Source organism: Rhinolophus sinicus, linkage group LG06, assembly GCF_036562045.2.
Source record: "Rhinolophus sinicus isolate RSC01 linkage group LG06, ASM3656204v1, whole genome shotgun sequence".
Taxonomy (NCBI): Eukaryota; Metazoa; Chordata; class Mammalia; order Chiroptera; family Rhinolophidae; genus Rhinolophus; species Rhinolophus sinicus.
Genome location: NC_133756.1, coordinates 74343854 through 74478836, shown reverse-complemented (window position 1 = coordinate 74478836; position 134983 = coordinate 74343854). Strand labels below are relative to the sequence as shown.

Sequence of the window (134983 nt, the reverse complement as noted above, 5' to 3'; positions counted from 1 at the left end):
ACTACCATCGAGCCGGGGCGCCCACGACGGCCCCCCGTTCCATAGGGTCCACTGGAGTTCCGGGGCCGTGGGGTCGTCGTCGGCCGCCCAGGCCCGGAGTCTCTTGGGAGTCACCAGGCCGCCAGGTCCCTGGGACTGGCGACGCCACTCGGAGAGGGCGCCGGGCCTCGGCTCCTGCCCCTGAGCCCCTCTGGGCCTCCTCAGGGGCAGCCCAGCCCCCTGGGCCATGGCGGTGGGCGGCCGCCTCGGGCCTCCGCAGCGGCTGGGGTCACGGCCTCGGCGCCCCCACCGCCCCACACCGAAGCCGGGCCTTCCTGCGCCTTGACCCTGACCCCGAGGGCCGGGCTGAGGAGCCCCGCGTGGCAGCCAGGGTGCCCCTGGCACCCGCCAGCCTCCATCCCATAGCTTGTTCACATAAAGCCAGGAGCTCTGCTCTGTACTAAGCCAGACAAAACTAAATCTATGTACATGCATGGATATATGTAAAGCTTTAGCCATGCTTATAATATGTAATCTAGTAAATACTTAAAATGAAAGAAGGAAGGTTTCCCTGCTGAGAGCAAGCCCACCTCCGGCCTGTTCCAGGTCACTCAGTAGTATCACAGCAGGAAGAACAAAAGTTGATTTTTTTCTGTCTAGGATACATTTAGATCCTGGGAGGCCAATTTTGCCCCCCAAATTCATATCACTTATTTCAGTTCCATGAAATAAGTGTGTGGAGTGGGGGGCAAAAAAGAATACATGTATATATACACATATAGTAGCATATAGTTATATATGAATTGTTATATATACATATATAATGAAGTAAATATGTAAGTAAATACTAAAAATGTTTGCTAGATGTGTTCTTTATAATAAAGCACTGACATTTGAAGAAGAAATTTTTGCAATCCTTTGCTGATGAATTCTATTGAATTCTTTTGGGTTGAACACTAAGTTCTAGATTCAACCCCCAAAATGTTTTGTTAAGCAACTAAATGCACTGGTTCTTAACATTTGGGGGGAAGGGAATCCCATGCTCCTTGGAGAATCTTCCCAGAAAAAACGCACATACAGTGTACATCAGATGTTGAACACAATTTCAAGGGTTTCTCAAATATTTGCTCTCCTATCTCCACCCCCAGCTCAGAGGTGTCTGTCTTCCTCTGCATTTCCATTTTCCTCTCAGAAAGGTCTTCCCTAACTTCACTTTTTAAAAGCTCTTTCCATCCATATTACTCTATTTCATAACACCCTATTTTTATTTCTTCTCTATACTCTTTACAATCTTGTTTGTTCGCTGTTTTCGTTTTTTATTGTCTGTCTCTTCCCAGTAGAATATAACACTTTATGAGGGCAGGGGCCTTGCCTGTCCAGTTCATTGCTGAGCCCTCATTACTTTAAACTGTGTTGGGCGCAAAGTAGGAGCACAATAAGTAGAGGTTAATGGTGATAAGATTAGCCTAGGCTTCTTTGGACTTCTCCCTTTTAAGTACTCTCCTCCTTCAGACTTTTCCATACTGCTAATCTAAATCACAGATCTGTTCAAATGCCCTCCTACGCCTAAAGAATAAAGTCCAAATTCTGTAACCAGGTTTCAAGTGTCTGCTCATCACCTTTCCACTGCCTACAACATGCAAAACATGTCAAGACATTTGCAATTTTTCTAAATATCCTCTCTCTTCCACGACATGCATTATGTTTACTTTGTCTGTAATAGCTCCTTTTTTTTTTTTAATCTCCTCCCTTCTTTTATCTGCCTAAATTTAGTCCTATTTATATAGCACTAGCTCACAAACCATTTTCCTTGATCCCTTGGTAAAAATAAATTGCTACCTCCTTCAAGATCCGTATTTTGGGTTATATTATAATGATTTGTTCAGAGTTCCTTACTCACTGTTACATTATAGCTATCAGTTTACAATATCTCATTCATTTTCTTTTCAATGCCTCGAAGGCAAGACCTGGCCTTATTCGGTCTAGCAGAGTGCTGGCATATACTAGGCACTCAATAAACATTATAACTAATTTACTCCAAAATAACATTTGCTAGAGAGTATGGTGTGGTTACTATGTGCCAGGCATAATGTTGAACACTTTATTCAGATTAACCAATTTAACACTCTACAACACAATGATGTTGCTACTACTAGTTATTCCTATTTTATAAGTGAGTAAACTAAGCCTTAAATATGTGAAATAACTTTCCCCAACTTACAATTACTTGAAAAATAGTGACTTGGGTAAATAATAGGATCCATGTATTTCCAGCTAGCACTTTCTACAAATTTATCTAGCTGAGATTTTTCTTTTTATGTTCTCTGCATAGGACACAAGAATTGTGTGTATGTGTGAGTATGCATGTGTGCATTTCACATGTCTAGCTTACGCACCTCCCATCTTTCTTGCTTTATGTTTCTGCTTTTTCCTTTTGTTTCAGAATTCAAGCTGATGCCTGATGCCTTAAAGTCCCTCTGAGATTTGTCATCCATTAATGCAGGCTTTAAGATTTTTTTCCTTGACAGGCATATTCCTAAAACCTTCCTTTCCTTTTATCATCTCCACTTGACTCCTCTTCTCTTCCCTGGAGACTTTTTGAACACTTGACATCAGCCTCAAAATCACGTGTGCTCCCCCTCCTACTTGTTGAATTGATGAGGTTTTTAGTATTACAGGTTTAAAACTATACTGACAGGACAGTCCCTGTAGAGTGTTTACAGGGGAGCACCCATTCTAAATTCTAAGTGGTGAGGACACAAGGCTGCGAGAGAGCTAAATGTGAAATGTGGTAGTGTGAATAGAAGGGAAACAACTGAATGATGCACTCTCCAAACCCTTGAGTCTGGCTGGGCTCTAGTCCAGCCTTCAGAGTGAGGGGATTTGTTGGACAGTGGGCTGTTTTGCATAGTAGGTCTGGTCCAGCTTTATCGTCAGTCCTTGCCCCAAAAGAACACACCTTTCTTCTAGACCATGCCAAGGCCACTCTGGATTCAATTTTTAGTGGCAGCCTCAGGATGCCCTTACTTTAAACCCATACCTCTTTAGCTAATCCAGTGGAGTAGGGTAACATATTTGTTCTCCGTCTCATGGCATTTAACAAGCTCCTCTTGCATTAATTACAGCGAAGGTGGTCTGAACTGGTGGGAAAGGAGAGCCTTAAGCCAGTCACTTAGTAGGAAAGTATGCCTTGCTGCCCACCTCCGTTTCTCCTACTATGACAAACAAAGGTGATCATATCGACCTCAAGCTAACTATTTTGGAAAGCTCTTTGATATACTTTCTTTTTCCATAGTACAGAGTTGTGCAAAGAAATGTCTGTAACAGCAGTGTTCAGTTTCTATTTACTCTGGAGGGAAAAGGTTTCTGTTTCAGTCTACCTCTTTCAATACCTCTGACGTTTTTACACTTACCCCTGCTTTTGCCTTCAATTCCCTTCATTTTTCCCTACATTATTGCCGAGGTCATGGCTGGTCCTGTACTGCAATAGAATCTTGATTAGTGTAATTACATAAATATTTTTAGAAAGTCAGAACAATAGTTTCCAATTAATAATATGCATTTTTGTTTTCAAATAGATGCCAAGTTAGTGGAGAACATTTCAATTCAATTATGAGCAATTTGTATTTAGTGTCTGGTTTAGCTAACTACTCTTTTATTGCCTTTTCCAGCTTCTGCTTTGTCTTTTAGTCATAGACAATGATATTTGTCCCTGATTTAGAACTCCGCTTCTATGAACATTTACCTTAAAAAGACTGTCTTGTGTTTGTAAAATTCCTTTTTAAGAAATACATGTGAAAATATTTTGTTAGACATTGTGTTTTTGTTTTAAAAATTAACCTTTAACACTTTATTATCCTATTTGGGAGGCCACCATTTTGTTACAGAAATGTAAGAAATCTTGTTGAAAATCTATTTATTCCTAGAATGAATTTGATAATGATGAATAGGAATATATTTCCAAAAGTAAGATAAACACATACATCAGTAAGTTTTACATCTGCATACGTTGCAGCTAGTACTTTTGAATAAATTCTCAGTCACATTTGCACCTTTATTTAGATTTTTTTGCGAGACTTGAATTCTGCAGCTTGAATTACTTAAAAAGTATTCCTATCCTTCAGATGCCCATACTCTGTAGCTGCATTTTCTTAGCCTTATGTCACGAATTCACTTTGAATTTGGGATTAAGTTCAGGATCAGAACTTACTTTCTGGTGCTAGGAAAGCCATAGCTTGGGTCCTCTTTCTGGTAGTCGGGACCCTCCCACCTCATTCGCTTTGAATGGAACAGTCTCTTCAGAACGCTTTCTTTAAGAAACTTGGAGATGATCTTTTCTCTTTGAACATTACTGAATACTTTGCCTTCTGGAAAACAGCTGATCTTGTCACAGCCACCATGGCAGAGGGCAAGAGGAAGGTGTTCGGGAGACACAGCAGCCCTCTTTGGAACAAAACAGGGAATTGCCATTCACCTAAAAGTCATGAATAAGATCAGCCTAACTAGAAAAACAACCCAGAATCCTGCAGCTGCTATGCTGAGAAACCAGTTTAGTTAACAATATACTGCTAGGACTTAAGCGGTGCTGCTGGCCTTTCATAGCAACTCAAGTCACAATAAGAAAAGAAGTGCTGGCTTAGGAGGAGTCTTTCTCATCTTTTCTTGTGAGAAAATAACATATTACAAATGTGGTTGAGAGAAGGTAAATACGAAGGTCTAAGAATTAAGTTCACAAACTCATCCTAGAAAAAATGCTACATGCCTCATTGTTGAGTATCACTATGGTCACTTTCGAAGTACTCGCCTTGGGAAACTATGCACTGTCGCCAATGCCTAGTCCACCCTTCAAAGCAATTTTGGAACTCTTTTTCTGGAATGGCCATCAGAGCTGTCATTGTATTACTCTTGATGTCCTGAATGTCATCAAAATGTCTTCCTTTCAATATTTCCTTTATCTTCAGGTAAAGAAAGAACTCATTGGGGGCCAGATCAGGTGAGTAGGGAGGGAGTTCCAATACAGTTATTTGTTTACTGGCTAAAAACTCCCTCACAGACAGTGCCCTGTGAGCTGGTGCATTGTCGTGATGCAAGAGCCATGAATTGTTGGCGAAACGTTCAGGCAGTCTAACTTTTTCACGCAGCCTTTTCAGCATCTCCAAATAGTAAACTTGGTTACCTGTTTGTCCAATTGGTACAAATTCATAATGAATAATTCCTCTGATATCAAAAAAAAGATTAGCAGTGCCAGACCCGTGGCTCATGCAGTTGGAGCGCCCCACTCCTAATGCCAACGTCACCCGTTGGATTCCTACTTGGGCCAGTGAGCTGCGCCCTCTACAGCTAAGATTGTGAACAATGGCTCTCTCTGGAGCTGGGCTGTGGTGAGCAGCTGGAGGTTGGTGTGAGCTGCCGTAGGCTACCGTGTGCTGCCATGAGTGGCCAGCGGCCAGCGTGAGTGGCTGGCAGTTGGCGAGAGCTGCCGTGACCTGCTGTGGGGATGGGGCCCCAGAGGGCAGTTTCCAGGCTCTTGCCTCACGTGGAGGGGTGTTAGCTCGGGTAGTAGATGGCCATCGACTGTGATTGGATGGCCATAAGCTGTGGCTAGTTGGCCGTCAGCTGTAACCAGTGAGCCATTGGCCACTAGTATAACTGCTGTGGCTAGGCTAGCAGAAAATGGGGGCTAAGCAAGAAGATGGTGGCTGAGCTAACATGAGCGGATTGCAGAGAGGCGGATGCCGCCAGAGAGGATATAGTGATATGACTCCCCTACTTATGGCTCCGTGGGTGTTCCTTTTTGGCCTCACCATGTCCTGCATTCTTATGTGGGGAGCAGGAGCAGAGACCCCGCCTGACACCCTGCATGACAGCTGCTATAAGCAGCCCACCAATGGATGACTGGTGACCGACTGCCTCAGCCGGGGGGAGTGCAAGGCTCATAACACCAGCATGGGCCAGGGAGCTGTGTCCTATACAACTAGACTGAGAAGCAGCGTCTTGAACTGGAGGGGAAGTGGGGGAGGCGGAAGAAAGGAGGGGAAAAAGAAAAGGTTAGCAATAGCATTACAACAATTTCACGAACTTAATTGTCAGACCTTCGTATATTGGACATTGAGGAATAGAATTGGAAATAAGTGGAATACAGAACAACATACAAGTGGGAGGATTTGTTTTATCAAAGACTATTAGTGCCATGGCCTAAGACGTGGTTGGCTGCAATCAAGATCACACAACTAGTTAGCAACAGGGCATTGGCAGCCTCCGTTCTTGACTGTTAAGTCCCATCCTGATTCACCACACCAGAATTAGAGAAAATGAATTAGGTTGATTCCTTGAAGAAATATTTCCCATTGCAAAAACATTTATCCATAAGACAGTTTATTTTAAAATAAAATCTAATCATTGTGGCCTACTTCTGATTTCAGCCAAGGTCAATAAACTTCAGATAGTTAGAAACATCCCATCAGTTGCTATTTGGAACAATGATTAAGAATAGATGGGTCAATTTACATGGAGTACAAACAATCAATTTTAATAGGTCACTTCCTTGGCCTGTTGAACGGCTTAAAACATGGTTTGTTCTTTTTTATTTACATAAATGAGGATTTAGAATAATAAACTCAAATTTGCTTGGAAGAAAGAAGCTTCTGGCTATCAAAATATTCTGCCCGCATGACCTCCACCAATTCCCTTCTCTCTCATGAAACACCCATGAAATTATGAGAATCACATTATATTTAAGTGATTCTGCTTAGCTATGTATTTTATGTACATTTGTATTTAAAGCACACGTTTTGTTCATTTTTTAAAGTTTTACTTTCTAAGTTTGCAAGTTGAAAATTAAGAAGTGGAATTGTGAACCTCCTACTCTGGGCACTAACGTATCATAGGATACAATCATGATTTTTTATAGTCTTGACCAAAGGTTTTTAAGTGTGGTAAGAAGTCGGCAAACAGTGCCAGATTTTGCCTAGCATGCTGTCATGCGAGGCGGCCTGCGGGGTCTCTGGTCCTGCTCCCCACATAAGAATGCAGGACATGGTGAGGCCAAAAAGGAATACCCACGGAGCCATAGATAGGGGAGTCATACCACTATAGTCTCGCTGGCGGCTGGGTTGGAGACACAGGAGGCAGGAGCCACACTATCTGCAACTCGCCATCCACTTGTCTCTGCCAAACAATCTCACTTGCTAGCAATCTGCTTCTCTGCAATCTGCAACACACTCCGCTGCTTGCTAGCTCAGCCACCATCTTCTTGCCAGCCCCCATTTTCTGCTAGCGTAGCCATGGCAGTTATATTCGTGGCCAATGGCTCACTGGTTACAGCTGATGGCCAACGAGCCACAGCTGATGGCCATCCAATCACAGTTGATAGCCATTAACTACCCAAGTGAGCGTGAGAAACTGCACTCCTGGCTCTGTTCCCACATGTGTAATGCAGGATATCTGCTTCTGCTCTCCACACAAGAACGCAGGATGTGGTCAGGCCAAAAAGGAACACGAACGGAGCCATAGACAGGGGAGTCATACCACTATATTCTCACTGGCGGCTGGGTTGGAGACACAGGAAGCAGGAGCCATAACCTGCCGTCCACTTCTCTACCAACCAACCAACCCCCCTACCGTAGCCAAGGCAGTTATATTAGTGGCTAATGGCTAACCGGTAACAGCGAATGGCCATCTGATTAAAGCTGATGGCCATATAATAACCCAGCCAGCACCTTTCCACATGAGGCCGAGAGCCTGGAAACTGCTTTCTCCACATAGTACTTCTACTGTCCTCTGCTTTTGGTCCACAATGAAGAATGGCTTGTACCAGGAAAGCTAGAGTCGAACATTTTGCTTGTTTACTTTGTTTCCTCAGTGCTAATTTGGTTAAGAGAACAAGAAGCAGTTTGGCCTCTTACCTGAATTAATCCAGACATTTGCTCTGTTTTGGATGATGAAGCTCTTTTCTCAGTTCTGCTCGCAAACTGTGCTGATGTGACTAACCACTCTCCCTCAGGGTCTGGAAGGTCTGTGGGGCATTAATTATGTACAAACGGGGTGCACAACCTCTAGATGCCAGACGGGAAAATAGCACTAGATGTATACACACCGCTTTCCCTCTTCCTTTTAGGGAAGCACTCTGTTTTCCTCAGATATTGTCCATAACCAGACAGGAAACTGGAGTTTCTGCCTAAAATCCCTGTAAGACTTGTCAAGATATTTTCCTCTGGTTTGAAGATACAGGATGAGCACTCAGAGTTCCAGGCTAAGATCTGGGTCATTGTGACTCTCAGAATGCTAAGCAATCAGAGACCAGGAAATAGATTCTATGATATCTTCTTGGAGATGGAGAAAGAACAAGTGCAAGGGACTTCACTCTTCAAATTCTCTATTTGTTCTCTGGAACTCAGTGAGTCATCATGGAAATAGCCCAAAACAATCAAATTGCACCGAAACTTTCACTTGTTGACAAACCTAAGACACCTAAAAACTATGACCATCCTGAAGTTCTGCGTCACACCTTTGAGACACTATCTAACCTTCACAAGCTGCTTCCAAATCATCAGCTGGAGATGCTTTATTCCTATAAGAGTGAACAGGACCAAAACAAATGTATGTATGTAGAGGGAGGAGGGGTGTGAATTCCTTTAGTAAGCATGTACTTTATCTTGGTACAAGCTGTCTCTTCTTTCAGCCATTAGTAAACACTTATTCTCTACATTGCAGGTGTGCTCAGTCCCTGAGACCCATGGCGCCATCCATACTCATCATGCTGTAGGGGCCCATGTTCCCAGAGCTTACTGTGGAATTTACTCATGCACTGACTTCACAGTTACTTCTTTATGTTCCTTTTATGAACCAAGATAGGTCTGTCACTCTTCTTTAGGCAAAGCATACCTGTGGAAAGATGGAAAGGGGCCTAAGTTGGAAATACCACTAAATTTACAATTTTAGCTTTAGATTTGATTTTAAGATTAGTGAGAGAACTTCTAAGTTGAAGGTCAAGTGTTGAAGTTTATTCCTTTGCTCCATTTCCTACTACTCCTTCCTCCTATTGCCAGGATTGTACAACCACAGAGAGGAGCTGGGTATCTCCCCTGAGGATTACACACAACTTTCCTTGTTGCAGTTTGGAGTGGCCCGTCACTCCTGAAATTCCATCAAGGCAGTTGATAACTGGACTGCTTTGCAAAATTGAGTGTAGCCTGCCTCCTGGGTTTTTCACACTTAAGTGAAAGACAAAAGATAGATGGTAGCCACGTGTGCCTATGAACTTAGAAAGCAAAATAGCAGCTGCCACAGTGATTAAGACACAAGTCCTGGGTAAGAAGTCAGGTATTGGGGTAATGATTTTAAAACATTATGGCAAATTTGTCCATTTGAATTCTGATCAATCTCTAATCTTCAAATCCACAATATTGTGAATCAATACTAATATCCTTATTACACTAAAAATTACATAAAATCATTAATAAAAATATAAGCAACTTAATAGACTAGATAAATGTTACTAGATAAATTAATAGACTAGATAAATGTTACAGACAGGCAATTCACCAGGTGCAATACAAATCATCAATAAACATGAAAGATATTCAAACACTCTAGTAATCAAGGAAGTAAAAGATAAATCAAGGGGATGTTCTTAGGCCATTGTACTGGTCAAATATAAAAGACCGATAATGATGAACCTGTGGGGAAATAAATACCCTCATAATCGATGGCATGTTAATTGATTCAGGCTTTTTCAAAGATAATTCCAAAGTCTTGTCAAAATTAAAATGTATGATACTGGCTTATTAAATGAGTTGAACTTGGTAAAGAAGAGGCAGAAAATAATTTTCTTTTTCCTCACAACTTTCCCCTCTGACCCACTCTGTTGATCTTCACTCATCACCTTTGGATGAAATTACAAGCAGATCTCATAGCTTTCCTGGCCATATTCATATAATAAAAAGTTCATTCACATCTGAACTCTATACCCTTATCCAATTTAAAACCTCTCTCCTCCCCACCACTCTGGTAGGCCTGGCAGTGTAGTTCTTTTTCTTGCTCTGCGTGCTCCTTCACTGGCTACTGTTTGGTTGACGAAGGTGAGAGTGGGAGGAACTGAAAAGCTTTTCCTTGACTGGTGAAATAAATTGTCGTCTGTCATTCTAGCTCTCTGGCAGCTTTCAAAGCTGACATTTTCGTTCCTGGGGCATTTTTGTGGGTTCTTTGGTGATTTCCCACTGCTGGAGGTCTCTGACTTGACAGATTCCTGCTGACATTTCCCCTCTTCCAGCTCCATCCCCTCCCCAGCTTTGGCATGGTACACTTCCATTCTGTTGCAACAGAGATTGCCTCACCCTTTGGATGAAACCCTCTTGAGATGCTACTCAAGATGACTCAAAAACAACTACTTTCCAGGGGGTTCACATACAGCTTTGAACCCCTGTCATCCATATCTTTACCCAGTTGTTGAAAGTACAACTAGCTTCCAACACTGGCTTCTTTTCTCTGTGGCCACAGGCAACTGTGGTCCTAACTGCTTACTGATAGACTTTTCTAGGTGTTAGGGACTGAATTGTGTTCCTCAGAAAGATATGTTGAAGTCCTAACCCCTAGTACTCCAGAATGTGACCCCAGACTATGGCCTTATTGGGAAATAGCATCTTTATAGAGGTGCAGATGTAATTGAATTGAAGTCACATTGAAGTAGGGTGAGTTCTTAATTCAATATGACTGGTTCTTATAAGAAGATAGAGACACACAGGGAGAAGATGGCCATATGACAACAGAGGCAGAGATTGGAGTGATGCATTTATCAGTCTGGGAAGTAAGGACTGCAGCAAACGATAGAAACTAGGAAGAGGCAAGGAAGAATTTTCTCCTAGAGGTTTCAGAAGGAACAAGGCCCTGATGATACCTTGGTTTTAGACTTGTAGCTTCCAGAACTGTGAAACATTAAATTTGTTGTTTTAAGTCACCCATTTGGTGGTCTGCAATTAAGTTTGCAAACTTGCCACCGTGCACTTACATTGGCAGCACTGTACAAACAGCTCGGTAAGGTTTCATAACCTTGGTATATCAGTGTCTCACAGCTGTGTTCATGTCGACATGTGGTGGTGTCTTGCTGAGTGGCGTTCATTATTATTGTTGTATGTTTTTGTGTGCTGTCGAGAATGTCTGAACTTGAATTAGAGCAACCAGCAAACATTAAATTTCTTGTTAAACTTGGCAAGAGTGGAAGTGAAATCAGGGACATGTTAGTCCAAGTTTATGGGGATAATGCCATGAAGAAAAAGGGAGTGTACAAATGGATTAAACGTTTTTCTGAGGGGACAGAATGCATCACTGATGAAGAGAGGTCAGGGAGGCCAGTAACAAGCAGAACTGATGAAAACAGTGCAAAAATTAATTGAGGTGTATGTTAAAATTGTCAGCTGACTGTGAAAAGCATAGCAGACCAAGTAACATCTATAGAGAAACCATTAGGAAAATCTTAATTGAAAATCTTGGCATGAGAAAGGTATGTGAAAAAAGGTATGTCCGTAAGGAACTCACCAATGAACAAAAGCAAAGGAGAGTCGAAGTTTGTCAAGACCTTTTGGAGAGGGAAATGATGTTTTGGGCCATGTTATCATTGGTGATGAAACATAGGTGTACCAATAGGACCCTGAAACAAAGCATCAAAGTGCACAATGGAAGTCAGCCAATTGTCCACGACCAAAAAAGTTCCGTCAGTCCAAATCAAGAGTCAAAACGATGTGGCTAACCTTTTTTGATATGAGAGATTACTCTTTATGGATTTGAACCAACTGGACAAACAATTAACCAAGTTTACTATTTGGAAGTGCTGAAAAGGCTGTGTGAAAAAGTTAGACAAAAACGACCTAAACTTTTCGCCAATAATTCATGGCTCTTGCATCACGACAATGCACCAGCTCACAGGGCACTGTCTGTGAGGGAATTTTTAGCCAGTAAATAAATACTGTATTGGAACACCCTCCCTACTCACCTTATCTGGCCCCCAATGATGTCTTTCTTTACCCGAAGATAAAGGAAATATTGAAAGGAAGATATTTTGGTGACATTCAGGACATTAAAGGTAATACGATGATAGCTCTGATGGCCATTCTAGAAAAAGTTTCAAAATGGCTTTGAAGGCACTGGCATTGGTGCATAGCTTCCCAATGGCTGGATTAGGCACTGGCATTGGTGCATAGCTTCCCAAGGGGAGTATGCCAAAGGTAACTATAATGATATTCAGCAATGAGGTATGTAACACTTTTCCTGGATGAGTTCTAAAACAATTGTCAGACCTAGGAAAGTAAGTGACAGCCCTAGGAAATTAATAAATGAGGCATTAGCGGACATAGTCCAATACCTTCATTTGCCAAGGAAGATGCTACAGTACCTAGCACTACAGCAACTTTGCCTCAAGAAAAGTTCACTTGCCTTGAAGAATGTTTAGTTTTTTCTTATATAGATAAGTATGTTGTACATAGGTGGGTACCTGGCACCTACTGGATTTTTCTCAGACTGTGTGGCCTTAGGACAAAATAGAGACAACAGAAAAATTCATATTTTAACACCCCCTTCCATATACATGTTCTTCAAGTTAGCAATTCCACTTTTAGTTAGTGTCCTAGAGAAATACTCACACCTGTGCACACAGGTGCGTGAACTAAGTTGTGTGTTGAAGCATTATTTATAAAGGTGAAAAACTGTAAACAGCCTAATGTTGTTCGATAGTAGAATGATTAAATAAACGGATACACCCGTACTGTGGAATCTATTTTTGAAAAAGTTAACATTAAAATATCTACAGAATACACTGTAGAGTTTTAATAAACTGCAAAATAAGAAACAAGGATTCCATTTATGTCCGAAGAAGACCATATTTTGTACATACAAATATGTATGTAAATGCATAGAAAAGAGTTCTGAAAAAAGACACACCAAATTCAGGACAGTGGCTATATCTGGAGAAAGAATAGAGAATGGAGGAAGACTTTCCTTTTGACTGTGTATATTTCTTTAAGTTGTTTGATTTTATATATTCTAGTGGAAATCTCTCCATGTATTCTTATAATTAAAATGTGATGTTAAAATTGAAAATGCAGTGAGTATTCATGTGAGACTGAAGAAGTGATTTATCTTCTGTTCCCTTAGCTGCCCAGTTAGACACTGATGGATATTGATACACCTTTGGCAACAACGGGCATGTGAAACTGCGGCCCATACTGTCTGGGCCTTTGTTTCCAAGGGGCTTGGCAGCCGTCATTGTCTGCTGTGGTTGGAAGCCAGTTTAAAAAGATGCGCAGTGCAGCTGAGGTGAATGGTGTTGGGGAAAGAAATGTCACCTCTGTGTTCCAAGTCTGTTCCTTGAAGGACCTGCACCTTAAGGCAGAATCCAGTCACTGAGGGGATATTAGCCTTTGACGCCCTGACTTCACTTCAAATGGCTGCTTCATTTCCCAAATTCCATTCCAAATGTATAGTGCTTGCCTTGAAGGTACATCCTGAAGGGATGACCCTGTTTCTCACACTTTCTTTCATCAGATTATGAATTCGAGAATGGATACCAATGTTACATTGCTACCATGTCTAACGTCTTCCTTCTGTAGAAATTTCGTCTGACTTTCAAAATGGGTTTTATCCTTCTCCTGGCACCTGCCTCTTCATCTGCATGGGAACTTTCCCTTTGTTAGCCTGTATCTGTTACTCAGAGCCATTGCAAGAAGAAAGAAAGAGAAAAAGAACTAAAAATTTATTGCTAAAAACCCCAGGTTTTCCTCTCTACTTTAAATAACAATGAAGTTAAATAATAAGAACAACATAAAACTGAGAAATGAGGGCCCATTACATATATGGATTCAGATATACTGCTGTCCAGATAATTGTCCCCAAAACATCATAAGACTCTACAAGACGTTCCCTTCCTCTTCCCACCCCAGCCCCAGTACAGCAATGTAAGGGACTATGCTGAGATCTCGGTACTACTGGCTTTATGATATTTTATACATTCTCCATATCACTTTCCTAAATGACTGAGCAGCACCAAACCAATAAGTAGAAAGTGGGAGCAAGTTTATAGCTTTTTTGTTGTTGTTTTTAATGCTTAAGAAGATACCTCCCTTGGTTAATTCACTGCTTCTACCCCCTCTTCCCCAAATACTTAACTGGATGGTAGGGAAGTGCAGGGAGAGGTGAGGCAAGCAGGAAGAGTGGTTTCCACAGAGTGAGTGGCCTCAGAGAGGAGACCAGTGGGCAGCTCGAGAAGCAGTGTGTGCTGGTCACATCCTTGCAGTCGACTGATGGCCACCAAATCGATGACTTTTGTTCATACATTGAAGACAGTTCTGAGGTGCAAAAGTAACAAATCATCTTACAGCCCAAAGTTTTAAGTTACCTGTTTTTACTGTCTCTGGTACCGTGTTTCCCCGAAAATAAGACCTAACCAGAAAATAAGCCCTAGCATGATTTTTCAGGATGCTCGTAATATGAAATAAGCCCTACCATATTTCCCCCAAAATAAGACCGGGTCTTATATTAATTTTTGCTCCAAAAGACACATTAGGGCTTATGTTATATTACGAGCACATCTTGAAAAATCATGCTAGTGCTTATTTTCCGCTTAGGTCTTATTTTCGGGGAAACACGGTAAATACACACACACACACACACACACACACACACACTCAGTAGCTTGTGTACTGGTTTATATACCTTATTTATGCTGATTTGTGTTGTGATTATTAATTTATCAATCCATTCATCTGTTCATTTATCCATCAACCATGTATTGCATTTCACACATTGAAAGAAGAAATTAAAAAACAAAACAAAAAACATCCAAGCAGCTTACAGTTCAATATCTCCAAAATGTCATCTATAAATTGACAATCAATCGTTTTTTACTTCCAATAATTTATATGGTGTCCCTATGCTTACTGTACTTTCTTTCAAAACCAGGAAACTTGCTTATAATTTCAAATAAGGTGGGCTGTACAACCCAATTAAATAGTCAAAGTAAATTCTGAGTTTTTATCTTATTTTGGTTACAGTATTAAATATAATTATTCATACTCGAGAACATGAGAATTCGTAAATATTATTCTCTTTAATTTATCCCTAGTTGCTTACAAAAATTATATGAGACAGTATGCAATGCTGTATACACAAAATATGTGTATACAACAAGACAATCAAAAAATTATTTTGAGGCAAAAAAATTTTATTTTAACTGGATCTCACCAAATACCTGAATGGGTTGATTAATTTAGTTGAATATTAAATTTAGCCATGAAATTCTGACAACCAAAGCAAAGCACAAGCTATTCCTATTGTTTGAGTGTGCCTGTGAGAGCTTCTGGGTGCCCCAGCTGTGTGCTCACTGAGCTAATAAACTGCTACTAAGAGCAGTATGTGGGAGCTGTCTGGGCCAGGCCTTGATCACTGGGTAGGAGTCCCAGATTCCAGTCCTGTTTTTCACTCACTTGCAGTGGTTGGGGGGCCTGTAAGGATCAAGCTATTCATTAAGTCATCATATCACTTAGATTGCCAAGCTGAGGTGCCTCAAGCCAGTTCTTTGGGGTCTCTGCCTATTACCCTGTCTGGCAGGAATCATCTGTGGTTCAGCATGAGAAACAATGGGGGCTGGACAAGTTCTGATCTAATTTCTATGAAGGGTCACCCTGAATCTCTTTGACGCTCAGCTTCTCTTCCTGCATTAGTTTATGACAGCTCTTTTATTTTCTAATATACCTAAGCGGATTGCTGAGCTACTCACAGTGTAGCCTGCAAACTGGCTTTGGTTCTCAAATAGTTACCAACTGGCAGAGATAAGAAGCTTACATTACAATATAAGTCAACTATGTCACTAAACACACTATGTAGTTCAGCTGACCCCTTCCTCCTTTCCTCTTCCCTCTCTTCCTCCCTCCTTCTTTTCCTTCTCCCTTCTTCCCTTCCTTCCTTCATTCCTTCCTTCCTTCCCTCCCTCCTTCCTTCCTTCCCTCCTTCCCCCCTCCTTTCTTTTCTGTTTTTTTTCTTTCTTTTTTTTTGTAGCAAGACTGTTTTGATGAAGGAAATAGTGTATTGAATTACATTCTGAGGCAGGCTCTTTGTCTCATTGCAGATGGGTAATTTGGTTAGGGGCCAATTGAAGTCAATATGAAACAGTATATGTGATGTAAATGAAGAATGTCATTGATATCTCTGAAAATAAAATAATTGTAATGATAGTAATTTGCCATTAGTTTGAGAATAATGCATAAACTGTACAAATATCCTTCAATATGTGTGGTAGTACGAGCATATCTGCTCGTTCGTTTATTCATTCATTCACTGAGCATCTATTAGATGTCTAGGATCAGGCTAAAGTCTAAATGTTGCTCAGTAATATGTTTGCAGTGAAGGAGCAGAAGAGCTAAATAACAATTATTAAGTGGCATAAATATTCTTTCTCAAATTAATGTCATGTTATTTACTCTTGCTATGCAAAAATGAAGAGGAACACTGAATTGCAGTAATGCTTATTCTATTACTACTAGGTGAGAATTCTGAACTCTCTGGCTTGGAAAGGATCTTAGCAAGACATCAGTTTCCAAAGGAGATTAATCTGACCCCAAAGCCAAGCAATATGCCCCTGTGGAAAAGAAAAACCATCAACAATGAAAATGGGTGGAAGAAATGCCACTTGTTGAATAAAAACATAAAATATTCTTCAATGTCAACTATAGTTGTCAGGTAGGTGTCTAAACTGTCCTATGCAGACATATTTAGAGATATACAGCGTGATCACGAACTCTCTTTATGCCTTAGCTAAAAAAATGACTTAATATTGTCTTTGAGTAGGATGGCAAGCATAAAAACAAGCATTGCTCTGTATCAAAGCACATGAACCCCATTTTCAAACAGCCCAAGTGTCTGGAAGAGCCCTCATTGGGAGAAAACTCATTGAGATAAGAGAAGGCATGTGGGTCCCCCAAGGTTCATCCATGCTGTAGCATGTATACTTTTTAAGGCTGAATAATATTCCATTGCATGTGTATACTACATTTTGTTTTATACATTCATCTGTCTATAAACATTTGGGTTGCTTCCACCTTTTGTGAATAATGCTGATATGTATACAGATGTACAAATATTTGTTTGAGTGCTTACTTTCAATTCTTTTGCGTATATATCTGGAAGTGGAATTGCTGGATCATATGATATTTCAATGCTTAATATTTTGAATTCCCACCAGCAATACACACAGTGTTGCAATTTTTCAATTCCTTGACATGTGCTACTTTCTGAGTTTTCATTTGTTTTGTTTGTTTGTTTTTGATAATAGCCATCCTAATGGATTTGAATTATCTCGTTGTTTTGATTTGCATTTTCCTAATGATTAGTGATGTTGATAATCTTTCCATGTGCTCATTGGCCATTTGTATATCTTCTTTGGATAAATGTATATTCAAGTCCTTTGCCCATTTTTCTTTTCTATTTATGTTTTTCTTTTTTTGCTGCAAAAATCTTTATCGTTTCAATTTGGTCCACGGCATGGGACAGAGCTCCAGGGTGGTTAGAAGGCTGCCTACTGGTTGCAGGGAGAGTCTCAGGCAGAAGCCCAATGCCAGAGGGGCGCAGAGGGGCGCTTCAAAGACCTCTGGGCTCCACAGGCTCCTACTCATACTTAGCCCAGCCTGCAGGCCGGGCCAGCCAGCCTGTGGAGATTAGTCAGATGGTTGTCCATTTTCTTGATGAGTTTCACGGCCTCATCGAAGAAGCAGTTCTCCAGGAAGTCACAGAGATTGGGGGCTTGTGTGGACAGAACCCAAGGAATGCAGGTCCAAAAGGTCTTGGTTTAGTTTTTTCTCCATGACCATGGTGGCTTCCATGGCATCCTGAGTTTTGCCCCACTCATCTTGGGAAGGCTTCTGCTGGTCCTGGAAGAGGGTATAGCCACCATGCTTGTTTTGTATCTCCAAGAGACGTTCAGCACCCTCATGCTTTTCCTCAGCAACCTGTGGAAGAAGAGGCCCATGGCCTCTAGAGCCACATCATTGCAGTTGAAATAGAAGCCCAGAGAGAGGTAGGTGTTAGGAGGCCTGCAGATGCAGGCTGACCAGGCAGTTGACAGGGGCCTTCACTTCGGTGGAATAATTCTGATGAACTTGGGAGCTCATGGTTGCTCGGCAATAAGGAGTTAAGCTCAAAAAACAGTATTGTCTGGGGGCCGGCTAGAGGCTCAGGCAGTTGGAGCTCCGCTCCTAATACCAAAGGCTGCCGGTTTGATTCCCTCATGGGCCAGTGGGCTCTCAACCACAAGGCTGCCAGTTCGACTCCTTGATTCCTACAAGGGATGGAGGGCTCTGCCCCCTGCAACTAAGATTGAACACGGCACCTTGAGCTGAGCTGCCGCTGAGCTCCCAGATGGCTCAGTTGGTTGGAGTGTGTCCTCTCAACCACAAGGTTGCCAGTTCGAGTCCCGCAAGGGATGGTGGGCTCTGCCCCCTGCAACTAACAACGGCAACTGGACCTGGAGCTGAGCTGCACCCTCCACAACTACGATTGAAAGGACAACAACTTGACTTGGAAAAAATCCTGGAAGTACACACTATTCCCCAATAAAGTCCTGTTCTCCTTCCCCAATAAAATCAAACCCCCCCCCCAAAAAAAAAAAAAACACAAAAAACCCCACAGTATTGTCTGGTCTTGGAGGCTACAGATGACTGAGATGGTTCTGAAGGTTGCATCTGGAAGAGGTTGGAGGTTAGTCGGAGGCTGAAGAAAGGGGTGTCCCTGGGTCTGTTCTGTCCAAACACGGTTGAAGAAAGAGACAGATTTGGAGGACCATGGAGGTCACTGTGTCCTTTCTCATTTTTAAATTGAGTTATTTATTTTGTGTTGTTGAGCTGCAGGCATTCTTTACATATTCTGGATATTAATCCCTTATCAGATATACGAATTGCAAACATTTTCTCCCATTTTGTGGGTTTTCACTTTGTTGATAATTTTCTTTAATGAACAAAGTTTTTAATTTTTGATGAATTCCAACTCATCTATTTTTTTCTTTTGTTGCTTCTGATTTTGGTATCATATCCAAGAAATCATTGCCAAATCCAATGTCATGAAGTGTTTATCCTGTTTGTTTTTTTTTTTGAAGAATTTTATACTTTTAGCTCTTACATTTAGGTCTTTGATCCAGTGTGAGTTAATTTTGTGTATGGTGTAAAGGTCCAACTGTGGTGAGTACACAATGTGATATATAGATGATATATTATGACAATGTACAATTGAAACCTACGTAATTTTAGTAACCATTGTCCCCCCCATAAATTTAATAATACAATTTTCCAGAATTAATCCTAACATCAGAATATATCAGTTTTCATACGCAGAATGTAATAGCTTAATGGAAATATACATATTTTTGTAGATAAAATAGAAGTAGCAGAAACATGATGAAAGCATGATTTAATTGAAAGGATGTGAAAAAGTTTGGTTATATTTGTTTTAAAGAGTTCGTGGTAAAGGATGCAAGTCAAGAAATAAACTTATCTTTAAAACAATAACAATAAAAATGTCCAACTTTTTTCCTTTGCATATGGATATGCAATTTTCCTAGCATCATTTATGGAGAAGACCATCATTTCCCTATTAAATGGTGTTGGCATCTTTGTTGAAATCATTTGATCATATATGCAAAGGTTTATTCTGAGTTCTCTATTCTATTCCGTTAGTTTATAGGTGTGCTTTTATGCCACAACCACATTGTTTTGATTACTGTAATTTTGTAGTAAGTTTTGAAATCAGGAAGTTTGTCTACCAGCTTTTTTTTTTCAAGAATGTTCTGGCTGTTTGGGATTCCTTAAAATTCCATATGACTTTTGGGTGACTTCTATTTCTGCAAAAAAGAAAACACCATTAGGATTTTTATAGAAATTGCATTGACTCTGTATATTACTTTGGGTGGTATTAATATCTCTACACTATTAAATCTTCCAATCCATGAACATGGGATATCTGTCTATTTATTTATGTTTTATTTAATTTCTTTCATCAGTCTTTCGTAGTTTTCATTGTAAAAATCTTTTGCCTCATTGGTAAAATTTATTCCTGAGCATATTCTTTTTGATGTTATTGTAAATGGAATGTTTTTTTCTCAATTCCCTTTTAGATTGTTCATAGCTAGTACATTGAACTGCAACTGATTTTTATGTGTAGATTTTATATCCTACAATTTTGATAAATTTGTTAATTCTATCATTTTTTGATGGAATCTTTAGGATTTTCTATATACAAATCACGCTGCCTGTGAACAGAGATAATTTTACTTCTTCCTTTCCAGAGTGCCTTTTTTTTCCTTGTCTAATTGCTCTGGCTAGAATGTTTAGTACTATGTTGAATAGAAGTGGTGAATGCAGGCATCCTTGTCTTGTTTTTGGTCTCAGAAGGAAAGGTTTCAGTTTTGGAAAGATGTCATCTTTTGGGGTGCTTATCTCTAGTGTTTTCTGTGTGATGGTAAGAAATGCACTCATAGAAACCTTTCAATAGATATATTTAACGTTCCAGAGGTAGTATGAAAAGTTACTGCATGACATGGTTAGCCTTGGAATAGTTGGTCACTGACTTCCCCCTCTGAATTCCCCTCTAGAATTAAGGTTATTCACTGAAAATGTTCTGCATTATATTTTTAAAAATTAAGTGTTAAAAAAGTAGGTTTTTTATATATGGTCTGTATTATATTGAGGTAGTTCCCTGCTATTCTTAGTTTGTTCAGTGTGTTTATCATGAAACGGTTTTGAATTTTCTCAAATGCTCTTTCTGTATCAATTGAGATGATCATGTGTTTTTTCTCTTATGTGGTATACTACGTTGATTGATGTTCATATGTTGAACCATCCTTGCATTCCAGGAAAAATATCTTACTTGGTCATAGCATATAATTCTTCTAAGATGTTGTTGTATTTGTGTTTGCTAAGATTTTGTTGAGGATTTTTTCATCAATATCAATAATGGATATTAGTCTGTAGTTTTCTTTTTTTGTAGTGTGTTTGTCTGGCTTTGGTATCAGGGTAATATTAGCCTCCTAGGATGAGTTAGGAAGTGTTTCCTTCTCTTCAATTTTGTGGTAGAGTCTGAGAAGGATTAGTGCTAATTCTTTAAATGTTTCATAGAATTCACTGTAAAGCTAACTGATCCGGGGCTTTTCTTTGGGAGGTTTTTAATTACTGATTTAATCTGCTTACTAATTATAGTTCTATTCAGATTTTCCATTTCTTCATGATTCATTCTTGGTAAGTTGTGTGTCTAGGAATTTGTTCATTTTATGTTATTCAATTTGTTGGCATACAGTTGTTCATAGTAATCCTTTATATTTCTGTAAAATTGGTAGTAATGTTCTCTCTTTCATTTCTGATTTTAGTTTTTTAAGTCTTTTTTGCCTTAGTCTGTTTTCTCTATTGTTTTCCTATCTATATTTTACTTTTGCTCTAATGTTAATTTTTTCCTTCTTTCCTTCTGTTACCTTTCCATTTAGTTTGTTCTTTTTCTAGTTTTTGGAGGGTGTAAAGCTATGTTGCTGACTTAAGACTTTTCTTTTTTAATGTGAGCATGTACAGCTATAAATTCCACCCTTAACACTGATTTTGCTTCATCTGGTATGTTGTTTTCATTTAATTTGTCTCAAGACATATTCTAATTGCCCTGTGATGTCTTCTTTAACCTGTTGGTTGTATAAAAGTGTGTTCTTAATTTCCACTTATTTGCAGATTTTCCAGCTTTTATTCTGTTATTGATTTCTAGTTTCATTCCATTGTGATTAGAAAATAATTTTCATATGATTTCAGTCTTTTAAATTTATTAAGACTTGCTCTGTGCTAACATATAATCTCTCCCGGAGAATGTTCCATGTATACTTGAGAAAAGCTGTATTCTGTTGTAGTCAGGTGGGTTGTTCTGTATATGTCTGTTAGGTTCAGTGGGTTCATAGCATTGTTCAAGTCATATTTCCTTATTGACCTTTTGTCTGGTTTTCTATTCACTATTTAAACTGAGGCATTGAAGTCTTCAACTGTTATTGTAGAACTATTTCCCCCTTCAATTCTGTCAATGTTTGCTTACACATATTAGAGTTCTAATATTCAGTGTGTAAATGTTTATAATTTTTATATCTTCTTGCTGTGTTGATATTTTTATTGTTATATTATGTCCTTAACTCTTCCAACAATTTTGAGTCTATTTTGTGTGATATGAGTATATCCATCCCTGCTCTATTTTGGTTACTATTTGCCTGAATATCTTTTTCATCTTTTCATTTTTAACTTATGCATGTCCCTAGATCTAAAATGAGACTCTTATAGCAAGTGTGTAGTTGAATCTTGATTGTTTTATACATCTGTCAATCTGTGGTTTTTGATTGGAAAGTTTAATCCATTTACATTTAAAGTAATTGCTGATAGGAAAGCACTTTTGCCATTTTGTTTTTTGTATTTCATATGTCTTCTTTTTTGTCCCTCATTTTCGCTGTTATGCTTTCCTTTGAGTTCTGTTGATTTTTTTTTGTAGTGACACATTTTGGTTCCCTTCTTCTTTGTTTTGTGTGTTTTCTATAGACGTTTTCTTTGTGGTTACCATGGGGATTGCACATAACATTCTAAAGTCATGACAATCTATTCTAAATTGTTACCAATTTAACTTCCATTGCATCCAAAAACTACTGTTTTACAACTCTGCCTCTCTGCTTATGAGGTCTGACAATTAAGTTCACAAATTTGTTGCAATGATGTTGATAACTTATTTTGATATCAGAGGTATTATTCATTATGAATTTGTACCAACTGGACAAAAAAGTTAACCAAGTTTTACTATTTGGAAGTGCTGAAAAGGCTGCATGAAAAAGTTAGACAACCTGAATTTCTGGCCAACAATTCATGGCTTTTGCATCACAACAATGCACCAGCTCAAACAGCACTCTCTGTGAGGGGTTTTTAGCCAGTAATCAATAACTGTATTGGAACACCCTCCCTACTCACCTGATCTGGGCCACAATGACTTCTTTCCTTACCTGAAGATAAAGGAAATATTGAAAGGAAGACATTTTGATGACATTCAGGACATCAAGGGTAATATGATGACAGCTCTGATGGCCATTCCAGAAAAAGAGTTCCAAAATTGCTTTGAAGGATGAACTAGACACTGGCGTCAGTGCATAGCTTCCCAAGGGAAGTACTTCGAAGGTGACCATAATGATATTTAGCAATGAGGTATGTAGCACTTTTTCCAGGATGAGTTCATCAACTTAATTGTCTGACCTCATATGTTATTCATGCCACAAATTACATTTTTGTACATTGTATACCCATTAACATAGATTGCATTTTTCTCTTAAATCTTATAGAAAATGAAAGCGGAGTTACAAACCAAAATTGTAGTATTGTAAATTATATTTGTGCATGTATTTACCTTTATTGGAGCACTTTATATTTTCATGTGGCTTTGAGTTATTATCTAGTATCTTTTAATTTCAGCTTGGACTCACTAACACTTCTTATAGTGCAGGTCTAGTGGTAAAGAACTCCCTCAGATTTTGTATAGAAATCTCTTCAATTTTCCCCTCATTTTTGACAGACAGCTTTTCCAGATGTAATCAGTTGACAATTGTTTTATTCTTTCAGTACTTTAAATATATTATCCCACTGCCTTCTGGTCAGCAAGGTTTCTGCCAAAGAATCTGTTGGTAGTCTTATTGATGATCCCTTGTATGTGGTAAGTTGTTTTCCTCTTTGTCTTTATCTTTGACAGGTGTCTCAATGTAGATTTTTTATATTTATCCTGGTTATAGTTCATTAAGCTTCTTGGATTTGTATATCCATGTATTTCCTCAAAGGTGGAAAGTTTTCAGCCATTATTTTTTCAAATAGAAACTCTATCCTTTTCTCGCCCCTTCTTCTTTCACCCGTGCATGTATTAATCTGCCTAATGGTATCCTATCAGTTCCTTGAACTCTGTTCACTTCTCTTCAATCTTTTCTTTTTTTGCTCCTCGAACTTGATAATTTTAAATGACCTCTCTTTAAGTTTGCTGATTCTTTCTTCTACATTTTTGAATCTGCTGTTGACACCTTCTAATGAATTTTTAAATTCAGTTATTGTAATTTTTAGCTCCAGAATTTGTTTAATAATTTCCATTTTTTTTGATGTTCTTATTTGTTCATATATCATTTTCCTGATTTCCTTTAGCTCTTTCTCTGTTTCACTTTAGCTCTTTTGAGCATATCTGACAGTTATTTTAAAGTCTTTGCTAGTAACACTGATGCTTATGCTACTTCAGGGATTTTTTGTGGGGATTTTGTTCCTTTGAGTGAGCCTTAGTTCCCTGTTTCCTTGAATGCCTTATAATGTTTAATTGAGTATTGGACATTTGAGGAAAAAAAAGAGCCCGTTCTCCTGTTGTTTGCACGCTGGTGTGTGTCATCTTTTTAAATTAGTGAGCCCATGAGTTAAGATCAGACCAGGACTTCTCAGCTCTTTTCCGGGCATACTTTCTGTCTGAGTTTGTGTATATGCTTTATTTTATTATTTTCTTAAAAACTTTCCCACAGATGCTTTCAAATTCCTTTATTTCCTAAACAGTCTCATTCCAGCTTTTTCTTAGGGCCTTAGATGTTCTATTTTATTCCTCTGTGTGTAATATCTTCGTCCACATCTGTTACCATGTGAAAGGTTTCGCTGTTCAGTGCACAAAAGCCAGAACTTGAGAGAGTGGTGGAAAGAAAAGCAGGTTTATTTAAAAATGTTGGCGTTCTGTTAGGGAGGCAGACTCCTGTGCAAAGAGCATTCCATCCTCCTCTCAGCTTGGCCAAAATGTTTTATAGGCAGGTGAGGAGAGGCAGGACAAAGGAAAGGGGAAGTTGGAAAAAGGCGCTTCCCAGGGACTGGTTTGTTTCAGGGATAGGAGTGAATTTTACACTCGATGTAAAAACTTCTTTCAAATCAGTGTCCTGGAGGTTTCCTTCCTGGAATTAGGGTTGTTGTTCCTGGTTGGCATATGGTCTAGAGTAAACAGAATCATTAAAACTGGTATGCATAGTAAATGTATAGTAAACCATATCATTAATGTTTGGCGTGAGGAGAGTAAAGCAAAGAAAAGGAAAACTTTCAAAAAGTCCCAAGCTTAACTACTGTTAAATTGAATTACACTAGAGGTTTAAATCTCAAAATAGAAGATATAGTGTCACCATTACACATCCACAGATCTGCAATCAGCTGTACTTTTCATGTGTTTCATTGCCTGCCACTGCCTTCTGTGACTTCTAGCCTGAGATCCAAACTATGCCAATGTTTTCTGTGTAAACATGAGTGAGGCAAGAGAGCAACCAGTCCCACAACCTACAGATAGGCCAGAATGTTGCAAACAACTTCCACTCTGCTCCTTCCATCCTAAGGGAGGGGTCTGGGAATTACGCTAATTCCTTCCAACCACATCATGCAGGGGAGTGGGTGGGCCAATGGCAAATAAAAATGCCACAAATTTCTTATATTTTTAATGTGATTGTTTTTTCTTGGTCGGACATTCACTTGTAGATGTTAGACTTGTTTCTGTCATTGTTCATTTCATGTTTCTGTGGGAGAAATGAGGGCTTGAAACTTCCTAGTGTTCCATCTTGCTGACATCAGTCTATTTATGTTCTCCCAATATTTTCTTCTCTTTATCCTTCACATTGTTTAATTTCTATTGATTTATCTTCTAGGTTCACCAACTCCTTCTTTTGTCATTGAGTCTGCTAACAACTCCTGTCAGAGAATTTTTGTTTTAATTTTAGATTTAATTGTTTAATTGTTCAGAGTTCTAATTTTTATTTTGTTCTCTTTTTGTTATTTGTGTTTCTCTGCTGAATTCATATAGTTTTAATCATTTCAGGTGTGTTTTTCTTTTTTAAATTAAATTTATTGAGGTAACATTAATAACATAAATTTCAGGTGTACAACATTGTAATTCAATATCTGTGCTCATTGCCAAAAGACTAATTTTCTTCTGTTACCATATATTTGAACCCCTTTACCCAATTCATACCTCCTCCACCCCATTCCCCTCTGGTATCTACCATTTTGTTGTCAGTATCTATGAGTTTGTTTTTGTTTGTTTTCTTAATTCGTTATTTTTTGTTTTATATTCCACATATTGTCGCATCCAGCGCAACACAGGCTGTGGGGAGGCGAGAAGAGACGGCTTTGGGTTAAGCTTTAAGAAAGAAGCAGAGACTCAGTGCGGTTAAATCTCAGAGGGCCAAGGGTCTCTCAGCCTCAAAAGACTGGAGCCCGGAATCGGACCGACTGATGGCTTTTATTGATCACATACAAGGAAGTGGCATTGTTTTAGACACGGTCTGTGAAACTCTTTCACTACGTCAGAAAATTACCTCAAACTGAAACTATTTGTCCCAAAACAGCCAAAGCATATAGTCCCATGATGACTAAGGTGCAGTATGCACCTTCCTGCGGGGCAAAGTCACTCGTGTTGAAACAATTCCATGAGCTGAGCAGAAAGAGCTTGATCTTATCGCTCTAAAGACCTCTCTCACAATTAGGTGAGAGGGAGCAGCAAGACTCAGCAGCAACTTTTCTCAAGCATGGGGAAAGGGGAGGCAAAGCCCCTTCCCAGATCTCATAAGGCAGCTCATTGGAGGTCTCTGTAGTACCCGCTTGGCTTGAGTTGTTCCCCCCGTGGGGAATCTTACTCGTCATTGGCTGCAGACCCTCTTTTGGAGACCAGACAGAGAGACATAAGATGTAATAAACTCAGTCCCAGAGAAGCACAGTCCCACAGACTCTTCTTTCCTTAAGGAAAGGTACGGGGGGACAGACGGCTAGGCTGTTTTGTGTCTACAACATATGAGTGAAATCATACCATTTTTGTCATTTTCTGTCAGACTTATTTCGCTTAGCATAGTATGCTCAAGATCTATCCATGCTGTCACAAATGGCAATATTTCATCTTTTTAAGGGATAAATGGTATTTCATTATATATATCACATTTTTATCCATTCATCCTTCTGCAGACACTTAGGTTATTTCCACTTATTGGCTATTATAAATAATGCTGCAATGAACATAGGGGTTCATATCTTTATGAATTAATGTTTTCATATTTTCACATAAATACCCAGAAAAGGAATTGCTGGACCATATGGTAGTTCTAGTCTTAATTTTTAAGGGAAGCTCCATACTGTTTTTCACAGTGGCTGTACCAATTTACATTCCCATCAACAGTACATGATGGTTCCCTTTTCTCCGCCTCCTCTCCAACACTTACAAAAGACAAGTTATTTCTTGTTTTTTTGATAATAGCCATTTTAACAAGTGTGACGTGATATTTTATTGTGGTTTTGATTTGCATTTCCCTAATAATTAGTGATGTTGGACATCTTTTCATGTCCATTGGCCATCTGTATGACTTCCTTGGAAAAATGTCTATTCAGATTTTCTGCCCATTTTTAATCAGATTGTTTTTTGTTATATGAGTTCTTTATGTATTTTGGATAGTAATTCCTTATCAAAGTATCATTTGCAAATATCTTTTCCCATTCAGATGGTTGTTTTTTTGTTTTGTTGATGATTTCTTTAGCTGGTCAGAAGATTTTTAGTTTGATGTAGTTTGATAATTTGTTTATTTTTGTTTTTGTTTCCCTTGCCTTAGGACTCAAATTCACAAAAACACCCCTAAGATCAGTATCCAGGAGGTTTGTACTTATGTTTTCTTCTATGTATTGTTGTTGATTGATTTGTGGATGCAATCATCCTTGCATCCCTGCAATGAATCCCACTTGATTGTGGTGTATAATCCTTTTAATGTTTTCTCATATTTGATTTGCTAGTAATTGCATTACCATGTTAAAGATCCAGCTGCTTGCTGCACAAAAGCCAAAACTTGAGAGGTGAGGTTGGTAGAAAGAAATGCAGGTTTATTCAGAATGCCTTCATTCTGGGAGTATAGCAGACTTCCAGACATGTCCAAAAAACATCTGCCCCCCTCCCAGCATGGCCAAAAGGCATTATAGGCAGTTAAAGAGAGGCAGAACAAAGGAAAGGGGATGTTGGTCCAGCAATTCCTGGAAAAAGGTGTTTCCCAGAGGCTGGTTTGTTTCAGGGATAGGAGTGGATTTTATGTTGAAGTAAAAACTTCTTTCAAGTCAGTGTCCTGGAGGTTTCCTTGAGGAAACAGGGTCATTGAGCCTGAGCCTGGTATGCAAATGGTTTGGAGTAAACAGAACCATTGAAACTGGTTTGCAAAGTAAATGTATAGTAAACAGAATCATTAAGGTTTGGTGGCAGGAAAGTGAAGCAAAGAAAAGAAAAACTTTCAAAAAGTCCCAAGCTAAACTACTGCTAAATTGAATTACACTAGAGATTTAAATCTCAAAATAGAAAATACAGTGTCACCGTTACAATTGTTGATCTTTACATCTATATTTATCAGAGATATTGGCCTGTAATTTTTCTTTTTTTTCTGATGTCCTTGGTTGCCTGGTTTTGTTATCAGGGTATTATTGGTCTTGTAAACTGAATTATAAAGCATTCCCTCCTCTTCAGTTTTTTGTACAAATTTGAAACAATAGGTATTAAATCTTTGAATATTTGGTAGAACTCATTAGTGAAGCCATTTGGTCTTTTTTTGGGAGGTTTTTGATTATTGCTTCAATTCCCTTACTGATCAGTCTATTTAGGTTTTCTAATTCTTCTTGATTCAGCCTGGAAATCTTGTATGCTTCTAAGCATTTGTCCATTTATTCTAGGTTGTTTGATTTGGTAGTATATAGCCTTACATAGTATTCTTGTAAAATCCTTCGTATTTACGTGGTATCCATTGTAACTGCTCTTTCATTTCTGATTTTATTTATTTGAATCTTATTTCATTTTTCCTTAGTGAGTCTAGATAGAGATTTGCCAATTTTGTTTCTTTTGGAAGAACTGGCTCTTCATTTCATTAATTTTTCCTAGTTTTTTAATTCTCTATTTCATTCATTTTCTCTCTGATTTTTATTATTGCCTTTCTTCTACTGATTTTGGGCTTCATTTGTTCTTTTTCTAGTTCCTTAAGGTGTAATGTTAGATTTTTTTATTTGAGACTTCTCTTCAGATAGGCCTGTATTGCTCTAAAATTTCCTCTTAGCACCACTGTTGCTACATCCAAAAAATTTTTGGTAAGTCATATTTTAATTTTTATTTGTCTCTATATATCTTTTGATTTCTTCTTTTATTTCTTCCTTGACCCAATAATTGTTCAGCAACATGTTGTTTAATCTCCACATCTCTGTGATTTTTCCAGCTTTCTTCTTGCAGTTGACTTTAGTTTCATACTTTTGTGGTCAGAGAAAACGCTTGCTATAATTTTAATCTTCCAAATTTACTGAGATTTGTTCTGCTTTTCAACATATGTTCTATCATTGAGAATGTTCAATGTGCACTTGAGGAGAATGTGTATTTTGTCATTTGGGGGTAGAAAGATCTATGAATACCTATTAAATCCATATGTTCTTTTTTTTTTAAATTTAATTTTATTAAATTTATTGGGGTGACAATTGTTAGTAAAATTACATAGATTTCAGGTGTACTAATATGTCATTTAAGGTTAATGTTTCCTTGTTGACTTTCTGTCTGGATGATCTATCCATTGGTGTTAATGGGTAATAAAGTCCCCTACTATTATTGTATTACTGTTCATTTCCTTCCTTAGGTCTTTTAATAATTGCTTTATATATTTTGGTCTTCCTAAGGTGGGTACATATACATTAATAACTTTTATGTTTTGAAGGATTGTCCCCTTTATCATTATAAAATGTCCATCTTTGTCTCTTGTTACCTTTTTTTTTTTTTTTTTGGTCTTGAAATCTGTTTTGTCTCAGTATGGCTACACCCACTTTTCTTTGGATGCCATTTGCTTGGAGTATCATCTTCCACCCCTTTACTTTGAGCCTGTTTTTCTTTGGAGCTGAGATATGTCCCCTGAAGGCAGCATATAATTGTGTCTTGTTTTTTAATCCACCAAGCTACTCTGTACATTTTGATTGGTGAGTTTAGTCCATTTACATTTAGGGTGATTATTGATATATGAGGACTTGCTGTAGTTATTTTATCTATTTTTTTCTGGTTGCTCTGTATTTCCATTTTTTTCTTTCCCTTGTGTTTCTGTCTGATATTTTAGTTTGTTGGTTTTCTGTGCTATTTTTCTCCATCTCCTCTTTTTTTGTGTTTTGTGTCTCAGGTGGAATTTTGTTTTGTGGTTACTATGAGGTTTATATAAAATGTCTCATAGATAAAATAATCCTTTTGCTTCTGATAGCATCTTATCTTCATTCACTTATACATGCTCAGTCCTTTTCCTCCTCCGCTTTTATGTTTTGTTGTCACAAATTACATTTTTATGTTGCGCACTTGTTACCAAATTGCAGTAGCTATAGTTATTTCCAATGCTTTTTCCCTTTAACCTTTATAATTATTTATTACCCTATTCTGAAATAGAGTTGCATTTTTTTCTGCTTCTGTTTGTCACTTAGCTCAAAATTTTGTATACTTTTGTCTTTCTGGTTATGGTAGAAGAGCTCCTTTCAGCATCTCTTGTAACACAGTTCTTGTGGTGGTAAATTCCATCAGCTTTTGTTTGTCTGGAAAAGCCTTTATTTCTCCTTCATATCCAATGGATAACTTCACTGGATATATTATTCTTGGCTGGGGGTTCCACTGTAAATATCTTGAATATATAGTTCCACTTTCTCCTGTCCTATAGTTTCTGCTGAGAAATCTGATGGGATTTCCTTTGTAGATTACTGCTTTTATTTTTTCCACCAGCTGTCTTAATAATTTTTTCTTTATCATTAACTTTTAATTGATATAATATAATATGATATATGTCTTGGAGAAGGTCTTTTTGCATTAAAATAATTAGGTGGTCTGTTAGCTTCTTGCACTTGAATGACCAACTCTTTCCCTAGGTTTGGGAAGTTCTCACCAATTATTTCTTTCAATAAGCTCTCCCTTCTCCCTCTCTTCTTCTGGGATACTGATTGTCCTTATTTTGTTCTTTCTAACAGAGTCAGATAGTTCTCAGAGTTCTTTCATTTAAAAAAATATTAGTTCTCTCTTTCCTTCTGAGTCATTTATAGATTTCTATCTTCAAGTTTGTTAATTCTCTCTTCCATCTCTTGCATTCTTTAGCTCCAGAATTTGTTTGGTTCTTTTTTATAGATTCAGTCTCTTTGGTGAAGTATTGCTAAGTATTAATTCCTGAAATATTCATTAATTTTCTTCCTGAGTTCTTGGAATCACCTTTTGAGTTTTCTCTCATCTCATTGAATTTCCTCGTAATGGCTATCTTGAATTCTGTCATTTAAATCACAGTCTTCCATGACTTTGAGTTTGGTTTCTGGAGGCTTGTCATTTTTCTTTTTGTTACCATGTTGCTTGATGTTTTGTTCCTCTGCTGACACATTTGTAGTACTGGGATCTTGTTTAGTTACTGTTTTGATCTTAACAATTCAGCAGGCTGATAATTATGTCTTTCTTTTGATTTCTGGTAGATGACGCTATAGTGCAAATTTTTGTTTTCTCTCACCTGTGTTTCTTGTGCCTCCCGGGATCATGGTGAGAGGGGTATCACTTTTGTTCTTGGAAATTGACTACTGGGTGAGAGGGTAGTGGTTTTCCCCAGTATGCCATGTCACCTTGGTCTTGGGGTACCACCACTATGGTGGGGAGATGTGCAGGGCAGGGGAGAGCCAGACTCACAAGCCCACAGAACTGCCTCCTTGTTATGAATGGCCTCTAGCACCTCTGTGCTGTTAGGCACCTCTCTACCACAGATACGAGGTTTTCTCGCAACGGTGGGGGGAGGGAGTGGCTTCTTGGGTACCAATGTTGCTTCTGCCCCTCTTACCCCCCACTACAGAGAATTAGGGGAAGGACTCTCTCTGCTTTGTGATTCTCCTCTAACTCTCTCTTTAGCCCTCAGGGGATCCTTTTCTTGGTTAGAAAGATGCTTTTTCTTTACCTCAAATTTTATTTAGCTCCACAGTAAGTCTTTCTGCCTTTGAAGCCTAAGTCACATGCTCAGTGGAGACATCTCAGCGTTTCCTTATTTTCCAGTCTGATAAACTCATTCCTGTGCAGATGCTTCTCCATATTGACACCCCAACACACCCAACTGCTTTTAATTTCAGCAGCCTCAAGTAGTTGTTTTTCATATTTTTGTTGATTTAAGTTGAAATTCGTGGAAGGACAGGCAGTAGTTGCCTCATGGTGACAGTGCAACGGGAACACTTACGGAAGTTTGACTGTGGAAAAGCTACTTAGATCTCTATGCCAGTGGATCCCTACTTGTAAAATGGTAGCAGCAACAGTTACCTACCTCATTTTTAACTTTTGCATTGTGTTTTGAGAATAAAATGTGATTATAGGCAGTAAGCACTAAGTGCTCAATGAGCATTAATAGTTATTATTCATGTATTTCCTATAGGTGTGAACATTTGGATTGGGATTATTGGAATAAAAAATTAAGAACTGAAAAGTTAAAGAGCTTTGGTGGGTTGGCTACCTGGATACTGATGCTTGAAGGAAAGGTTTAAAAGGGAGGATGTTTAGAAAGGCAAAATATTTTATGTCAATTTTGCAGCCATTGGAGTTATACCCTCACCCTTTTCAATTGATACATATGGCAGAAATCAAAACAGAGAGTTGCAAGGAGTTAAGGCAGCTTGTGGGTATGCCTTTTATAAAATACCAAGTTAAACAAGAATGAAGACTATATAATAAATAAGGAGCTAATTACTGATACAGAACACTACTTCCCCATGAAATAACCCAATCCTCCCTCCATGCCTTTTCATTAAATTATGGGAAAAAATGAAATTAAGATTCTTATTAGTACTGCTTCCATTTGCTCCCTGGCTAGGTGGCTGAAAAAGAACATGCAACCCACCGAAGATCTTCGCTCAGTAATCCAGAAGCTGTCCGTGTTTGGCCCAATTAAGTCAGTCAACCTCTGTGGACGACAAAGTGCAATAGTGGAGTTTGAGAGCATGACTTCAGCTTGTAATGCCATGAATGCTTTTCAAAGCAGGGCCCCTGGCACAATGTTTCAGTGTTCCTGGCAACAACGACTCATGTCAAAAGATGTAAGACTCCCCATTACCAAAAACCTTGTAAATTCTTAAAGCTTCTTTGACATAATTTGTTTTTCATCCGGGCTCTAGTGAAATATAATCATCATAAACAACGTCTTTCACAGAAAAAGGCACAGTGAGGTTTATTTAAAGTACTAGAAATCAGAAATCATAGCCTGTCCCTTCTTAACCTCGCTGTAGTAGTCGTCACAGTTTTGCTCTCCTGGATAAGAAGTTCATGGCTGCATTTATGCATTCGTCTGACACCCATCTTTCCTGGAGGACACGGCATTCTTCAGCATTAACAGCATGGAGCTTTTCTTTCTCTGTATTTCTGATGACCTGTTTTGAAACTTTCATGGCCTGAATAAACAAAACCAACAATAAGGTAAAGAGGTATTCTGATAGGAGTGATTAGTCTATAATTCTGCTTCTTGTTTCTTCATTGTTCATGTAATACAATTATACCTTAAGATATATGTGTAATACAAGACAGTACTTCTAAAACTTTAATGTGCCTCCAAATCATCTCAGTAGGTATGGGACGGGGCTTGCAATTACACATTTTTAAAAAGCTCCAGATAAACACTAAAGCTTCTGGTTCAAAGACCACATTTTGAGCAGCAAAAATATGAGAGCAATCAGTCACTAGCTATCACATATAAAAAATGGAAGTGCTACATGTTAAGAATCTCGTAAGTCAACCTATCCTATCTCGTTTCTCACCTAGACTCAGAATAAAAGTGCTTGGCAAATACTGTCTACCATCCTCCTCAAAGTTATCCCCAGAAAGAACTGTCCCTCTGTCTTCATATCCTAGACATGGGATGACTATTTGATACGTTTGTAAAAATCTGTATTAACGTTATTATGGTTATTTTAAATCTCAGATTTGGATGCATTTAAGGCCAACCAAGATATGTCTTGTTTCTTTGATTGCTTATTCTCTTAAGGTAAATAAATTATTTCCACGGTTCCCACAAGGAAAAAAAAAAGAATACTAGCATTTGGGGGGAGCTTTGAATATGCTTTCAGTCTGGTCCAAACTTCTTTCTGAAAAATACTATCAGGAAAAACTTCAGTAACTAGTCCTTGAGCGCACGCTTCTCTTGCTGTTAACTTCTTTCCAAAAATAAGCATCTCTGCTGCCTGAAATGAAAAGCAAGATTAAGAAATTAACTTAAAGAAAACAAGGCTCAGTTAACTTCAGAATTAACTGCTTTTAGTAGACAGAGGAAAATTTACTATTGGCCTTTTGAGGTTGCTAGGAATTCTCAAAGGAAGAAACTGATGACCTCAATAGGCAACGGTTTGCAAACTGTGTGCTGAAACCATCTTAGGTGCTCTAGAAGGTCTGCAGAGGTTGCTGCTTCTGTGTGTGTCTATGTTGGAGAGGCAAGAGCAAGGAGCCTAGGGCTGAAATGATCTGAAGTACATGCTGATTTTATAGCCCATGGAAGCTATGATTTTCCATTTTATACACTATAAATAATTACAAAAAAGAAGAAAAGGGTGGCTGGATGGCTCACTTGGTAGAGCACGAGCTCTGAATGACAGGGCTGCTGGTTCGATTCCCACATGGGCCAGTGAGCTGCGCCCTCTACAACTAGATTGAAGGACAATGACTTGGAGCTGATGGGCCCCAGAGAAACACACTATTCTCCAATACTCCCCAATAAAAAAAAAAAAAAGAAGAAAGATCATGGTCATAGAAATGCCAGAGAATCCTAACTTTCAAAATTCCCTTCCCTGGAAAGGCTACCCAATGGCCCAGCTCTGACGGTTTTCTTTTACCTGCACAGGTACTCAAATTAGTTCTATTCGACTGAAGAAAAGTGAAGAAGACTAATATTTAGTTTCTAACAGAACTGAGGTCACTAAGTAGATATCTTTCTCTACATTTACAATTTCTCTTCCAGAAAAGTAAAGGCTATTCCATAGCCAAATTCTCTAAGCCTTGTGTTGGTTCTCCCCAACCTTTTAAAGTTAAAATGTCTATAACAACTCAGTGACAGAATAAAGAGATTTAAAAAAAAAATATGTACAACCAAAACCTAACGGCAATGAAAACAGACTCAATCCCACGCCCCTTTCAGATCTCGAGTGTTCACCAAGCCTTTCCCTATCCGTTGGCTCTCTGGACTGGTCAGGATCCCATGGACTCATGCACAGAGTGTGGACAAGGCTGTTTCCATAAACACAGTGACAGATCTGAGCAGCCACTTAACCACTCCAGGGGCCTCGATACACTGGGAAAACTGGCTGATGGAAGGCTGACTGGGAGTGGTAAAGTCCCAGAGGCCTCACATCTGTTGGTACTTTACATGATTCTGAAAGTCAAGATGTCATCATTTAGTGGATGATACTTATCCATGAAGAAATTCACTGGAAGAATGAACTCAGCAACCAAGGGAGGCTGGCACAGCCCTGGTCCTTCACCTGATTAATACCCCCCAGCGGTGGCGGATGAGACCAGCACTGGCAGCCAGCTCAAGGAGCAGCCCCCAGTTGTGGAGCTGCAGAGAGTTTCTGACTTTCCCCCATACCAGACATTTCCTGTAGCCTGGTCCTTCTATATTTAAAACACTTAAGAGTTGGGGAGCAGACAGTTTGCTTTTCTTTGGTCTGTATCATTGAGGGAAAGGAGAACGTATGGGATTACTTTTCGAATAGAGATGACTTATTAAAATTTATTTTTAAGGTTTCCAAAGGTTACCTTGGCTGGGCCCATTATCTTCGGAAAAGTGTAAGAGGAACAGCCTTCTGGACTTAGGCCTAGGTGACCAAAAGGAGTATCAAATGTTGCCTATTTGGAGGGAAAAAAAAAATTATTTTTGTACGTGATTTTTAAAAATCATTACCTATCTCCTCATAATACTTAATTGAGAAACTTTTTTGAAAAATTAGGAATATTGTGTTCTTATATATACATAAAATTTACTCTTTCAATGTATGCAGCTTCATAAATTTTAACAAATGTATACATTTATGTAGCCACCACCATAAACAAGATATACAATATTTCCATCACCCCAAAAAGTTCCCTGTGTCTCTCCACAGTCATCCATTCCTCTCACCCCCAAGCAACTTCTGATCTGTTTTCTGTCCCTACAGTTTTGACTTTTCTAGAAACTTACGTAAATGGGATCATATGTGTAGCCTTTTGTAGGCTTCTGCTCTTAGCATAAATCTTTGAGAATAACCACGTTGTTGTATGTATTAGCAGTTTGTTCTTGTTAATTTGAGTAATACTCCATTGTATGGAGGTGTCATAATTTGTTTATCCATTCATCAGCTGAAGCCATCAGTGTTATTTCCAGTATTTTGGCTGTTATAAATAAGGTTGTTATGAACATTTGTGTTCAAGTTTCTGCACGAACGTATGTTTTCAATTCTCTTGGGTAAATACCTAGGGGTGGAATTGCTGGGTTGTGTGGTAAATGTATGGTTTAACTTTATAAGAAGCTGCTAAACTATTTGCAAAGTGGTGTACCATTTAACATTCCCACCACAGTATGTGTATTCCAATGCTCCACATCCTTGCTAAGTCTTGTTATCATAAGCCTTTTTAACTTTAACCATTCTAGTAGGTGTGTAGTGGTGTCTCATTGTGGTTTCAACTTACATTTCCCTAATGATGAATAGTGTTGAGCATCTTTTCATGTATTAGCCATTGGTATGTCTTCTTTGGTGAAGTAACTATCACAAGTACTTCAAGTTAGATTCTTTATCTTTTAACTATGGGGTTGTAAGAGTTCCTTATACGAGGTCAGATAATTAAGTTCACGAGTTCATCCTAGAAAAAGTGCTACACACTTCACTGCTGAATATCACTACGGTCACCTTCGAAGTCCTCCCCTTGGGAAGCTATGCACCGACGCCAACACCTAGTCCACCCTTCAAAGCCATTTTGGAACTCTTTTTCTGGAATGGCCATCAGATCTGTCATCAGATTACCCTTGATGTCCTGAATGTCATCAAAATGTCTTCCTTTCAATATTTCCTTTATCTTCAGGTAAAGAAAGAAGTCACTGGGGCCAGATCAGGTGAGCAGGGAGGGTGTTCTAACACAGTTATTTGTTTACTGGCTAAAAACTCCCTCACAGACAGTGCTGTGTGAGCTGGTGCATTGTCGTGATGCAAGAGCCATGAATTGTTGGCGAAAAGTTCAGGTCGTCTAACTTTTTCATGCAGCCTTTTCAGCACTTCCAAATAGTCAACTTGATTAACTGTTTGTCCAGTTTGTACAAATGCATATTGAATAATCCCTCTGATATCAAAATTGGTTAGCAACATCATTGCAACAAGTTCGCAAACTTAATTGTCACACCTCATTCATATATGCTAGTTATAAGTCATTTTCTTGATGGTGTCCTCGTATGTTTTTAAGAGCCATTTATACTTTATTTTCTGTGGGCTATTTATGTCTCTTCATTGCTCACCTATATATTAAGTTGTTGACATATCCCTTTTCAGATGTATTTTTTAAATATTAGAGATTAACCTTCACTGAGTTGAAAAACTGTTTCCTCCGTCATTTGTCTTGATCTTGCCCCAGAGGTTTTTTGGTTGTCTTTAAATACTAGAAACTATTTCAATATTGGTTATAATATAGTCACAATATTGGTTAAAATATAGTCAAGTTTAGGGGTTTTTTATTTTTATATTGCAGAAATATTTTTGTGTGTTCCCTGATGATCATTGACAATATGAAAATGGAATATTTTGGCTTCATTTCCCATAAGCAGATATGGTGTTTTATTTTAATGCATATTGTTAGGTGATATAAATATATAATGTATGCAGTACATAAATCGAAATAATAAAAATATAAAGTAAAAAGTTATTAATGTCTCCTATCTTCTCTTCCTCCCTCCTGCAAAAGCAAGCTTATTTAAGGAAATATACTGAGAAGTCACAGCCTAAGGAACATAGTAGGAAACCGAAAAAGAAAAAGCCAACCATAGCTAAGGGGCTACAAACAGGTACATACAAAGCTGACAATAAGCTGCATTTAACTTATATATATATATAAGCATTATTATAAGTAAGCATTTAACTTATTTTTAGAAACGGAGCAGTAGATGTAGTTAAGGGTTTAGTCTGATGTTCTGGTATCAGACCGCTTGGCAACTCTGGGAGTTTCTTAACCTCTTTGTGCCACAGTTTCCACTTCTGTAAAATGGGGGTGAATATCTATCTCCCAGGACTGTTGTGTGTAGTAAGTGAATATTACAATGTGCATCAACAGAGTACCTAGTACATAACGAGTACTCAAATATTTATCACTTTTATGATTCCTATCTTTTTATTAACTCATAGAGAAAATGTACCATTTCTGACAGAGAAACTAATAGTCATTAACTATTGCCCATAATAAAGAGTAACTGTAATTTGGTTATATGGGTTAAATATTAACCCACATCTAATATGGTATTTATTCATGAGCTAGTAATGATAAATCCTACAAAATGAATTCCTTGACACTGGCTCTTTCTTCTGTGTCTTTCCCTGATTTTAAACTGAACCTTGTTTTAATTCAATTGCGTGAACTCTTAGCACTGGTCACTATTTGTGAATATTTTACTCTGGACCAAATCTCTTAGTATTTAAATTATGCACACACACACACACACAACATATTTATATTTCTATATATGTTCTATAATTTCAATTTTAATTCCAATTTATATCATAAGATGGAAGTCTTAGACATCTTTAAAAGGATGATGTTTAGGACAGTCATTTTGAATACAGTGGGAGATTCAGGACAAGATTCAAATATGACGATATTTGCCCTCCAAATAGTGAAGAATGAGACCCCCAAATTCAGGTCAGGAACTCCTCATGACACCCCTGTTTAAAGCAGGTCGATTAATTGGTCATTTAAGCCACAGAACGTGACCAAAGACTATTGATTTCTACCTTTGGGCAGAAATTCCCACCTATAAAAGTTAGGCAGCATAGCACCTAGAATTTCATTTGCTGTTTTCAGGGGAAAATTATTAATCAGAATTAGATCTGCCAGCATGCCCAATCGGTTAAATGGAATCCAGTAAAAGATAAACCAAAGAGTTAAGGACCCTAATATATGGTCCTGTATCAGTGGGGAAAATACCTCCAAATACAACTAGGAATCTCTTCAGTGGTAAAAACCACAAGTTTCCCACCAGACTGTAGATCAGCAAATCTTACCATCACATAAGCAAAAGTCACTCTAAAAATCAGATAACCCTAGAAGTTGTTATTAGCTATACAGTAAAAGTTCTAGGGTAAAAGTTCTAAAATAAATATTAATCATACCTTTGCTATAATGTCAAGAACTGGAAACAGACAAGAGTCCACTAGTTAGGGACTGGTTAAATTAGATAAGTTACATAACCCACATGTTAGCACTGGTTATTTCTGAGTGGTAAGATAAGGAATGATGCTTAACTTTATTCTTTGTACTTTTCCACATTTTCAAAATTTTATTTTCTCCTATGACATATATTACTATTGTAGTAAGAAAAAAATATCTGTAATTCAATGGTGAACAGAAGGGTGAATTGTGTTTTGGGCAAGTAAATTCTCTGAGCTTTAGGAAGTTCCTTCTTATTCTAAAATTCTAAATTCCAGAATTCATTTACTTGGGAAAAAAGTATCAAATAATCCATTTGCATAACCTGCAAAGATGCTACTTACTGTCCTACCCCCTATAAGAAGCTTTCAGGGTCTTCAGATTATTTTATAGTAATATGAAAATTGCATCACTGCTGTGTATAATTTGATTAAAAGAGTTGAGACACTGGTCACAATCATATTGGTGTTTAGAAAAATTCAAGTTAAAAATTCAAAATAAAATGAGTCAAATTAGTTAGACTACCTTTTTGGGAAAAATCTAGTCCATCCAACCACAAACCAAATGTAACGTGTATGCTACTTGCAGCAATAAAGGAGAATTCAAAGGATCTCATTTTTACTTGCATGACTTCCTAAGTTTCTGGGAGCTCACTTACCTTGTCGGACGCATACACAACATCAAATAGCCCAAGAGTGGTGACTGCGATTCCCACAGCTGGACCATTTACCACTGCGATCAGAGGCTTAGGGAAATCTATAAAACAACCTACAAAATCCCTACAGAAATGGAAATACAAAAGCATATTCAAATGTTTCAAAGCAGCATTACTAAAGTATAGGTAAGACAGTAGGAGTCTGAAATAACAAACTCTTCTGGCCAAGCTGGGTGTTTCTACATCACCCAGCAGGGCTTCCCTGTCTTGCCACCTCCCTGGTCTGACACACCAGGTTCATCCACGACACCCATCTGAATGGCACTTGATGGAAGCTCACAGAGTGAGTCCTACAGTTCAACCTTGTTTCAAATCTTGTATTCTGGGCAGTTAGGTCAGGGCTGTAAACCTCCTGTAGGCTTACAGATTAAGATGGCCGACTGAGCATATGCTGCCAAGTTACAGCTCAGTGGGAATCAGAGACTCAGCAGGGACAAATGAGACAGAATGAGAAGCCTTCACATCCTCTGTTTTTTGAGACTACTTCAAAGACTCCTATTACCAGCAAACATGGAAGTCATGCATTCCTCTGGCCAGATGAGAATTTGCTAAATTCCTCTGCCTCAATAGGAGAGAATTTGATTTACTACAGTTGACTTTTATGCTTTCCAAACAAATCTCATGGAGAACAGTAGAATGAACAGAAGTTCAAGTGACAGAATGAAGGCCCACCTATTGATAGAAGCAGTTTAGAGAAATATGCCTGTTCAAAGTAACAATTAATTACATTGACACAAAGAAGTATTTAAATAAATACCACTTTGATAAATACCAATGAGACCTCTATGATTAGACAAATGTCACTCTTACCTCAGCATAATAGCACTATTTTTAGCTTTCTCTTCTACTCCACCAGCAGGAATGTCAGTGAAGTTAGTCAGATCATTCCCACTACAGTAATAGTCACCATTTCCTGTAAATAAAATCAAGGAACTCACCATTCATCATTCATTCTATAATTACTGAGTATCTACTATGTACCAGGCTCTATGCCAACCACTGGAAACACACTGGTGAACCAGCTCTGGTTTTTTGCCCTAATTTACAGACTAGTTGGTAAGTTGGACATATATTGAAAAACACACAAATAATAAATGTAAGCAACCCAACTATGACAGAAAGGAGAGGTACATGATGATAATACGAGAGTATGTAATGGGGGTTTGGTGTAGTCAAGGAGTTTAGGGAGGGACTTTCCTAAGGAAGGGGCAACTGACTGAGATCTGAAAGGCAGGCAAGATTACCGAGAAAAAAGGGTGTGGGAAGAACATTCATGCAGAGGGAACAGCATGTGCAAATGTTCTGTGGAGGGGGGAATCTCAGTGTTTATGATGGGTTCAAAGAAGTGCCACCCTGCCAGAGCAGGAAAAGCCAGGGGGAAGAAGCTGATGTAGGATGAGGAAAGGCAAGATGGAACATGGGAGAATAGCCATTGAAGGTGTTTTATTGTTGTTGCTGTTGTAGTTTTAAATTCAATTATAATTTACATACAAAATGACCAGTTTTCAAGACTCAGTTCAATTAATTTTTTGATAATTGTAAATACCTGTGTGATCCATGTAGAACAAGATACAGCACATTTCTATCATCCCAGAGAAAGTTCCCTTGAACTCTCTTCCAGACATAATACCATCCCACCCTGTGTTGAGACTTTCTGGCTTCAATCACTATAGATTAGTTTTGCCTTTATCTCAATGGAATCATACAATATGCACTTTTTTGTGCCCGTCTTCTTTTAATGAACTAAGTTTTTAAGGTTCACCATGTTCTTGTGTGTATCAATTACTCATTCCTTATTATTGCAGAGTAGCATTCCATTGTATGAATAGTCAACAACTTGTTTATTTACCCATCTATTAATGGACATTTTGTTATTTTCAGTTTTTGGCTACTGTGAAACAGGCATAATTGTTCTTGTACAAGTTTTTTGTGAACATATCCTTAATTTATCTTAAATGCCCAGGTGTGGACTGGTGTGTCACCGAGCTGATGTGTAGTTCTATAACAAGTTGCCAAATAATACTCCAGAAGTGTTCTCATATCAGAAATGTCTAAGAGTTCCAGTTGCTCCACATCATTACCAACATTTGGTATCGTCTGTTTTGGGATTTTAGCCATCTAGTGGGTGAAATATCTCATTGTGGTTTTAATTTGCATTTCTTTGATGACTAATGATATTGAGCACATTTTCACTTCTTTTATGAAGTGTCCAAGTCTTTATCCAGTTTTTAAATCTGGTGGTTCATTTTATTAATTTGTAGAAGTTCTTTATGTATTCTGGATATTAGTCCTTAATCAGATTTATGTATGGCAAATATTTTTTTTCCCAGCCTGTGGCTTTATATTCATTTTCTTACTACTGTCTTTTGATAAGGAGACATTTTAAATTTTGAAAAGTCAAATGATAAATTGTTTCTTTTATGGTTAATGCTTTTTCTGTCCTGTCCAAGAAATCATTGCCTACCCCAAGGTAAACAAAGATATTTTCTTCTAGAAGCTTTATGTTTCTGGTTTTTATGCTTAGATAGCTATATTAAATTAATTTTTGTGTAGGGTGTAAGATGGGATTGAAGTTCATCTTCCCCCATATGGAAATTTAGTTGCTCTTGTACCATGTTAATAGATTTTTCTTTCTTATTTGGAAAAAGATTATATTGAAAGTAATGAGGAGACTGGACTGGGAATGGGAGAGGCTGGCAAGAGGGAACCAGAGAGACTAGATATGGGCTCACTTCAGTTCAGAGTCCACGGTGGCTTGGACTAGTGCAGAGGAGGCAGGGAAAGAAAAAGAACTGATTCCAGAGATACTGATAAGGTGAAATGGGATTAGACTGGACATGGGAGATGAGGGGGAGAAAACTGTCAATGAGTGTTAGGATTCTGGTCTACCTAATAGGGTAGATGTGCAGCCACCCACTGTGACTTGGAACACTGCAGAACATGCAGAGAGAGAAATGTGGGAGGTGACAGCCATGAGGAAGTGCCAGGTGGGTACACCAGTCTGGGGCATCCTGGACTGAAGCTATGCGAACCACTGGCATATAGACTGTTGTTGAAGTGTGGACATGGGTGAGAGAGCCCAGGGAGAACATAGAGAAGAGTGCCTAGGGCTAAACCTTCAGGAACTCTCCCATTTGATGGCCACGTAGAGGACGAATCTGCAAAGAAGCTCAGAGAGAGCAACCAGGGACGGGGGAAAACCAGGGGCAGGCTGTGCCACTGGAGCCCAGGGAAGACAGAACTTTAAGAAGGATGGAAAGTTAGATGAAACTTGAAAAACGTCCCAGTATTTAATGATACCAAGGTCAGCGGAGACCCAAGCAAACAGTAGAGATCCCAGTAGAATGGGTTCAAGGACAAGTTTCAAAGGAAAGAATCAAAGGACATGTTTGTTTTGCAGTAGGGCTTCGGACAGTTATATTTGGAGTACTGAGAAACAAAGAGCTATGTCTGATTTTAGCAGTATTATTACATAATAAATTTGTCCCTTAATATTTTTCTATATTTCTACCAGGAGCAAATAGTGCCACAAATAGTATTTTCAATAATTTTATGAGCAATAAAACTTCTTTTCCAAATTCTTATGCTAGTCATATATATATATATATAATATATGTTGTATTATATATATTATATATATATAAGATATAGATAGATAGATAGATAGATAGATAGATAGATAGATAGATAGATATAGATATAGATATACTGGGGGTGCCAAAAAATGTATACAAGTGGACACTTTGGCCAACGTTGCTCAAGCAGTAGTTTGCCATAATGAGAAGTGTCTGGACGCTGATGGTAACCACTTTGAGCACCTCTTGTCATTGCAGAAGTCAAACGTGACTTGTATTCATCTTTTTCTATTGGTATATATTGAGTATTACAATTTTAACAGTTTTTTTTTTCTTTCTTAAAATGTGTATACATTTTTTGGCACTGGGTGTGTGTGTGTGTGTGTGTGTGTGTGTAATAACATTAAGAGCTGAGCTGTCCTGCTGACTCAAAACAGAAGTGATGGACAGTAAAAAGAAATAAAAAGGTGCCTGAGAGTTCAGAAAAAAAATGAAAGAGAAAACCATAGCCATTAGGGAAATGATGCATTAGAAGCAGTAAAAGGAGAAGAGACATTGCTAAAAACGCAGTCAGGGCATTGGAGTACAGGATTGAGACAACTGAGCAAAATAAAGGGAAGACAAGAGTTAAGAATTCAGAGAAAATAACAGATAACAGTCCCCAACAGACCAGACATTTCTTTTCCATAACTAGAATTTCTTTCAAAGAGAACAGATCAATTGAAACAAAAATATTCAGAGATACTATCAAAGAAAACTTGAATTAAGGGCTTAGTAATCAGTTTTTAAAAAGTGATAAAGAATGGGAAAGTATCCCATGGTCATCTAGGGAAAAAAATGATCTTATAAAGGGGCTAAAAGCAAAATTAATAGTAGCCTCAACATTTTCCAAGCAACATTCAATGCTAGAAAATAATGGAGCTGTATTTAACAGACTATACACTTGGAAGAGACGTTTAGGGGTATCGGGAAATTCATGCTAACTTTTTCGCGTTTCATAGGGGCAAACGACAGATACTGTCCAAAGGGAATAATACAAGATAGAGACGTTGGTGTGTACCCCATAAACCTATGAAAGGAATTACGAAAATAAGTAAAAAGCTTCCAAACTATGAGAAATAAAACACACACAAAGCAAAAGAAGGAAAACACAGACCATGAAGTAAAAAATAACAATCAAAAAAGCATTACAAATAGAAAGCATGTAAGGTGCCAGAACTAAAACCTAACAGGTCTGTCATACACATAAATCTAAACATGTAAACGCATCTTTATGAGAAAAACGCAGACTGGATCAAAGGGAGAAAATACAACAATGTGCAAAAGACACTCAATAAAAAAATAATTCAGAAAAGTGTAAAGTTAAAACAATGGGTAAAGGTTTGCAGACAAGTGCAAACGATACTGAAGCAGGTGTTATGGTATTACTATTTGACAAGGTTGAGTTCAAGGCAAAAAGCATTAAATGAGACAAGACAGCCATTTTGTAATAAAAAATAAACTCCACAGTGAAGACCTGACTATAAATTTTTTAGTGTAAATGAGAAACAGAAACCCACAGACACAGACAATAGTTTAGTGGTTACCAGAGGGTAAGGGGGATGGGGGGTGGGGGTGGGAGATGAGGGTAAGGGGGATCAAATATATGGTGATGGAAGGAGAACTGACTCTGGGTGATGAACACACAATGGGATTTATAGATGATGTAATACAGAATTGTACACCTGAAATCTATGTAATTTTACTAACAATTGTCACCCCAATAAATTTAATAAAATAAAAAAAAAATTAATTAAAAAGAAGCCTAAGAAAATAAAATTCCTAAAATGAAAAAAAAAAAAAAATTTAGTGTCAATAAGATACAAACTTGCTTTATTTGAACAAAAAGGAAAAACTCACAGAAACAAAGATGCCTTTAATTCACTCTTTTTTAATCTAAGACAAATTCACTAGGAGCAAAAGCAGAATTTGGCGAATCTAAATAATATCAATTAGAAAGGTAAGTCCAACTGATCTATTTTTTTACTCTACACCTTAAAAATAAAGCATGAATACTTTTGAAATGCTCCTGGATGATATAAAAAATTGGCCATTTTCCAATTCTTTATCTTCAAGATAAAGATTTGAATAGATAGTACCGTGTTTCCCAAAAACTAAGACCTAGTCGGACCATCAGCTCTAATGCGTCTTTTGGAGCAAAAATTAATATAAGACCGGGTCTTATATAACATAACATAACATAACATAACATAACATAACATAACATAATATAATATAATATAATACTGAGTCTTATATTAATTTTTGCTCCAAAAGATGCATTAGAGCTGACTGTCCAGCTAGGTTTTATTTTCGGGGAAACACGGTATATTATACTTTTATTAAAATATAGTTAATTTAAAAACATTACTTTCCTGTATCAAACCAGTGGTATGTCTAGACTATTGTTTTTCTTATCTCCATTCTCCTAAATTACCTGGGTATACACATGAAATACCAGGGCCATCTTCAATGCTTCCCTTTCATTCCCTTGAATCAGCTATTACATTTTCCCCACACAGCCCCCCCACCCTTTTTTTTTCAGTAAAAGCTATCTGATATGTCTAGATAATATTTATTTTACAAATTTCAACAAAAATTAAAAGAAAAGAAAATCACTCCTGCTTCTGCCATGCCAACAAACAGTAACAGCTATCTTCTATCGAGTATCGGCTATGCTCCGTGGCCTTTACCTGCGTTATCTCATGTCATCATCTCAACCATTCAATGGGGTTAGTAAACACTCTTCTCCATTCAGGAAGCAGAGGTCACCCACAGATAGTAAGGAGTAAAGCCAGGATTTAAACTCAAGTTGTTCTGAGTCCTGCACTTAATTTAAGCCCACTGCGCATGGTGCCCCTTCCAGATGAAACAACTTTCTTTTTCCATGTTCTCATCAGTCCAGGTCCCTGGGCATCCATCATACTTTCCAGTTTGATACAATGCTGACGTAATTTTTAATATTTTAAAAAATGATCTTAAACATTTTCTATATTGTTGGTCTTTACAACTTTAATTTTTAATGCTTGTGCAATATACAGTCTTGTGGATTTTCTATAATTTTCATTTTTATTCTATCATGGCAACATACTTAGAATGTTTTTACATTTTCACGATTATAAGTAATGTTACAAAAATTATCTTTCTTGCATAAGACTTTTCCCTTTGGGAGGTACCCAATTTTAGTACCAACGGTATTTTTCTTACCAACTGGTATCTGCTTTTTACATGACAAAGATATCAATCTTGTGTCTATTTTTCATATATTTAAGAATTAGAGTCTCTCAGTACTAGAAAAGATCTTAAAGTTTATTTATTTAATTTCCTATCTAGTACGAAATACCACAAATAGAAAGAAATCCAAGAAAATGTCTTACCTGTTAAAACAGTTATGGTTGAGTCATCCTTGCTTGCGGTTTTAAGTGCAAGCATGATCTCATAATACATCTATATGAAAGAGGGAATACGAGGAAAAGAAAGGAACTCTGAAAATGAGACATCACTCACTGGATTCACTAAATGTCAGTATGCACGCCTGCTCTTGGCAAAGTGCCACACATTTATGTTGGTTGTATTTACATAACCCAAAAGGCAGCCCAACACATTTGAAAGGAGTTTCATTCATTTTATAATGAATTGAATTATGTACCAACTGCTACAGTATATGCTGGGGCTATACCCACTTTTTTCCAAAAGTGAACAAATAAGATAGACCTTGAGCTAATGGAGGGGCTAGCTCTAAAATGGGTGGGAAGTACAAAGTAGCAGGAAGCTCAGAGGAGGCACTGATCTAGGGTGGGGAACAGGATGGGAGGTGTCCAGAGAGAGATTTCCTAGAAGCAATTTTTCAGTTGGGACCTCAAGAAGGAGCAGGAGGTTCCTAGGCAGTCTGGGAAGTGTTAATGAGTGTTAAAGGGCTGGGATTTTCAAGACATTGTAATGACAATCAAAGACAATGGGCCCAATATTTCAAATCAGCAACACCTCTGAAAATCTTGGCTGTGTAGTTGTTATAGCTTTTAATGCATTTAAACCAGTTACAGTTTCTACCTCAGATGAGACTTCACTGTGGGAAGAGAATGATGATGGCTGATATTTACAGATACACAGACACTGAAAAAAAAAAAGTATGGACTTTACAAAATATATGAATAAAGGTGAAATCATTTCCACTGAGGGAGGGAATGAAGAAGTCATTCCATTAGTATTATAGATATGATGACACACGCAGCACGACAGGGTAACTGGCAAGAGCCAGGATTAGGAGATGGGTATATCGGGTTTCAGTAAGGTTTTCCTGCTTATTAGTCATGTGAATTTGAGCAAGTTACTACTTAATCTAATTAGTTTATTGTTAAGTAGTAACAACATTGGGCTCCTTGTGGGGATTAAATAAACCTCTGTGTGGAAAGCGCTGACACATATTAGGCACTGTATAAAGGGTAGTTAGTGCTATTATTACCATGATAATATATTATGTTGGTGCAAAAGTAATTGCGGTTTTTGCAATTGTTTTTAACCTTTTAAATAGCAATTACTTTTGCACCAACTTAATAGAAATGAATAGGGGGAAAGAAAATACAGTTTGAGAACCAAATGTTTTATTAATTGAATGGCACATATCCAACTTCATGGAATTGTTATCTAAGACTGTTTTAAGTTATATGCTCTTTCTGCTACGATGTAGATGATAAATCCAATGAAAGGGGTTACACCTTCTCAAATTTTACTCCCTCTCCAGCACCAAGCATCCAATTAATTCTTTGTAAGTTTTTCAAGGTGAAAGGGCTTACGTGCTTATTTTTATTATCATTTTAGTTCAATGAGAGGTTCAAAGACTAAAGTTGCTCTTGTGAAGTAGAACATTTCAAGCAAAGCTGGGCTGCAATCTATTTAAGATGAAGTCCTTCTCGCCTCTCTACTTGTATAAAATAAAGCTCCACGCAGGTAGAACAGCACTCACTGTCAAGCCTAAGTGACATGAGGATACTTCTGGGGACAGTCTATATGGACCTTAGCGAACCTCTAAGCATATTCACTTATAGCAACGTATAGTCCATTGATATTAATTTATCTGGGCTTCCATCATTAGGAAAGTTACAGAGGTTCTGGGGCATGTAGGACCTGCCCGAAGCCCACAAATTCTAAATAATAAGTGCCCAACTCAGTTGTATGAAGATGTAGCCACAATTACTAATCTTTCTGAACAGACCAAATGAGATCACACAAAAAGTAGGATAGATGCTGAAACACTGTAGTTTTTGAGTGTAACAGACAGAGGAAGAAAAGAACAGGAGGATGAACTTCCAGGGCAGGTAAGGTCACCTGAGTGCTGATTGCATTCTTTTTGATGGGCCGGTTCAGCATGATCTTTGTGATGCCGTCTTCAGAGGTCACCACCAGGTTTTCATATCCCTGTCGTTCCCTGTCTGCTCCAGGCTTCGCTTGGCTAGAGGACTTGGATGAAGAAGTCAAACTGGACACCAAGTCCACATAGTTTTGCCGGGCAGTTTCCTGAAGAGAAGATGACAAGTAACTGCAGCCCATGGTCAATGAATAAGCATTTGGAGAAACTTAACTGTGCTGAAAAGTAGCATCTTGCAATGAAGAAAGAACAGAGGTTCTGATTCAATAGTGTTACATCAAGATCTCGAAGGCTCCATCTATAGTAGATTGATAATGAGAAACACCTAACTTCCTTTAGGAGTATAGCAATTAAAATAAAAGCAGAGTAACAAGTAAATTTACCTTGGGCAGATTGCCAAGAACATTCCATGCATCCCATTTGGCCTTATTGACCAAGTCAAACACACCTGGTTTGGGAATACTACAAGGTCCTTCAGTGGCCTGTGAAAGGAGGGGCAATTATTAGCCAAATGTCCATCCATGCAATTTGAAGCCTTAAATATTTAAGATCCATAAAATGCATAACTAGCACGAATGCACCTTTCCCTCCCAAACACTTTCACAAATGCATAAACAACAGAAAAAAGACTGGAGAGACAAAATGTGCCATTGGCTATGAGTCTCTAAAATAAGTTATAACTGCTCGCATATGAAAGTAACGCAAGATAAAGGTTATGGGAAAGCAGTTTTCAAAAACTCGAATAGTTCATTAGTTTTATACTGATGATCACATTTTTCACATACAATAGAATATTCAAGCAAACAATCTTCAAGCATAACTAGCCAATAAACATTTGGAAATCCACAGTATATTCTAAAAACCATTCAGAGGTACAAAAACTACCACTAATTCAGCGGTGGATTTCTGGTAACTGAACAACAGAGATGTAGCTGAGGGAGCAAGGTGGGGCTGTCAGAGCCACTGGCCCTTAGGAAACTGAACCAAAGGACTTGAATTGAAAGCAAAAAGCAACAGACTTTACTTGTCTGAAGGACTGAGTGAGTGTTTTCAGATGAATAAAATACCCTACTCAACTATTTTTCAGAAATGACAATTTAAAACCCCACTTAATAACCACATTTAAAAAAATTTAATTTCATAATATAATTGGCTAAAAGAGGAAAGGAAAAAGAGGCTTTGAAAAACACAAGGCAGTAAATGAGGCTAAGACTTTGGAAAAACAGAGATAAAAGTGGCTCTGCAAGAATCAGGCACCTGAGAAACTAGAGCAACAGTCCTCAAGACTTCCCCAAATTGATGCCCAGTGCCAGGCTGGGGAGGTACTGAGACCGCCTTCAGGTTCAATAATCTGCAAGAATGACTCACAAGAACTCACTGAAAGCTGTTACACTCCGATTACAATTTATTGCTGGAAAGGATACAGGGCAACATCAGCAAGGGAGGAGATCCATAAGGGGAAGTCTGGGGAAGGACCCACCTCCCGTCCCCACTGTGGAGTTAGGACAGTGTACCCCTCCCAGAATCGATGGATGACAAACAACGAACATGGAGCAGCACCTAGGGAAGGTCACTGAAGCTGGGGTGTTCAGAGTTTTCACTTGAGGCTCCATCGCATAGGAATAATTGAAAGTGTAACTGAAGCCCCACCTCTAAATCATATTGTTACTATCGTGTGGCCAGTCCCACTCTAGATCACTGTTAGACTCTCCAGGGAAACAAAGACACTCCTATCAGACATGGTGTTTCAAAGCTGTAGATATTGGGTAACCTATGGTAACCTTGCCCAGAAGCCAAGGGCAAAAGCCAGATCTCTTTTTGGGCAAAGTTAAATTCTTCACTATACACACCCATATGAAAGTAAGAGAGGCTCAGCCCAATCACAGGAAGAGAAAATCAGAATACACAGGAGCCCAGAGAGGCTGACTTTCCAGAGTAGTCAGTCCTTAGACATTGCAACTTAAAAACTTAAGTTTTACAATTTTGTTATAGAAACTTTCAAACATAAACAAAAGTAAATTATAATAAATTCGCAATATTCATCACCCAAATTCAACAACTATCACTTTTTGCCATAGTTACTTCCCCATCCTTCCTTTTTTCTTTTTTGCTTTAATTATTTTATTGAATTCCAAACACTATACTATTTCACCCCTATATACTTAGTATGCATTCCTATAAAAACAATCAACATTTTCTTATATAACCACAACGCCATTAACTGAAGTTCCTAGGTGTCATCTAACACTCAGTCCATATTTAAATTTCCCAGTTTTCTCACACAACTTTTTCAGTTGATTTATTCTAATCAGCAGCCAAATAAGATCTACACATTTGGTTGTAAAAGCCTTTAAGTCTCTTACTCTGGAGTGATCCTGACCGGTTACTTTTTGAGTAATAGCATTTGAGAGTCTAATATACAAACTCTTACGTATACACCTGTGAAAAGCTGACATAGGTGGAGTCACTTTAAAATAGAGCCAGAGCAGCTACTGCAGAGGAACTGCCTTGCACGTCTTGGTCCTTGAACCTTTGCAATGTTTGAACTAGAAAAATAACCTTTGATTGGGACAAAGCAATACTGTCCTATAAACAATTTTTTTGTGAAACCAACAGGAAAACTAGCATCCAGACCACAAGGACTATTGATTTTGGACACTCTTTCTGAAGATATAATGAGTCAGCCACATGTAGCTAAAGAGTAACTCAGTTTGTTAGCACCAATAGGAATTTCTTTCCTCTACTCATATAATCATTTCCCTTTCTTTTCTCATAAAACTCCCTTGCCTTGAGACACAGTTTGGGCTTCTGTCTGCATCTGTGCCCAAAACTGCAATTCTGTGATCTCAAATAAATACTTGTCGCCTCTCACTGTTTATTTTTAGGTTAATACATTTTTTTTAGAGGAAAGGCAGCAAAACAACCCCAAAGTATTAAAGCTGAATTTTAGTAAAACATACAGCATGTGTATCTGAGGAGCCACTTGCTCAAAATGTCTCTAAATTATACCAGAACGTAGGCATTTACCTGCTTGTATAGCGCATAGAGTTTCAGCTTCACTTCATTCCCTGGATCCTTCTTCAACAGCTTCACCTGATTCATTGCATTTTCAAAGTCTTCCTGACTGGCTCGCATTGCTGTTCCACTCACGTGCAGCTGAAGTGCTGGGAAACTAATGACCTGCAGAGGACTGCAAACAGGCAAACTGATTTCTAATTATTCCCAACCCTTATATACCAAAGTGCTGTTCCTCTGTAAATATTTTCCATATACTTGCCCCAGCAAGCTGACTGCAAATGGTTAGTGGTTTCCAAAATTATCCCTAGATAAGAAATCAATACAGAAGCTAACTGTAGTAATTTTATAATAAAGGAAGATACTATCCAGCACGTTATTTGTAGCAATTCAAATTAAATACAGCCATACCTTGGAGATACTGTAGGTTTGGTTCCAGGTATTATATCCACTCAAAGTATCATAGTAAAGCAAGCCTCTTGCTGGTATAGAGGTTCTTCCCTTCAATTTGTAAAAAATGCAATACCTGTGAAGTGCAATAAAGCCAAGTGCAATAAAACGAGGTATGCCTGTATAGATATTATAAAAGCAGCCAGAGCCCAAGGGCCATGTAAATTTTGCCACAGGCAAGAAGTAAATGAAAGGCAAGGCAAGATAGAAGCAAGCAAGTGTCTGAGACCAAGGGGGTAAATAATGTGAACAGAAAGAATTTAGTCTCGCGCCCAAAGTCCAGAAACAGCCTCTGCAGTCACTGATTAACAAAGTATAAACTATTATCAGGTTAGTTATTTCCTCTCTGTGGGGACAGAGCCAGGAGAACAGTTTCCAGGCTCTCAGCCTCACGTGGAAAGGTGCTGGCTCGGGTTGTAGTAGATGGCCCTCAGCTATGACTAGTTGGCCATCAGCTGTAACCTGTTAGTCATTAGCCACTAATATAACTGCCGTGGCTGGGCTAGCAGGCGTGGATTGCAGCGAGCAGGTTGGTTGGTTGGCAGAGAAGCAGTCGGCAGATTGTGGATCATGTGGATCCTACTTCCTGTGTCTCACCCGGCCGCCAGCGAGACTGGAGTGCAGGAAGACCCCCTGTTGGGGTACTGGCAGATGTTTCCTTTTGTGTCATAACCAGCTGCCATCCAGGATATAGTGGTATGATTCCCCCATCTATGGCTCTGTGGGTGTTCCTTTTTGGCCTCACCATGTCCTGCATTCTTATGTGGGGAGCGGGACCAGCGACCCCGCGTTACACTCTCCATTCAGCAAAACGTGTTTCCCAACATGCACAGAGGTGGAAGGAGGGGATAATGGGTGAAGATATAAGAAATGTTCAAAAGAACAGATGAGACGCGTGGGGACAGAGCCAGGAGTGCAGATTCCAGGCTCTCGCCCTCACGTGGAAAGGTGCTGACTCAGGTAGTAAATGGCCATCAACTGTGATTGGATGGCCATCAGCTGTGGCTAGTTGGCCGTCAGCTGTAACCAGTGAGCCATTGGCCACTAATATAATTGCTGTGGCTATGCTAGCAGAAAATGGGGGCTAGCAAGAAGATGGTGGCTGAGCTAGCAAGCGCGGATTGCAGTTAGCACGGCAGATTGCAGCTAACAAGTGGGGTTGGTTGGCAGAAAAGCAGATGGCAGGTTGCAGATAGTGTGACTCCTGCTTCCTGTGTCTCCAACCCAGCTGCCAGCAAGACTATAGTGGTATGACTCCCCTATCTATGGCTCTGTGGGTGTTCCTTTTTGGCCTCACCATGTCCTGCATTCTTATGTGGGGAGCAGGAACTGAGACCCCGCATGACACCCTGCATTACACCTGGCACAGCGAGCAGGGTACGGTGCCGGCCAAAGCTCCCCAAGGGGCAGTGGAGCAGTTTGTACGTATGAACACTCAGTCTCAGGAAGACCAGGAGGAGCAGCTGCCGGAGAGCTGGACCCCCATGGAGGGGTGGGAAGATGTGGACGGTTCTCCAACCAGCATACAAGCCAGAGAAAGCAAAGGTCGTTGCGGCCATGTGGGCTGGGAAGTGCTTGCTGAGGCCCTCACCCACAGGTTGGGGAGGACTTGGAGCCCTTGCCCTGCGGAGAGGGCACACGTTGTGGTGCACAGCGTGGCAAGTTACTGTGGACTACGGGGAATGGGCTCTGTGGGGACAGAGCCCCAGAAAGTAGTTTACAGGCTCTCGGCCTCACGTGGAGGGGTGATTGCTCGGGTAGTAGATGGCCATCAGCTGTGGCTGATTGGCCGTCGGCTGTGGCCGGTTAGCCGATTGGCCGCTGGTATAATTGCTGTGGCTACGGAAGAGAGCCCAGGAGAGCCAAGGATTGCTGAGGAGAGCTGAGGACTGCCGAGGAGCCGAGGAGAGCGGAAGAGAGTGGAGGAACAGAGCTGAGGAGAGTAGAGGAGAGTCGTCGGTCGGTCAGTTGGCGGAAAGGCAGACGGCAGGTCACGCGTCCGGTGGGCCCAGCCTCCAGTGAGACCATAGTGGTATGACTCCCCTACCTATGGCTCCGTGGGTGTTCCTTTTTGGCCTCACCATATCCTGCGTTCTTGTGTGGGGAGTGGGAGCAGAGACCCCGCAGGCCGCCCCGCCTGAAAAATGGCGCAGCGAGCAGGGTCTCCCGCACGACAGGCTCCATCCCCAATTTAATGGACGACTTGACTGTTTGCTTGGGAACATACCACCATGTAGTGGAACTGGCAGATGTTTGCTTTTGTGTCTCAATTGGCCGCCATCGAGAATATGTAACCACCTTGGCTATGAGCCACTACTGTTCCAGCACGGTGACAAGAAGCCTAGCTGTGCCCAGGAAGACTGGCTGTGCCCAGAAAGACTGGCTGTGCCCAGAAAGACTGGCGATACCCTGAGAGGTCCTGGCTGTGTCCAGGGGATCTGGCTGTGCCCAGAGAGGGTGGCAGTGCCCCGAGAACCCTGGCTGAGCCCAGGAAGTCTGGCTGTGCCCAGAGAGAGTGGCAGTGCTCTAAAAGGCCCTGGCTGTGTCCAGGAAATCTGGCTGTGCCCTGAGAGAGTGGCAGTGCCCTGAGAGGCCCTGGCTGTGCCCAGGGAGACTGGTGGTACCCTAAGAAGCCCAGGAAGTTTGGCTGTACCCAGAAGGACTGGTGGTGCCCTGAGAAACTCTGGCTGTGTTCAGAGAGCCTGGCTGTGTCCAGGATATAGCATTCACCTCCAGGCTCCCTGCACAGGGCCCCTACGGGAAGATGCTTGTCGCGTAGATTGTGAGGCGAGACCCTGTAGGGGTGGAGTGTGGGGACAAAGCCAAGAGGCAGTTTCCAGGCTCTCAGCCTCACATGAAAAGGTGCTGGCTCAGGTAGCAAATGGCCATCAACTGTGATTGGATGGCCATCAGTTGTGGCTAGTTGGCCGTCAGCTGTAACCAGTGAGCCACTGGCCACTAATATACTGCCGTGGCTACGCTAGCAGCAAAATGGGGGCTAGCAAGATGGGGGCTGAGCTGGCAAGCGCGGATTGCAGTTAGCAAGTGGGGTTGGTTGCATGACAGAGAAGTGGACGGCCGGTTGCAGATCCTGTTGATCCTACTTCCTGTGTCTCCAACTCAGCCGCCAGTGAGAATATAATGGTATGACTCCCCTATCTATGGCTCAGTGGGTGTTCCTTTTTGGCTTCACTATATCCTGCGTTCTTATGTGGGGAGCAGGAGCTGACACCCCGCATGACATCCTGCATGAGAAGACGTCACAGAAATGAAGGCACCGAGGTGGTCTTCTTGACTTCTCCTCCGGAACTCACCACAAATTGAACATCTATAACCCATCAAAGGACACTCTGCTCATCACACAGAACTTCTAAGAGACTCTTACAAGGATTACTTGAAGGTGGGCAAACTGGGCGATCAGGGGAAGAGGGAAGGGAGCGGTGTGGAGACGTGGGGGCCCCAGGACACAGAACAGAGATCACAAGAGCCAGGAGGTGGGCTCTTTCCCTGCGCCCCACAGCTGATTTCTCTTTGAGGCAGTAACCTCAGCTGAGATCTCCAGCTGGACCCTAGGCACCTCCCCCCACTCTCCCAGAGCAATCCTACTCCTGCCCTTCCAGAGCCTCAAGTAGGTCTCTGAACTGAGGAGTAATGTCAGATTACAGAGGAGCAGCCCAAGTGTTCAGGATCTGGAAAGACCTGGTTTGCAGCTGTGACCTAGGGAAGAGGCTGGGAAGAGTGTGACACTGCTGGGCTGGGAGAGAGAAGACTCCTCCATCTCCAGCCTCCACCTTTTCTGGCCTGCCGGCAGGGCAATTACAGCTGCAGAGACACACTCAGGGGTCAGCAGCAGGTGGCAGAGGCAGCTCTGGGCTTTCAGCAGCTCAGAAATCTGCCCTCCACACCTCCCCAATGAAAGAAGTGCCCTAAGACTCAGGAGACCTGGGCACAGGGAATAAGACCACCTCACAGTGGCTGGCTGTGGTGCTCTCAGCACACATATGTTCAGGCGAGAGAAGAAACTGCACTGACTTTGTAAAAACTACCATCCACACCCCATATCCCCACTCATCTAGAACTGCAGTGCCAGGGTCACTCTGGGTGCCAGTTGGCCAGCTCTGCCTCTATGAGACACAGAGGACTCTTTGTACAGCAGAAGACAACCTGGAGATTGCTTGGTGGGTTTAAGCCAAGACTGGTGCTGCCTTTTTTTTTTTTTTTTTGTATTACTATCACTTTTACCATATATATATATATATATATATATATATATATATATATATATATACACACACACACACACACATATACATATATATATATATACACATATATACATATATACATATATACACACACACACACATTTTCCCCTTTTTCGATCTCTTCTTTACTTTTTTCTCTTACCTGCCCTACTTTTCCTCCTACTTTTTCTGCGTTAATTTTTTTTTTGATTTTTGTATTTTTGATATTTTTGCCTGTGTTGAGTGTGGATTATTGGTTGTTTTTACATGTGAGTGTGTTTGGTTTTTCTTTGTTGTTGTTCTTGTGCTTAAGAGCCCAGCACAAGAGGCCCAAGATTCAACACACCCAGAAGCCAACTCCAGACCAACCAGAGTATTACTGGGTTTGACCTAAAAGTGACACACCCAGAGGTAATTCTCTACAGGCACAAGAGCCCATAAGGGCCAAGCCTCATCTGAGCAGTCAACTGTCACGCAGCAGCTTATCCACTGTGGGCACAGCCAAGTCTCACAACTACTCAGCCTAGGAGTCAATCCCACCTACTGACAAGCCAAAAGCAATTAAAGCTCAACTTAAAAAATGGCAATAGCTATGTACCTATCAATAATAACTTTAAATGTAAATGGATTAAATGCTCCAATCAAAATACATAGGGTGGCTGAGTGGATGAGAAAGAAACACCCTTGCATATGTTGTATACAAGAGATTCACCTCAGATCAAAACACACACACAGGCTGAAAGTGAAGGGTTGGAGTAAGATATTTCATGCAAATGGAAATGAGAAAAAACCTAGAGTGGCAATACTTATATCTGACAAAATAGGCTTTAAAATGAAGAATATATTAAAAGACAAAGATGGGCACTATATAATAATAAAGGGATCGATCCGACAAGAGGACATAACCCTAGTAAACATCTATGCATACAACATAGGAGCACCTAAATACATAAAACAGATATTGACTGACATAAAGACAGAGATCAACAGTAACACTATCATAGTAGGGGACTTCAACACACACCTGACAACAAGGTACACGTCTTCCAGACAAAAAACCAATATGGAAACAATGGCCTTAAATGACACATTGGACCACTTGGATTTAATCAATATTTTCAGAGCATTTCACCCCAAAGCTGCAGATACACGATCTTCTCAAACGCACATGGAACACTTTCCAAAATAGACCACATGTTAGGCCACAAAACAAGTCATGATAAACTTAAGAAAATTGAAATCATATGAAGTGTCTTCTCTGACCACAGTGCTATGAAATTAGACATGAAATACAGGAAAAAAACTGGAAGACACACCAATTCATGGAGGCTGAATAACATGTTACTAAATAATGAATGCGTCAACGATGAGATTAAGGAAGAAATCAAAAGATATCTCGAGACAAATGAAAATGAAAACACAATGACCCAAAATCTATGGGATGCAGCAAAAGCAGTCCTAAGAGGGAAATTCATAGCATTGCAGGCCTACCTACAGAAACAAGAAAAAACACTAATCAACAGTTTATCTTCATACTTAAAGGATCTGGAAAAGGAACAGCAAAATAAGCCCAAAGGGAGTACAAGGAAGGAGATAATAAAGATCAGAGTGGAAATAAATGAAATAGAAACCAGAAAAACAATACAAAAGATCAATGAATCCAGGAGTTTGTTTTTAAAGAAGATAAACAAAATCAACAAAACTTTAGCCAGACTCATCTTAAGAAAGAGAGAGAGGACCCAAATTTATAAAATCAGAAATGAAAAAGGAGAAGTGAAAACAGACACCACAGAAATACAAAAAATTTTAAGACATTACTATGAGCAACTATATGCCAACAAATTAGACAATCTGGAAGAAATGGACAATTTTCTAGAAGCATACAACCTTCCAAGGCTAACTCAAGAAAAAATGGAAAACCTGAATAGACTGATTACCACCAGGGAAGTTGAATCAGTAATCAACAATCTCTCAACAAACAAAAGCCCTGGACCAGATGGCTTTACAGGTGAATTTTACAAAACATTCAAAAAAGAATTATCACCTATTCTCCTCAAGCTCTTCCAAAAAATCCATAAGAAGGGAAGGCTTCCAAACACTTTTTACGAGGCCACTATCACCCCGATCCCAAAATCACACAAAGACACTACAAAAAAAGGAAACTACAGGCCGATCTCTCTAATGAACATAGATGCAAAAATCCTCAACAAAATATTAGCGAATAGAATTCAGCAATATATTAAAAAGATCATACACCATGATCGAGTGGGATTCATTTCTGGTATGCAAGGGTGGTTCAATGAATGTGATACACCACATTAACAAAATGAAAAATAAAAATCATATGATCATATCAACAGATGCAGAAAAAGCATCTGACAAAATCCAGCAGCCATTTATGATAAAAACCCTTAAGAAAGTGGGAATAGAGGAATTATATCTCAATATAATAAAGGCCATATATGATAAACCCACAGCTAACATCATACTCAATGGGGAAAAGCTAAAACCATTCCCCTTAAGATCAGGAACAAGGCAAGGTTGCCCACTTTCTCCACTCCTATTCAACACGGTGCTGGAAGTTTTAGCCACAGCAATCAGACAAGAAAAAAAAAAAAAAGGCATCCAAATTTGTAAGGAGGAAGTAACACTGTCATTATATACAAATGACATGATACTATATGTAGAGAACCCTAAAGGATCCATGAAGAAACTATTAGAGCTGATAGATGAATTTAGTAAAGTAGCAGGTTACAAAATTAATATTCAGAAATCATTTGCATTTGTATATACCAATAATAAAACATCAGAAGGAGAAATTAAGAAAACAATCCCATTCACAATTGCTTCAAAGATTATAAAATACCTGGGAATAAATTTAACCAAAGAAGTAAAAGATCTGTACTCAGAAAATTATAAGACACTGAAGAAAGAAATTAAAGAAGATACAAATAGACGGAAATGCATACCATGTTCATGGATAGGAAGAATTAATACAGTTAAAATGTCCATGCTGCCTAAGGCAATATACATGTTCAATGCAATTCCCATCAAACTACCGAGGACGTTTTTCACAGAAATAGAACATGTAATCCTAAAATTTATATGGGACCATAAAAAACCCTGGATAGCCTCAGTAATCTTGAGAAATAAGAACAAAGTGGGAGGTATAACAATACCTGACATCGAATTACACTATAAGACTACAGTAATCAAAACAGCATGGTACTGGCATAAAAACAGACACATGGATCAATGGAACAGAATAGAGAGCCCAGAAATAAATTCATGCCTTTATGGTCATTTAATCTATGACAATGGAAGCAAGAATTTATGATGGGGTAAAGACAGTCTATTCAAAAAATGGTGCTGGGAAACCTGGACAGACACATGCAAAAAAATGAAGCTGGACCACCTCCTTACACCATATACAAGAATAAACTCAAAATGGATTAAAGACTTAAATGTAAGACCTGAATCCATAAAACTGCTAGAAGAAAATATAGGAAGAAAGTTTACAGACATTATCCAGAGTAATAACTTTACTGATATATCCCATCGGGCAAAGGAAGTAAGACAAAAAATAAACATATGGACGTCATCAAAATGGCGGCGTGAGGTGAGCCTCTGTAAAGCTCCCCTGGAATTTACAACTAACCGAACAACAATAACTCCACAAAAGACTCCCTGCACAGCAGACAGGCAAGATGAAGAGGCCCACTACTGAATTCACCTACAGGTGGGCGAATCGCACGAGCGGGGGAGGAGGGAAGGGAGAAGTGTGGAGATGGAGCCGCAGGCGAATGACGCAGACCTAGCTCAGTGCGCCGAGCTCGCTGCATCCTGGAATTACCGCAGCTGTGGGAGAGGGAAGAACTCGGACTGCTAGGGCTCCGCTTATGGCCCACAGGAATGAGGGGGCAGCATATAACACGGCTGAACCCACCGCTCACGGCAGAGACCTCGGAGAAAAGACTGAGGGAAGGGGGTGAAAATGGTGGTTTAAGCCCTTACTGCCGAGCAGAGAACGGAAGCCTTAGGCACTGAGACTAACCGCCCCCTCCCTACCCTCCCAGAGCTCGCACAGCCCCCACCTGCCCAGTGCTGGAAGCGGAACAGTAGCAGTGTCAGATCAAAAGAACAAAATATTTGATGTTCTGAGAACTGTGGACAGCAGACACAGATTTGCAGCCCAATTAGTTCCTGCAAAGGGGAAGGAGCTATGGACGCAGGACCGGCTGTGGTGATGGTTGCTGCCAGTGCTCTGGGCCATCTCTCACAACTCACCCTGACCCTGGCACCACCTATCTGGGCAGATCCCTGCAGGAGTAAACAGAACTGCTGAAACATACGGGCTCTGAATCTGGTGCAGGAAGAGCTTTGGAACTTCAAAAGCTCTCCACATACTCACACAGACACTGGGCCCTGTGACCTAGGCGAACTACTAACAGAGGAGAAGCACGTCTCCCAGGGAATCCCCCCATTGTGTGAGAAGCTGGAATAGTGTAGAGAAAACATAGCACTACCGTGTGAGAGAGAGAAAAAAAAACGCTGCAGTTGGAGAAAAAATAAAATATTCTACCAACAAGTACTGGAAAACAAAATACAGCCCTCTTCCTATCAACCTGTTGCAGAACCCACTCCTGTAGATGTCTGGGAAGAGAAATAGTAAATCAGTAATTGCCATGAATAACCAAGGCAACAAGACAGCTCAGAAAGAAAGTGAAAAGTCTCCAGAAAAAGAACTTAAAGATATGGAAACATGTGACTTCAATGACAGAGAATTCAAAATTGCAGTTCTGAAAAAACTCAATGAGATGCAAGAAAACACAGATAGGCAGTTTAATGAACTCAGAAACACAATCAAAGAACACCATGAGCATTTTACGAAAGAGCTTGAAATTTTAAAAAAGAACCAAATAGAATTTCTGGAGATTAAGAACTCAATAGAAGAAATTAAGAATGAAATAACCAGCTTAGGTAGTAGAGTTGACCAGATGGAGGAAAGAATCAGTGACATCGAAGATAGAAACCTGGAAATGACACAGATGGAAGAAGAAAGAGACTTGAGACTTAAAAGAAATGAAAGAACTCTGCAAGAACTTTCTGACTCCATCAGAAAGAGCAATATAAGAATAATGGGCATACCAGAAGGAGAAGAAAGAGAGAAGGGAACAGAGAAAATATTCAAACAAATTGTTGATGAGAACTTCCCAAACTTGTGGACAGAACTGGATCCTCGAATCCAAGAAGCAAATAGAACACTGAGTTACCTCAATCCCAACAGGCCTTCTCCAAAGCACATTGTATTCAAGCTGTCTAAAATCAACGACAAAGAAAGAATCCTCAAGGCAGCCAGGGAAAAGAAGACGGTAACTTACAAAGGAAAGCCCATTAGATTATCATCAGATTTTTCAGCAGAAACTCTACAAGCCAGGAGGGAGTGGAACCAAATATTCAAACTATTGAAAGAGAGAAACCATGAGCCAAGAATAATATATCCAGCAAAGATATCCTTTAGATATGAAGGAGGAATAAAGACCTTTCCAGACATACAGAAGCTAAGGGAATTTTCTAATACACGACCTGCACCACAAGAAATACTAAAGGAGGCTATTCGACCTCCATCAACAGGGATAATTTGTGGCAACCAAAACATAAAAAGGGGGAGAATAAAGGCCAGAACCAGAATATGGGGATAGAGAACGTAAGCGTGCTGAAGACAATGGAATACTATAAATATCAAATTTCAGTTTACATAAACTTAAGGGTAACCACTCAAAAAAAATCCAGAACTGAAATATATACTGTAATAAAAGAAGAAACAGAAGGAAACATCATAGATAACCACCGACAGAAATAACAGACACCAACAAAAAGACAAGGAAACAGTAGAGACACAGTCTTACCAGAAAACTAAAGATAGAATGACAGGAAATCCTTATATATCAATAATCACCCTAAATGTAAATGGACTGAACTCACCAATAAAAGGCACAGAGTAGCAGACTGGATCAAAAAACTAAACCTAACCATATTCTGTCTCCAAGAGACGCATTGCAGCTACAAGGACAAGCATAGACTCAAAGTGAAAGGGTGGAAATTGACACTCCAAGCAAATGGTATCCAGAGAAAATCAGGTGCAGCCATAATGATATCAGATGAAACAGACTTCAGGGTGAAAAAGATAACAAGAGACAAAGATGGACATTTCATAATGGTAAAGGGGACTATACAACAAGAAGACGTAACAGCCATCAATATTTATGCCCCCAATAAGGGAGCACCAAAATTTACCAAGCAACTACTAACAAAACTAAAGGGAGAAATTGACCAAAACACAATTATACTAGCGGACTTAAATACATCATTGATAGCTATGGATAGATCATCCAAACAGAAAATAAATAACAAAATAGCAGCCCTAAATGACACATTAGATGAAATGGACATAATTGACATTTATAGAGCACTTCATCCTAAAACATCAGACTATACATTCTTTTCTAGTGTACATGGAACATTCTCAAGGATAGACCATATATTGGGACATAAAATCAGCCTCAGCAAATTTAAGAAGATTGAAATCATACCAAGCATATTCTCTGATCACAAGGCTTTGAAATTGGGTATCAACTGCAAAAAGAAAGCAGGAAAAACACAAATACATGGAGATTAAACAACATACTTTTAAGAAGAACTGGGTCAAAGAAGAAATTAGAGGAGAGATCAAAAGATACATAGAAACAAATGACAATGAAAATACATCCTACCAAAATTTTTGGGATGCAGCGAAAGCAGTTTTAAGAGGGAAATTTATCTCATTACAGGCCTATCTCAAGAAACAAGAAAAATCCCAAATAAATAACCTCATGTTACACCTTAAAGAACTAGAAAAAGAAGAACAAGTGAAACCCAAGGTCAGCAGAAGAAAGGAAATAACAAAAATCAGAGCAGAACTAAATGAAATAGAGAACAAAAAGACAATAGAAAAAAATTAATGTGACAAAGAGCTGGTTCTTTGAAAAGATTAACAAAATTGACAAACCCTTGGCTAGGCTCACTAAGATAAAAAGAGAAAAGACACTAATAAACAAAATCAGAAACGAAAAAGGGGAAGTTATCACAGACACCACAGAAATACAAAGGATCACCCACCAATACTATGAAGGACTATATGCCACCAAATTCAATAACCTAGAAGAAATGGACAAGTTTTTAGAAACATATTGCCTTCCAAGGCTGAATCATGAACAACTGGAAAATCTAAACAGACTGATCACCAGTAACGAAATTGAATCAGTCATCCAAAACCTTCCCAAAAGCAAAAGTCCGGGACCAGATGGCTTCACTAGTGAATTCTACCAAACCTTCAAAGAGGATCTAATACCAATCCTGCTCAAACTCTTCCAAAAAACTGAAGAAGAGACAGTACTCCCCAACTCATTTTATGAGGCGAACATTACCCTGATACCAAAACCTGGTAAGGACAACACAAAAAAAGAAAACTACAGACCAATATCTCTGATGAATACAGATGCAAAAATCCTAAACAAAATTCTAGCAAATCGAATACAACAATGCATTAAAAAGATTATTCATCATGACCAAGTGGAGTTCATCCCTGGGGCACAAGGATGGTTCAACATCTGCAAATCCATCAATGTGATACATCACATAAACAAAATAAAGGACAAAAATCATATGATTATATCAATTGATGCAGAAAAAGCATTTGACAAGATACAACATCCATTTATGATTAAAACACTTAATAAAATAGGTATAGAAGGAAAATACCTTAACATAATAAAGGCCATATATGACAAGCCCTCTGCTAATCTCATAATTAATGGTGAAAAACTGAAGCCCTTTGCTCTACGTTCAGGAGCATGACAGAGCTGTCCCCTATCATCTCTGCTTGCAACATAGTGTTGGAAGTCCTTGCCAGAACAATCAGGCAAGAGAAAGAAATAAAAGGCACCCAAATTGGGAATGAAGAAGTTAAATTATCACTCTTTGCAGATTCCATGATGCTATACATAGAAAACCCTAAAGACTCCACCAAAAAACTATTAGAAACAATCAACAAATACAGTAAAGTTGCTGGCTACAAAATCAACGTACAAAAGTCCATTGCATTCCTATATACTAACAACGGAATCTCAGAAAAAGAAATACAAAAAACAATTCCTTTTGCAATTGCAGCAAAAAGAATAAAATACCTAGGAATAAACTTAACCAAGGATGTGAAGGACTTATATGCTGAAAACTATAAGACATTTTTGAAAGAAATTGAAGAAGACACAAAGAAATGGAAAGACATTCCGTGCTCATGGATTGGAAGAATCAACATAGTTAAAATGGCCATATTACCCAAAGCAATATACAGATTTAATGCAATCCCCATCAAAATCCCAATGGCATTTTTTAAAGAAATAGAACAAAAAATCATCAGATTTGTTTGGAACCATAAAAGACCCTGAATAGCCAAAGCAATCTTAAGAAAAAAGAACAATACTGGAGGTATCACACTCCCTGACTTTAGCTTGTACTACAGGGCTACAATAATCAAAACAGCATGGTATTGGCAGAAAAACAGACACATAGACCAATGGAATAGAATGGAGAACTCAGAAATAAAACCACATAAATATGGACAGATAATTTTTGACAAAGAAGCTAAAAACATACAATGGAGGAAAGACAGCCTCTTCAATAAATGGTGCTGGGAGAATTGGATAGCCACGTGCAAAAGAATGAAACTGGACTGCTATCTGTCACCATGTACCAAAATTAATTCAAAATGGATCAAAGACTTAAGCATAAGACCTGACACAATAAACTGCATAGAAGAAAACATAGGTACTAAACTTATGGACCTTGGGTTCAAAGAACATTTTATGAATTTGACTCGAAAGGCAAGGGAAGTAAAAGCTAAAATGAACAAATGGGACTATATGAAACTTAAAAGCTTCTGCACAGCAAAAGAAACCATCGACAAAATAAAGAGGCAACCAACTGAATGGGAGAAGATTTTTGCAAACAGTGCCTCTGATACGGGGCTAACATCCAAAATATACAAGGAACTCATGCAACTCAACAACAGAAAAACAAACAACCCGATTGAAAAATGGGCAGAGGACCTGAAGAGACATTTGTCCAAAGAGGACATAAAAATGGCCAATAGACATATGAAAAAATGCTCAACATCACTAATCATCAGAGAAATGCAAATAAAAACCACAATGAGATATCACCTCACCCCAGTCAGAATGGCTATCATCAACAAGACAAATAGTACAAATGTTGGAGAGGCTGTGGAGAAAAAGGAACCCTCAGACACTGTTGGTGGGAATGCAGAGTGGTGCAGCTGCCATGGAAGGCAGTGTGGAGCTTCCTCAAAAAATTACGAATAGAATTACCATATGACCCAGCAATCCCTCTCCTGGGTATCTACCCAAAATATATAAAAACATTTATACATAAAGACATTTGTGCTTCAATGTTCATCGCAGCTTTATTTACGGTGGGCAAGACATGGAAACAACCAAAATGTCTTTCGATAGATGAATGGATAAAGAAGTTGGAATGTAATACTACTCGTCGGTAAGAAAAGATGAAAAGATGATATAGGAACATTTGTGACAACATGGATGGACCTTGAGAGTATAATGCTAAGTGAAATAAGTCAGACAGAAAAAGCAGAGAACCATATGATTTCACTGACATGTGGTATATAAACCAAAAACAACAAAAGAACAAGACAAACAAATGAGAAACAAAAACTCATAGACACAGACGATAGTTTAGTGGTTACCAGAGGGTAAAGGGGGTGGAGGGTGGGAGATGAGGGTAAGGGGGATCAAATATATGGTAATGGAAGGAGAACTGACTCTGGGTGGTGAACACACAATGGGATTTATAGATGATGTAATACAGAATTGTACACTTGAAATCTATGTAATTTTACTAACAGTTGTCACCCCAATAAATTAAAAAAAACACATATCGGATTACATTAAACTAAAAGGTTTTTTCACAGCAAAGGAAACCATCAATAAAATAAAAAGGGATCCTTCTGAATGGAAGAAGATATTTGTCAATGATATATCTGAAAAGGGGTTAATATCCAAAATTCATAAAAACTCATTCAACTCAACTCCAAAAAAGACACAAACGACCCAATTAAAAAATGGGTAGACGACATGAAAAGACATTTTTCTAAAGAGAACATACAGATGGCAAACAGACATATGAAAAAATGCTCAACCTTACTAATCATTAGAGAAATGAAAATAAAACCACAATGAGATACCACCTCACCAGTCAAAATGGCTATCATTGATAAATCAACAAACGAGAAGTGCTGGTGAGGATGTGGAGAAAAGGGATCCCTCGTGCACTGCTGGTGGGATTGCAGATTGTTGCAGCCACTATGAAAATCAGTATGGAAGCATCTCAAAAAACAGGAAAAGGAACTATCTTATGACCCAGCAATTCCATTCCTAGGTATCTATGCAGAGAAATCCAAAATACTAACTCGAAAAAATTTATGCACCCCTATGTTTATTGCAGCACTATACACAATAGCCAAGACATGGAAACAACTGAAATGTCCATCGGTAGACGACTGGATTAAGAAACTGTGGTACATTTATACAACGGAGTATTATGCAGCCATAAAGCAAAAATGAAACCTTACTATTTGCAACGATGTGGATGGACCCAGAGAACATTATGCTAAGTAAAATAAGTCAGTCGGAGAAAGACAAATACCATATGATCTCACTTATACGTGGAATCTAAAGAAAAGAATAAATGAATGAACTAATCAGAAACAGTCTCAGAAATATAGAGGAAAAACAGGGTTGCTAGAAGGGAGGGGGGGTGGGAATGAGGGAGAAGTGAGGGGATTAGAAAGCACAATCGGTAACCACAAGATTACCAGGGGGGTATGAAAGTGTTTGGGGAATATAATCAATAATGCTGTAAAGATTTTGTAGGGTATCTAATGGACACTTGTCTTATTAGGGAGACCCCTTCCGGGATGGTATAGATGCTTGATCACTGTGCTGTACACATGAAGCTTAAGCTGAATAATAATGAATGTCAACTATAATTTAATATATATATATATGCTCACAAGAAGTGGCATACAGCATTAGGAATAGACACAGTGGAAATGTAATGGCTGTATGCAATGTCTGACGGGTAGTAGATTGGGGGAAGGGGGTTATCACTTTGTGAGGGGTATAAATGATAAGTGTCTAACTATTATTGTTTTGTACACCTGAAACTAATTAAAACAAAAAAACAGATGAGCAGTTGCTAGCATTCCAGACAGATCCAGTTCTTAGTGAGGTGGGGTACCTGCCTGGGGGACATCTACCTCCCAGGTAGAGAGATGCTTGTCGGGGAAGCCCTGCTGAAATGACACAGACTCACTCCTCATCCTGGATGTTTTAACCAGCCAGCCAGGTAAATTTTTAAGCACAGTTAGCAGAGGGGAGGGGAAAATTCATGCACAGTACTGTGTTTCCCTGAAAATAAGACCTAGCTGGACAATCAGCTCTAATGCACCTTTTGGAGCAAAAATTAATATAAGACCTGGTCGTATTTTACTATAAGACCGGGTCTTTATAGTAAATAATATACCTGGTCTTATATTAATTTTTGCTCCAAAAGACACATTAGAGCTGATTGTCCGGCCAGGTCTTCTTTTCAGGGAAACACGATATTGAGCCAACAAGCAAAAAGTGGATGTTCACAATGATGATCCCGAATAATAAAGTTAATGACATCAAAGATGATTAAAATAATAGTTACAAATAAAGCTCAAACCTAGCAAATGTTATCACCCCCTTTGCAATATGTAACTTTCAGAGTATGAAGAACTTTAGAGTTCACACCTTGAATTACTAATGTGTAATTCAATAAAATTGGTCTTCAATAAGGTTTATATTAAATAATTGAACTAGGTTTCTTTCTTTTTCCTGAAAAAAACTGCATCCTACATGAATTTGGTACCTGGCAAGTTCCAAGTAAAAAACGAAAGGAAAATTTAAAATGTTCACAGAAGGCCTAAATGTGCAAGTTCTCACAATATATGGTACAAACTTACTTATTTTAAAATAAAGTCAGTTTTTTAAAACTCACAAAACATGACCGTTTAACATACAATATCGGGAAAATCGTTCATAACTCCATCACTTCAAGGTAACCACCATGTTCCAGGTGTTTGTGGCTTCCTGCGCAGAGATTCGTTTTTTTGGTGTTTACATCGTTTGCGTATCCTGCCATTTAACATTATAGCAGAAGTATTTTCTAAAAAGCAAACAAACCCCACACTGATGATAACGGCTTGCGTTTCCACAGCATTCAGGAAATAAGCAAAGTGTTACGAGTAGATGTCCTACCGCGTTAGCAAAGCAGGTTTGCAACCGAGAAGCAACCAGGGTGGCGACGTGCAGACTCCGGGCTGCGGGAGACGCGAGAGGCCTCCAGGGGGACGCGCGGAGAGAGCGCCGCAGCGCAGGCCTCCAGCCGCGGCCCGCCGGACCCTTCCGGGCCCAGCAGAGGAGGTGGGTGCGCGGGTCAGAAGGTCACGTGATGCCACTCGCTCCTACTTGCAGGAAAACCGTGAAAGCCTAACCCCGTTGCTAAGGAGACAAGATAACAGAGAGGGCGACTCCCGCGGGCGGTGACCCCCGCAAGGGTACCGGCGTCCGATGGGCGACCTTGGGCACCGGGCTCAGCACTTACTTCTTGACGGCGCTCAGCCACCAACGCCGTGCTAGTCTCCGTGAAATCTCAATCATAGCGATTCCCGGGACCCGAAAGCTGGGCCCGGCAGTCGATCGTGGGTATAACTCAGGGGGCGGGGCCGGCACGCAGGGGCGGAAGGAAAGGCCCAAGGGCAGGGAGGGGCGGAGATGGGAGGAGGGACTGGGACGCGCCAAGTCTTGGCGAGGCTGGGGCGGGGCCGGTGGGCGGGAATGGGGACAGTAGGGGGAATGCAGGGGGGAATGCAGGGGGGAATGCAGGGGGGAGAGCAGGGAGGGGGAGAGCGGGGAGGGGGAGAGCGGGGAGGGGAGAGCGGGGAGGGGGAGAGCGGGGGTGGCCGACCCGAGGGCGAGGAGTACCCGAGGCAGGAAGAGGAACCCGGATGCAGTAGGTCAGGGCGAGTCCGGGGCTTGGCCTGCACGCGTGGGAGGCTGGACTCCGGGAAGCGGTTCGGCTGGAATGCAACAGGTCGTTGCCCGTTTTGCTGATGTGGAAATTGAAGGGCAGAAATGTTTATTTGGTGGCTTTGCCAAAGACTCAAGACTTGGAAGTGATCAGAGTCCTGATTCAACTCAGTGCCCAGAGTCGAAGTCCCGAGAAATTTTATTATCCCTTGCTCCGTTATGATTTATGCTTCATCAGGCAGATCTGGGTAATGGTGTAGGTGTGGGCAAAGATGAAAACCAAGTAGAACAATTTGGACTTACTCTGAATATTTCTTCAGATGTTCCAGGGTGATGGTTGATAAGCTGAGCTGAGTCTCTCAAAGACCCTGACCCCCTCCCAGGCTGAGTTAGGTGACTCTCAGAGGTAATGGGACTATATAGTCAGAAATTGCTTGCAGCGCTATTTATAATAGCCAAGACTTGGAAACAACTGAAATGCCCATTGGTAGAGGACTGGATTAAGAAGCTGTGTGTGGTACGTTTATGCAATGGGGTATTACTCAGCTGTAAAGAAGAATGAAATCTTACCATTTGCAACGATATAGATGGACCTAGAGAACATTATGCTAAGTGAAATAAGTAAGATGGAGGAAGACAAATACCATATGAGCTCACTTATATGTGGAATGTAAAGAACTGAATAAATGTGCAAAGTAAAAAGAAATAGTCTCAGATATAGAGAAAAAACTGATGGTTGCTAGATGGGAGGGGGTGGGGATGAGGGAGAAGGGGAAGGGATTAGAAAGTATAAATTTGTAACTACAGTATTGCCACAGGGATGTGAAAAACAGTTTGGGGTATATAATCAATAATGTAAAGATTTTGTAGGGTGTCAGATGGGCACATGTCTTGTTAGGGAGACCACTTCATGGACGGTGTAGATGCCTGACCACTGCACCGTATACCTGAAGCTGAAGCTAAATAATATTGTATGTCAACTATAATTATGTATATATATAGTCATGGGATATGGAGTGCAGCATAGGGAATAGTTAATGGAATTGTAACAGCTATATACAATGCCAGAGGGGCAATAGATTGGGGGAGAGGGGTTATCACTTTCTGAGGGGTGAAATGTGTAACTATTACATTGTTTTGTACACCTGAAACTAATAATAAGAATCATAATAATGATAATAAAGAAATTGCAGATACTGGAAGATCCACTGGGCTCCAGAAGATGAAGCACCACTCAAAGAAAAAGTATTAATCTTTTTTAAAAGTCTCTCACTGTTAAACAGATGTGGATTGTGTAACCTTTCATGATACAAGTGAACTCTTCTCAGGCATATGTCTACTATGTTTCACACAGAAAAGTGGGGTGTGGGAAATTAGCTATCTTTATCAAAGAATAATTTAAACAATAAAGAAGGAGCATGTGTCAAAGATTTACTTATTAACTAAGGAATCAGAAGGATCATAAAAAGGAATTTGAAAGACTGGTTTATATAGTTAATGTAAAAAAGAATGCTGGAATAGATTGCAAGGTTAGATACAAAACCATCTAATAGCCTACAGAGTAATAAAACCATAAATTTGGGGGCAAATTTTTTTCTGTTGGACAAATCATTTGCATCTTTAACAGTTGTCATTTACTAAAGACCCATCCATTAGATGGCAGTTCCTACAGAACTCTGACCAATCAAGATGCCTAATTGACATCTCAAATTTTTTATGCTGTGTGATTTTATTTATTAAAAATTCTAAAAAATCCAAATGAATCTTATTTAAAATTTCTATTTTTATTATTTATAATTACAGTTGAAATTCAATATTATATTAATTTCAGATGTACAGCATAGTGGTTAGGCATTTATATAATTTACGAAGAGATCCCCTTGATAGGTCTAGTACCTACCTGGCACCATTCGTAGTTATTACAATATTATTGACTTATTCCCTGCGCTGTACTTTACATCCCCATGACTATTTGTAAATACCAAACTACTAGTTGTAGTTCTTAATCCCTTCTCTTTTTTTACCAAGCCCCACAACCGCCTTTCATCCAGCAACCATCAGTTTCTTCTTTGTATCTGAGTCTGTTTCAGTTTTATTATTTTCTTCTTCAGATTCCATATATAAGTGAGATCATATGGTTTATATCTTTCTCTATCTGACTTATTTCACTTAGCATAATACCCTCTAGGTCCATCCATGTTGAAATGGTAAGATTTCATTTTCTATGGTAGAGTAATGCATCATTGTATAAATGTACCACAATTTCTTTATCTAATAGTCTATTGATGAACATTTAGGTTGCTTCCATATTTTGGCTATTATAAATAACCCTGCAATGAACATAGGAATGCATATAACTTTTCGAATTAGTGTTTTGGATTTCTTTCAATAAATACCCAGAAGTGGAATTGCTGGGTCATAAGATAGTTCTATTTTTAATGTTTTGAGGAATGTCCATACTGTTTTTCACAGTGGCTGCACCAATTTGGAATCCCACCAACAGTGCACAAGTGTTCCCTTTTTTCCACATCCTCACCAACATGTGTTTGTTGATTTATTGATGATAGCCATTCTGACAGCTGTGCTGTGATATGTCACTGTGGTTTAATTTAATTCTCTGACGATTGGAGACATTGAGCATCTTTTCATATGTCTCTTGGCCATCTGTATGTCCTCTGGAGAAATGTCTATTCAGGTTCTCTGCCCATTTTTTAATTGGATTGTTTGGTTTTTTGGTGTTAAGTTGTATGAGTTCTTTTACATTTTGAATATTAACCCCTTATCAGATGAATCATTGGCAGATGTCTTCCATTTATTATTTATTTATTTATTTTAAAATTGTGGTTTTTATAGTTCAGTGGCATTAAGTACATTCACTTTTTTTTTTTAATTGGGGAATATTGGGGAACAGTGTGTTTCTCCGGGGCCCATCAGCTCCAAGTTGTTTTCCTTCAATCTGGTTGTGGAGGGCACAACTTAGCTCCAAGTACAGTGGCCGTTTTCAATCTTAATTACAGGGGGCTCAGCCCATGGTGAGAGGTCACGCTCTAACCAACTGAGCCATCCAGCTGCTCCTCTTCTCCCATTTAGTAGGTTGTTATTTTATTTGTTGATGGTTTCCTTTGCTGTGCAGAAACTTTTTAGTTTAATGTAGTCCCATTTGTTTGTTTGTTTGTTTGTTTGTTTGTTCATGTTTCCTTTGCTTAAAGAGATATATTCAGAAAAAATATAACTAGAGCAATATCAGAGAGTTTATTGCCTATGTTTTCTTCCAGGACTTTTATGGTTTCAAATCTTACATTTAAGTCTTTAATCCATTTTGAGTTTATTCTTGTATGTAGTGTAAGAAAGTGGTCTAGTTTCATTATTTGCCTGTATCTGTCCACTTTTCCCAACACCATTTATTGAAGTGACTGTCTCTACGCCATTGTATGTTCTTACTTCCTTTTTCATAGATTCATTGACCATATAGGCATGGGTTTATTTCTGAGCTTTCTATTCTGTCCTATTGATCTATGTGTCTGTGTTTATGCCAGTACCATGCTTTTTTTCCCTTCCTTCTTTCCTTCCTTCCTTCCTTCCTTCCTTCCTTCCTTCCTTCCTTCCTTCCTTCCTTTCTTTTTTATTATAACCTTGTAGTGTACTTTCATATCAGGTATCGTGATACCTCCAACTTTGTTGTTCTTTCTCGAGATCGCTGTGGCTATTCAGGGTCTTTTGTGGTTCTATATAAATTTTAGGATTATTTACTCTGATTCAGTGAAAAATATCATTGGTATTTTGATATAGGTTGCACTGACTCTATAGATTGCTTTGGGTTATGGACATTTTAATGATGTTAATTCTTCCTATCCATGAGCATGGTATATGCTTCCATTTGTTTGTGTCTTCTTCAATTTCTTTCTTCAATGTCTTATAATTTTCTGAGTGCAAGTCTTTTACCTTGATTAAATTTATTCGTAGGCTTTTTTTTATATAATTATAAATGTGATTGTTTTCTTAATTTCTCTTTCTGATAGTTCATTATTCATGTATAAAAATGCAACTCATTTCTGAATATTAATTTTGTATCCTGCTACTGTACTGAATTCATTTATCAGTTTGAATAGTTTTTTAGTGGACTCTAGGGTTCTCTCTACAGAGTATCATGTCATCTGCAAATAATCACAGTTTTACTTCTTCCTTTCCAATTTGGATACCTTTTATTTCTTTTTCTTGTCTCATTGTTGTAGCTAGGACTTCCAATACTATGTTGAATAGAAGTGGTGAAAATGGACATCCTTGTCTTGTTCCTGATCTTAAGGAAAATGCTTTTAGCTTTTCACTGTTGAGTATGATATTAGCTGTGGCTTTGCCATATATGGCCTTTATTATGTTGAGCTCTGTTCCCTCTATTCCCATTTTGCTGAGAATTTTTGTCATAAATGAAGGCTGGATTTTGTCAAATGCTTTTACTGCATCTATTGATATGACTATATGATTCTTATTCTTCATTTTGTTTATGTGGTGTATCACATTAATTGATTTGCAGATATTGAACCAACTTTGCCTCTATGGAATAAATCCCACTTGATCGTTGTGTACAATTGTTTTGATGTATTGCTGGATTTGGTTTGCTAATACTTTGTTGAGGATTTTTGCATCTGTGTTCATCATGGATATTAGTCTATAATTTTCTTCTTTTGTAATGTCTTTACTTGTTTGGAATCAGGGTAATGCTAGCCTCCTAACACTTCTCTAGGGTGTTAAAGCTTGGGAGCCTATCCTCCTCTTGAATTTTTTAGAATAGTTTGAGAAGGATAGGTGTTAGTTCTTATTTGAATATTTGGTAAAATTCACCTGTAGCCATTTGGTCCAGGACTTTTATTTCTTGGTAGTTTTTTTTTTTTTTTTATTACTGATTCAATTTCATTAGTAGTTCAGATTTTCTTTTTATTTTTGATTCAGTTATGGAAGACTGTATGTTTCTATGAATTTATCCATTTTTTTGAGGTTGTCCAATTTGTGCATATAATTTTTCATAATATTTTCTTATGATCATTTGTATTTCTGTGGTGTCAGTTGTAACTTCTCCTCTTTCAGTTTTGTCTTTATTTATTTGAGTCCTCTCTCTTTTTTTCTTAATGAATCTGGTTAAAGGTTTATCAATTTTGTTTATCTTTTCAAAGAACCAGCTCTTGGTTTCATTGACCTTTTGTATTGTTTTTCTAGACTCTATTTCATTTATTTTTGGTCTAATATTTATTATTTCCTTCCTTCTACTCACTTTGGGCTTTGTTTGTTTTTCTTTTTCTAGTTCCTTTAGGTGTAAGATTAAATTGTTTATTTGGGATTTTTCTTGTTTCTTGAGGTAGGCCTGTATTGCTATGAATTTCTTTTTTAGAACTGCTTTGGCTGTATCCCATAGATGTTTGGGTCATTTTGTTTTCATTATAGTTTGTCTCAAGGTATCTTTTAATTTTTCCTTGATTTTGTTGTTAACCCATTCATTGTTTTGTAGCATGTTATTTAGCCTCCTTGTGTTTGTATGTTTTTCAGTTTCCTTCTTGTAATTGAATTCTAGTTTCATACTATTGTGATTGGAGAAGGTGTTTGGTATGATTTCAATCTTCTAAATTTATTGACACTTGTTTTGTGATCTAACGTGTAGTCTATCCTCGAAAATGTTTCATGTATGCTTGAAAAGAATGTATATTCCTCTGCTTTGGGGTGAAGTGTTCTGAAGCTATCCATTAAATGCATCTGATGTGTCATTTAAGATTGCTGTTTCCTTGTTGACTTTGCCTGGATAACCTATTTATTGATGTCAATGGGATGTTAAATGTCGTGTCCAGCATGACATGGGCAGTGAGAGAATGAGAAGGGGCGGCGAAAGGTTAAGAAAGAAACTGAAGTCAAGAGATTTATGCACTAGGGGCCAAGGGTCTCACAGCCTCAAAGGACTGAGAGCCCTGTATCGGGCCACATTGTGGCTTTTATTGATGTTCACACAAGGAAGTAACATTGTTTTCTCCACGGTCTGTGAATTTCATACATTATACTAGGAAATTGATTCAAACCAATCACCCTTGCCTGCAAGCAGCAAGAACCAAAAGTCACAGGATGTCTTAGTAATTGTTGTATGAACCGAAAGTCACAGGATGTCTTAGTAATTGTTGTATGTACCTCCCCAAGGGACAAAACCTTTATGCTGAAACTTACTGATATGAATAGATGGAGAACTGATGTTATCACATCATTGAATCTCTTCCCAAGCAGGTTGTGGGAAGGAATATAGCCACAGAGGCAGAAGCTCTCCTTAGCCAGGAGAAGGTGGGGGTCTATGCCCACCTCTATCAACCCCGTAAGTTCTCCTGACGGCCCCTATGTGACTGTGCCTGGCTTAGGTTGTTCCTTCCTTGAGGAATCTTATCTGTCATTGACTAACCAGCCATCCTTTGGGGCCAAACAGGGAGACATAAGGTGTAAGTACAAAGGGGAAGCCAAGTCCCTGAAAGGATCCATCTCACAGACTCTCCTTTCTTTAGGGGTAGGTACGAGGGGACAGACGGATAGGCTGCTGCGTGACAACAGTTATAGTCCCTTACTATGGTATGACTGTATTACTGTTGCTCTCTCCCTTTATTTCAGTCGATATTTGCTTTATATATTCAGGTGCTCCTACGTTGGGTGTGTAAATGTTTACAAAGGTTATATTCTCTTGTTGGATGGATTCCTGTATCATTATGTAGTGTCCTTCGTTGTCTCTTATTATACCCTTTGTTTTAAAGTCTACTTTGTCTTATATAAATATTGCTGTGCTAGTTTTTTGTGTTTCCATTTGCATGAAATATCTTTTTCCATCCCTTTATTTTCAGTTTGTGTGTGTCTCTCAATCTGAAGTAGGTCTCTTGTAGGCAGCATATGTATAGATCTTGTTTTCTTATCCATTCAGCCACCCTATGTCTTTGGATTGGAGCATTTAATGCATTTACATTTAAAGTAGTTATTGATAAGTATGTGTTGTTGACATTTTGTTATTCATATTTTTTATCTTTTCCTCCTCCTCCTCCTCCTTCTTTGTCCCTTTCTTGTAATACTGTTTTGATGGTGATGAACTCCTTTAGCTTTTTCTTGCCTGGGAAGCTCTTTATTTCTCCTCCAATTCTAAATGATAGTCTTGCTCAGTTGTAGGTCCTTGCTTTTCATCACTTTGAATATTTCCTGCCAATCCCTTCTGACCTGCAAAGTTTCTGTTGAGAAATCAGCTGACAGTCTTATGGAAGCTCTCTTGTAGGTAACTAATTGCTTTTAAGAGTCTCTGTTTGTCTTTAACCTTTGGCATTTTAATTATGATGTGTCTTGGTGTCAGTCTCTGTTCAGGTGCATCTTGTTCAGGTCTCTCTGTACTTCCTAGACTTGTTTGTCTATTTCCTTCACCAGGTTAGGGAAGTTTTCTGTCATTATTTCTTCAAATAGGTTTTCAATCCCTTGTTCACTGTCTTCTCCTTCAGGTACCCATATCATGGAAATGTTGTTATGCTTGATGTTGTCCCTGAGGTCCCTTAAACTATCCTCATTAAAAAAAGCTTCTTTTTTCTTTTTGCAGTTCCAATTGGGTATTTTCTGTTACCTTGTCTTCCAAATCTAGTTCATTCCTATTCTTCATCTAACCTGCTGGTTTTTTAATCTAATGTATTTTTTATTTCAGTTATTGTATTCTTTATTTCTAACTGCTTCTTTTTTTGTGGTTTCTATCTTTCTGTGTAAGTTCTCACTGAATTCATCTCTTCTTTTCCTAAGTTCATTAACCATCCTTATAACTAGTGTTTTGAACTCTGTGTCTGGTAGATTGCTTGCCTTCCTTCTTACTTAGTTATTTTTCTGGAGTTTTGTTTTTTTTGTTCATTTGGGACATGTCCTTTAGTCTCTTTCTTTTGGCCGCCTTCCTCTGTTTATTTCTATGTATTAGGTAGATCTGCTATGTCTGCTAGTCTTGGCCTTATACGGGTGGCCTATGTAGGAGGTATTCTGTGGGACCCTGTGGTGCAGTCTCCCTGGTCACTTGAGCCGGGTACTCCAGGGGTGTTCCTTGTATGGATTGTGTGTGCCCCTCTGTTGTAGTTGAGCCTTGATTGCTGTTGGCACCTCAGTGCATGGGACTGACCCTCAGACTGACTTGCTGTGAGGCCTGGCCATAACTACAGCGACAACCTATTGTGAGGGGGCTGACGCCATGGAGCAAGAGTTGCTTTAGGAGGGCTCTGTTGCTGGGTTTGGGTTTGTCATTTGTGGAGCTGGTTAGATGATGCTATGGTACAGTCTGAAAATGGCTACTGCGTGTTTTGGTTCTGTAGCCTCTTGGGAAGAGCTCTGGTGTAGGTCAAGTTCAACTGCTGTTTGTGCCCATCATGAGGCTGCCTGATGGGAGCTACAAAATTATCTGTAGTGGGTTTCCACTGTGGCTTGGAGGTGCTTGGGAGAGGCTGTGCTGTGAACCAGGGCCAGCTGCCACTAATTTTGCACTTGGGATTTTTTGGTGGGAACCACAATGTGTGTTAAGGCCAGGTGCTCCTTTTGCTCGGCTTGTGGCCACTTAGTTGCAGATACATTCCAAGCCAACACTGGCCACAGCTTATGCTAGGCTTGTGGCCACCTGATGGATATCACAATGCGAGTTCAGACTGGTTGCTGCTTGTGCCAGGCTTGGGTCTACTTAGCAATAAGACACACCAAGGGCAACTGCTGCTTGTTTGGGGTTTGTGGACCTTTAAGAGATTGTAACAAAATCTGCAGTGCAAACCAAGGCAGGCCACTCCTGTGCAAAAGTGGCTTGGACCAGGTTTTGAGTTGGATGGGACAGGATCTCAGGGAATCACCATGGTGGGGTGAATGATATTATCCAGTTTAATGGAGAGCTCAGATTTGGCACCTACCTGCACTGGGCTGGCTGGGTGTCAGGAGAGTTCAACAAGGGAGCAATGGTGCATGCCAAAGCTTCTGCCCTGGAGAAGGCTACCCTGAACCTTGCCCCTCTAGCTTTTGCCCTGAAGCTAGTCAATTCAGTTCCTCCCTATATGTCCCTGGAATTTTTCTGAGCTGCTGTGCTGCATTTGAGTTCAGAGTGAGTGAGTCTGTGAGTGAGCAAGTCCATACACAGGCCCCTTAAGGGGAATACCTGGTACTCTAGCAGCCCTCCATTTCACTTGGATGTAATCTCTGCTGGTTTTCACAGCCAGATATTATGGGGACTCCTCTTTCCAGTAATGGTGCCTTCAGCTGGAGAGCCTGGTGTGGGACTGGGACCCCTCACTCCTCACAGGGGATTTTTGCATCTGAGACATCCCTCCTGATTCTTAATTGCCACACCATGTGTGTAGGACCTGTCCGTTCTGTGTCTCCGCCCCTCCTACCAGTCTAAATGGCTTCTTCTTTATTTCCTTAGTTATTGGACTTCTGTTCAGCTGGTCTTCAGGTGGTTCTCAATGATGGTTGTTGTATAATTTAGTTGTAATTTTGATGTGGTCATGGGAGGAGGTCACCATCTTGACTGGAAGTCCATATTATTTCTTAGACTTTAACCTGAAAGAGACAAAGCCAGGCTTACTGCTTGATGTGGAGAGAGTGGTGACAGGAGTATATGGGGAAAATCAACAGCCCAGATCCACACTGCAGTGTTGGCAGCGAAACCATACATCCAAGAGCCTTTTCACTGTGTTCTGTTATTAAGAAGGGTTTATATATTTTTTAATCCATATATTTTTTTATTGAAGTGAAATTTATAAAACATAAAATTAACCACTTTAAAGTGTATGGTTTAGTGGCATTTAGTACATTCACAGTGTTGTAAACCATTACCACTGTCTAGCTTCAAAACATTTTCATCACCCTGAAAGAAAAACCCATTAAGCAACCACCAATCTGTTTTTGGTCTCTGTGGCTTTATCTATCCTGGATATTTCATATAAATGGAAACACACAATATGTGGCCTTTTGTGAGTGGCTTCTTTCACTTAGTATAATGTTGTCAAGGTTCATCCACATTATAGCATGTATCAATATTCCATTCATTTTTATGGCTGACTAATATTCCACTATCTGTATATACCACAATTTATTTATTTATCTGTTAATGAACATTTGTGTTTTTTCCACCATTTGGCTATGACGAACAGTGCTGCTATATACATCCATGTACTAGTATTTGAGTACTGGCATACCTTGGTGATATTGTGGTTCAGTTCCAGACCACCGCAATAAAATGAGTTGTAATCTTTTTGCCTATGGAGGATCTTGCTTTCAATTTGAAAAACACAACATCTGTGATGTTCAATAAAGCGAAGAGCAATAAAACAAGGTATGCCTATTCTTACCTACAGTGGGGACATTATGTTTGCCTTGATTATTTTCCACATTGTAGATTTGGCTCAACTATCTTGCTCAGGGGTTCTCAACCCTGTATGCACATCATCTGGGGAGATTTTTAAAAATACATGCTGGAACCCCACCCCAGAACAATTAAATCTATAAAAGCTCCCCAAGTGACCTTACTGTACAGCCAAAGTAGAAAAGAACTGGCCTCCTGCCTAGGGTTCTCAGATTTTACCATGTATCAGATTCACTTGGGGGCTTCTTAAAACACAGATTGCCTAATTTCTATCCCAGTAAGTCAGAATTGGGGTGTGCACATTTGTATTTCCAATAAGTTACTAGGTAATGCTAATGCATGGGGGCTACTCTTTGAAAATCACTGGCCTTTCACCCGTCAATGTTGGGGTGGGGGCATCAGAATCACCTGGGAAGGTCTATCAAATCATTCCTTCTTTTGTTATGTTCTGGTTGGAGGAGTTGAGGTGGCATGTGTATTTTAGAAAACTTCCTAGCTTATTTTGCTCACCTGCCTCTTCTCCCACTAGTAGCAATTAAGAACCATTGTTTTAGCTTCCATGTCTTTCTGAATATAGGTAGTACCAGCCAACCTGTTACCTATTTCTACAAGCCTTGTAAGCCCTCATCCATGTATCCTCACATCTAAAATGCTTTCCTCCTTCCACTGTTGAAGTCCCACCCGTCTTTCACTGACTAAAGTATCACCCTGGTATTTTCTCCAATGTGATCTTCAGTCCTCTTTCATCTATCCTGTCTCTGGATTCTCATTGTGTCTACAAGGCCATGAGAACTACAATGTAGAGCACAGTGCTTAAACATGTACTGTTTTCAATTATTCATGGATTGTTTCATCTGTGTTACGAGAGAAACATTTTTCATATATTCCTTGGTTCCTTTTGTTGTTCTGTGTGTTGATTCAATAAGAAGAATCATAAATGTTAGAGTATTTATGTAGGAGAGCATTTGCCCAGTCATCTTATTGTACAGACAAAAGTCGGTGAGTCAATGATCTTGAACTCTACCCAAAGGACACTATTTACTGAAATACCTTGTTGAGAGCCTAGCTCTACTATAAAGAGGCTCCACAGCAGAGAGGCTAACAGGCAGTGTTTTTGCTGCAGTATGCTATGGTACTAGGTCTGCTTTTCCTATTTACAAACAGCACTCATTACTAATTAAAAAGAAAACAATTTAGAATTATTATTTTTGCTGAAAACCATATGATACCTTCTCAAGTGCAATTAGGAGAAAAATCACTATATTTTTCCCAGAAGCAAACCGGATATAAATAAAATATGGGTGTTAGGTGTAGTGATATCTAAGGCCTTGAAGTTGTTCTTTTATTTTACTTTACTCACTGAGCCTATAATTTTACATATTGCATAACTAACTAATGACATTCCCAGGGATCACTGTGGCTCAGACTAGATCAGGGATTGGCAAAGTATGGCTCCCACTCATTTCTGTAAATAAAGTTTCATTGGAACCCAGTCACAACATTTGTTTATTTATTGTCTGTGGTGACTTTTGCTCTGTAAAGGCAGAGTTGAATACGTAGTTGCAACAGAGATTGTGCATTAGGTTGTTAGGGCTGCCATGACAAACTACTACACGGGGTGGTTTAAACAACAAAAAATTATTTTCTCACTGTTCTGGAGGCTGGAAGTTGAGATCAAGATGTCAGCAGGATTGGTTTCCTCCTTGGCTTGTCGATAGCCATCTTCTTCTTGTGTCTTCACATGGTTGCCCCTTGGGGCGTGTGTGCGCGTGCGCAAATCTCTGCTTATAGGGACACCAGTCCTATTGGATTATGGTCCACCCTCATGACCTCATTTTAACTTAATCACCTCTTCAAAGACCCTATCTCTAAATACAGTCACATTCTTAGGTACAGGTAGTTAGGACTTCAACATATGCATTTAGTGGGGGCGCAATTGAGCTTATAACAGAGTACATAGCCACAAAGCCTTAAATAGCTGCTATCTGGTCCTTTATAGTAAAAGCTTGTTGACTTCTGCTATACACTATAATTTCTCCTCTACAATATAGTAAAACAACTCCAAAATGTAACCACCAAAGTTTTTCTGTGCCCTCCGCAAGCAGCTTTGGCCCTGGCTGGTGCCTTCACTGGAAGAGTGCCCTGAGTCACACTGTCATGTTTCACAGCAGGACTTGCAGTGGGTCCATTCCTCTCAGAGACCAGAGAGCTGTGACCATACTGTAATTGGCTATAACTTCCACCTTCTGGAAGTATCATTATTTTTTCACACTTATACTTCCTTTTTTCAACTTCCGTCACCAACATAAGCACTTGGCCCTTTTGAGGGGCTGTTTTTGTCAAAGAAGTGAATTTTTTTTTATCACTTAGTGGTGGTTGCTGAATATTCTAAGAGGAACTAGAAAAACCAAGCCACCTCTGCGTGTGGGGGCTGGAGGTTGGCTGACCCATATATTGGCAAGTGGCTCACTCTGTAGCAGCTACTAAAATAGGGCACCAGAAAAATGACCCATGGTTCCATGTCACATAGACCTTTAGAAGTTCTTGACAAAACTCAAAACTACAAATGTTAAATTAAAAATAGACAAGGCTCCACTTGATTGATATCATTTGGAGAAGTAATTCCAGTAGGCCCTGGTCGACATATGTCCATGAGAGACTCGCTATTGCATTTTTTAAAAATTTATTTTATTGGGGAAGGGGAACAGGACTTTATTGGGGAACAGTGTGTACTTCCAGGACTTTTTCCCAAGTCAAGTTGTCCTTTCAATCTTAGTTGTGGAGGGTGCCATTCAGCTTCAAGTTGTTGTCCTTTCAGTCTTAGTTGTGGAGGGCGCAGCTCAGCTCCAGGTCCAGTTCCCATTGTTAGTTGCAGGGGGCGCAGCCCACCATCCCTTGGGGGAGTCGAACTGGCAACCTTGTGGTTGAGAGGACGCACTCCAACCAACTGAGCCATCTGGGAGCTCAGCAGCAGCTCAGCTCAAGGTGCTGTGTTCAATTTTAGTTGCAGGGGGTGCAGCCCACCATCCCTTGTGGGACTCAAGGAGTCGAACCGGCAACCTTGTGGTTGAGAGCCCACTGGCCCATGTGGGAATCGAACCGACAGCCTTCGGAGTTAGGAGCATGGAGCTCCAACTGCCTGAGCCACCGGGCCAGCCCAGCTATTTCATTTTAAGGAGAATTTTAGGAAACTAGGTGAAAGCTCCTATCATATTTTGGTTTCTTTGGATCTCAAGATATAGCTACTAAAGTAGGTGTCCAACAGAGTTTCTAAAACTGGGCTTAGCTAGTAACTTTATCTTGGATGGGGTTGCTTTCAGGGCACATGTCTCTGGCATAATTACATATTTTCAGGAGTGGAAGAGACCTGAGACACCTCTCTGACCAAACCTCTCTTTCCTGAAGAGGAAACTAAAGCCAACTAGTGAAGAAAGAACCTATCAAAGGTCACAGTAGGTCATGTCATAACTAACATTGGGTAATTCTGGGTGTACACCTGACCCTCCACATTGTCCAGTGTCCCTGGTAAATGGCTTCCATTCTTCTGCCCCCGGGGCTACAAAGGTTTATGCAGTCCCTTAGGACAGAGTCACCATTTCAGGAATTTTGGAAGTGTTACAAAAGTGGCAGTGTTGTGATGGATTTTAATAAAAAATGGAGAGGATTGTGTGTCTACTGCAGACATAAGAATTCTCTCTTGAATGCAAGTGGCAGCCCGAGGCACGGCAGTCACAGTGTGATGGAACTGGCCCAAGACTAGTCTTCTGTTTTGACAGGTCATAAAGTATAGTTTGCTGGAATGAAGCTTGCTCAAAGAATGGAACACTGCTGCTCTAGAACCCCGGAGCTCTCCTGTAAGTGCGAAGTTGAGATGCATAAAGCTGGGGGTGCTCACTAAATGTAAAATGGGCACAAAGACACATAGGCCTGCAGATGGCTTTCACCTGTGAGAAGTGATGGCGCCAAGGCAGACATTCATGTGGCTCTTCATTCAACCATTGAGCTCCCAGTCTGTGCAAAGTCCTGGAGACACAACCAATCCTGCTCTCAGCCCTTTATAGCTTCCAGGAAAGAAAAGGAGGCAGACATTGATGAAGTAAACATACTAATAAGTATGAAATTACAGTGCTGACAAAGGCCTTGGAGGAAGAATGGATGCAGGTGTGGAGGTTAGAGGAAGGGGCCGGCTAAAGCAGCAACGCTTGCCCCAGGCTGGTGGTGAAAACTAACTGCTGCTTGGATTGAGCCTTCTCTCAGGGGCATATCCCCAAGAAATGCTTCTTATGCGGCATTATGGAGTTCTGATTTGCTGGCATTGCCAAGTGATTGTATGAGTGATGGAATCCTAGACCTAAGAGGGACTTTGGTCTTCTAACCAAAGACCCAATCTTCTCCATCTCTATAGCATCCCTAACAGAGGGTTAGTCAATCACCTCCAGACACAGGGAACAGAATTGGTGCTGTTCTTTTAGAAAGACTCCTTGGGACACAGGTCAGGAAGTTGGGGACAATGAACATCTCTGTACAAAGGCAGTGTGGGAAGAGAGAAGTGAATACTCTTGAGCCCTAATCCAGGCCTAAAAGTTCCTGGGACAATGGGGCTATGAAAATACGCGTTCAGCAAACAGCTCTAAAGCTAGGATATCACTACCATTCAGAAATGCTAAGGAAATACACATAAGTAACACAAAGTGCTTTTGGAATCTGTCAAATTCCCATTTCTTGCCCCCGCAACTCCTGCCCTCATTGATAATGATGCATTCAAATCAATTACACACTTGGGGGTACTTGTTTTTGATATCAATAGATTCTATGGTGGTTTGACCTATTTAATGCCAAGAGGAAAAGCACCACAACCACCTACATCAAAACAAAAGGCCAGTTATTCCGTGCCCTCCCTTTCCCCACCCCTCCCAAATCAGTGGACAGAAGTCACAGAAGTCCCTGGTGACAACAGTGTGAACAGTTACACACTTCTACAGTGTCTTCCACTGGGAACAAAAGTGTTGAACCACATTTACCGCTGCAAAAGGAAGCCTGCAATTCCCTCCTAATGCTCTATTTTGACTACACTTAAAAAAACCCACAAAGAAACAAACTCCAAAATGTCTTACATGTTTTAAAAACCTTTGCACTGTAAGAGATTAACCTGCACCTTCAAGAACCTAAAATTTTTGTCAGCAGTTCAGGGAGTAGACAGAGGTGCATTTAACTACCATCTCTAAAAATGCTGCCCCATTTATCTTTTAAAATGCCCCTGGTTCTTCAGCACTTAAATTGCATTATGTACCTGAGTATAGCTACTTGAAGGCAAGGGGATGTCAAAATTCAGTCCCCAATTGATGATTTATAGCTTTTCCTTCTATAGCTTTCCCTGTAAATGGCTCCTAAAAGGATTAAAAATGGTTGAAATTCTCATGTCTGGATGATGTTTCCTGTTGTGAGGAAGAATAAGAAAAGCAACACAAAATTCTGTCTCCCTGGGGGAAGCAGCTGTTTTATTAATGGCTGTATTAATTGTTCCAACATCAGCAGGGTCACAGTAGGTGCTCAATAAATGCTGAAAAATGTGGAAGGGGCAAGGGGCCGACACACTCATTGATCCGTTATAGATGCTCTGGGTTGGACTGGAACTTTTTGGCATGGTCTCCCCTTGCCACTTTCTCAAATGAAATGCAGCATGGTTAGAAAGCCCCGATTCTCAGAGGTGGATTGAGGTGGGTACGGGATGGGAGGGTAGAGAAGGGTCACAGAAAGCCTGAGGGAGGGGCTTACTGTTGCCGCTCAACTTATTTGAACATTTCTTTCTGATCCATAAAGTGGCAGGTTCCAGGAATCATGCAGAAATAAGAGCAGTCAGTACTGACTGTAGGTCCTGGGAGCAAAATATCTGGACAACGCTGCTAAAGAGAATCCAAGTATATTACCAATAGGAGGTTATATCTATATCTATATCTATATCTATATCTATATCTATATCTATATCTATATCTATATATTATATATCTATATCTATATCTTTATCTATATCTCTCCTGGAGAGAGACAGAGAGAAATTTAAGGAATTGGCTCATACTCATGTGATTATAGAAGCTTAGTAAATCCAAGATCTGCAGGGTGGCCCAGAAGCTGGAGGCCCAAGAAAGAGTTGCAGTCTGAGTCCGAAGGTGGTTTGTTGGCAGAATTCCTTCTTGCTCGGAGGTCAGTCTCTCTTCTATTCAGGTCTTCAACTGATTGGATGAGGCCCACCCACATTATGAAGGGCAATCTGCTTTACTCAAAATCTATTGATTTACCCGTTAAATTCATCCAAAAACTTCTTCACAGAAACATTGAGAATAATGTTTGACAAAATATCTAGGTACCATCCAGTCAAGTTGACATAAAATTAAGCATCACAGCAAGGTACCAGGGAAATGTTTAGAAGATGTGTTTAGGGGGTGACCAGTTTGTCCAGTGGTTAGAGCGCAGTGCTCATAACACCAAGGTCGCTGGTTTGATCCCCACATAGGCCAGTGAGCTGCGCCCTCCCCACTAGATTGAAAACAACAACTTGACCTGGAGATGAGATGTGCCCTCCACAATTAGATTGAAAACAATGACTTGACATGGAACTGATGGGTCCTGGAAAAACACACTGTACCCCAATATTCCTCAATTAAAAAAAAAAAAGATGTGTTTAGTGGTTACCAGTTGGACACCACTTAGACAGTTGTGTGCCTCCTGGAAGAGAACAGCAAGCCTCCGACCAAGAGCATGTACCACTCCCGAATCTGGGGAAGCTAGAAAGGCTCTCCTTTCACCTTTGCCTTCTGCTCTTCACAACATGCCTCATGGTTGAAGAGATATTTTCATAGTACATTTCCCAGGATGAGTTTGGCACCATCATTTCTCAAAAACAGGTGACTGCAGGGATGTGTGAGTCTGTAAAGACCCCAGAAATTATCCTCTGGGTCAGGACTGGAGAACAGCAAGAGGAAGGAGGTGGGGGGACCAAAGAGGAGTTCCCAGATTTCCTGCCTAGGATACACTCCCACAGCTGCTCTGGTGGCAGGGCATATGGCAGTCATGACAGTGACTGGGGTTCATTTCACAGCTTGGCTTCCTATCAAGTTATCTTTTCACCAATTTGTTGTTTAGTGCAGCTATTTGCAAACTCTCTTCTGTTACTGGGTGTTCATCAATGTGATATATATATATATATCACATCATATATATATATACACACACATATATATATATGAATGTAAATATACTTATTCAATTGAAACAAACTAAAATGAATTATGGAGGAATAATTCTTTCTTTTAAAATAATTTTATGTCTTCACAGTGTGAAAATAGAAGAGCTCTGGAGAGTTGAAAATACACAGTTTGGGGATCGTAAGAAAAATGACTTCAGAAGTACCATAATATTTAAAGTCATCATTAAAAAAAGATTTAAAATCAATCGTTCTTCCACCTAGGTCTGACTTTAGGTCAAAGAGTAAAAGAGGAAATTTACTTTAGCTCTCTACTGTACTTAATTGTAGCACATTATCTCACTGTGCTGTATTCCTTTGTTAGCTTATCTCTGCTGTTCTTAAACGTAGGGATTGTGCTAAGTGTTATATTCCCAATCCCTGCACATTATAGGTGGTTAATAAATGTTTGATGAATAAGTGAACAAAGGAATAGTGTCATTTTTGTTATTGTTCATTTATATTTGGGGGGAGCATACATTTGGGGTTTTAAGACCCTGGGAAGTCTCATAACACCCTCAGACTGAACATGTCCAAAACTGAACTCACTTTTTTTTTTTAATGCTCCTGGGACTCCTGCTACTTCTTTACCTTTGTCCCCTGTCACCACACATTTAGTCAGAAAGCCAGAATTCCTGTTATTATCCTTGACTCCCCACCTCTGGTTCCCAAGTTCAACCATCAAGTCCTGGGATTCTGTCTCTTCAGTTGTTCTTGGTCCCCCACCCCTAACTCACACTGTGCTCCTCATCACTTTTCACCCATCTCGCTTCAGGTGGTCCCTTCCCAGCCAGTTCCATCTCTGCCAGGGATTTTTAAAAAAACTACAAACCCCATGAAGTCACGTCCTGCCTCAAACCTACCAGTAGTTTCTGGAACCTCTCCAGTCTGTTGGGATAAAGCAGATTGTGATTTGGCCCTGAAAGTTCTTGAGAATCAGCCTTTGCCCACTCCTCTTGCTCAATCTTGTTACTTCCAATATTGACCTTTTGTTCCAATAACACAAGCAACTGTATCTCCATAAAATTGCCAAACTCTCCCCTTCCTCCTCACTTAGCTAATTTCAGCTGTACGAGGTATGACAATTAAGTTTGCGAACTTGCCACCGTATACTTCCATTGGCAGGACTGTACAACAGCTCGGTAAGATATGATAACTGTGGTATATCAATGTCTCACAGCTGTGTCCCTGTCGATGTGTGGTGGTGTCTTGCTGAGTGGTGTTCATTATTGTTGTTGCATGGTTTTGTGTGCTGTTGCAAGATGTCTGAGCTTGACTTAGAGCAACGAACAAACATTAACTTTCTTGTTAAACTTGGCAAGAGTGGAAGTGAAATCAGGGACATGTTAGTCCAAGTTTATGGGGATAATGCCATGAAGAAAATGGCAGTGTACAAATGGATTAAACATTTTCCTGAGGGGAGAGAATGCGTCACTGATGAAGAGAGGCAAGGGTGGCTAGTAACCAATAGAACTGACAAAAACATTGCAAAAATTCATTGAATTGTGCATCAAAATCAGCTGACTGTGAGAAGCATAGCAGACCAAGTAAATATCAATAGAGAAACAGTTAAGAAAATCTTAACTGAAAATCTTGGCATGAGAGAGGTGTGTGCAAAAATGGTCCCGAAGGAGCTCACCGATGAACAAAAGCAAAGGAGAATCAAAGTTTGCCAAGACCTTTTGGAGAGGCAAGATGATGTTTTGGGCCATGTTATCCCTGGTGATGAAACATGGGTGTACCAATACGACCCTGAAACAAAGTGTCAAAGTGCACAAGGGAAGTCAGCCAGTTCTCCACAACAAGAAAAGTTCCCTCAGTCCTAATCAAGAGTCAAAACAATGTTGCTAACCTTTTTTTTGATATGAGAAGGATTATTCATTATGAATTTGTACCAACTGAACAAACAGTTAACCAAGTTTACTATTTGGAAGTGCTAAAAAGGCCGCGTGAAAAAGTCAGACGAAAACGACCTGAACTTTTCACCAACAATTCATGACTCTTGCATCACGACAATGCACCAGCTCACACTGCACTGTCTGTGAGGGAGTTTTTAGCCAATAAACAAATACTGTATTGGAACACTCTCCCTATTCACCTGATCTGGTTCCCAATGACTTCTTTCTTTACCTGAAGATAAAAGAAATATTGAAAGGGAGACATTTTGATGACATTCAGGACATCAAAGGTAATACGACGACAGCTCTGATGGCCACTCCAGAAAAAGAGTTCCAAAATTGCTTTGAAGGATGGACTAGGGGCTGGCATCAGTGCATAGCTTCCCAAGGGGAGTGCTTCAAAGGTGACCATAATGATATTCAGCAATGAGGTATGTAGCACTTTTTCTAGGATGAGTTCGAGAACTGAATTGTCACTATGTGCAGGATTGTGGAGCTGCCAGTTACAGGTGCTGACCCCCCCTGGCCAAGGGGAGCGTGAGTGACTCAGGCTGGGTCCCTGGACCTTCATCTCAGGACTTGAAAATGTGACTGAAGTGACACAAAGAAGGATAAGAAATGCTAGGAGCCCCTTTACCCAGCTCAGAAGCTCTGACACATGGTCAGCAGGTCCTTGCTGGCTGGATCCCTAGGCCCCTGGATGTTCTCTGACTCCTCCTTTCTGAGCCTCTCTTTGTTGGGTCTTTCAAATAGGGTCCCATTTTGCTTGAGTTGGCCAGAGTCAGATTCTTTGCTTGCAACCAAATAACCCAAGTCAACATCCTCTCACCCTCTACAGTGCTGTCTCTGGAAGCTTCCAGATCCCCCAGCCTGACCTGGAGCCCTGTGTCCTCTGCTCTCAAAGGCCTTGACTGGCCTCAGCAGGCTGTGAATGTCTTTATAACCCTGGTTCCTAGCACTGTCTCTGCTTCATAATTGGCAAGTGGTAAGTGCATTTTGTATTCCTTAATTAAAAATAAAGCAGAGAATGAGGTAAGCATAATTTTACAGAAATGAAGAAAATGGATTTTTTTTACCATTTTTAATGAAAACCTTAAAATATACGTGTATATAAATTATGAATATACATATATATAAAATTATAAATATATATATAAATTACATATATAAATTCTATTCTCTAAACAACATAAACTGAACCAAATTCAGCCACTTCTTGATGGTTCTGTGAATACCCTTCGTAGCTCTGCACTGGCATGAGATTATGCCCTCAGGATATTCTCAACTGTCTTTTCTTCTGCACCAAATGGCTCAAAAGTTGTTTTATGGTTTCTTGGTTTGTAGCCTCTCTCCCATCACCACTGTATTAGCCTTTATTTTTCAATGTTTTTTTGACGTGTTAGTCAACATATTTTTACAGAAAGCATATCATGTGCCAGGAACTGGGTTAGGTATTAGAAATGCAAAGATGTATGGCCCCAGTTCTATTCTCAAGAAAAGCATAGTCTTGGGGGGCTGGTTGGCTTAGTTGGTTAGAGCACAGTGCTCATAACACTAAGGTCACTGTTCGATTCCCACATGGGCCAGTGAGCTGCACCCTCCACAACCAGAGGGAAAAACAACAGCTTGACTTGGAGCTGAGCTGCTGATGGGCTGGCCAGTTGGCTCAGTTGGTTAGAGCGCTGTGCTTATAACACCAAGGTCGTGGGTTTGATTCCTACATGGGCCAATGAGCTGTGCCCTGCACAACTAAATTAAAAACAATGACTTGACTTGGAGCTAATGGGTCCTGGAAAAGCACACTCTTCCCCAATAAAAATTTTTTTAAAAAGAAAAGAAAGGCACAGTCTCGGGTGGGGGGGTCAGGCTATTGATCAGAAACTCAGTGTAGAGGCAGATATATGTGCTGGGGGCTGGAAAGTACCTAGGCAGGGCACTTCATTCAGTCTGGGGGACAGAGAAAGTTATCTTGAGCTGAGTCTTGACAGAAAATAGGAGTTACCCAGGGGAAGGACTGTCTGAACTTGCATCGGACATCTCTGTTATGGGGCACCTAGCCCCTTCCCTTCCTTTGGGAATGGCTGCTCCTTTACTCTCACTCTGTGGTTCTCCTGGGAGCTGCCAAGAATGTATATTCATAGAGTTCTCTTCCTTGCCTCCCATAGTCACTCCATGTCATGGTGGGCTACGTGGAGCCCCCATCCACTTGACCACAAGTTATTGTTCAGGTGGGTACACTGCCACACTGAGCCTCTGGGTGTCCTCCCCCTGAATGTTTTGAATTGTCAGTGAAACATAGAGTGTTTGTGGAGGTAAGAGCAGCAAGATGTAGGACTCACGAGTTGGCATCCTTGTTTCTTGCCCCATGGAGAAAGTTATCCAGCAATGAGGGAGAGAGAAGGCTACTGAAGAGAAGCACAGATAGAGAGGAAGAGTCCAGGGGACTCTGATTCCAATTGTTCCTGAGGCCAAATACATCCCCATTTTTCTTAGAGACTGCTGGTCAACCCTTCTTTGTATCACGTGAGGCATTCTAGTGCTTTCCAATAAATTCTTAATTATTTAATAAATAATTTATAATAAATAACAAAATTCCTGAGTAATAGCTAAAGATATTCTCATCCACAAACAAAAAAGTTCTGACAAAGGCAATGTCCTAATCTGTGGGGTACCCAGCCACCATGAGTCAGTGAGAACTGGAAGACAAGCACTCTTGCTTATGATAGAAAACTGGCCTGCATTATGGAGCAATAAGTTGATGTGCACAGTGGGTGTTGTCACTCCAGCAGTACTTGACATTTCTAAGCAGATGGCTTTATAAATCTGATTTATTAGAGTCATGGTGGAGGCTATAGACAGCCTGGATTATTTAAAGACCATCAAAGGAGGGGCTGTTAGACACTCAGTTCAGAGACCTGTGCCTTTCGTACTATGCCACCTTTCCTTTGCTTGACTCTTTATGAGACTTATCACCTCATCTCAGCCTGCCCTTGGGTGCAGATGGTCACATCAGCCTCATCCAGATTAGCGCTGTCTGCTGTTAACTCAGTCCTTGGTCTCAACCTATGTTTCTGTAGTAGCCTTTGATGATGCGCTTACACTTTTACTAGCACATGACCACTATCTGAGTCTGGTTTTAGTTTTGACTTTTTATGTTCGAGCTGAAAACTTAAAGAGACCTTTGAGCCAGAAGGGGGCCCAACCTATGCAGTGCTACTCAAAAGCCAGCCAGACATTCACTGGCTGAAAGACCTGTAACAATTTAAGGCAATCTTTCTTGAATTTTAGGAATAGAAGAGGCCCAGCAGGGCACAAGGGATTATAAAGAATCCTCTGAAAAGTGAAAAGCAAAAGATAGCTAAAAGAGACATCTGGAGTCCATAATGAGATGGTGGGGAAGATAACTGGGGGGTGGGGGTGAAGGTAGGTACTGGGGCCAAACCCTGGTGGGATTGTCACCCAGCTACTTGATTGTCCCAAGACTGGTGTGGTCTGGAAAAACTAGACTCGTATCAGTCCTCTTTTGGGAAGTTCTCCAGGCATCCCTGGAAGAGCACCTACTCCCAAAGTTGGAGCTCAGCCCTGAGTCCCAGTTATTGATAAAGACGTTCAACAAAGGTGTGACTTCAATCTTTGTGGTGGGAAAGAAGTTCAGTCTTATTTTCAATACCAATGTCAACTCAGTTTGTCCTTGAACTTTGCTTTGTTCTCCCACTCCAAACCTCTCGAGGCACTAAAAGTGTCAGGAAAACAGCAGGTCTTTTGAGACACTTCGATCTCAAAGCCCAAGTTGAAGGATGTTCAATGCTCAAGTTCACCAGACAGAAGTCCTTGTTTCTTTTTAGGTTCTCATTGTGAAACATAAGGAGGTTTATTATTGCTCGGAAAAGTTTTCTGGAAAGGTACCTGAATGGAGAAAGTAAGGAACAACAGAGATGTTGACCCAATGAGGTGCCCTCTTATCTTCCCAGCGCTGTGGAGTTTTGGGTGCTCTTACCTGATCCAGTCCATTGCCATGTTCTTTCTCTTCCTGCTGAAATAAATTTGGAGGAGAGATCAGAGGCAAGATATTTTGATGAAACAGTTGTTATGCATAGAGTCAGCTCTCAGTTCTCTGAGGTGAAAGGAGCCCTGGGGATACATGTAAATCTGTGTGGTCTCAACAGCCTTCAGCTGCTGAATAGTTATGTGGCTGAGTGGAGGGAGGCAGCAGCGAGAGGGAACAAGAGGGACGTGAAACAGCCAGGGAAATTCTCAAGTGGAATTGGCCCCTGAATTAATAAGATAAGTTATAAAAAATCTGGGAAATGCTCAATAATGAATGACCCGCCATGAAAGAAGTCAGTAAAAGAGGTTCTAAAAGTCTCTGCAAAAGCCTTAAAGGGAGCGGTGCAAACACTGTGAGCTGATTGTCATCGAGGAGCCAACACCTGGATCTGAATCTGATGGACTGGGCCTCAGTGTAGCTCAGGCTGCAGGAGGCCCACTCACTTTTATATTTGTCAAATCTAGACATGATGGTTCTGAGTGACAAATCCCCTCCAACTTCTAAGGGAAAGGGGCAGTGTTCTAAGCAAGCCATGAGAAAGCTTGCAGAATATATTTCCACTGCAAGTATTAAAATATACTTTATTGTTCAAAAATGCTAACCATCATCTGAGCTGTTACAATTGTAACATCAAAGATCACTGATCACAGATCACCATAACAAATATTATAATAATAATAATAATAAAATTTGAAATATTACAAGAATTACCAAAATGTGACACACAGATATGAAGTGAGCAAACAACTGTTGGAAAAATGGTGCTGATAGATTTCCTTGAGGCAGGGTTGCTACAAACCTCAATTTGTAAATAAACACAGTATCTGCAAAGTGGAATAAAGTGAGGTTTGCCTGTACAGGCTTATCCTGTGCAATATGGAGACTATGTAACAGAGTGGAGGGTAGAGAATAGTCGCAATGCAGGGAGGAGATATGGGGCCAGAGGCAGCTGAGGAAGCTGCCCCCATTTCAGCTGAGAAACATCATATCTAGCACACACAACAGCTGCACCTGCCCAGAGTTTATCTGTCAAGAATATCAGGCTGAAAGGGTTACTCCTGGTAAAGTAGATCTCCTCGGGCTAGAATGAAAATAGAGACCCTAAAAAATGAGGCATTGTGCCCATTCACCCCTAGGTGACTGCCAGCCTGGACCTCCAATCCAGAGGCCTGGGGACTGCTACAGATCACTTGGGAGCCGTTAGCATGGGGGACCAGAGGTCACATCTAGGCAAGAGGCTGAGATAGCAACTGTGGGAACCCAGGACCCCCAAATCCTTGGACCAGTAGCCACTGTCCACAGGCTTTTGGGAGAGTTGCACAGAGAGGAGTGGACCCCCAAGCAAAATCTCTGTTTGTTCCTCTATGGCTTAAGGCCCCGACCCCTTCAGGAGCCCTGGTGTTGGAACACTGGGCCCCAATCAATAATTTGTGAGGTTAATCAACAGCTCAGTGAATTGGCGTTTGGTGAACCAGCACTTTAGTGATTTTGGTCATTTGGTGAATTCATTTTTGAAGAACTGACTTTTGGAGAAATGCGTGAGACTTTCAAGGGTCTGTCTCACAGCCCAGTAGACACAGGTCAGAAAGCTGTAACAGAGAAGCTCCGTTCAGCTTCTTGGCTGAGCAGGAGCTTAAACGGGGTATGTTGCATGTGGGCAGACTTTTCCTGAGGCCTCTGTGCCCTCCAGTCCTTCAGGGCCCAGAGCTGGGGTCCTGCTGGAGCTGGGCTGCTGCCGAAGCTGCGGGGCAAAATGTGCAGCACAGAAGTGCCTCTGGGAATGCATGACGTGGAGGTGTTGGGAGCAAGAAGAGAGGGAAGGGCTGCTTGGAACTGCTGGGGCGAGTGGCAGGGGTGAGACAGAACGTTCTCTTACCACTGGTGGTTGGTGCAGATGCCTAGCTCCTCTCCTGAGTGTGCTGTCCTTTGCTTGTCAAGACCATCATTATCTGAGACATGTGGCGGCCCCAATCTCCCCTGAGGGAAAAGGCTCCTTTGGTGAGATGGGCCTGTCAGGCTTGTCCGAGGCTCTGACTGCTGCTGCCTGTGCTCACCAGGTCCCTCTGGTTCACCTCAGTGTCAATCTGCCCTGAGCCTGTCATTCCTGCTATGTATTTATGCACTTTTGACAGCGAGCTCTGCCCTTTCTATGGCAGTTCTATTCTACTTGCCCTGGGTTTTGCTGCTGTCATATTCTTTGCAAAGGAATGCTTTCTGCTCCTGAGATGCCTACATTTCCCCTCTTACTCCTCCTCTCGTTAAATGAAGTTCAGAGGCTTACAGTTGAAAATTCTTCTCTTTTGTTGTTTTTGGTTTATATACCACATATCAGTGAAAGCATATGGTTCTCTGCTTTTTCTGTCTGACTTATTTCGCTCAGCATTACTCTCTCAAGATCCATCCATGTTGTAACAAATGTTCCTATATCATCTTTTCTTACTGCCGAATAGTATTCCATTGTGTATATATACCACAATTTCTTTATCCATTCATCTATCGAAGGACATTTTGGCTGTTTCCATGTCTTGGCCACCGTAAACAAAGCTGCAATGAACATTGGAGCACGTGTGTCTTTATGTATAAATGTTCTCAGATTTTTTGGGTAGATACCCAGGAGAGGGATTGCTGGCTCATATGGTAATTCTATTCGTAATTTTTTGAGGAACCTCCACACTGCCTTCCATAACGGCTGCACCAGTCTGCATTCCCACCAACAGTGTATGAGGGTTCCTTTTTCTCCACAGCCTCTCCAACACTTGTTACTATTTGTCTTGTTGATGAGAGCCATTCTGACTGGGGTGAGGTGATATCTCATTGTGGTTTTGATTTGCATTTCTCTGATGATTAGTGATGTTGAGCATTTTTTCATATGTCTATTTGCCATTTGTATGTCCTCTTTGGACAAATGTCTCTTCAGGTCCTCTGCCCATTTTTCAATTGGGTTGTTTGTTTTCTTGTTGTTGAGTTGCATGAGTTCCTTGTATATTTTGGATATTAGCCCCTTATCGGAGGCACTGCTTGCAAAAATCTTCTCCCATTCAGTTGGTTGCCTCTTTATTTTGTCAATGGTTTATTTTGCTGTGCAGAAGCTTTTAAGTTTGATATAGTCCAATTCATTTATTTTAGCTTTTACTTCCCTTGCCTTTGGAGTCAAATTCATAAAATGCTCTTTGAACCCAACGTCCATAAGTTTAGTACTATGTTTTTTTCTATGCAATTTATTGTGTCAGGTCTTATGCTTAAGTCTTTGATCTACTTAATTACTTTTGATGGTAAGCATCTTTTCATGTACTTATTTGCTATCAGTAGGTATTCTTTGGTGAAGTGTGTGTTGAAATCTTTTGGGTATTTTTTTTGGTTTAAATAAATTTTTATTGTTGAGTTGTAAATGTTCTTTATATAATCTAGATACGCCTTATTATATATATGTTTTGTATATTTCTCACAATCTGTGTCTTACTTTTTTATATTCATTTCTTTTTGAAGGGCAAAATTTTTTATTTTGATAAAGTCACATTTATTTATTTATTTATTTAGTTTTATATTTTGTGCTTTTTGTTTTGTATCTAAGAAATCTTTGCCAAGGCCAGTAAGGTTTTCCTTTCTCTTTACTTCTAGAAATTTTGGAGTTTTAACTCTTACATTTAGTTCTGTGATCCCTTTTCAATTAAGTTTTGCATGTGGTGACAGATAAGGGTCTTGGTTTTTTTGCATATAGATCCCTAATTGTTCTAGGACCATTTGTTCTTTCCCCATTAAATTGCCTTGGTACTGCTGTCAAAAAACATTGACCATATATATGTGGGCACATTTCTGAACTCTTCTGTTCTATTTATCAAATTGTCTGTCGTTATACTAAAACCAGTGTCTTGTTCATTGTAATTTTTTTTGAGAGATAAGTGGATAACTTTAAGTAAATTTTTAATAAGCATTGAAATCAGGTAGAGTTAGTCCTCTAACTTTGGCCTTGCTTTTCAGCGTTGTTTTGGCTCTTCTATATCATAGTCCTTACCTCAGTGTCAATACCTCACTGCTTTAATTACCAAGGGGTTGTAATACTCTTGATGTTTGTCGGGATTGGTTCCTTCAAGGTGTGTGAACTCTTAACCGCTCAAAACCAGAGGCAGAGCCTCAGGGTGCAGAGCCACCCCACCACTAGCTCCCTGCTCACATGTTGTCTGGATTCCCCTGTACCCCAGGAGCGGGTAGGAGAGCATTGGGAGAGAGGAGGACGGAGGCAGTCTGCCCTTATCTCATGGGACTTTTTGACTGAAGGGAAGTTTTTTCTCATGGGAGTTTTTGACTGCTGTGTAGTGAAGGAGCCAACTTCTGAATGGAAAGATATGGTCAGACTCTGTCTAAAGTTCTCCAGTTCTGAACATTTCAGACACAAAGATACATTTGTTTTGAGAATGATGGTAAATCACAAGTGAAGAGGGTGGGAGAAGTTCCCACGGGTTTTTTTTTTTTTTTTTTTTTGAAATCTTTCACAACAGCATGATAGGATTTGTATAAAAAGAAAGTCTATTGGCAGGTTCTAAAGGAGAGGAGAGACAAGGTTGTTATTTCAGGCTGTCAACGATCTTATATGTGTATGGTGTCTTTTCTTCAAGGATTACAAAATGCTTTACAGGTGTTAAATTGCCAGACAGTCATTAATCCTTCTATCACCCCACGAAATGAAGAAATATATTTGAATGGTTGAGATGAGTGCAAATAGCTTCTCACCTATGCCCACCCAACCCCATACTGAACAATGACTGGTAGAGGAACTCCTTTTGTACTGGTGGTATATTAATGGGGCCCCCCAGAATTCCTACCCAAGGAACACCCACTATTCACATTATTTTGAATGCTAGTTATCCAGGAGACTCTTGTTAACAGCCAGACAGATATTTCTGACAAACTTATACATCTTTTGGGAAAGAAATACTGCAGCCTCTCTAGGTAATCCTGTTAGGATAGAAATATATATTCTTTGTTTTTAGTAAAGTCTCCTTTTATTTTATGTAAATATGCACATACTATCTAAATTTACACATTTATAAATCGTTCTTTAGGAGACAAGAAGAGTAACTGAATCATTTTCTTTATAGAAACCATAGAATTTTAGGGAAAGAAGGGGAATTTGAAGTCGCCGCATGAGGTCATTGATATTCAGAAAAGATAAATGACACCTGTAGCCCATAGACGGAGCAGAGTCAGGCCTAGAACCCAGCTCTGGGGACTCCCTATTTAGTGCTCTTTCCAGTAGGGTGGCATATATACAGCACACGTGCCCTAGCTCCCAACTTGCACATCCATGGCAGACACCCACAACTAATGCTAGCCTGGTTCCCACCATATCTCACCATCTTCTTCCACCAGAGATCTGGCAGCCCTCTCGCCCAGTAGGCGTCTGCACACGCACAGGGGTTAAGGTGAGCACAGACATTAGAGTCACATCCTGGGTCATTACATTAATTGATGGGAGCTTAGACAAAACTACTCAATCTTTCTGAGCCTCAGTTTCCACTTTTGTAAAATGGGGATAATAGTTATACCTACCCCCATTGGTCTAAGTTGAGTATTAACTATGTCTACTCATGTAAAACATTACTTCTGTAAGTGCTCAGCAGTTGTCAGCTGTGATTTTGATAATGCCCACGATGGTGATGGCGATAATGACTCCTTTGTGCTATCCTGCTGTCCCATACTTCCAGGTCATATCTGAAATCAAGTGGAAATGCCTTCCCTTCATCCATCCTCACATATGCACCTGAGAGTGGTGCCGCTTTTGCTCTTTTATCTTGTTTCTGCTTTCCTCTGCTTCTTGAAATTGGACCCACTGGTGTGCTCCACTGCTGGCTGAGGCCAAATACAGGTGGTCCCACCATATCAATGTGGAGCTGTGTCCCCAAGTATTGATATGTTAGAGTCTTAACTTCCATGACCTCAGACCATGGCCTTATTTGGAAATAGGGTCCTTGCTGATATAATTAGTTAAGATGAAGTCACACTGGAGTAGGATGGGCTCTGAATCCAATGTGCCTGGTGTCCTTATAAAGAGAGGACATCTGGACACAAACATGCGCACAGGGAGAATGCCATGTGAAGACTGGCATGATGTTGTCACAAGCCGAGGACTATCAGTGCTGGGAGAGAGGCTGGAACAGATCCTTCTCTAGCACCTTCAGAGGGAGAATGACCTTGCTGATACCTTGATGTTGGTCATGTAACCTCCGGAACAGTGAGACAATAAATTTCTGCTTTATAAGCCACTCAGTTTGTGCTACTTTGTTATGGTAGCACTAGGAAACTAACACAAGCTATAAATGAATTTACTGCTCTGGCACAGTTTCCAGGGCCTTGGTCACAATGACAGGACTCCCTGAGTTGCCTCTAAGTGTCTCCACTGCCAGGAAGCCCAGGGTTTGGAGCCAAGGGAGAGCCCTTGCACCCCATGTAGCCTTTTCTGAACTCACTGAGTACAGAATGATTGTTTGCCTGTCCTCTAATGTCCCCTTTTAAGACTGAGGCTTCACCTGTCTCCAGCTTAGATGACTCTACCTGAAACAAGATCCAACTTGAGCATCAAAGGCTCGGAAGGCAGAGCCTCTCATATGGATAGATCTCCTGAACAATAGCAGCCTGCTGCTGGGCTCCTGAGTGCTCAGTCTGCCAGATTTCGACAGCCATCATCCACCCCCATGCGCCCCACCCTCCATCAGACTTGTGCACTGACTGATTCAGGAATTAGAACTGAGCCTGGTGTGCCCTTTTGGCAGTGCTGGGACCACTTGGTTGCTCTTTGCAGTGGCATCACCTCTGCCCAGGCCCCAGCTCTCTTCCTGAACTCTGATTCTATTGCCAAGCAACCTTTAATGTCCCCCTGGGGAGTTTCCTGAGGTAAGACAATTATGACCTCAGCGATATCAAATATTCTGCCTAAGATTCCACTGTACCTTTTTATTGTTAAAAATGTCCATTGTAGAAAAATCAGAGGAGAAAAAAAAAAAAAGAAAAAGAAATGAGAGAAAAAAATTATAACCTATAATCACATGACCTAGAAACACACGCTATTAATATTTTGGTTTATGTTCTTTTAGACTTTTTTTCTCATTTCATTCTTTCTTTGCTTAATTTTTATTTTATTAAAGTAACATGAGTACAGAATTGTAAAAAATCAAATTGTTCTAAAAAGCTCATGAAAATGCTGTGGTTCCTTGTTTCTCCCTCCCCACTCCCTCTGGAATCCTTCTCCAGAGGCAATCACTCTCAATTATTTTATCTGTCTCCTCTGGCCATTGAACATCTAATTATTTAAAAAATTTAGACATTATTTATTGACTGACTATTGTGACAAGCAAGAAGTTATCTTTCTACAGTGTCTTTGCCTCTGAATCGCCTCCTCTGCCCCTCTCTACACTGTCATCGATAATGCTGGGACCTTAGAATATTTTAATTCCATTTATTCCTCTTCCTGCCTTTTGTTATTTTAAATGTTAATTCTAGATATATTTAAAACTTCATAACTACTATTGTTTTCTATGGTCAATATTAATGTATATTTTAAATATGTATGCCCTTTCCAGTGCTCTTCATTCTTTCCTGCATTTTTACAATTCAATCTATTGATATATTTTGTTTTCATTTTTTAAGAGGATGTTTTGCTGAGTATATATAAAGGAGCAAGAAATACTTGCTCCCTCTAGTGTGAGGAATTGCGAAGTTACATAACAAAGGACGCAGATAACAGGGAATGAGGAAGAATCAGCTCCTATTTCAGTGAGCCAGGCCTGTGTGGTCTTATCAGCAATTTACAACATGGCTGTTTGCTACTTCAAGGCCAGCAGGAGAATCTCTCTCAGTCTACTTAGAGTCTTATATAACATAATGTAAACATCAACGTAATGTCCCATTATCTTTTGCCAACAGTGTAACTTGCCCAAGGCGGTAACATCCTATCATCTTCACCATACAATGTAATCAAAGGATGAACAGCCATCCACCTTTGCCATGTTCTGTGGTTAAAAGCAAATCACCATGGCAATTTTTTAACTGGGTTGTTTGATTTTTTGGTGTTGAGTTAAATGAGTATTTTATAAATTTTGGATATTAGCCCGTTATCAGATGTATCATTGACAAATATCTTCTCCCATTCCCTATCAGAAGAATTCGCATAGTTAAAATGTCTATACTACGTAAGGTGATATATAGATTCAACGCAATTCGTATCAAACTACCAATGACTTTTTGGGGGTAATATAATCAATAATGTTGTAAAGATTTTGTAGGGTGTCAGGTGGGCACTTGTCTTATTAGGGAGACCACTTTATGGACTGTGTAGATGCCTGATCACTGCAGTGTACACCTGAAGCTGAAGCTAAATGATATTATAGTTTAATATATTTATAGTCACGGGATATGGAGGACAGCATAGGAAATAGAGTCAATGAAATTGTAACAGGTATGTACGATATCAGAGGGGTAATAGATTGGGGGCAAGGGACTAGCACTTTGTGAGGGGTGTAAATGTCTAACTATTACATTGTTTTGTACACCTGAAACTAAAAAAGAAAAAGAAAACACAAATCACATGCCACACTTAAGGAGAGAGGGATGTACAAGAGTATGACTCATTAGGGGTCACCCAGGGTGTCTGTCACAGTGTATAGCAATATTGGTATGTTTCCTTCCCACAAAGAAACAGGCTTGAATTTCCCTTTATTTAATAGTAACACTATTTTCCTCCTCTATGTCTTTTTGTTTACCCATCTACCTCACAGCTAATGCAAACAACTCATGTTACAAATTAGAAATCTGAAGCTCAAAGGGGAAATGATTTACTCCCGTTTTCAATCTTTTCCCTAATTTCTGTGAATCAAATTTTATGATGAAAGCCCTTATAAATAATAAACTTGAAATTTACACAAATAAAACATGTTTAGTATAGGAAAGAAGAAAAATAGAAGTGGGCATAAACAGGAAAATGAAATCCTCTGGGATGAAGAATTTTGTTATCAGCTATTTCTAAATCAACCAGCATACTCATTAGGGAGAAAATGCATTTTTGCCCTGGGCAGGATTCACAGCATCATTGAGGTGGCCCCAAGTAAACCCTAGTCACCTTAGTGCATTATTTCAGCCATTTCCTAAGAAAACAAAGGTATGGATGGATAGTAGTTCTTGGGAACTCTGACTATAGGAAATGGAAAACAATTTCTACCCTGGTGATCCTGGAAGATCTTAGAAATGGAGTTTCTTTAGATCACTTCATTTTTATCCATAGTCAGATCTGTCTTCATTCTGTTGAACATGGGTTGGTTTCTAAACGTGGAGAGAGAGGAGTGGGGAGAATAATGCTACTGGCGTCTGGTGGGTGGAGGCTAGGGATCCTGTTACACATCCTACAAGGTAGAGGACAGCTCCCCCCACCCCCCAGCAAAGAATTACCCGGCCCAAAATGTTGATAGTGTCAAGACTGAGAAACCTGATTGCTCTACTTTCTTTGCAGTTAGGTGACCGAGTTCATGATGTGTCTAAAACGTGAAGGCTTAATTTCTGCCACATCTAATCTCACTAACTTTGCTATCCCTGAGGTAACCAAACTATTCCCAGAACACCAGCAACTTGTCGGTTTCTGTCATATCTTAGGGCAAGGTGGAGCTTGGTTATCTGTCTAACTGCAGGGAGACAATGACTAGGAGAATCCAGAATCTAGTACAGTAGTACTTCGGTTTTCTAGGCCTCAGGATCTTGCACTCAGCGGAAGCCGTGTGACATGTTCGACTTCTGAGTCGTTTTCGAAAACCGAAGCATTTACTTCTGGGTTTACGGCGTTCGTAAACTAAAATGTTCGTCAAGGGAGACGTTTGAAAGCCAAGGTATCACTGTATTTGGCCCTGTCTTTGCCCTGTGGGGTACTGCAGGACCTCAGAGACCATAAGCAGCCTAGGCCCTGGGAGAAAATCCAATTCTAGAAATAGGACAGTAATTGAAGGGCCTGAGACAGACAAGCTGTATCCTGCAGGCTCTTATATAGAGCAGGAAAAGGGCCTTCCAGTGGACCGAACAGGACCATGGAAAATCCAGGAGAAGGTGATATTCAGAAGCCTGAGGGCAACAAGAAGGGGAGCCTGACATTCATAATAATAACTAATATTAATGAGCCCCTTTAGTGACAGGCATTGCACTAATATGCACTATTCACCCTTATCTATTTACTCCTCACAATAACCCTATGAAATACACTGTTATTACCTCTGCTCCCAAATGAGGAAACTGAGGCCCAGAAATGTGAAGTGACAAGCTCAGTCACATAGCCCATAAGTAGGAAGAGGAACTGAGCTCAAAACCTGGCGAGTTTTTCTTCCAAGCTTGGGCTCATGGACAGCACTCACAAGGACCCATGAACAGAGGGTGGACCCAGACTGCAGGAGGTCGGCCCCTGTGACACCATGCAGGGGCTCCATCACAGACAAGACAGCTTTCAGGTTTGGGAATGAGGTCAGGGTATGGCAGCAGCAAAGTGCACTTGATGCTGAGTACCATGGGGTTGGACTCCGTGGGGTGAGAACTGTCTCACAACTTGGAGAAGCCTTGAGCTGGGAGGAGATTAAAAATGGAGTAACACGGGGAAAGGAGTGATGGGATAAAGGCAGGAACTGACAGTTTAAACATTCCTTATCCTGTGTTTCAAATCTGGCCTTCCTCACACTGAGGGTTTGGGCAGCTCCAGCTCCTAGGCTGAGAGTAGACCCAGCAGGAACAGCAGTTTTTGACTTCTGCTGATCTATGAAAAGGCGCCCCCCACAGATAGACACCAGGTACCAATGCTGTTCTCAACTGAAGTTGAGAATTTATGTCCCCTCCAATACATGCTCCCAAAATAAAAAACATAAAGCAATAAAAACTTGAGGTGTCAGGTTGCATCTTTGAAATTCTCTGGTAACGCTCTTTCCTATAGCGCCATTTGGTGCACAGAAGACTCTGGCTTCAGAGAAAGACAGACTTTGGTCTAGATCCCAGGTCTGCTCCCTAGTACTTGTGAGAACCTGAGCAAACTCTGTAACCCCGGCATCAGTTTACTTATCTATAAAATGGGGATAAGAATAATTATAATAATTATATGTATATAATTCTATGCATGAAATTATAAAACATGAAATTTAAATTAGAAATATAATCCACAAAATCATAAATGTGATTACATTATAAATGGAAATATAAAACAACATATATAATTATATAACATTTATGTTATATAAAAATAAATAAAATAATTGTTGACAAGAGTTATACATATTAGCTATTATTATTTGATTATTTATTAATGAAATAAGTCCCAAGGTTGGCTTGTCCTGAGCTTGGCAAATCAACCTGATTCAAATTGATCACTTTTGAGGGAAAAGAGAGACCTGTGGCCAGGTTTGGGAGATGCATGTCAGGGACTCATGCAGGTACCGGTGATGTCCTAGAGAAGAATGACTGCCTGGGTGTGGGAAAATCCCCAGGGTTGGCCCTTTAGGGTTATTGCTGTATATCCTTTTTGGCTGCTACTTCTGACTTAGTAATACTTTATTTTTAATATTTTAAATTATGAAATATTTCAAACGTCCCCCAAAGTACAAAAATAGCAGGCACTTCTATACCCACCACTGATTAAATGTATGTTAAGATTTTGCCATATTTGTTTAGATCTTTTTAAGAAGCCCTAAAACAATCCTGAACTGCACTGTTCCTCCTTGGAACCTTCCCCCAGACCCCTTCTAAGGGCACCAACATCCCTAATATGTTTGGGCTTTTTGGTATCCACAAACAATTATATCATGTTTTGTTTAAATAGATTGTATAAATGGTATAATTAAATGTTGTTTGCAAGTTACCTTTCCCCCACTCAACAGTATGCTTTTCAGATTTAAACATGTTTGTATGCATATGTCTACCTCAGCCATTTTAACTGCTGAGCAGTATGTCACCAACAATTAGTTTATATATTCTTCCTACTCAGGAACATTTAGATTCTGCCTCCCTCCCTTTCTTTTCTCCCTTTGTCTTTCTTTTTCTATTGCAAACAGTTGTGTCCATCCTTTTGGATGTCCCCTGGGTTACATGTGTGGAAGTTTTTCTATGGTGTATCCTTAGATGTGGAATTGCTTTATTATAGCATCTTTACCTCACTAGTATCGCAACATTGCTTTCCAGAGTGTCCTTTCCATGTACTCTCCCACCAATGATGTATGGAAGTTCCCGCTGCTCCACATCCTGGCTAATACTTGGTATTATCAGGCATACATTTTCACCCATCTGATAGGGGTGACATGTTATGTTATTGTTTTCAATTTGCATTTCCCTGAATTTTATTGATATTGAACTTTTTTTTCATATGATTATTGGACACTGGTTTCCTTCTCTGTGAATCCTGTTTATATCTTTTGCTTAGTCATCACCTGGGCTTTTTCTTACTGCTTAAAGACCTTGTATATTCTAGATAATTAATCCTCTATCATATTCATTAGTTGCCAATAACTTCTTTACATTTTTAGGTTAGTTTTTCATCTGTGGTTCCTTAAAGATACAGAGGTTTTAAGTTTTAAGAAAGTCAAATTTATATATATATATTATTTTACATTTTATTATGTATATTTTTTCTTTATAATTTGTAGCTTTCACATCTTAAGAAATCCCATATCTGGATGTCATAAAGATATTTACCCATGATTTTTACATATTCTTTTTTTTACCTCTAGGTCTTTAATCCATCTGGACTCTATGTTTGTGTATAGTGTGAGATAGGAAACTAATTTTATCTTTTGCCATATGGATAGTCATTTATCCCAACATCATTTATTGAATAGCCCATTTTTTCCCTCACTATTTGTAGGGTTACCTCTTTTTTTAAAAATTGGGGAATATTGGTGAACAGTGTGTTTTTCCAGGATGTCAAGTCGTTGTTTTCAATCTAGTTGTGGAGGGTGCAGTTCACTGGCCTATGTGGGAATCAAACCGGCAACCTTGTTTTTAAGAGCTCACGCTCTAACCAACTGACCCATCCGGCCACCTTGGGTTACCTCTTTCTTATATCTAATATATGTGATATACCTTTAGTGTGTTTCTGATGACTTCAGTCACCATTATTTGATCTCTGTGCCTGAAGACTTTCACAGAACCACAGAAGCCAGAAAATGCTGGGGAACTGACAACCGAAGTCTGAAAGGATTTGGCTTAGGATTATCCTAGTTCCCTCCCTCCCTCCTCAGGTGAGATCATTCTGATCCCAAATAAATTGCTTGTACTCAAATTCTTGTCTCAGAGCTTGCTTCTAGAGCAGGGATGTCCAAACTTTTTTCAACGTTTTTCACCAATGGCCATATGCGGTAAAATACACAGACAGCCGGGCCACTCACTCGAGGTGAAGTACATATTGCCTCACCTGGTTTATTTAAGTAAACTAAATATATTTTTGGAATTTGCTGCGGGCCAATTAACAATGGATCATGGGTCGCAGTTTGCCCGCGGGCCGCAGTTTGGACACCCCTGTTCTAGAGGGACTGAACTAACATGTGTGCATATATTTCTAGGGTCTCTAATCTGTCCCATTGTTCTATTTGTCTGTCATTGTCCTACTCAACTTCTTAAAGCTGTCAAACTCACCCCTGTGTCACATAGCAGGTTGACACAAGAACACCTCTAACATTGTCATGTCATCCTCAACTTTGATGTCTGCTGTGTGCGCTCATCTGCTGGCCTTAGCATTCTTAGCATTTTGATTCCCCTGGCTCTTGCCTGTGATTTACCTCACCAGGTCATTTCCCTGCTGTGACTTTAGACTTGCTTCACTTGGATTTTCCTTTAGTCTATGGTGTTTAACTGGGTAGATTTTGTAACTGCACATGAACTTTCTTTAGCATAGCATGCATTTTGCTTTAATCCAAGCTAGCTTTGTGTATCCTGATAGAACTGTAACTTACTTACATTCTTTCCCTAGACCCTCATATATGCACATATACTGTATGTCCGCTCCTTTTACTCAGTAAGCCCTTAGGGCATAATGTTCTGCTCAACATCAAATTCTTTGAAGAATAAAGCTTCAGGTTTATCAACCATGACTAGGATATAATAACTGAGCCTCAAACTGGAATAAGCTTTTCGTCAAACAAAGATAACACCTTGGCCTCAGTTATGTTTCAGCTTCCTACTCATGAAAGCAGAACTGCCCCATGGACCGCATCCCCTGGGAACAGGACAGAACAATGACTGACATCAGGACCTGAAGTCCCCTTAGCTTTAGCCCTGACCAATCAGTAGCTCCCCCAACCCCCACTCCCATAGTAACCGTGATTAATGATGTTCCCCTATCTAACCAGCCGCCGCTAGAGGCCATGGGGAGTCAGGTTTGGGAGAGCACTAACTCACCTGTGTCTCGGGCTTGGTGCCAACTCCTGAAATAAACCTGTACTTTCTTTGCTGCAAACTCCTGCTCACATCTTTTGTTTTTGGCTTGGATGTGTGCATGCAAGCGGACCCTTTGAGTCTGCGGTGACAATATCACAGTCTATCATGAAAAACACACAACAAAGCTGGAGAAGAAGGGGCAGATAATTGGTACTTAAAAACGTGGTGCTCTTCGGGCTCCTTCTCGAGTCTTCATATTGTGTCTCAAAGAAGGTGCAGTTTCACCCTGTAAGAACGAATAGAATCATGCATTGAATTTACAATTTACTTTGTTAATCTAATACATTATTTACTTTCCTATCAGGCTTTGAAAAGTCATATGAACCTTCTTCACCTTCTACTCCTGTACCAGACCGAAATAATGTGGCTTAGAACTTTCTGATCAGTCATGCTTCAAATTAGAGCACTTAGGAACAATGTGGGGCATCCAGAGGAGGGCTCAGTCTAATTATCACTAGTTTTTTTTGGAGGAATTAAGAATTGGTTTCAGAACTCACTGCATCTCCTTTATAATCACATGTTGTGATTTGAACATAATTCTTATTACAAAGTATGAGTGTAGTCATTCTTAACTATTAGGTTGGTGCAAAAGTAATTGTGGTTCAAAAGGTTAAAAATAATTGCAAACCCGCAATTACTTTTGCACCAACCTAATAATACTTTTGTTGTCTACTTCAAGTCCTGAGTGTTTTTTTAAAATACTGTTATAATTATTATATGTAAAAATCTAGACTGTGGATGCAAAAAAGTGTTCTATGGAAAGTTACCTCACAGGGTGATCTGACATAAATTCCTAACTGGGCAGGTCATGGTGGGTAGACATGCCCCAGGCATATAACTTCTTTAGTGAAAGGTTTGAAGCCAGCCCTGTCCGTTGTTCTTTTGCTATCTAGGTTATCACACCTTTGAAATGCCAGAAGTAATACCTTTGGAAGGGGGCATTAACTGTCAAAAGAGCACATAATTGTTAACCATCCTGTAATCCAATCCCTACCTTGCTTTCTCCCACCTTCCTTATGTCCCCTTATTAATTTCAAATGCATAAAAGAAGCTGCAAAACTGTTATTTTCTGGAGCTTTAGAGATCTTACTCCTTGGCCTGTGCCCTCAGTTTGACTCAAACTCATAAAAATTTTCTACAGCTTCAAATGTTCTTTACATCGACAGGATCTCACAGACCTTATCCTGACAATCATAGTTAAAAACCTAAATTCAAGGGTGAGCAAAACCAGGAAAATGGCACCGGCATAGGATTCTTAACACTCTTTATTTTACCAAATGGAGATACTTTAGCTAGGAAACATCACCAAACCAAAATGTAACAATTAACTTACTTGTAGCTTCAGGCTCTCCCTGGATGGTATTTTAAACCAATCAGTAGTTGGAATTTCCTTGTCAGCACTAGTGAGGTAAACTGCCTGATAAGATCCCCTGTCTTCCCCTAAAGGAAGCTGACCTTGCCTGAAAATCTTGTCCCACCTTCTTTATGTCTATAAACTTCTTCCCTTTTGTACAACTCATCAGAACACCCCTCTATTTGCTAGGTAGGATGCTGTCCATTTCATGAATTGCTTAATAAAGCCAATTAGATCTTCAAGTTTACTCGGTTGAATTTTATTCTTTAACAATTTCTATCTGGAGACAAGTATTCTAGAAATACTATCACACAGGTAAAAGAATCTAAAAAAAAAGTGACTATACAATTATAGGAAGTGGTAGGAATATCAGGTAAGTGGCTTGGTACAGTGAGGGTGAGAAAACTTAAAGGTTAAGAAGAGCCGCCTAGTATACTTCTTGATGGTTTTGAGAGTGCTTATCCTTTGAGAACTCCAACTCTGCCCAATTTCAGTTTTCAGTTGTTTCTTTCTGGGCTCTATCATGTGATCCTTTCTCACTGTGAGTATAGTTTAGTTAAGTGCCAGAATAAGTGCCAGAAGTATAAACTGTGATTCCAAATTGTGTGGTAAATGTGACAGAATGATTTTAAGCTTTTCTGTTAACTGTTTCTTGCAGGTGGCTATGTTGTTGTTTATCTATAATGAACATTATTATTATGACCCAGACACCGGCTTTTTACTTATTTTATATGTAAGTTTCCAAAGTTAGCTTCAGATACTTTCTTTTTTCATTTAGCAAATTTTGTTGGAGTTACCAATCCATTTAGTCTATCTTCCCACGTTATTTTCAGATTTTCAGATAAATGACTTTCATTTACTTCTGCTTTGAGGTTCTTCGGGCAGTGTCTTAAGTGTTTACATCAAAGTAGCACATTGGTAAGTGCGCTCCTCTTGGGGTGAATCACCCCGGTTTCCTCTGGGGAGAGCTGGTGGCTTCCACTAGAACTCAGATTGCTGGCACAGAAGCCAGCGCCAGGGGCACAGCCACAGGCCCAGCCAGGACTGAACGGAGTTGTCCCAGCTCCCTTTCCTATTCCTGGGCCTTTAAATTTTACTTTTACCCCAAGGAGGGGCCCCGGGGTCCAACCATGTGAAACAATTATTTCAGCAAGCCCGGTGGACTCCAAAGAACTGTAATTAAGAAGCAAGAGATTCCTCTTCACAAGATTGAAAGGTGGTGGCAGAGACCCGAGAGTTAGTTTCTTTTGAGACCACATTTATTTGCACATTCCCCTTTTAAATCTATGTTCCTTGCTTGCGAGTACTTCTTTTCTGGATGACCAGGAGCAATTTCAGTGTTTGAAACACGTGGTTAGGACCCACCTAAGGATTTCTAAGCACCATTGATTAATTCCATGGTGCGCGCTGCACCTGCCCTTGTTCCGACTTCGCAAGTGCCATGTGCCAGCTCGGGACTCCCCTGTGACCACCGGGAGCAGTCACTATTAAATACAAAGCTCCTCCTTTCTTGCTGTCTTTTCCCTGAGGAAAAATACAAGAGAAAGAAAAAATTTCTCTTCTCTGTGCTCCCACACAAACTGTTTCTTCCTCTATTATTAGCACTAACCACACTGTGTTGTAATTACCTTGGTGTCTCGCATTTCCCCAGGTCACGTGGACACAATCTAACAGAGGCAGCACTCTCAGTGGAATTGCTGCTTCTCTAAGCACTTTCTTATCCTTCCTTTTACCCTGGGTTCTGATTTTGCTTCATCTCTTCCGTCTTCAAAATGTTCTTTCTGTATGGTCAGTGCCTTCCTGCTCGTGCCTCTCTTACCCGCCGAAAGTGGCAGTTCCTCCCCTGGATGCCTCAGGACCTATGCAGTGCCTGGCACAGAGTAGGCCCTCGCTAGATCTGACTGGCTAAACGGAAAAGTTCTGGTATTATCTCTGTTACTTATTTTTCTTTTTTTGTTCCAGTTATCACCACTGGGTAATTGGGTGGGGCAGACTTCCATTCCCACTTAAATACAACGCTTCCAGGAAAATCTTGGTGGTCAAAACTTTTGTCAAGGATAGTTCCTATAAAGTAGTCTATTTTTCCATTTATGCTCTAGACTTGAAGCCCTCATGAATATGGTAAGCAGGTAGTTTCATGATAATGAAAGAAATATGTTCAGAGTCCTTCCCCTGACCCCCGTGTTGTTAAACGCTCCCATAAAACACACAGATACAGGAGATAGAAGAAGGATAACTAACCACTCTTTGGACTTACTGGACCCCAGAGATGGACAAACTGGCATGCTAGGAACCTAAAAGTTTATTGTAGCCAAATCTCTAGGCAGATATTTTGACACGACCATGGAAACATCTCTTCAATAGTCAAATCACAAGATGGTAATGAAAGAGATGGGCTATAATAAATTAAAACAAACAGTTACAATTGGAAGAGAGCACCAAAAAGGCAGTTGAAAGAGGAAGCAAGAAGAAGGCTCAAACAGAGGCAGAGTCAGTTATATTAAAATCTAGTATCAGGACTTGGAATTTCAGTGTTACAGATTTAGAACCTATTTAAGGCCTATACCAGTTGATTACTATGATGCCTAATAGAGTTTTGATTTCTCAACTTTAGCCTCGTGACTTGCTGCATACAGTACAGCGAGGTTTAACTGATTTGGTTTCTGAGGGTCCTAAATCTCAGCTTGCTGGCTGGACCGCTGGAATACTGTTGGTAAAACAGTAACAACTTTGAGGGAGCAGAACAAGCCCTTGAAGCCTATGAAACTTGACATCACTTAAAGGCTAGTGATTTTTCCTCCTAGGATACTTCTCCCAAATTAGGGGCCTCTCTTGTGATGCCATGTTTGAGAGTAAATACTAAGTAGTGCTCAAAGTCCCTGTCATTGTTTCCCCCAAGGAATAGGTATGCCACCCCAATGGTAGATGAGTGGTCCCACAACCACCGTCATCTTTGCTTGTAAAACTATTCCTACACCTAGCTTTTGAGTTCTTTGGAGAGGAGTTTCCCAGTATTCTGTATCTCTGATTGCTCAGCATCTTGTACATTGCATGTGTATAGTCAGATGGAAATTTGTAAGTATTAAAAATGATTGACCAGGGCAGAGAGGGAGAATATCTCTGTGTAATTGAATGGCCAAAGCAACTGGGAGGGCTCAGAGATGGACATTTCTACCTGGGGTCTGGGATGATGTCTGAGCATCCTGAGATGCATCTGGGCACACACTTTTTCCCTCACCTCTTCTGACTTTATTTCTAAATGTAGCTGCTTCCTGACATCCTAATTTAGTAATTAGGTTTAAGCATAGCTTTAAGGGTGTATGCATATTTAAAAACACAGATGAACACATTTAAATATTAAGACAGCTATTGCAATATCTCCACCAGTCACTGTTTGTATTAGTAATACATTTGAAACACATCTTTGGAGCTGCATTTTAAACTGTGGGTCCTTTTGAATGGCAAGTGTGTTGAACTGGGGGATCTGTTTGCATGACCTCTGTCGCCAATATTATAGCTTCCTTTTCAATGTACCAACATTCCTGGATCCTCTAAGTCCCTTCTGTCTTTGAAGACTGCTAACTAGCTATAAGGCATTTACTATGTTTTTCTCATGAAGATGGTGAGCAATAATCTTATGTAGAATCATTGCGACACCTTGTGGGCATCGCTAGGGATTTCATCCCAGCCTCCAATTGTTCTGAAAGCCTCCACCAGTCTTGTGCAGGAGAAGGCCATTTCTCACTTTTCTCTACTGAAATACCTCACTGTCCCTTTCCACAACCTCCCCGGTCACTCCCTGAAGAGCAAATGCTCTGGAATAGGAGTATGAGATATTGGTGTGCTTGATTGCATGTGACAAGGTGATCCTATTAATTTGCTTCTGTCTTGAGTTGGGTTTTCAAGAAATCTCTGCCATGTAGACACAGGATTGACCGGCTTGGAATGCATTAGCTTCCCACTGGAGTTAGTGCAACTCCAAACTTTCTCCACCTCCCTTGTGACTTCACACCAGGATGCAACAGGCTTGTATGGTTCTCCTTCAGCAAATACACCTTTCTTCCCCAGAGATAGATTTCCATGGAAACCAAATCAAGAGGGAACATTCTACACAGGCAAAATTTGTCAAGCAGGGTATGGCCAAAACTACAAAAGAGGTGAGCAGAGAAGGCATTTGCCTCATGATTATATTAGAAATGTGAACAAAAACACAATCAGAGGCAGCAGAAAAGTATGTTAAATTTTAAAATGTTTTAAAATATTTCTACTTAATGAGAGTGAAAGACCCTAGAAAAATCAGAAAACCATACATAGCATGCCTACTGTGTGCAAGGCAATGATACAAAGTGCTGGGAAGGGTCAGGTGTCCAATGGGATCCCACCCTCAGGGAGTTTCAAATTTTATGGGGAAGTTAAACGAGCACAGATAATCACAACAAACAACAGTACATCAAAATACTACATGAATGGGACCAACATAACTGGAAAAGAGGTAGGTATGACTTTCACCTTTTTTTTCTCAAAAATTCAAAATACTTTTAGAAGCCAATCTTGTTTTTACTTGGCTTCTCTATTACATTAAAATAAGCAGTGAGAAGAACGAAGCCATACCAGGGTAAACGTAAGGGAACTCAATCAATAACCCTGGTTCCCAGCCCCGGCCAAAGGAGGAGTTTTAAAATATGGGCGATACTAAGGAATGATTTTATAGTACTGTGTTAGTGATGGTCCAAGAGAAAGACAGAGTTAGATGACATGGCAGAGAGGACAGTGGTTTACAGCATTGGTTACACATTTGAATCACCTGGGCAGTTTAAAAAAATACTGATGCCTGCCTCGGATATTCTTATTAAGTTGGGGCCTGGGTAGCCTGTACATTAGGGTTTTAAAAATTTCCCCTAATCATTCTAGTATGCAGCCAAGTTTTACAAACACTGAGGATCCTATGCCTAGCACTTTCCTCCACACATACACATGAGCACACATACACACATGCACACACTCTTGCTCTTGCAATTTTCAGCTTTGCCAAAAACTGGATTAAGTATTAAATGGAGTGGGACAGAGATTTCAGAATACTCGAATTTAATAGGCACATAATTACCTGTTTAATACGTTAGTGAAGAGAGTGATGTGGCCTGGAGGTGCACAGCTGCAATGGATTATGGGAAAGCCTTAAAATAAATGGTTGCTCTGATGTGTGCCTCTCACCTTTGACTTATTTTCCTCCAATCAGCTGGGATTCTGACTCTGTGCCAGTATTAGTGAAGTGATTTGCCTGCGTTGCAGGTTGTATATACAGGTAACTCCCGTATAACATGTTGTTAGGTTCCTAAAAACGCCGTGATATGCGAATCCGTGTTATATGAAACAAAGAACTAGTACAAAAAAGGGAATTAGGTTCCAAAAATTAAAAAAAAAAAAAAAAAAAAAATTTAAAAATATTTTTATAATTAAGAGAAATATCTTTATTAAGCAATTTTCACCAAAAGTACAACATTAATATAATTAATAATATTAATAATTAATATTATTTTTTCCGTGTTGTTTGGGGATTTCCCTAATTTCGAATGAGATATTTTTTACTCTTAAAAGCTCTTATTACGCTCTGTGTTGTTCGGGGAGTTCTCTAATTCTCAAACCGTGTTAGAGTGAAACCATGTTCTATGATGCCCTGTTGTACGAGGGTTTCCCCCCAACTCTCGAACCGTGTTAGAGTGAAATCGTGTTATAGAAGTGCCCGTTATATGGGGGTCACCTGTATAGCATTTTTCAGTGTCAGTGACAACACATCACATGTCCCTGCATCTCCCTTCCCTGTGCCAGTGTCCCTGTGATTGTCTTCTCTGAACCATCTGTTTATACCTATGCTTTCTCTTCTGAATCTCTTTAAAAACCAGAAGCTTAAAGGAAAAAGAGACCTTGCCCTATTTTCTGACAACAACGCACTTGAGCCTATAAGGAAGTATTGGTTTTTTTGTGTGTTTTTTCTCGTGATAAAACAGGAAAAGTACCTCTAGATAAAACATCTTCCATGACACCTGACATGACTGGTTTTCCTTTGTCGGAAAGATAATTTGTTGCAGCTAGTGAGGATTTACTTAGTGTGATTTTTGGAATGTTAAGAAAATCCTGGTTTCTCCTTACAATCAAAACAACTGTTCAGGAAGATCAGCCTGATGGTAGGCAGGATAGAACAGACCAGGAGGTGTGGTGTTAGGGAGTTATTGCCATAAGACTGGGGGAGTGATAGGAGAGTCTACCCTGAGGAAGAAGCAAGAGAAATAGAAAGAGCTTGTTTGTTGGTTCACAAGACGTCCTGACGGTAGATTTGATAGAATGTGGCACTTCTTAGGCAGGAAGGAGAGGGAAAAGCCCAGATGATCACAGGATTTCAAGCATGTGTGAAAGAGAATGGCAGTGGTGTATACAGAATCAAGGCTGATGGGAGAAGAAAATGATGGTTGGGAGCTGGCATATTTGGTTTCATACATATTGGACTTGAAATGCCAATGGGAGTCCATGTGGAAATGTTCAGAAAGCATTTGGGAGTCAATGAGAAAGTTTAGAACTGAGACACAGACAGGTTTATTACCGTAGACATGACAGCAAAGTTGTGGGAGTATTAGAAATTGGCACAGGAGAATAACTAAAAAGGAAAAAAAAATAATGCCAGAACCTTGGAAGAATCCCAACATTTATGGTATCTGAAAAGGAAAATGTCTCAATGAAGACTCAGGGAGAGGGTGAGAATGGCACCGAGAACATGACCTAAGTTGGGAAGGAGAGCTTCTCAAGCATTGGTCGATCCTGTAAGGTGCTACCAAGAGGTTATGTGGGTTATCAATGACTTTCATGAGAACCACCATTGTTTCACTTGGTCTCTACATTTTCATTCCTTCCTTCTTTTTCTTTGTGTTCTAGACCATTTTTTTTTTCCTGGTTTACTTCTAGATCTTCGTCCACCCTTTCCCATCCCATTTCCTTTTGTTTTTCCACTCTTTCCCTAAATTCTGAGGCTCTTGGCAGGGTTCTGTCCCCAGCCCTTTTTTCTCACACCTGCTCTATAAGGCAAACACCCTTGTAACCACCATCCAGGACAAGGAATGTCCTCCTTGTCTAGCCACATTTCCCCAATAATGCCAAACCTCTTCAATGAATAACCACTCTCTAATCTTTATGATTGCCATGTATTTACGTTTCTTTATAATTTTATCACTCAGTGACATCACCCAAGTGCTAACGCTATCCCTGTTTGCTTTTATTTCAAAATATGTTTCTTAGGTCTATATTAATTCCTAGGTGCCTCCTAGATTTTTTATTTTTGGAGAACCTCATCACAGGTGGTGTTTTGCTCTTCACTGAGAAACATATAATGTTTAATTGTCTTCTTTTTGTGCTGTTAGCAGCCACTGGTAATGCCTAGATCCTTTACTTAATGGAAGATTGCAAAATGGTAATAGTCCTACTTATCATTTTGTCTTTATTTATTAGACTGGAATACTTTTATAAATAGAAACATTCTCTCATCTACTATTTGATTACTCTGTAGTAAGTAGAATTTTTAAAGGAAAAATAAGATAATAAATCTTCTTTTTATTTACTAGTTTGCAAACTAGAGTCAGTTCTCCAGCATCCTCCAAGTGCAACTCCCTAGGGTTAGGGTACTTTTTTTTTTTTTTTTGGCGGTGAGGATGAGTACAATTTATGAACTCAGGGATCAAATAATCTCACAGCTATTATCCTTATTGATACTCAAATTGTTCCATCTTTGGTCAGCGGGAGTCTTTTCAAGTGAGTTCCTATATCCTTTTGACCAACCCTACCCTAAAAAGTCTTTATAGCTTTTTTTGCTGTATGACATGATTTTCCAGGCTAATCTTGTACATTTCCTTCCCAATGCCTGGAATCAGCCATTTCTCCACATCACAGTCAGGAAATTAGTGACACTCCTTGCTACTGGACAAGTCATTATTTCTAGGCCTTTTCAGTAGGTGGAATTTCAGTAGGTGGAATTAGTATATTTAAAGACTTAAAAACCTCCAAACATTTCATGAGTTCATACTGACACTTCTAATTCAAATTCAGGATTGCAGAATAATTAATGTTGTCTCTTATGTTTGTATGTATTTGTTCCTAAACCAAAATTCCTGATTCTCCAGGGCACATAGATGATAAAATTAGACATCATGAAATTATTAATTTGCTTTTCCCCAAACATTTTCAGAATAACAATCTCAACACTTTTACTGTTAGGATTATTGAAGACAATGAAAATTAAAAAACTTTTTTTGCATATGTTCTCCCTATTTTTAGAGTTGTACTACAACCTACATTGTCAAGAAATATTTTATAATTTCTCTCATATCTTTCATTTAGCCCCCACTGTACATTTAAATATATATTTAATGCTCACTGCCAATATTTAAGTTGATGTATCTTCAAAGTATTTTTGGTTGATTAAAGCTCTTTTTCAAAATTTAAAAAAAATTTTTTTACTGGGAAATATTGAAAAACAGTGTATTTTTCCAGGACCTACCAGCTTCAAGTGAAGTCGTTGTTTTTCTTCCCCCCGCCCCCCCCCCCCCAATCTAGTTGTGGAGGGTGGAACTCAGCTCCAGGTCAAATTGTCGTTTTTCAATCTAGTTGTGGAGGGTGCAGCTTACTGGCCCATGTGGGAATCCAACTGGTGACCTTGGTGTTATGAGCACTGCACTCTAACCACTGAGTAAACTGGTCGCCCCGAAAAGTTCTTTCTCTAGTAGATTCTAAAGAAGGACTCATGAGAGCAATATTTCTTTCTTCCACCCCATTTTCTCCCCCCTCCCCCCCCCCAGTTCAAGCCGTTGTTTCTCAGTCTAGTTGTATAGGACACAGCTCTCCGGCCCATGCTGGTGTTATGATTCTTGTGCTCCCCTCGGCTGAGGCAGTCAGTCGCCAGTTGTCACCGGCGACTCACAGCAGCTCACAGCAGCTCTCCCTGGCTGCCGGCCACTCACACTGGCTGTCGGCCACTCACGGCTGCACACGGTAGCCCATGGCAACACACTGCAGCCCAGGGCAGCACACAGCAGCTCACGATGGCTGCTGGCCACCAGCCACTCATGGCAGCACATAGCAGCCCATGGAAGCACACAGCAACCCATAGCAGCACATGCTGGCTGCCGGCCACTCATGCAGCTGCTGGCCACTCACGCATGCCACCGGCCGCTCATGGCGGCATACAGTATCCCATGCCAACCTCCCTCTGTTCACAGCAGCCCTGCTCCAGGGAGAGCTGTTGTTCACAATCTTAGCTGTAGAGGGCACAGCTCACTGTACCATGTGGGAATCCAACCGGTGACTTCACTTAGGAGCACAGCGTTCCAACTGCCTGAGCCACCAGGTTGGCCTAGAACAATATTTCTTAACTCTTGCATGCTGATGACAATTTGCTTGAAAATAAGTTTACCTGGATATAAAGGCCTTGCCTTACATTTTCTTCCTTTGGGTACCTAAAACATGTTACTCAATATTCTTCTAGGAATGTGTTGCCATAAAAAAGTCTGATGGCGATCACATTTTCTTTCTGTTTTACGTAACTTGTTATATTAACTTGGTTACCTACAGAGTTCTTTTGTGTTTTTTTTTTCACTTCTTCTGAGATTTTATTAGCAAGTTAGGCTAGGGTTACAAATGAAACATGGAGTGTCCAATTAAATCTGAATTTCAACTAAACAGCAATAATTTATCTGAAATCCAAATTTAACTGGGCATTCCATATTTTCTTACTAAAGGTTTTTATTAAAATATAACTAACATACAATATTATATTAATTTCAGGAGTACACAACAGTTACTCAACATTCATATACCTAAAGAAGTGATCACCATGATAAGTCCAGCAACCATCTAATATCATACTACACTATCATAATATTATTGACTATATTCTCTATGCTGTATATTATATCCTCCATGACTTATTTTATACCTGGAAATTTGGACCTATTATTTCCCTTCACTTCCTCCCCTTTTTAGTTGACATTCAATACTATTTTATATTAATTTCAGGTGTACAGCATAGTGGTTAGACATTTATATGATTTAAGAAGTGATCCCCCTGACTAGTCTAGTACCTACCTGGCACTATACATAGTTATTACAATATTATTGACTATATTTCTTATGCTATACTTTACATTCCCATGACTATTTTGTAACTACCAATTAGTACTTCTTAATCTCTTTACCTTTTTCACCCTGCCACCGAAACCCCCTCCCGTCTATCACCCCGATAAATCTAGTACCCATCTGATACCATACATAGTTATTGCAATACTATTGACTATATTCCTTATGCTATACCCTATATCCCCATGATTACTTTGTACAACTAATTTGTACTTCTTAATCCCTTACCCTTTTTTAACCATCCCCCCAAACACCCTCCCATCTGGTAACCATCAAAATATTCTTGGGGAGGAGGAACCAAATGGTACAATAGGTAAATGCTGTGCTTACCTTCTTTCATAACCACATCAAAATTACAACTAATCTACAAAACAACCATTATAGAGAATCACCTAAAATCAAGCTGAACTGAAGCCTTACAACTAAGGACATGCAGAAGAAGCCACCTCCAGACTGTTAGGAAGGGCAGAGATGCAGAATGGGCTGATCCCACACCCGTGTGTGACTATTATAGATCAGGAGGGCTATTTTGGCTTTGGGGGTCCCTCACCATCCCCTAGAAGGGCAAGAGATCTGAGTCCCACTCCAGGCCAGGGTTCCAGTGCCGAGGAAAGAAGTCCTCATAATTTCTGGCTGTGAAAAACAGTGGATATTGTGACTGAGTGAGACTGAGTACAGCTGCACTCACAGGCACTCCTCTTAAAGGGAATGCACACAGACTTACCCACCAACGGAATCACTCACTCTGAGCTCCAGCTCTGGGGCAGCAGCGGGAGAGGCGGCGGGGAAAAATGGTGGGGAATTGAGTTGTCTGGCTTGGGACAGGGGCTGGAGAGGCTGCTTTCTTCTGGATGGGGGAGCTGGTGGAGGCTATTGTTTCTTTGCTGAGCCCTCCCCCTTCCCAGGATGCAAACATAGGCAGCTGCCATATCTGAGTCTCTGCTGTTCATTCACCATGCCATGGCGATTCAAGACCCCGCCCAACCCAACTTTTGGGTACACCCAGGCTGCTTCGAGTGGCTTTTTCATGCACACTGCCTGCCTTGGCTCAAACTTCACACTTTCCCAGACTCTCAAAGGTTCGCGGAACTCAGACAAGCAGCATCTAGCTTGAGCAGGTCCTATACCTCTGGCTGAGCAGTCCTAAGCTGGTACAAGCAGCTACTAGGTTTGCTACTTGGCCTCTCAAGGCACTTCCAAGCACAGCATGGGTGGCAGCCATCTGCGGATTTCTTTCTGGCTCCCACTGGGTGGCCCCAGGTTGGGTACAGGCTGTGGCTAAAGTAGACCTACAGTGGATCCCTGGTGGTGTCACCTACTGGTGGACCTACTGGTGTCAACCTCAGTGGCCAGCTTCAAAATGAGCTGGAGCCATAGGACCAGCCCCTGCACAACAACTCTACCACTGTAATCAAGGCCAGTGAGTCCAAGGGTCAGTCCCTCCCATTGATGTGCAGTTATCAACCAAGGTTTAACTACAAGAACAGTGAACACACAACCCACACAAGGGACACACTTGGAGCATGTGATTCAGGTGATCAGAAAGACTGTGCCACTGAGCCCCACAGCACACCTACTACATAAGGCCACTCTACTAAGGACAGAAGACATAGCAGCTCTACCCAATACATAGAAACAAACACAGAGAGGCAGTCAAAATTGGGAGACAAAGAAACATGTCCCAAATAAAAGAATAGAACAAAGCTCCAGAAAAAGAACTAAGTGAAACGAAGATAAGCAATCTATCAGACACAGAGTTCCAAACACTGCTTGTAAGAATGCTCAATGATCTCAAGGAGAACTTCAATAGTGAGATAGGAAGCATAAAAATGGAGTTGTAAACCATAAAAAAGAATGAGTCAGAAATAAAGGATATAATAATGGAAATGAAGGATATGTTACAGGGAATCAACAATAGATGAGATGAAGCAGAATATCCAACCAGTGATGTATAAGGTAAGGTAGTAGAAAACATCAAACCAGAACAGCAAAAAGAAAAAAAAAAATCCAAAAAATTGAGACGAGTTTAAGGGGCCTTCGGGACAACATCAAACATACCAACATTCACATTATAGGGGTACGAGAAGGAGAAAAGAGAAAGCAAGGAATTTACAACTTATTTGAAGAAATAATGACAGGAAACTTCCTTAGCCTGGTGAAGGAAATAGACATTCAAGCCCAGGAAGCAGAGAGAGTCCTAAACAAGATGCACCAAAAGCGGCCAATATCTAGACACATCATAAAATGCCAAAGGTTAAATACAAAGAGAGAATCTTAAAAGCAGCAAGAGAAAAGTAGGTAGTTACCTACAAGGAAGCTCCCATATAACTGGCAGCTGATTTCTCAGAAACTCTGCAGGCAAGAAGGGAGTGGCAGGAAATATTCCAAGTGATGAAAAGCAATGACTTACAACCAAGATTGCTCTACCCAGCAAGTCTGTCATTTAGAATTGAAGGACAGATAAGGAGCTTTCCAGACAAGAAAAAGCTGAAGGAGTTCATCACCACCAAACCAGTATTACAAGGAATCTTAGAGAGACTTCTTTAAGATGGGAGGGGGTTAAGGATGGGTGAAAGTGGAAGGGATTGAGAAGTACAAGTTGGCTGTTATACAATAGTCATGGGGATGTAGGGTATAGCATAAGGAATGTAGTCAATAATATTGTAATAACTAGGTATGGTGTCAGATAGATACTAGATTTACCAGGGTAATAGGCGGGAAAAGGGTTGGGAGCAGGGTGAAAAATGTGAAGGTATTAAGAAATACAAATTGGTAGTTAATACAGTATGGGGAATATAATAACAATGTTGTAAAGATCATGTGAGGTGCCAGATGGGCACTGGACTTATCAGAGGGATCAGGTCATAGACTGTGTAGATGCCTGACCAATGTGCTATACACATGAAGCTGAAGTAGAATAATATTGAAAGTCAACTATAACTAAATATATAGGTATATATAGTCACAGGATGTGGAGTACAACTTAGGGAAGATAGTCGATGGTATTGTAACAGCTATACAAGATGTCAGAGGGGTAGTAGCTTGGGGATAGGTTATCACTTTATGAGGGGTTTAAATGTCTAACTATTATGTTGCTTTGTACACGTGAAACTAATAAAGAAAATGGAAAAGAAAATGTTCTCTGTATCTGAGTTTGTTTCTGTTTTTTTTTTCTTCCGTTTTTTAGATTCCACATATAAGCGAAATCACTTTGCGTCTGTCTTTCTCTACACATTCCACTCATCACAATACCCTCCAAGTCCACCCATGTTTGTGCAGATGGCAAGAACCCATTCCCTTCCATGGCCAAGCAATATTCCATTGTATATATGTACCACCTACTCTTTATCCATTCATCCATTAATGGACACCAAGGCTGCCTCCACATTTTGGCTGTTGTAAACAATGCTGCAATGAACATATGGATGCACATGTCCTGTCAAAGTAGCATTTTGGGTTTCTTTAGATAAATACCCAGAAGTGGGATTGCTGGGTCCTTCTTTGTCTCTTGTTATAGCATGTTTTTAAGTCTATTTTGTCTGGTATAAGTATTGCTACCCCAGGTTTTTTTGTTTCCATTTTCATGAAATATCTTTCCCCATCCCTTTACTTTCCATCTACGTGTGTCCTTCAATCTGACGTGATTCTCTTGTAGGCAGCATATGTAAGGGTTTTCTTTTCTTGTCCATTTAACCACCCTGTGTTTTTTGATTGGAGCACTTAATCAATTTACATTGAAAGGAATTATTGATAGATATGTAGTTATTACCATTTTATTATTCGTATTTTTGATCTCCCCCGCTTCTTTTCTCTTAAAGAAGTACCTGTAAGATTTTTTGTAATACTCATTTGGTGGTGATGAACTCCTTTAACTTTTTCTTGTCGGGGAAGCTCTTTATCTGTCCTTCTAAATGATAGCCTTGCTGGGTAGAGTAGTCTTGGTTGTAGGTCCTTGCTTTTCATCATGTTGAATATTTTGTGCCAATCGCTTCTGACATGCAAAGTTTCTGTTGAGAAATCAGCTGACAATCTCATGGGAGCTCCCTTATAACTTACTCATTGCCTTTCTGTTGCTGCTTTTAGGATTCTCTCTTTGTCTTTAACCTTTGCTATTATAATCTGTCTTGGTGTTGGCCTCTTTTGGTTCATCTTGTTTGGGACTCTCTGCCCTTCCTGGCCTTGTATGTCTATTTGTTTCACCAGAAAAGCTTCCAGTCATTATTTCTTTAAATAGGTTCTCAATGCCTTGCTTTCTCTCTTCTCCTTCTCTTACCCCTATGATACGAATGTTATTACACTTGATGTTGTCCCAGAGATCTCTTAAGCTATCTTCATTTTTTGAAATTCTTTTTTCTTTTTGCTGTTCTGTTTGGGTGTTTTCTGCTACTTTGTCTTCTAAATCACTGATTTGATCTTCTCCTTCATCTATCCTGCGGCAATTCCTTCTTGTGCATTCTTCATTTCAGTTATTGTATTCTTCACATCTGACTGGTTCTTTCTTACGGTTTCTATGTCCTTTTTTATGCTTACTATCTCTTCATTAAAGTTCTTACTAAGTTCCTTGAGCATCTTTATAATCATTGTTTTGAACTCTGTATCTGGTAGGTTGCTTTCCTCCATTTCGTTTAGTTCTTTTTCTGGAGTTTTGTCCTATTCTTTTATTTGTACGTAGTTTTTTGTTTCCTCATTTTAGCTGCTTCCCTGTGTTATTTCTATGTATTAGGTAGATATCCAGTCTTGGCCTGTGGCCTTATGTAGTAGGCGCCGTGGGGCCCTGTGGCACAGTCTCCCTGGTTACCTGCACCAGGAGTTCCAGGAGTGTCCCTTGTGTGGGTTGTGTGTGCCCTCCTATTATAGTGAGCCTTGATTTCTTTTGGCACATCAGTGGGTGGGATTGACCCTCAGGCTGCGGTTTGACCACACCTGGAATGGAGCTTTGGCTATTTTGTTTTGAAAGTTCATTAACTATTTCAGCCCCTGCAGGTCTTCATTGGAATCCCTCAAAGTCATCTGTTATTGGGTGTACAAACCCCTCCCACTTCTTTAATTTGTCTTGCTAAGCTTTTCAAGTGATCACTAATGACTATTTTGCAATTCTTAGGTCCATCAGATGCTCTGTTGCTTCTCGCCACTTGCCTTGGTAGAGGCAGTGGTTCTATGCAGATCTTGTAGCTGCCAGAGATTTGTGTGCCCCTGCTTGGCTTTTGGAATCTATGAAACGTCTTGTCAACCTAGTTACATTGTAGGTATTGTCCAGAGACTTTTTACCAGCCTAGTTTCTTTTATTATTTTTATGGAAGGGTTTGAAAAGGTGAAAAAATATGTTGCCATCATTGCTATCTTTCCCACTTCCATTTCTTAAATGATGATTTTCCCCAGATTTCAGTTGTTGACATTGTATTCCTTTTACATATATATTTTTAAGTAAACTCATCATGTCCTTTGCTTTTATCTTTATGCCTTCAACTCCTAGAGCCCTATCTTCAGTGCCAACCTTTCCTTTGAGTTCGAGTCCCTTATTTTCTGCTGCCACTGGGCATCCTCACTTGGATGCCCCATGAGCACCTTAAATATATGTCCTTTTTATTGTACCTCCCCCATACGCTCACTCTTTTTTCTCTTTTCTTGAGAAAGAAATACTTTTGTGGGGGAGGATTTATATTTTTAACCTATTCAGTGTGTTGGCAAGAGGTTCTCTCATTGTCCCAAAATACCTGAATAGAATTTAGTTGTGATATTGGTCTAAAAAAAGTATTTGTCACTCTGATAGACCACAAAGGCATTCCGCTGTTATTTGGATTTGAAATTGCTTGATTGCTAGGATTGTTCAATATCTTATCATATACATAATAGCCAATTGTATTTTTTTGTATTATCTTCCTTCACATAATTATAATGAGTGAGAAGGACCTATTCTGCCCAGGTGTCTACACGTCACAGTGCTTAAAGGACTTATTCAACTAAAATCTCTATGTCATCAAAATGATTAGGTGAAATAACATTTTGAATGAATATATATATATATATATATTCATATATATATATATGAATATATATATATGAATATATATATATATATATATATATATATATATATATATTCACCACTAGGATTTAAACATGGGTTATTACATGTTATTTTTAAATAAGATGATTTAAAATATTGTTAAATAATGAATGATCACCAAATTCTCCCTCATACCTGCTGTAATAATGATAGCCGTCATTTATTCTACACTCGCTAAGCACTTTACAAACATTGCCTCACTTAGCACAGCCTCATGAAATAGGCATTTGTTTCTGTGTTTTACACGACTGAGTGAGCCTTAAATGTCCTAGGCATGTTGGCTGAGGTCACATAGCTACTGGATGATAAAGCCAGAGCTGAAGCACACTTTCAAGCTGACTTTAAAGCTCACCTTCTGAACTATTATGCTCTGGGGCTTTTCCTCACTCAGTAGTTTGTAACCCTGCTGCACATTAAGGTCACTGGAGAATTTTTTTTTAAAAGTAATGATGCCAAATCATATAATCCAGACAAATTGCATAAGAATCTCTGGGGTGGTACCCAATCATTTGTATGTTATAAATGCTTCCTAAGTAATTGTAATGTGCAGCTGGGTTGAGAGCTGCTGTCAGTAATTATTAACCAGTGTGGCTAAGAAAATAGTCTTGATTGTTCAAGTTCTAATCCTCAATGTTCCATGCTATTCATAACCCAACCTGTTTTTTTGAACAAATCCCTTTCTCTCAACTCAATTCAGCATTCTTATTACTAACCTCTCTCTCTCTTTCTCTCTCTCTCTCCCCCCTCCCTCTTTCTCTTACACACACACTCGCACACAAATGTTCAGAATCTCTTTATATAAGCAGTAGTAGGGATGCCAGACTCAAACTGGGGTGCATTCTCTAGAATCCAAGGTCAAACAGAGGTGGAATGTCACCCATCCAAAGACTGCAAGATCAAGCCAAGAAAGACGATTTAAAACACAAATTTTAGGAGAGGCTGAATCAAAAGTTTGGCAGAGAATCTTCCATCTAAAGAAACAAGACAGAAAAAGATAACCTGGGGATGAGGCCTATGGGGATAGAGATATTTATAGAACATTGGTAATATCGGATATGAAAAGAGAGGGAGCTATTAATGCAGGTCACAAACTGTTGGTTCATAGATGTGTTTTGTTTGCCTTTCACTGACATTTCAAAAAAAAACTGAATCAAAGTTAAAACTAGGAGATTGCACATACAAACTGAATTCCAGCTTTAAAAATATCTGAAGATTGGCACCACATTGTTCTCACAGGGCAAAAATCAGTGGCTGTGGGTAGTGGCTGTCTACTTTCAACAGACTAAGGAGTTTCTGGCTCCCCACAGCCTCTGCAGGGCTCATGACACTTATTTAGGTGATGTGACTGCCATTACTGACATCTGTTGGCATTTGTGGCTTCTGATTTAATATTTCAAACCAGCCTGGACATTAAGTAGTCACTGAACACCAATTTTTTATTGATTGATTTTTATGGCAGCCTTTGCTTCTGTCCAAATATCCCTACAAGATGTTATGGCTGCCTGTTTCATTAGTTAATGGGACTGGCTGCACAGTGCTATGATTCCTTGCTTCTCTTTTTCATTTAAGTGCTACATTGTGCCCTGCTGTGTTCTCTCCTGCTTGTGATCTTTCTGTGTAGTCAACATTCAGTGTTCAGAGCCTCTTTCTGCTCACAGACTGAGCAGGGTTTGGATCCCCCATTGTGTTCATCATGGGACTTTTTGTGTAACACTATAACTACCCCCTCGTTCACAGCCACAGATAACAGCTGAAGCCTACTCAGATCAAGCAGGCTACCCCAGCATCTGTTTTGCTTATCTTAGCCATCACTGCTAGTAAACTTTGATAAGCAAATTCCTAGGAAAATCAAATGAACTTCTAATGATTCCTCTCAAGAATAAGCTTTTATTTTTCTCTTTTTCTTAGAGTTGGCCTGGCCTATTTTCCTAAAGGTTTGTTTCTGTATTTTCCTTTTAAAGACATAATAATCTACTTCTTTAAATTTGGCTGACCAGTTAGGGAAAGGTCTAAATGTTCTGAACTTTGTACCACTCTGGTAGGGCCTGTCCTCTCTGAAGACGTTAGTTAAATCAAAGACAAGAAGATCAGATATTTTTCACAAAGTATTTCCACCTAGGAAATCAAAACAATCTTGGAGTCTCTTTGCTTGTTGCAAAAATAAACAAGCAATTAAACAAACAAACAAACAAACAAGCAAACAAACAAACACACCAATGAATACATCAATTCCAGAGAAATTTGTTTCCATTTATAGGTTGAAAAGGATAAATTCTTCCAACTGTGTACTTAAAGTTTATTTTATTCATTCTCTTATGTATTCTAAATGTTAAGATAAAATACTCAAAACCAGGATATAAAGTAAAAAGATGACCATGTCACTTTGTTGTCATACTCAAGTATTATCTAGGGATATTGTGTACTTTTGTTTCACTTACTATTAATTATTGGTTAGGGTTCAGATTCTATGAAATTAGTTGTTAACTTGTAGATTTATAAGGTACAAATGTTTTTTGTCCAGTAGAGATGCTCATGATTTTTCTCCTTTAAAAAAGATAGTGACAAATGTTATGGTTTTATTGCCCTTTGGATCAATAACCAGTTGTATATGTGACCTCAAAATCTTATTACAGCATTATTTCCTTCAGTGCCAAAATATGCTCAGTCTCTCCAATTCTCTTTGAACCAGCTTCACAATTCTGCTAGTTCCTTCATTAATGAGTAAAACAAATTTTTGAAGCATGTTCATCCAATATTTATGAGAGTTATTTTTTAAATTAAATTTATTGGGGTGACATTGGTTAGTAAAATTATATAAGTTTCAAGTGTACATTTCTATAGTACATCATCTATTTTTCACATTGTGTGTTCACCACCCAGAGTGAGTTCTCCTTTTATCACCATATATTTGACAACCTTTACTTATCTCCTCTTCCCGTTTACTCTCTGGTAACCACTAAACTATTATCTGTGTCTATGAGTTTTTGTGTTGCTTTCAGTTTTATATCCCACATATGAGTGAAGTCATATGTTTCTTGACTTTTTCTGTCTGACTTATTTTGCTTAGCATGATAATCTCAAGATCCATCCATGTTGCTGCAAATGGTAGTATTTCTTCTTTTCTTATGGCAGAGTAGTACTCCATTGTGTACATATACCACATCTTCTTTATCCAATCATCTATCAAGGACACTTTGGTTGTTTCCATGTTCTGGCCACCATGAATAAAGTTGCAGTGAACAATGGGGTACATGTATCTTTACAGATAAATGTTTTTAGATTTCTTGGGTCATGTTCTTAACTTTAAAAAACTTACACTAGCCTTATCCCACAAAAGAATTTTAGGTAGTACCAATCTCCTGTTCACATACAGAGCTTCTGCTCCTGTTTGCTGTGGGCTACAGCAGGCAAAATTTTGGAAATACTTTTGTAGTTAATGTATAAGATTAACACTTTGTTGAGGAAGAGAGAACTGGTCAAATGCGATGATAATCACAGTTTCACGTTTGGTGGGGGATGCAGAATCAGAATATTTGCTGCATTTCTCTTCTGACACATGAGTATTTCTGAGGTTCTCTTCATCTACTCTATTCCATTTTCATGCATCATAGGATCTGAGAGGAGACTCACAAGGTCATCTGGCCTATTCCACTAAAGAATATCAACAAAGCTTTCTAATACAGATGTTTATGAAAGGTTAGATGTAAACTCAAGTAAAAAAATCTTATTGCAAATGAGCTGGCATATTTGCTTTATTGTAAAAATAATAATAATTATTTAATAATTGTAAAGAAATCACTGTGTAGATCTATTTTAAAATGGTGTCATGCTATGTTTAAATATCTTTAAATGTGTTATTTAAGGAAAAATGTATTGTCTCTCACAAATATTGGGATAGATTTGGAAAGTAAAACAGTAATGAATTATCTGTGAAATGATACAGTAAAAAGTAAAAGTGCTTGAAATAAAGAACACACTAGAAGGAATTACCATCAGGTTAGATGAAGCAGAGGATCAAATCAGCAATTTAGAAGACAAGATAACAGAGATCATCCAAGTGGAACAACAAAAAGAAAAAATAATAAAAAATAATGAAAACAGTTTAAGAGACTTGTGGGATAACATCAAGTGCAACAACATGCGCATCATAGGAATACCAGAAGGTGAAGAGAGGGAGAAAGAGATCAAAAACATATTTGACCGAAAACTTCCCTAACCTGGTGAAGGAAACTGACATACAAACCCAGGAAGTGCAGAGAGTTCCAACCAAGATAAACCAAACAGGCCCAAACCAAGACACATTATAGTTAAAATGGCAAAGGTTAAAGACAAAGAGAGAATCTTAAAAGCAGCAAGAAACAGACAGTGAGTTACTTATAAGGGCTCTCCCATAAGACTATCAACTGACTTTTCTACAGAAACTTTACAGGCCAGAAGAGAGTGGCAGGAGGTATTCAAAGTGATGAAAAACAAAGGCCTACAACCTAGATTGATTTATCCAGCAAGCTATCATTTAAAATGGAAGAAGAGATAAAGAGCTTCCCAGAAAAGAATAAGCTAAAGGAATTCATTACCACCAAGCCAGCAATGCAGGAAATGTTAAAAGGGCTTCTGTAAACAAAAGAAAGGTAAAAACCATATAACTAATGAAGACCAGTTATACAAATAACAAAATGGCAATAACTATGTACCTATTAATAATCACTTTCAATGTAAATAGATTAAATCCTCCAATCGAAAAACATAGGGTGGCTGAATGGATAAGAAAACAAGACCCTTGCATATGTTGTATACAAGAGACTCACCTCAGATCAAAAGATACACACAGGCTGAAAGTAAAGGGATGGAATAAGATATTTCATGCAAATGGAAATGAGAAAAATCCTGGAGTAGCAATACTTATATCTGACAAAAGACTTTAAAATGAAGAATATAATAAAGACAAAGAAGGGCACTACATAATAATAAACGGATTGATCCAACAAGGGGACATAACCCTAGTAAACATCTATGCACCCAACATAGGAGTACATATGTAAATATATAAAACAGATATTGACTGACAAAAAGACAGAGATCAACAGTGAGCACATACGTAAATATATAAAATAGATATTGACTGACGTAAAGACAGAGATCAACAGTGAGCACATACGTAAATATATAAAATAGATATTGACTGACGTAAAGACAGAAATCAACAGTAACACTACCATAGTAGTTCAACACACCACTGACAACAAGGGACAGATCCTCCAGACGGAAAATCAATATGGAACAAACAGCCTTAAATGACACATTAGACCAGTTGGATTTAATTGATACTTTCAGAGCATTTCACCCCAAAGCTGCAGAACATACATTCTTCTCAAGTGCACATGGAACATTTTCCAAGATAGACACATGTTAGGCAACAAAATAAAACTCAATAAATTTAAGGAAATTGAAATCATATCAAGTGTCTTCTCTGACCACAGTGCTATGAAATTTGAAATCAATTACAAGAAAAAACAAAACTGGAAGACACACAAATACATGGAGGCTGAATAACACGTTACTAAATAATGAATGGGTCAACAATGAGATCCAGGAAGGAATCAAAAGATACCTCGAGACAAATGAAAATGAAAACACAACTACCCAAAATCTATGGGATGCACCAAAATCAGTCCTAAGAGGGAAATTCATAGCAATGTAGGCCTACCTAAGGAAATAAGAAAAATCTGAAATCGACAGTTTATCCTTATACCTAAGGGAACTGGAAAAAGGACAGCAAAATAAGCCCAAAGGGAGTATAACAAAGGAGACAATAAAGATCAGAGTGGAAATAAATGAAATAGAGACCAAAAAAACAAACGAGCAATGAAACCAAGAGCTGGTTTTTTGAGAAGATAAACAAAATTGACAAACTTTTTAGCCAGATTCATCAAGAAAAAGAGAGAGAGGACCCAAATTTAATAAAATCAGAAATGAAAGAAGAGAAGTGACACCAGACACAACAGAAATACAAAAAAAAAAAAAAAAAATTAAGAAATTACTACGAGCAAATATACGCCAACAAATTAGACAATCTGAAAGAAATGGGTAATTTTCTAGAAGCATACAACCTTCCAAGGCTAACTCAAGAAGAAACAGAAAATTTGAATAGACTGATTACTACCAGTGAAATTGAATCAGTAATCAACAAGCTCCCAACAAACAAAAGCCCTGGATCAGGTGGCTGTACAGATTAATTTTACCAAACATTCCAAAAAGAATTATCACCTATTCTCCTCAAGCTATTCCAAAAATTCCAAAATGAGGGAGGGCTCCCAAACTCTTTTTATGAGGCCATTATCACCCTGATCCCTAAATCAGACAAAGACATTACAAAAAAAAAAAAGAAAACTACAGGCTGATATCCCTAATGAGCATAGATGCAAAAATCCTCAACAAAATATTAGCAAACAGAATTCAGCAATACATTAAGAAGATCATATACTATGTTCAAGTGGGATTCATTCCTGGTATGCAAGGTTGGTTTAATATCCGCAAATCAATTAACGTGATACACCACCTTAACAAAATGAAAAGTACAAATCATATTTGAAAAGGCTGCATACTATATGATTCAAACTATATGACATTCTGGAAAAGGCAAAACTATGGAGACAGTTTAAAGATCAGCGCTTGCCAGGAGTTAGAGGCGAGGGAAGGATGAATAGGTGGAGTGCTGAGGTTTTGTTGGGGCAGTGAAACTATTCTGTATGATACAATAATAGATACAAGTCATTATACATTTGTCTCAGTCCATAGAATCTACAACACCAAGAATGAACCCTAATTTAAACTATGGACTTTGGGTGGTAATGATGTATCAGTGTAGGTTCATCCAATGTAACAAATGTCCTACTCTGGTTGGGGATGTTGATAAGGGGGGCGGCGAGGCAAAAGCAGAGTGTATGGAAAATCTCTGAACCATCCCTTCAATTTTACTATGGACTTAAAACTGCTCTAGGAAATAAAGTCTACTTAAAAAAAAGAAAGGTCAAAGAAGGAAGAGTTGGCTTGGAAGAAGTTTGAGGGGAGTTTCTTTTTCTTCTTTTTTTTTTCATATTCCATCCTTTTTTTTCTTTTTTTTCTTTTTTGTTTTTGTTTCAGGTGTACAAAACAATGTAATAGTTACACATTTATCATTTATATCCCTCACACAGTGATAACCCCCCTCCGCCATCTACTACCCCTCTGACATCGCATACAGCCATTACATTTCCACTGTCTCTATTCCTAATGCTGTACTCCATTTCATATATATATAAATATATATTTGACATTGTAGTTGACATTCATTATTGTTCAGCTTCAGCTTGAGGGTAGTTTCTGTGGTGCAGGTAATGTTCTGTTTTTGAACTGGGTATCTTCGCACTCTGTACATTAAACTGTACACTTATGAAAAAAATCTCCAATTATGATTAAGAAAGAGCATCTATTGTTCCTTTTTAGCTCTGTTGTTTGATTTTTATATTTTGAAGCTAAGTATTTCATATATACCAATTTATGATTTCTGTATTGTCCTAGTGAATTTACCTTTTAAGCATTGTGAAATGTCCCTCGTTATCTAGTAATATTTCCTGCTCCAAATACTACTTTGTCTAATATTAACATAACCTCTTCAGCTGTCCTTTGGTTAGCATTCTCATGGTACATTTTTCCATCCTTTTACTTCCAACTTTGCAAACAGCATGTAATTGCATCTTGTTTACGTTATTCATTCATAATTTAAATATGAGTACATTGTGATCATTAAATTCGGTCTTTGTGATACTGATTCTTTGAAATGTGTTGAGGCCTAGCATATGATAAATTTTCATAAATGCTTCATATGATTTTGAATGTTGTGTGTTATCCATTTGAAAAGTTTATTTATTGTGCTGTTCCAATAGTCTATATCCTTCCTTATTTTGTTTCCTTAATTTACCCGATACTGAAAGAAGAGTAAAATCCCCCCACTATTAATGTGGACTTGTCAATTCTCTTTGCAGATCTGTCAGTTTTTTACATCATATACTTTGAAGCTATGTAATTCATTGCATGCAAATTTAGAATTGTGTATTTGTGATTAATTAGGCTTTTACTTATTTTTAAGTGACATTCTTTATAGCAAGTAATGCCTTTTGTCTTAAGGTCTATATTTGTGATATTAATACAGCTACTCCAGATTTTTTGTCAATATTTATCTAATTCATTGTTTTCCGTATTTAATGTTCAAATATTTGTAGTTTTACATTATTTACCCCTTTTTCCCCAATAACATAAGGACCTTGACATGCATTAACTCTTTTTACCTCCATCCCAACTCATGTACTTCAGATTTTCAGTATTTTATTTTTGGCCTATTTTCCCCACTTATTATCATTATTGTTTGATATAGTCAATGCTTGTTTGAATTTACCTACATGCTCATCAGAATCTTTGCTCACCATTCCTTCTTGCATCTCAGACCTTCCATCTGTGATCACTTTTATTCTACCTGAAGCACATACTTTAGAATTTAAGTTAGTGAGAATGTTTTGGTGACAAATGTTTAATTTTTGTTTGTCTCTATAGTTTGGTTTCCCTCTTCACTGAAAGTTAGATTTCTGCTTATAGAATTCTAGGCTGACAGTTATTTTCTTTCAGCTTATTGACTATATTAATTATATTATCTTCTCATTTCCACTGTTGTTATGAGAGATTAGCAGTCTAATTGCTATTTATTTGTTGATGATTTCTTTGGCTTTCCTTACGATCTCTTTCTATGCAATGTTCTGAAATTACACTATAATAAATCTGGGTGTTGATTTGCAGATATATTTGTTGGGCTTCCTATACATGACCATTGATGTATTGCAATAATTCTGAAAAGTTCTCAGCTATTATTCATAGAACATTTCTTATTACCCTATTGTCTTATTCTAGAACTCTAAGTAGACAGAAAATAGGAACTTTTAATTTTTTCATGACCATTAACCTCCATTTCTAGATATGAATTGTAGAAATCTTGATAATTTCTTGCCTTCTTGTCAAATCTTTGATACATTTTCCATTATTTTTTAGAACCATATCAGACTGCTATAATTTTGCCTCGACTATCTAACATAACTTAGAAAACTCAAGAGGAGGGAAACTGTTGCAGATATCCATATTTTGGCTTACTGTATTCTTTTACTTTTTTCATCCTGATATTCCAAGCTTCTTTCTTTTATCATTTCCTTTCTGTTTAGAGAATTTCTTGTAGCCATTGTTTTAGTGTAGTGCTGGTGGCAAATTCTCTTTGTTTTTCTTCGTGATTTGCCTTTTATTCCTAAAGGACATTTTTACTGCATATAGGATTCTGGATTGACAGGTT

General features: G+C 39.5%; 1 protein-coding gene, 1 long non-coding RNA gene, 1 other non-coding gene and 1 pseudogene across 7 annotated transcripts; 2 read left to right on the top strand and 2 right to left on the bottom strand.

Moving 5' to 3' along the window:
• Positions 1 to 17635: 17635 nt before the first annotated feature.
• LOC141572328 (ferritin light chain pseudogene) lies at positions 17636 to 18128 on the bottom strand (annotated as a pseudogene).
• A 15090-nt stretch (positions 18129 to 33218) lies between these two features.
• On the bottom strand, positions 33219 to 69768 carry ECI2 (enoyl-CoA delta isomerase 2). 5 transcript variants are annotated; one of them, XM_019752362.2, is made up of 11 exons: positions 69610 to 69749; positions 52562 to 52676; positions 52163 to 52325; positions 49519 to 49617; positions 49096 to 49284; positions 47148 to 47217; positions 40967 to 41069; positions 40100 to 40220; positions 35818 to 35907; positions 34107 to 34250; positions 33219 to 33464 (listed from the first exon to the last, which is right to left on the bottom strand). In XM_019752362.2, exons 3-11 carry the CDS (start codon positions 52268 to 52270, stop codon positions 33309 to 33311), a joined length of 1080 nt encoding a protein of 359 aa, XP_019607921.2. In that variant the 5' UTR covers positions 52271 to 52325; positions 52562 to 52676; positions 69610 to 69749; the 3' UTR covers positions 33219 to 33308. The 5 variants fall into 5 exon arrangements, with proteins under 5 accessions (XP_019607921.2, XP_019607922.2, XP_019607919.2 ...); XM_019752363.2 differs by lacking the exon at positions 69610 to 69749 and adding an exon at positions 69264 to 69399; XM_019752360.2 differs by lacking the exon at positions 52562 to 52676 and having other exon boundaries at positions 69610 to 69768.
• On the top strand, positions 69307 to 88212 carry LOC141572159 (uncharacterized). The gene is made up of 3 exons (XR_012497340.1): positions 69307 to 69428; positions 84177 to 84254; positions 87733 to 88212. It is a non-coding gene; the product is annotated as an uncharacterized LOC141572159 (long non-coding RNA).
• A 2981-nt stretch (positions 88213 to 91193) lies between these two features.
• TRNAI-UAU (transfer RNA isoleucine (anticodon UAU)) lies at positions 91194 to 91267 on the top strand. Its single transcript has one exon. It is a non-coding gene; the product is annotated as a tRNA-Ile (tRNA).
• The last annotated feature ends 43716 nt before the right edge of the window (positions 91268 to 134983 follow it).

Coding starts and splice junctions, on each gene's coding strand:
- ECI2 (XM_019752360.2), bottom strand. CDS start 69,665: ATGATTGAGATTTCACGGAGACTAGCACGGCGTTGGTGGCTGAGCGCC. Junction 35,908..40,099: donor TTGTGTATGCGTCCGACAAG/GTAAGTGAGCTC, acceptor CCCTCCAAATAG/GCAACATTTGATACTCCTTT. Junction 34,251..35,817: donor AGATAATGGGCCCAGCCAAG/GTAACCTTTGGA, acceptor TTTTCATTTCAG/GCAGCAGAGATGCTTATTTT.